This window comes from Tachypleus tridentatus, chromosome 7 (assembly GCF_004210375.1).
Source record: "Tachypleus tridentatus isolate NWPU-2018 chromosome 7, ASM421037v1, whole genome shotgun sequence".
Lineage (NCBI taxonomy): Eukaryota > Metazoa > Arthropoda > Merostomata > Xiphosura > Limulidae > Tachypleus > Tachypleus tridentatus.
This window is the reverse complement of record NC_134831.1, coordinates 83816542-83945552: the sequence shown is the minus strand read 5'-3', so window position 1 is coordinate 83945552 and position 129011 is coordinate 83816542. Positions and strand designations below refer to the sequence as shown.

The 129011-nt window shown below is 33.7% G+C and overlaps 3 long non-coding RNA genes across 6 annotated transcripts; 1 reads left to right on the top strand and 2 right to left on the bottom strand.

Annotated features, from left to right (window-relative positions):
• The first annotated feature begins 36387 nt into the window (after positions 1-36387).
• Positions 36388-54399, top strand: LOC143256073 (uncharacterized). 3 transcript variants are annotated; one of them, XR_013030990.1, is made up of 3 exons: positions 36388-39416; positions 47742-47929; positions 52405-54399. It is a non-coding gene; the product is annotated as an uncharacterized LOC143256073 (long non-coding RNA). The 3 variants fall into 3 exon arrangements; XR_013030989.1 differs by having other exon boundaries at positions 43294-47929; XR_013030991.1 differs by lacking the exon at positions 36388-39416 and adding an exon at positions 39883-40694 and having other exon boundaries at positions 43294-47929.
• A 2517-nt stretch (positions 54400-56916) lies between these two features.
• LOC143256072 (uncharacterized) lies at positions 56917-64351 on the bottom strand. 2 transcript variants are annotated; one of them, XR_013030988.1, is made up of 3 exons: positions 64117-64351; positions 61651-62167; positions 56917-60112 (listed from the first exon to the last, which is right to left on the bottom strand). It is a non-coding gene; the product is annotated as an uncharacterized LOC143256072 (long non-coding RNA). The 2 variants fall into 2 exon arrangements; XR_013030987.1 differs by having other exon boundaries at positions 64157-64351.
• Positions 64352-80996: 16645 nt separating this feature from the next.
• On the bottom strand, positions 80997-87142 carry LOC143258048 (uncharacterized). The gene is made up of 3 exons (XR_013032114.1): positions 87062-87142; positions 86455-86657; positions 80997-83643 (listed from the first exon to the last, which is right to left on the bottom strand). It is a non-coding gene; the product is annotated as an uncharacterized LOC143258048 (long non-coding RNA).
• Between the last annotated feature and the right edge of the window lie 41869 nt (positions 87143-129011).

Here is a 129011-nt window from a genome sequence, read left to right as displayed (position 1 = left end):
GCAGTACATGGTTTCGTGATTTTTTTTAATTCGTGAGATATATTTACTTTTGTTAGTTGATTTTGATTTTTGTCTCGGTGTGTGTGTATAATGTTTTCTACGGTTTGTGGAGGAAACTTATTGATGTTGTTGAAGTATTGTTTTATTTTGTCTAATTCATCGTTAATTTTATCTGGTGAGCATAGTTTTATGGCTGTGTATATTTAATTTCTTAGTTTGTTGAGTTTTTGTTTTGTTTCATGTGTTGAGTCCCAAGGAATGTATAGTCCAGTATGGGTGATTTTTCGGTGGATTTCTGTTTTGAATTGTGTGTCGGTTCTTGTAATTTTGAGGTTAAGAAATGATATTTGATTGCTTTCTTCCTGTTCACATGTGAAGTTAATATTGGGATGTATAGAGTAAATGTGATTGAAAAAATTAATTGTGTGTTCTGTAGATTTGAATCCCGCAACCGTGTCATCTACATATCTGTACCAGTGTAGTGGTGGATGTAATGCTGTGTTAATTGCTTGTGTTTCAACTTGTGTCATAAAATTATTGGCTAGAACTGGTGATACTGGGTTGCCCATGCTTAGGCCATTTGTTTGTATATAGTTTTGGTTGTTGAACATGAAGTTTGTCTTTATCGTGGTGAATTCTGAGGGTTGCTAATTGGTTACTGGGAATGTCTATAGTTGGGTTAGGGTCTCGGATATAGAGTTCTAGGGCTATCTTGCAGGCTTCAGTGGTTGGAACTTCTGTAAAGAGGGATATAACATCGAAACTAGCCATTAAGGCTTTATGATTAAGTTGATTTAGATTAGACTTGAAATTAAAAGAGTCTTTGATGAATAAGCTGGCTGATGTTACATATTTGAAGAATACCCATGCTATGTATTTACCAAGATTGTAATTAAACGATTTATATGTGGACATTATTGGTCGTAGTGAACAATCTGGTTTATGAGGTTTGGGGATGCCGTATATTTGTGGTGTGCGTGAGTCAGTTTTACGTAGGTAGGAATAAAGTGTTTGTGAAATTGTGTTGGCTTTTTTCATTTTTAGTAGTATTTTGTTTAGTTGTGTTTCGTGTCTTTGTTGGATTTGTGTGTATTGGTTCAAACTTGTTTGTGTCTGATAGGATTTCTTCATTTTTTGGATATTTCATTCGTGTTCATTATACCTATAGCGTTTCCTTTATCTGCTTTTTGTTGTGGCAGCTCTTTTTGTCTCTGTCATTTCTAGTGTTGATTTGGTTTATGTTTCGTTGTATAAGTCCGTAAATCTCTGTTTAATGCAGCATGCCAGTTGATGGTCTAGGTTCATTTTTTGTTTTTTGTAAGTCATGTAGTTCTTTGTATTTTGTGTTCAACATGGCTTTAAGTAGTTCTTTCTGTAAATTTTGGATAATGTTTGTGTATGTATTAAAATTTTTTGATAGTTTTACCTTTACAAAATTAGGGGTTAGTTGTATTTTATACATTGTTGAATGAAATAGATGTCATTTCTTCTATTGATAATTGTTTGGTTTAAGTTTCTTAGTTTCTTTACGATCGTATGAGCATGTACTGTTACTAGTGGTGTAATGTGTGCTAGTTCAGACATAATGGTTACGTAGATAACTACAAATACATAAATAAAACACAAAGACTTACACTTTTCTATAAACACCGTGATGACGAGAAAACCCACTTGTAGAGAAAAATATGTATGTAGAAACGGCTGGTATGGATAGAGAAAATTCTATCTCCAAATACCGTTTTCATGGCGCGGCATAGCTAGGTGGTTAAGGCACTCAACTCGTAATCGGAGGGTCACTGGTTCGAATCCCCGTCACACCAAACATACTCGTCCTTTCAGCCGTAGTGGCGTTATAATGTACGGTCAATCCCACTATTCATTGGTAAAAGAGTAGCCCAAGAGTTGGCGATCGGTAGTGATGACTCTTTGCCTTCTCTCTAGTCTTACGCTGCTAAATTAGGGATGGCCAACGCAGATATCCCTCGTGTATCTTTGCGCGAAATTCAAAACAAACCAAATAGTTTTTAGGTAATTAATTTTCCCAACACGTTATCTGCGCATGCATGTAGTTTTCATTCATCTCTGCGTAAGAAAAGTTCTATAGTTGATTTATCAACATGAATGTTAGATTGATTACATGTATAGTTTTTACACAAAGTACCCATAGAGGTATGACAAGTAAGTTTATCAAATATTTATACTAGCGTATATATGGCTTTACTGTGAAGTTAGTTGGTCAATTATAACATTCATAGCTCGTAAACTGTCCCCGCGCTGGGATAGAAGTAAGTCTTCGGGCTTACACTGCTAAAATCAGTGATTCGATTTCCTTCGGTGAACACAGAAGATAGCCCGATGTAGCTTTGCTATTAGAAAAACACAAGCTCTGACGTAATTATCAGACAGTAGCTGTGTTAATTAGCCTTTGGAAAAAGGCGGTTCTAGTTTTAAAAATAGCTATTACTAGCCTCTACTTCCTAACAACGGTATAAAACCACCATAAAACGTGCTAGGATTTATTTTGACTTTATAAATGACTTCTAGCAGGCCTCTCTAAATGTTAAAAGTACCATTATAGAAAGTCTAACAACAGAGGCATAGCATTTGAATCTTATCGAAGTGTAAATATTGAGAAGACTAGAGGTAAAACAAAGACGTAAGCTGCAACTCGTAAATATCATCTCACGACACGTGTTGAACCTGCAGTGGTAACGAGGCGAACAGTGGTTGCTACTGGTAGAGGAAACTCTTTCAGAAGATTCACAACAACCACCGGTTGCCAAGAGTTACAGATTCGCACCAACTGCAGGCTGGAAGGTCATGCGTTAGACACTGCACGTTACAGACTCTCCGTGAAGCTAAACTTTGCATTTTAATTATTGGCTCGAGTAAGAAAGGATGGCACCTAGCGAGACCTCATGGTACAATGATGCCCGCTTTTAGCTCCACGGCTAAGCCAACAATCACACATGTTTGTATATGAAAATTCACTAGCTTTCAAAGATCGTTGAATAATGAGAAAATCAAAACTACGGACAAGTGTTTTTGAGGAACTCCCAAACAACTTACTTCGCACAGTGACAGTGAATGGCGAAGGTTACCAATGTGTCATCTCCACCCTTTAGAGATAACAAAGTACTGAATGAAACAGGAAGGTGCTACTTCAACTTATACTGCTGGGACGTGGGACGTGCTTTCGGGAAGGAGTATCCAGTTGTCACTTTCTACGCACATGTTCTCCAGATCTTAAAGATGGTGATTTTTAGGTTATTTCGAGTCGTGATGAGTTCGCTAACTTGAAAGATCGTAAATACAGCGCTAAATTCAGCTGTTACAAGATGGACTGGATCGATCAACTGTATATTATGTTCTCATAACAGTAAAAAATAAGGAACAAGGATAGTGTTCACGTTTCATGACTGAAGTCATGACTCCAAACGATTGATGTTGGCTTTGCCCATTTCATGAGAAAAGTGTAATGGTCATATCTCCAGTCGATTGATGTTGGCTCTGTATATTTTATGACTAAAGTCTAATGGTCATATCTTCAAACGATAGCATGTTGGCTATGTACGTTTCATGACTGAAGCCTAATGGTCATATATCCAGTCGATTAAAGTTGGCTTTGCCCATTTCATGACGAAAGTCTAATGGTCATATATCCAGTCGATTGATGTTGGCTCTGTATATTTTATGACTAAAGTCTAATGGTCATATCTCCAAATGATAGCATGTTCGCTATGCAAGTTTCATAACTAAATTTCTCTAGTAACGAAATCTCTTTTCCTATCGTTTACTACAGTATTTCTCAAACTGTTATGGGTCACGGACCCCTTTGAGAATTTAATTCGAAAGCTATTAATCCCCCTACCCCAGAAAAATACACATACACACAAAATAATGGAGAATTTTTTTTTGCCCCCGGTTCACAGACCCCTGAAGCCCCGGTCCACCAAATAATACGATTATCTGATAATTAATTTTAAAATAATGGATGTTAAATACGGTCAACAATGATCTTTTAATGTATGTTATTAGTTTCCTTACGACCAATTGTGTATTGTGTATTATACGTGGTAAATTCGCCTCATAGCACGTGATATAGGTAGTATACGAGTGAACGTGTATGCTAGAAATTACACAAAACTATTCAGTTAGTACACTTTAGAAACAGGACGTGTGTTTTACCACTACGGTCAGAATAAATTATATCCTTAAGACGCCGTCAAACTATATGATACAATTCACGAGAGGCCTAGTGGTTAGGACAGTCGACTCGCATTGTGCTAGTTGCGGGTTCAAATCCTCTCTCAGACATGGAGTGCGTTATAATATTATAGTCAATCCCAATATTTATTTGTGAAAGAGAGGTCTAAACATGGCGGAAATTCAAACCCAAATATTATTCTATACATAATTGAAATAATACATGCCCCTACCAGGTCTTCTATACATAATTGAAATAGTACCTGCCCCTACCAGGTCTTCTATACATAATTGAAATAGTACCTGCCCCTACCAGGTTTTCTATACATAATTGAAATAGTACCTGCCCCTACCAGGTCTTCTATACATAATTGAAATAGTACTTGCCCCTACCAGGTCTTCTGTACATAATTGAAATAGTACCTGCCCCTACCAGGTCTTCTATACATAATTGAAATAGTACCTGCCCCTACCAGGTCTTCTATACATAATTGAAATAGTGCCTCCCCTACCAGGTCTTCTATACATAATTGAAATAGTACCTGCCCCTACCAGGTCTTCTATACATAATTGAAATAGTGCCTGCTCCTATCAGGTCTTATATACATAATTGAAATAGTACCTGCCCCTACCAGGTCTTCTATACATAATTGAAATAGTACCTGCCCCTACCAGGTCTTCTATACATAATTGAAATAGTACCTGCCCCTACCAGGTCTTCTATACATAATTGAAATAGTACCTGCCCCTACCAGGTCTTCTATACATAATTGAAATAGTACCTGCCCCTACCAGGTCTTGAAAAGCTAAATTCCGATACGAATTTCCGCTCCCCTTTGGCACAACGTTATGTCTACGGATTTATGCCGCTAGAAACCGGGTTTCGATACACGTGGTGGGCTGAGCACAGAGAGCCCATTGTGTAGCTTTGTACTTAATTAATTGTGTGTGTGTGTGTTTTTATAGCAAAGCCACATTAGGCTATCTGCTGAGTCCACCGAGGGAAATCGAACCGCTGATTTTAGCTTTGTAAATCCGTAGACTTACCCCTGTACTAGCGGGGGACCTTAATTAATTAATTCCAATCAATCAACCAATGCAAAACCTTAATCTGAGGGAAACGAACACAACCCGATAACAAACGCTATTGGCCCTAAAAAGGAAAGCAGTAATCAGAAATTAATAGACACCCATTCAAATCAACTTACTATATCTAAATACGAAACGTCAAACAACAACAATACAGGGGGAGGGAAAGGTGTACCACGTATCTGACCCTTCCAGGATCTTTGACTGAATGATAATTGAAGTTTTAAATAGAACAGTAATTGAGCCTAGTGTTTCAAATTTAGTCATTAGCCTTTCTCCATTCGCACAGCAGTATGTCTGCGGTGATACAATGTTTCCAAACCCGTGGTGGGTTGTGCACAAAGCCCATTATGTAGCTGTGCTTAACTATGATACAAAACAAACAATTTATTAATATAATATATAACTTATTATTATATAAACGATTGTACCTGGAATACATTTTTATGTTGATTTAATGGACGTGGCCATTATCTTTGTCAGTGTGCAGGCTTTTATTGTGGGATTTTGTTAGCGTGACCTGACCATGCCCTAGGTGATTTAGGGAGGTTACAAGTTGCAAATAACACAAAAAAGTGTATTATTATTAACAAAATAAGGATATTTCGAACATCTGCTCTTTATTCGATCAGAATACAAGGTTATTAAAAATAAAATCAAAACACGATTCATGCTAAAATAACGCACATTCAGCACCAGAGATTGGAATATGAGGGCGACGTTTCTTGGGTTGTAGAAAGAGTCAGAAAGGAAGTTTCCACACTGTGTAGCTATAGAAATTGTGATGTCAGATACGTATGACTAGAGGGCCTTTTAGATAATTAGCATAACAGGTAGAAGACTTGATTAGTTTAGAAGTTCGCGCAAAGGCTGTCTGCGTTAGTCGTACCTGGTATGGAATATCTAAAATATTTAGAGAACGAGATATAAGACTTGCTTATTCAAGCGTCACTTTTCCTCTGTAGTTCTGAATTGATTTGTCATTTCGGTTATTTTGAAGTTAATTTTCCATATAGGTTAAGGAAATGCTAATATTTTTAACAGATATCAAACTGACTGTTTAGGTTAGAATAATTCAGAAAAAATCAGGCTTATCTTATTCAATTTTATCATGCCTTGCCATTTTTTTAATGCGTTTGCACCTTTAGTGAAACGAAAACTAGAGAACCACCAGTGAATAAGCAAAAAAAAATCAGATTTCTTTAAACTGCCTGCTGTTGGTTGAGTCATCTCCTGGTTACTGTACACATTATTCATAACCTAGAATGAACTAACTTCACTTACTCAACTTCCTGGTTAATCTTGCGTATACCATCATACAACATAATTCAAACAATACGCTTGCTCATGTTTCGGTTAGTTTTAAAATTTGCCATTGCTCTTACAAATTTTAAAATGTCCCATTTCTCATAATAGGATTTTAATTTCCCTCAATTAATTTCTTTTACGTATGCTTCAGGGGCCTCATATAATATTTGATGTGGTCATTGTTATTACGTTACCAATTGAAAACAGTAGATGCCAGCTTGGCTCAGGAGGACACTCGAGAGTTTCGAAAGAAGTTTCTGTGTAGATTTGATATTGTTCCGTAGTAGTATATCTAACCTTTATTTTATATTACTTCATACAGTATTGTGTATTTGCTCACTATTACCAAGTGCATGTTCAACGCCTCATTTATGGGACATTGTGGAATGTGTCTGCCCATGACATTTATAAGATTATATTGTTTTAGCACAGCAATTTAGGCCGCTTAAAATGTGTTCCAAACTCGTTCACTCGTTTAACACAGTAGATCTAGGTGACCTAGCTATCAATGGTAAGTTCAAGATCTCGCTAGTCTATCTATGCAAGGCCAAAGTGCTGTTGGTGAAATATAATGTTACCAGTTCACCTATATTTGCTGAGATATGGTGCTACCAGTTCATGCCTCAAGTTCAGCTAGATTCAGGGAAATATAATACACCAAGTTCACCTCGACGAGATGACATATGACAAAGCAAATTCACTTAAGAGCTTGCGAAGTATAAATCCACTCAGTTTACCTTGAGTTGGTGACGTATATACCACCAATTCACCTAGACACAGTGAAGCAAGGGTGTGGCGATATATAATGGCCTCTCTATATATCTATAATGGGTGAAATGCAATGGTTCCATTCCAGTAAGAAGATTACCTGAGTCCAGGATACCAATGGTCGTGTACACTGATCTCACTCGAACAAGGCAATATTATAAAATTACTGGTAATTTGTTGTGACGCCAAATCAAATAGAATACATTGATATTGGAATTGGTAAAGTATAGTGGTCATATCAAACTAGGACTTTTCTATAATACTGTCGGTTGAGTGAAACTAGGACTTTTCTATAATACTGTCGGTTGAGTGAAACTAGGACTTTTCTATAATACTGTCGGTTGAGTGAAACTAGGACTTTTCGATAATACTGTCGGTTGAGTGAAACTAGGACTTTTCTATAATACTGTCGGTTGAGTGAAACTAGGACTTTTCTATAATACTGTCGGTTGAGTGAAACTAGTCCAAGCCCATTTTCTCAGGTAAAAATACACGATCTCCTTAATAGTCTGATCTGAAAGAATTTTCTTTCGCTATTTTGTAATATTTACGGATACTATGCTTGCTGTAATATTAAAGTTCCAAAAAAATAGTCTAACTGACAACAATGAGAATAACAGAAAAGAACAAAATTATTTTATGAAATTAGTATTTTTAATGGCACGAACTACAACATGTTTTTGTATTTAATTTTTAGGCTCCACTTGATCAAAAATACACAATTCTCACGTACACATAAATATGAAAAAAACGTTTTGTAGGCTGAAAATGATTTTGTCACTTGAGATAAAGAGCACATCGATCGCTGGGCAGGCAACTTTCCGTTACTAGAATAAGGCAGCGGACAACCCTCTCACTAGAATAAGACAGTAGGTAATTCTCTCACTGGGAGAAGGTAACAGAAATACTATTTGTTAGGGTATATTCCATATTTCTTCTAATTACACAGACTTACTGCCTCTCATTAGAATAGGATAGCAGGCAACCAGCCCTCTACGTAGTACTGTGAACGTACGTGAAGCGGTAGTATATATGCATTTCTGTAAACGTATATGCAACAGTGGTATATATATCTACATGTTGTTGTAAACGTATGTGAAACAGTGGTATACACTGTAAACGTTTCTGAAACAGTAGTACGTTGTGGTATCTACATCTGCGCATTACTTAATACAGTAACCACTAATAGAATAAATAGTAAGTAGTATGTAGTGGCATATACATATGTAGTACTGTAAATGGTCGTGAAACAGTGGTATAAATATTTACTTTTTACTTTTAACCCCATTATTTTACGAATTCTAATAAAAATAGCCATCGTACTAAGAAAGCACGCTATATATTTATATAAACAACAGGTGTGATTACAACATACATATGGGAATCTTTTCTGAAGGAATCTTCGAACGCCATATTTTTCATTCTTATGTGTGAAAAAACTAAAATCGTCCTAGTTTGTATGTGCCGGTACAATCTGTAGGTTCAGGCTCAGTGTGTAACTCGAACAGTTGCTACTGAATATGTAATAAGTTTTGTTTAGTCCTTTCCATACAAATACACTCTGCTGATCTAAAAGATTGTTGCAAGTATGTTACAATATTGTTTACAAATTTTGCAGAATGGTTACTTTGTACAAAAAACTTCATCGTGCTGTTCGTATACTGGAATACTTTACAACTAACGAATGGACTTTTCATTGCAATAATGTACTGATGTTGTTGGACCAGTTGGAGGAAAAAGACAGAGAGGTAACCTTGTTTCATCACTTTGCCTATTATATAACTTTAATTAAAACACAAATTACATGTTAATATTTTCATCTAATTAAAATTCATAGTAAATTAAGAATTAAACAAATGCGTTTTTTCAATTTTTTGTAAGGCCTAATAAGCTTTTCTGTCATTTTAGACAACAGCACTTAATTGTACGATATAAAATTTAAATGATTCTTCAGAGATCATATGCATAAATATATACTTGATGTTTTTTCAAACTTTCAATTTTGATGTTCATCCAATAAAGTAGGAACCTTACATGGAAAATTATGTTCATTTCATTATAATGCTCCCACGGCGAAAAGGGCGAGCATATTTTGTGTGAGAGGGATTCGACCTCGCGACTCTCAGATTATGAGTCAAGTGCCTTAACCACCTGGCCATGCCGGGCTAGCACTATTGGAAATAACTTGTATATATTTACGTGACCTCTTTTTGAGTGAGAAAAGTTTCCTACATGTCTGACTAAGACCTCTTCGAAGAACTGTAAAGCTTGTGGGTTAATACACCAATAATATTTCAACATGGTAAATAACTAGTGTCAGGGTTTGTGATAGTATATACTTGACATGGAACTCGTATATTTTACAAACATACCACCAAGTTAAAAACAAAAACAGGTGTGGAAATATAACAAGAATCTTGTATATACATTCATACGAGGCTTAATGAGCGTTCGTCTTTTCAAAATTCAGTGGGGTAAAAAAGAACAGTCACTTCAGTGTTAGGGATATTCGGTTTGCTTTGAGACGTAACATTGGACTTTCCCTCCACAGCTGGATGAGTTAACAAGAAATTTCCAATTACTCTTAAAGAAAAAACAACAACATAACAAAAACAAATCAATATAGGTGTAGGCGAAAACGTGGCTATTGGTGCCAGACTCATTACATTCGGCTCCTTCAACCTAACCTTACTTGATTGTGAAACAGTGATACCGCGTACATACTCTATAAAAATTCATTTTACAATATCATGACGATCAGAAAAATGGGGCACAAAACACATAAAACTACCAAGAGTAAAATAACCAGTAGCAAGAGAATAACTAGAATAATAACAAGCGTAAAAGGAAGAAGTATGATTATCATTTAGTTATGATAGAATAAATTATTACTAATGTGTGTGTATATATAATTGAGATTAACATGGTATGTAACAAAGTTTCTAAATGACGTCGTTACTAATTATTAAAAACTTTCCCTTTGAGAACCAGTTGTCGATTTCCTATCAGGGGCTTGACAAATGTGTTTCTTGCTTTATTTCGAAATATCTTTGTATCTACGTGGCCAGTATCTGATTCAGAGGCGTTATATAAAATAAGCACTTGACAACAAAAGTAATAAGCAAAACCACATTCAACCAGTTAAAATCGACCAGAAGAAGGTCACAAGTGCTTGCAACACACTGGTTATATAATATTACTGTTATATGGATAACAATTCGTTGCAGTATCATTATACGGTTTATATTTATAGCATGTAATATTTCTTCTCTTACTTAGAACGTAGTCAACAGTTCCAACCGCTAACTGTTAAGTTACTTTTTAGAAGGTAGTAAACAGTACCCACAACTAGTTGTTGGGCTACTCTTTAAAACATAGTAAACAGTACACACAGCTAGTTGTTAAGCTACTCTTTAGAACGTAATAAACAGTACCCACAGCTAGTTGGTTGGCTACTCTTTAAAACGTAGTAAACAGTACCAAAAGCTAGTTGTTGGGCTACTCTTAGGAAAGTAAAAAACAATACCCGCAACTAGTTGTCGGGCTAGTCTTTACAACGTAGTAAATAGTACCAACAGCGAGTTGTTGATCTACTCTTTAGAATGTAGTCAACAGTTCCAACTGCTAACTGTTAAGTTACACTTTAAAAGGTAGTAAACAGTACCCACAGCTAGTTGTTGGGCTACTCTGTAGAACGTAGTAAAGAGTACCCACAACTAGTTGTTGGCCTATTCTTCAGAACGTAGTAAACAGAACCCACAGCTAGTTGATGGGTTACTCTTTAGAACGTAGAAAAAATTACCCACAGCTAGTTGTTGGTCTACTCTTTAGAACGTAGTAATAAGAACCAAGAGTTAATTGTTGGGTTACTCTTTAGGAAATAGTAAACAGAACCCACAGCTAGTTGATGGACTACTCTTTAGAACGTAGTAAACAGTACCCACAGCTAGTTGTTTGATTACTCTTTAGAACGTAGTAAACTGTATCCACAGCTTGTTGTTGGGCTACTCTTTAGAACGTAGTAAATAATACCCACAGCGAGTTGTTGATCTACTTTTTAGAATGTAGTCAACAGTTCCAACTGCTAACTATTAAGTTACACTTTAAAAGGTAGTAAACAGTACCCACAGCTAGTTCATGGACAACTCTTTAGAACGTAGATAACAGTACCCACAGCTAGTTGTTAAGCTACTATTTAGAACGTAGTAAACAGAACGCACAGCTCGTTGTTTGGCTACTCTTTAGAACGTAGTAAACAGTACTCACAGCTATTTGTTGGGCGACTCTTTAGGAAATAGTAAACAGTAACCAAAGCTAAATGTTGGTGTACTCTTTGGAACGTAAAAAAAGTACCCACAGCGAGTTGTTAAGCTACTCTTTAGAACGTAATAACCAGTACCCATAGTTAGTTGTTGGGCTACTCTTCAGGAGGTAGTAAACAGTACCCACAGCTAGTTGTTGGGCTATACATTAGAAGGTAGTAAACTGTACTCAGAGCTAGTTGCTGCGATACTCTTTAGAATGTAGTGAACAGTACCAGAAGCTAGTTGTTGGGCTACTCTTTAGAACGTAGTAAAGAGTATCCACAGTTAGTTGTTAGGTTACTCTTTAGAACGTAGTAAACAGTACCTACAGTTAGTTGTTGGGCTACTCTTTAGGAAGTAGTAAAGAGCACTCACAGCTAGTTGTTGGGCTTCTTTTTAGAACATAGTAAACAATACTAACAGCTAGTTGTTGAGCTACTTTTCAGAAATTAGTAAAGAGTACCCACAGCTAGTTGTTGGGCTACTCATTAGAACGTAGTAAAGAATACCCACAGATAGTGGCTGAGCTACTCTTTAGAACGTAGTAAACAGTAGACACAGGTAGTAAACAGTACCAACAGCAAGTTGTTGGGCTACTCTCTAGAACGTAATAAACAGAACCCAGAGCTAGTTGTTAAGCTAGTCTTTAGAATGTAATAAACAGTATATACAAGTAGATGTTGGGCTACTCTTTAGAACGTAGTAAACAGTACTTATTGCTAGATGTTAAGCTAATCTTCAAAAATTAGTAAAACAGTACCTACAGCTAGTTGTTTGGCTACTCTTTAGAACGTAGTAAAAAGTACCCACAGCTAGTTGTTAAGCTACTCTTTAGAACGTAATAACCAGTACCCATAGTTAGTTGTTGGGCTACTCTTCAGGAGGTAGTAAACAGTACCCACAGCTAGTTGTTGGGCTATACATTAGAAGGTAGTAAACTGTACTCAGAGCTAGTTGCTGCGATACTCTTTAGAATGTAGTGAACAGTACCAGAAGCTAGTTGTTGGGCTACTCTTTAGAACGCAGTAAAGAGTATCCACAGCTAGTTGTTAGGTTACTCTTTAGAACGTAGTAAACAGTACCTACAGTTAGTTGTTGGGCTACTCTTTAGGAAGTAGTAAAGAGCACTCACAGCTAGTTGTTGGGCTTCTTTTTAGAATATAGTAAACAATACTAACAGCTAGTTGTTGAGCTACTTTTCAGAAATTAGTAAAGAGTACCCACAGCTAGTTGTTGGGCTACTCATTAGAACGTAGTAAAGAATACCCACAGATAGTGGCTGAGCTACTCTTTAGAACGTAGTAAACAGTAAACACAGGTAGTAAACAGTACCAACAGCAAGTTGTTGGGCTACTCTTTAGAACGCAATAAACAGTACCAATAGCTAGTTGTTGGGTTACTCTTTAGAATGTAGTAAACAGCACCGACAGCTTGTTGTTAAGATAGTCTTTAGAACGTAATAAACAGAACCCACAGCTAGTTGTTAAGCTAGTGTTTAGAATGTAATAAACAGTATATACAAGTAGATGTTGGGCTACTCTTTAGAACGTAGTAAACAGTACTTATTGTTAGATGTTAAGCTAATCTTCAAAAATTAGTAAAACAGTACCTACAGCTAGTTGTTTGGCTACTCTTTAGAACGTAGTAAAAAGTACCCACAGCTAGTTGCTAAGCTACTCTTTAGAACGTAATAACCAGTACCCACAGCTAGTTGTTTGGCTACTCTTTAGAACGTAGTAAACAGAACCCACAGTTCTTTTCTTCTCTTCACTTTAGAACGTAGTACACGGTACACATAGCTTGTTTTTGGGCTACTCTTAAGGACGTAGTAAACATTACACACAGCTCGTTGTTGTTCTACTATTTAGAACGTAGTAATAAGTACCCACAGCTATTTGTCTGGCTACGTTTTAGCGAAAAGTGAACAGTACCCACAGCTAGTTGTTGGGCTTATCTTTAAGAGATAGTAAAATGCACCCACAGTTAGTTGTTGAGTTTCTGTTCAAAACGTTGTAAACTGTACCGAGAGCTAGTTGTTGGGCTACTCTTTAGGAGGTAGTAAACAGTATCCAGAGCTATTTGTTGGTCTTTTTTTTATAACGCAGTAAAAAGTAACCATAGCAAGTTGTTTGGTTACTTTTTAGAAGGTAGTAAACAGTACTGACAGCTAGTTGTTAAACTAGTGTTTAGAACGTAGTAAACAGAACCCAGAGTTAGTTGTTAAGCTACTTTTTAGAACGTAGTAAAGACATTTCTCAGCTAGTTGCTAAGCTAGTCTTTAAAACATGGTAAAGAAAAACCACAGCTTGTTGTTAAGTTACTTTTTAGAACATAGTAAATACCACCCACAGCTAGTTGTTGGGCTACACTTTAGAACGTAGTAAACAGTACCAACAGCTATTTGTTTGGCTACACTTTAGGAGGTAGTAAACAGTACCCACAGGTATTTGTTGAGCTACTTTTTAGAACGTAGTATACAGTACCCATAGCTAGTTGTTGGGTTTCTCTTTAGAACGTAGTAAACAGTAACCACAGCTAGTTGTTAAGCTAGTATTTAGAACGAAGTAAACAGAACCCGCAGCTTGTTGTTAGGCGACTTTTTAGAACGTAGTAAACAGAATTCAGAGTCAGTTCTTAGGCTTCTTTTTAGAACGTAGTAAACAGAACTCACAGCTTATTGTTGGGCTACAATTTAGAACGTAGTAAATAGTACCCACAGTTAGTTGTTGGGTTACATTTTAGAACGTAGTAAACTGTACCCACAGGTATTTCTTGGGCTAATTTTAAAAAGGTAGTAAACAGTGCCCATAGCTTGTTGTTGGTCTTCTTTTTAGAACGTAGTAAACAGTAACCGTAGCAAGTTGTTTGGTTACTTTTTAGAAGGTAGTAAACACTTCTCACAGCTAGTTGTTAAACTAGTCTTTAGAACGTAGTAAACAGAACCCACAGTTAGTTGTTAAGCTACCTTTTAGAACGTAGTGAACACATTTTTCAGCTACTTGCTAAGCTAATCTTTAGATCGTGGTAAAGAGTAACCACAGCTTGTTGTTTAGCTACTTTTTAGAACACAGTAAACACTACCCGAAGCTAATTGTTTGGCTTCTTTTTAGAACGTAGTAAACTGTACCCACAGATAGTTGTTGGGCTACTCTTTAGGAGGTAGTGAAGAGTACCCACAACTAGTTGTTGGGTTCCTCTTTAGAACGTAGTAAATAGTACCCAGAACTATTTGTTGGGCTACTCCTTAAGAGGTAGTAAACAGTGTTCACAGCTAATTGTTGGGCTACCCTTAAAAAAGTAAAAATAGTACCCACAGCTAGTTTTTGGGCTACTCTTTAGAACGTAGTAAACAGTACCGACAGCTAGATGTTGAGCTACTCTTTAGAACGTAGTAAACAGATCCCACAGCCAGTTGTTGAGCTACTCTTTAGGAGGTAGTAGACAATACCCACAGCTAGATGTTGGTCTACTCTTTAGAAGATGGTAAACAGTATTTACAGCTAGTTGTTGGGCTACTCTTTAGAAAGTAGTAAGTAGTATTCACAGCTTTTTGTTGGGCTACTCTTTAGGAAGTAGTAAACAGTACCCACAGCTAGTTGTTCGGCTAATTTTTAGAACGTAGTAAACAGTATTCACAGTTAGTTGATAGGCTAATATTTAGAATGTAGTAAACAGAACCCACAGCTAGTTGTTGGCCTACTCTTTAGAACGTAGTAAACAGACTCCACAGCTAGTTGTTAAGCTAGTCTTTATAACGTAGTAAACACTACCCACAGCTAGTTGTTGGGCAGCACTTTAGAACTTAGTAAACAGTACTCAGTACTTGTTGTTGGGATGCTCTTTAGAAAGTAGTAAACAGTACACACAATTAGGTCTTGTGCTACTTTTGACGAGGTAGTAAACAGTACCCAAAGCTAGTTGTTGGGGTACTTTTTAGAACGTAGTAAACAGTATTCACTGCTAGTTGGTTGGCTACTCTATAGAACGTAGTAAACAGAAACCATAGCTTTTTTCTTGGCTTTTTTTTAGAACGTAGTAAACGGTACCCAGAGCTAGTTGTTTGGCTACTCTTTAGGAGGTAGTAAACAGTACTCACAGTTTGTTTTTGAGCTACTCTTTAGAACGTAGTAAACATTACCCATAGGTAGTTTTTGGTCTACTTATTAGAACATAGTAATAAGTACCCACAGCTATTTGTTGGGTTAATATTTAGCAAAAAGTAAACAGTACCAACAGCTAGTTGTTGGTGTACTATATATGTGGTAGTAAACAGTAACTACTGCTATTTGTTGGGCTACTCTTCAGAGCGTAGTAAACAGTACCCACAGTTAGTTGTTAAGATGTTCTCTAGAACGTAGTAAAGAGTACCCTCTGCTAGTTGTTTGCCTACTCTTTAGAACTTAGTAAACAGTACCCACAGCTAGTTGTTAAGCTACTTTTTAGAACATAATAAAAAGTACCTACTGCTAGTTGTTGGGCTAGTCTTTAGAACGTGGTAATAATTACCCTCAGTTAATTGTTCGGCTATCTTTAGGAGGTAGTAAAGAGTACCCACAGCTAGTTGTTATGCTACACTTTAGAGGTAGTAAACAGTAACCACAGCTTGTTGTTGGGGTACTTATTAGGAGGTAGTAAACAGTACCCACAGTTAGTTGTTGGGCTACTCTTGAAAACGTAGTAAACAGTACCCACAGCTAGTTGTTAGGCTACTCTTTAGGAAATAGTTAACAGTACCCACAGCTTTTTGTTGGGCTACTATTTTCAACGTAGTAAACAGTACCCACAGCTAGTTATTGGGCTATTTTTTAAAACGTAGTAAACAGTACTCAAAGCTTATTGTTGGGCTACTCTTTAAAACATAGTGAACAGTACCCACAGCTTGTTTTTGGTCTACTATTTAGAACGTAGTAAACAGTACCAACAGCTAGTTGTTAAGCTTGTCTCTAGAACATAGTAAACAAAACCCACAGCTTGTTGCTGGACTACTCTTTAGAACGTAGTAAGGATAACGCACAGCGAGTTTTTAAGCTAGTCTTTAAAAAGTAGTAAAAAGTACCCACAGCTAATTGTAAAGCTACTCTTTAGAACGTAGTAAACAGTACTAACAGTTAGTTGTTAAACTACGTTTTAGAACGTAGTAAACATATTTCACAGATAGTTGTTATGCTACTCTTAAGAACATAGTGAACAGTTTCCACAGCTAGTTGTTTGGGAACTCTTTAGATCGTAGTAAAGAGTACCCAAAATTAGTTATTTGGCTACTAATTAAAACCTAGTAAACAATGCCCAATGTTAGTTGTTAGCTATACTCTAGAACGTTGTAGACATAACCCACAGTTAGTTGTTGGGCTTCTCTTTAGAACGTAGTAAACAGAAACAACAGCTTGTTGTTAAAGTAGTTCTTAGAACGTAGTAAACAGTACCCACAGCTAGTTGTTTGACAAATATTTAGAACGTAGTAAACAGTACCCACAGTTAGTTGTTAAGCAGCTCTTTAGAACGAAGTAAATAATATCAGAACTAGCTGTTTGGCTACTCTTTAGAAGATAGTAAAAATTACCCACAGCTATTTGTTGGGTTTCTTTTTAGAACGTAGTAAACAGTACCAATAGCTAGTTGTTGGGTTACTCTTTAGAATGTAGTAAACATTACCGACAGCTAGTTGTTCAGCTAGTCTTTAGAACGTAGTAAACAGAACCCACAGTTATTTGTTAAGCTACTTTTTAGAACGTAGTAAACAGATCCCACAGCTAGTGTTTAACATAGTCTTTAGAACGTAGTAAACAGAACCCAAAGCTAGTTGTTGGGATACTCTTTAGAACGTAGTAAACGGTACCCACTGCTTGTTGTTGGGCTGCTCTTGAGAACGTAGTAAACAGTACCCACAGCTTGTTGTTGGGCTACTCTTTATAATGTAGTAATCAGCACTCATACCTTCTTGTTGGGCAAATTTTTAGAACCTAGAAAACAGTATCCACACCTAGTTGTTGGGCTATTCTTCTGGAGGTAGTAAACATTATTCACAGCTAGTTAATGGGCTACCCTTGAGAAAGTAAAAATAGTACCCACATCTAGTTGATGGACCACTCTTAAGAACGTAATAAGCAGTACCCATAGCTAGTTGTTGGGCTACTCTTTAGAACGTAGTAAACAGTTTCCACAGCCAGTTGTCGGGCTACTCTTTAGGAGGTAGTAAACAATATCCACAGCTATTTGTTGGTCTTTTCTTTAGAAGATAGTAAAAAGTACCCACAGCTACTTGTTTGGCTATTCTTTAGAACGTAGTAAACAGTTCCCACAGCTTGTTGTTAAGCTACTTTTTAAAACATAGTAAACACTACCCACAGCGTGTGGTTTGACTACTTTTTAAAACGTAATAAACATTACTTACAGCTAGTTGTTGGACAACTCTTTAGAAAGTAGTAAATAGTACCTATAGCTAGTTGTGGGGCTACTCTTTAAGAGATAGTAAACAGTACCCAATGGTAGTTGTTAAGCAAGTATTTAGAACGTAGTAAAGAGTAGCCACGTGTAGTTGTTTGACTACTTTTTAAAACGTAATAAATAGAATCCACAGCTAGTTGTTAAGCAAGTGTTTAGAACGTAGTAAACAGCACCCACAGCTAGTTGTTGGGCTACTCTTTAGAATGTAGGAAAAAGTATCCACAGCTAGCTGTTGGGCTACTCTTTAGAACGTAGTAAACAGTACTAACAATTAGTTGTTAAGCTATTCTTTAGAACGTAGCAAACAGATCCCACAGCTAATTGTTAAGCTGGTGTTTAGAACGTAGTAAACAGTACCCACAGGTAGTTGTTAAGCTACTATTTAGAACGTAGTAAACAGAACCCACAGCTAGTTGTTGAGATACTCTTTAGAACGTAGTAAACAGAACCCACAGCTAGTTGTTAAGATAGTCCTTAAAACGTAGTAAACTGTACCCTTAGTTAGATTTTGGGCTACTCTTTAGAACGTAGAAAACAGTACCCATTGTTAGATGTTGGGCTAATTTTATGCAGTAGTAAATAGCATCCATAGCTAGTATTGGGCTACTCATTAGAACGTAGTAAACAGTACCCACAAGTAGTTGTTGGGCTATTCTTTAGGATGTAGTAAACAGTATACACAGCTATTTGGGCTACTCTTTAGAACGTAGTAAAGAGTATTCTCAGCTATTTGTTGGGCTACTTTTTAGGAGGTAGTAAACAGTACCCACAGTTAGTTCTTTGGCTACTTTTTAGAACGTAGTAAACTGTTCCCACAGCCAGTTGTTGGGCTACTTTTTAGGAGGTAGTAAACAATACCCACAGCTAGTTGTTGAACTATTCTTTAGAAGATAGTAAACAGTATCCACAGCTACTTGTTGGGCTATTCTTTATAACGTAGTAAACAGTACCCACAGCTAGTCGTTAAGCTAGCCTTTAGGACGTAGAAAACAGATACCCACAGCTAGCTGTTGGACTAGTCTTTAGAACGTAGTAAACAGAACCCACAGGTAGTTGTTAAGCTAGTCTTTAGGATGTAGTAAACAGTATACACAGCTATTTGGGCTACTCTTTAGAACGTAGTAAAGAGTATTCTCAGCTATTTGTTGGGCTACCTTTTAGGAGGTAGTAAACAGTACCCACAGCTAGTTCTTGGGCTACTTTTTAGAACGTAGTAAACTGTTCCCACAGCCAGTTGTTGGGCTACTTTTTAGGAGGTAGTAAACAATACCCACAGCTAGTTGTTGAACTATTCTTTAGAAGATAGTAAACAGTATCCACAGCTATTGTTGGTCTACTCTTTAGAACGTAGTAATCAGTACCCACAGCTAGTTGTTAAGCTAGTCTTTAGAACGTAATAAACAGAATTAACAGCTAGTTGTTGGGCTGGTATTTAGAACGTAGAAAACAGGACCCACAGGTAGTTTTATGCTAGTATTTAGAACGTAGTAAACAGTACCTATAGCTAGTTGTTTGGCTACTCTTTAGAACGTAGTATACAGTACCCGCATCTAGTTGTTGGGGTACTATTTAGAACGTAGTAAACAGAATCTACATCTAGTTGTTGGGCTACCCTTTAGAACGTAGTAAACAGAATCCACAAATAGTTTTTAAGCTACTCCTTAGAACGTAGTAAACAGTATTCACAGCTATTTGTTTGGCTACTCTTTAGAATGTAGCAAAGAAATGTTACAGCTAGTTGTTAAGCTAGTCTTTAGAACGTAGTAAAGAGTACCCAATGCTAGTTGTTAAACTAGTCTTTAGAACGTAGTAAACAGTACCCACAGCTAGTTGTTGGGCTACTATATAGAACATAGTAACAGTATCCACAGCTAGTGTTGGTCTACTCTTTAGAACGTAGTAATCAGTACCCACAGCTAGTTGTTAAGCTAGTCTTTAGAACGTAATAAACAGAACCAACAGCTAGTTGTTTGGCTATTCTTTAGAACGTAGTATACAGTACCCGCAGCTAGTTGTTGGGGTACTATATAGAACGTAGTAAACAGAATCCACAGCTAGTTGTTGGGCTACCCTTTAGAACGTAGTAAACAGAATCCACAAATAGTTTTTAAGCTACTCCTTAGAACGTAGTAAACAGTATTCACAGCTATTTGTTTGGCTACTCTTTGAAACGTAAACAGTACCCCAGTCAGTTGTTAAGCTACTCTTTAGAACGTAGCAAAGAAATGTTACAGCTAGTTGTTAAGCTAGTCTTTAGAACGTAGTAAAGAGTACCCAATGGTAGTTGTTAAACTAGTCTTTAGAACGTAGTAAACAGTAACCACTGGTAGTTATTAAGCTAGTATTTAGAACGTAGTAAACAGTAGCCATATGTAGTTGTTTGGCTACTTTTTAGAACGTAATAAATAGAACACACAGCTAGTTGTTAAGCAACTGTTTAGAACGTAGTAAAGAGTATTTAGAGCTAGTTGTTGGGCTAATCTTTAGAACGTAGTATACAGTACTCACAGCTAGTTGTTGGGCTACTTTTTAGAAAGTAGTAAACAGTACCCATAGCTAGTTGTTCGGCTAATTTTTAGGAGGCAGAAAACAGTTCTGAAAGAGAGTTGTTGGGCTACTATTTAGAACGTAGTAACACACAGCTATTTGTTGGGCTACTCTTTAGAACGTAGTAAACAGAACTCACAGGAATTTGTTAAGGTACTCTTTAGAACGTAGTAATCAGAACCCACATCTAGTTTTTAAGCTTGTGTTTAGAAATTAGTAATCATATCCCACAGGTATTTGTTGGGCTACTCTTTATAATGTAGTAAAGAGTAGTCACAGAATTTGTTGGGCTACTCTTTAGGAAGTAGTAAACAGTAGACATAGCTAGTTGTTGGGTTACTCTTTAAGAGATGGTAATAGTACCCACAACTAGTTGTTGGGCTAATCTTTAGAAAGTAGTAAGCAGTACTCACAGCTAGTTGTTGGGGTACTCTTTAGAACGTAGTAAACAGTACCCACAGCTTGTTATTAAGCTAGTGTTTAGAACGTAGTAAACAGTACCCACAACTTGTTGTTAAGCTACTTTTTAGAACGTAGTAAACAGTACCAACAGCTAGTTGTTTGGCTACTCTTTATAATGTAGTAAATAGTACGTACAGCTAGTTGTTAAGCTACTCTTTAGAACCTAGTAAACAATACCCACAGTTATTTGTTAAGCTGCTCTTTAGAACGTAGTAAACAGTATCCACAGGTAGTTGTTTGGGTAGTCTTTAGAAGGTAGTAAACAGTACTTACAGCTAGTTATTTGGCTACTCTTTAGAAGGTAGTAAACAGTACCCACAGCTAGACTTTTGGCTACTCTTTAGAACCTAGTAAACAATACCCACAGCTCGTTGTTGGGCTACAGTTTATTTCTATTTTTATATCTGATTCTCATTCTTGATATTTACGTATATTTGTCGTTTTCTTTTCTTGAAACTACTAACACTAATTTAATACCAAAGGCTTGATGATCGACTCACCTGTCTAATTAGCTATTTTCAGCCATACATTAACATAACTATTTCTAACTCGTCAGCAGTGGTCGGGCATTTCCTTTCAACACAATTAGCATCAGTATTGACAGACGTATAACGTGAAAAGCTATACAGAGCTTTACTTAGAGCATATAAAAAATTTTAAAGCTTATTATGAAGACTTACAGTAAGTTTGAACATTTACTTATGTTTATACCATAGTCGGAAAATGCTTTCCTTTTCTATGATTAGACAGAAAATAAAATCAAAATCAGGTTAGATTCCGTATCGTTTTTAACACGATATTAACGGATGAGCTTCTATGCAAGGTCACATATATCTTATAAGCTTGATTACATCATAATACAAACATAGATACCAGAACAAAGGAAAGAATCTGGTTCTGCATGTTGTGGTTAGCACATAAAAAAAGTGAAGTGGTTTTTGCATATGTTCTGAAATTTACTTGGATTTTTTTTTAAGAACGACAAGGTGTAGGCTCAGCTATGAGCCGTGGCGCCACAGGCGACATGATTAGTGTAGGATAGAGGAATTTCATGTGACGTCAATCACTCTCTCTCTCTCTATGTGTTTGGATATATATATTTGTATACCTAGGAAGGTCAAGTACACTAGATCTCTTCTTCTTTCCATTACTTAGTTGGAATGGCATGATTAATACATTTAGAGTAAATACAAAATGGCTGAACTAACAGCATAACTTTAAATCTGGTCCTTTTCAGGGCAATGTCCATTTATATTGTTCTATCATTTTTTAATAAGTCTAGAACGTAGGTGGCCTGTTTTATTTTAGCACTATTTTATTATTATTATTTTAAATTTGAATTTATCTTAAAGATCTGATGTATAGATTTAACGGGGAGAGGTGTTTAGGTCTTTCTTCATCATATATACAATGTCTGTCTAGTTCGCATAACAATTCATTTTTTCGCCAATTTTTATTAAAATATTTTATTGTACTGTGTAGAAGTCTATCTGGTATTGTTTGTGTATTTGAGTAATTGTGCATGAACTTTGATGAAGTGGTTTTGGTACTCTGTATGCTGAAGTATTAGTGTATTCTGTAATGTTTAGAGTTTGGTTTGTAATTGTTTTCACTTACATTAATGGGCTAATGTATGTCTTGTATATTTTAATGATGTTTTCAGGTGTTGTTCCATAGTTTTTACCAGTTAGACTCCTAACATTGTTTATTCTTCGCCAAAATTTAGTTTTTGTGTTATTTACATGTTTTATCCAGGTAAGTTTAGAATCATATGTTAACCCTAAAAAGTTTGCAGATGTTGCAGTCTGGAGAAGCTCTCCGTTCATGTAGATCTGGGGTTGTACTTTTTGATGTTTCGTTGATTTTGAAAATATCGCTAATTGTGTCTTTGCTGTGTTTATTTTAATTCTATGTTTTTGGCAGTATTCACATGATCTGTTTAGTTGTGGTTGTAAGTTAGTGGCTGCTATTTCTGGTGTAGGGGCACTTTTCCAAATTGCTACAACATCAGCGAACTGTAACGCGTAATCCCTGGTTTGGGTCTTTGAGTGGCATATTATTTACATACATGATGAAGAGAATAGGACTAACCACCCCTCCTTGAGGGACGGCAGCTTCTGGAGTGAAGAACTCCGAGAAAGTTCCCTCTACGTTTACTCTACATTTTCTATTTACCAAAAAGCTAGATAACCAGCAAATAATTCCTCGCGGTAGTCCCATTTCATACATACGGAACCGAAAACCATTGTGCCATACAGTGTTAATCACTCTCGTATTGGTTAAGATTGTTTGGAATTTCGCGCAAAAAGGATTATCTGCGCTAACCGTCCCTAATTTAGTAGTTAAGACTAGAGGGAAGGCAACTAGTCATCACCAACTCTTGGGCTACTCTTTTACCAACGAATAATGGGATTGACTATCACATTATAACACCCCCACGGCTGAAAGGGCGAGCATGTTTGGTGTGACGGGGATTCGAACCCGCGATCCGCACATTACAAGTCGCGCGCCCTAACCACCTGCCCAAGCCGGAGCCATCTTGTAATAAACAGAACAATTTAATTGTAAAGTAAGTCAGTGTTGCTTTCTTCTAACATGATTAAACCCTTTTCATCAATTTTAGTGCTTCAGTTCGAAAAAGAAATAGAAAGGGATTATACGCACGTCTGAAACACGAAATAAATTATTATAAAATACAATTAGAAACTTATGTAAATTGACAAAAATAGGTTTCACTGAGGTTCTTTATCTCGTTTAGATAAACATTCTATTTATTTTTCATATTTCACATCTGCTAGTTTGATTAGTTCATACTTATAAACTAACCCAATTATGCTGCTGTTAGTTTAGTATTATTTTATTTACACGATGTTGATGCTGAATTGACACCGTATAAACTTAGTGTTTGTTTGTAGTTAAGTACTCACCTTTTACAAGTGGCTATCTGTGTTCTGCCCGTTACGTTTATCGAAACTCGGTTTCTCGCGATGTGAGTTCGCAGACATGCCGCTGAGTCACTAGGGAGGGGGGCAGAAACTTAGTAATTTTTACTAGTTTTCAACTACTATTAAAAATGTTTTCATGTGATACTTTTTCATCAACAATCGGCCAAGCATGGCAAGGTGGTTAAGGGTCGCTGGTTCGAATCCCCGTCACACCAAACATATTTGCCCTTTCAGCCGTGGGGGCATTATAAATTAACGGTCAATCCCACCATTCTTTGGTAAGAGAGTAGCTCAAGAGTTGGTTGGCGGTGGTTTGTGATGACTAGCTGCCTTCCCTCTAGTTCTACATTGCGAAATTGGGGACGGCTAGCACTCCTCGTGCCTCTCTGCGTGAAATTCCAAACAAATCATGAACAGTTAAAGACAATAATTCCAGCTAGAGATAGAAGGAATAATGATGATAAAGCAGTCAGAGAGAAAAAGATTGTTGATTCATTCTTCAGTCGTTTGATGCAATAATGGTGCCGTTTACGTTCAGTCAAATAAAATTAAAAGAACAATGACGACAGAAGTACCGGATCTTACTAATTAAGTATAGGTAACTACTAGCAGGCAGAAAGCACGTGATAAGATCAGATAACTATAAGAAAAGGAATATATATATATATAAAGTTACTGAAGCATAAAAGATATCCAGATACAAAATGTTCTAAACTTATGTATTAATAACAAAGGTAACCTTATTCTGACATAAAATGCTCACTTAAGTCAGCCTGGTATGGCCTGGTTGTTAAAACACTCGACTCAAAATCTGTGGGTTGCGATTGCAAATCTCATCACCGAACACCTACTCACCTTTTTCAGCCAAACAAACGTTATAACGTGATGATAAAGAGTAGTCCAAAAGTTGACGGTGGATGGTGTTGATGGCTAGTTGACTTCCTTCTTGTTTGTCACTTCTAAATTAGATATGGCTTGTTCACATGACCCTCAAGTAGCTTGGTGTGAAACTCAGCAAAGAACGAAATGTTTGATTGTTTTTCTAGCTACACAATGTGCTACCTACGGGAAATCGAGCTTTAAGTGTTAGGGTTGTAAGTCCTGTGTAATAACGTCGTTGAGTCCTCAAATTACTGCTGACTCAACAATTCTATCTTCATGAAAAAAATCAAGTTTCCTCACAAGAGGCCGAAACTCCAAAAAATTATTTTTCCACGTTGTAATAAAAAAGCATGATGTGCTTTAATTTTCTACTGGATTTCCCCAAAATATTCCCTTTTTTGCTTTTGATAAGTATCAGTGATTTAGTTTTTTTTGCACTAATATTCCAAATGTATTTTCAGTCGGGGCACATTGGCTTATAGAATGGTTTTGCGTCTTCGTTTTTTTTTTCTTCTGAAGTACAAACTTTTAGCTCATACCTCTATCACCTCTTGATCGATCTGAGATCTAACTACAGTTTTAGACTCAGGAGGCCAACCCCTTTCGAACATTATCTTACCACTCTCAAGGTCATTTGGCCCGGCATGGCCAAGCGTGTTAAGGCGTGCGACTCGTAATCCGAGGGTCGCGGATTCGCATCCCCCGTCGCGCCAAACATGCTCGCCCTTTCAGCCGTGGGGGCGTTATAATGTTTGGTCAATCCCACTTTTCGTTGGTAAAAGAGTAGCCCAAGAGTTGGCGGTGGGTGGTGATGACTAGCTGCCTTCCCTCTAGTCTTACACTGCTAAATTAGAGACGGCTAGCACAGATAGCCCTCGAGTAGCTTTGTGCGAAATTCCAAACAAACAAACAAAACTCAAGGTCATTTAGATTAATTTATTCTAATCTTTTGTAAAAGAATTTCAATTTCAGTCTAGGCTGGTAGAGATCCTGATGAGTAATATAATCGAAACGGTTATACCTGTGCCCCACACTTGGTGTTGCTGGCACATAAAATATATAGCTGATAAAAAATTCATAGATTAAGTTACTCCAACGCTAGTTAAAAGAATTCTCCAGTACTGTGACCGTTGACGATTCCATCTTGTTCTAATTATAAACCATGCTGCTATTTTCAAATTATTGTGTTTTACTAACCGACCATAATTACAGGTAAAAGCATTAAATTTTCAAGCTATTAAAAAAAAGCTATACTTGAACCTCAGATTGTCGTTTAGCCAGGTGTCACTTTAGACATCATTCTAGTTGAAAGTAGGAAACAAAAAATTCAATAGCTTTGAAGTATTCTTCTTAAAACCGGATTTATAACGCTAAAATCAGGGATTCAATTCCCCTCGGTGGGCTCAGCAGACAGACCATGTGGCTTTGTTATAAGAAAGCACACACACTTCTTAAAACCTGCTGCTAAAAATCTTATGCTTTATAGCTGTTAAACAAGCTATAGTTGTTCACTCCTCAGTGGCACAGCGATATGTTTCTGGATTCACACTGCTAAGAACCGGATTTCGATACCCGTGATGGGCAGAGCACAAATTGCTCCTTGTACAGCTTTGTGCTTAATTCTGAAGAAACAAGCAAACTACACCTGTCAAAAAGATCAACTTCTGAAATAACACAGACCTACGAATTTAAACTTCATAAGAGTTGTTTTGGTTTTAATAACGGAATTTTCCGTAATTCAGTTACGTATGTTCCAAAAATAAAATTATTTGTTTTCTATCACGTAAGGATTTTTTTTTTTACAAATCGGAAAAATAAAAAAGATCTCTTACTCAGATCAAATTATTATTCCGTTTACCACAATGAATGTTTTATTATTATTATGTTATGTTTGGGTTCAATAATGATCAATAACACTATCACGTCGCGATTGGTATTGAAAAATCTATAGCCACTGGTTGTCAACATTTTAATCATAACAAAATATGACCCGATTTCAATAAAAATGATTCACTTATGTAAAAGTACATATGACGGTTTGTGAGAAACCTGTACGTGATGGAGAATAATGGACATCATTTTAGGATTCAACAAATCGGAGTTACTGTAGTCCATTTAAAAATTCAATACAATAAACCATCGCATGCTTGTGTGATCAATATGTACAACCATGTTAACATCAAGATTCAGTACTGATGAGTCGTTTTCCTGCAATAGTTTCAAATAACCAATACAACATATGAACAAAGGAATGCATAAAAGTAAAATAAAAAATACACAAACCCGTCTGTTAGATTTATTTCTTTATCCAAAAAAAGGGGTGGAAGGTTCCAAAGATATGAAGACGAAAATCAGAGAATTACCAAGTTTTCGTTTGTTTGTTTACAAAGCTATACAATGGGCTATCTTTGATCTGCCCACGGTTTCTCGCAGTGTGAGTCCATAGACATACCGCTGTGTCACTGGGAGAAATTACCAAATTAAGGTGAGAGTTTACAGCACGAAGAGTACTTTGGCACCGCAGCCTCATAGTTTGAGTTCTGGACAGTGGGCTCGAGATTCTCTGGTGCACTTCCTCTTACTGCAAATAGTAAAATAAAATATTTGAAGTCAATAGTTGTAGCAACTTACAAGAAGATTGTTTGTTTGTTTTGAATTTCGCGAGAGCAATCTGCGCTAGCCGTCCCTAATTTAGCAGTGTAAAATTAGAGGGAAGGCAGGCATTCATCATCACCCACCGCCAACTCTTTGGCTACTCTTTTATCAATGAAAAGTGGGATTTACCGTCACGTTATAACGCTCCAACGCTATAAAGGCGAGTATGTTTGGTGTGACAGTAAAACAAAAGTCATAACGCCCCCTGCCGGGCTTTCTACAAGATTGTAACGTCAAATTCTAAGCTGGTAACCTAATCTTCCAATTTTTCCTGTCTCGAAAACGTTTAAATTCATTGGAAGTTCGGAATTAAGTTTCATTTACTTTTTCCTGACCAGTCGAGAATAGAACTTTGGTTAAGAAAGTTTGTGCACAATAAACGATCCGCAGATTTAAAGTCTAACCTGTAAAGGTCCAAGGACAACTCCAATAACGATTTGATAGAGGGCATACCTGTTTTATTCTGTTAGCTATACAATAGTTCTATGTTTTTACTACCTTTACGCCCAATTTTTTTCCATGCGTTGTTTTGAACTGTGTTATTTTGACGTGTGCAACTTTTTCATTCGTTCATTTCTACAAACTTTATGCTCCATAAAATGTTATAATTTTCAAAGCTGTAGCCTTTTCTCTTCTTGGTATAAATAAAACTATTTTTGTTCACATTGTTTGTTTTTAATTTCGCGCAAAGCTACAAGAGAGCTATCTGTGCTAGCCGTTTCTAATTTAGCTAATCATCACCAACCATCGCCAACTCTTGATCTACTCTTTTTACCAACGAATAGTGGGGATTGCCCGTAACATTATAACGCCCCACGACTGAAATGACGAGCATGTTTGGTGCAACTTCGTATTTAAAAATATTTCTGTGTTTATGATGAATGTTAGAAAAAAGCAACAAGAAATTTCAAGTTTTTGTCAAGTCGAATGTTGTTCAAATGAAACGACCGAACGTAGTTTGTAAAACAGTGGCACACCAGCAAGTGTTGAGGATTGAAAATGCTAGACACCGGGTTTCGACACTGAAATGGGTACAGCACAAATGGTCCATCAAATAAACTTTGTGTTCAACTACAGATAATATATATATATATATTTAATTACTTTTAACAGATGTTGAAAGATACGGAAATCATAACAAAATAAACAGTAAGAAATAATCCATCTTCAATATATAATGTTATAATAAGCGCTAAATTTAATTATATAAAGCTGGTACTATAAGTACCAAACTATCTTACTTTTGTATATATTATTGTAACTTATAAGTTTTACAGTAAATATGATTTGTATTTGGAAAAGGTATGACATTTTTATCACTGGTGCAGTTACAAAAATTTTAACGGTAAAACTCTAACATGTAAAATAAAGTAAACTTAAGCAGCAAGTAAACTCGAAACGAAAGTATCTTATTTTTTTATTAAATGATAGATTACCATAGCGTATGCCACGTTCAGTTATCCTGTACGTGTTTGTTGTTACAACAGCAATTTCTATTCCACGTGTCAAACCAATGAAAGATCTTCTATAATCAGTTACAATTAAGGTTTTGAATGTAGGAGCACGCGAATGCAACGGACTGTGGTCTTTCAGCAGGCGAAACGATTAGGTCAGGTTACGTGTTGTTATTCATGGCTGAGATAAAAAGAGATCGATGTCATGACAAACTAACAAAACACAATTTCATGACAAGTACAAACTTCCTTATTGTCTATGAACAACCCTCAGTACTAATAGTAATACGGTGTTTCAGACGTAATATATAACCTAAAATTACAGGGTATAGGTAAATCAGAGTAGATGTATAAACTACAGAATAGGAAGGTAACGTTGAATACTCGGAATTTCTATCAACAAAAAACCAGGTTAAAAAACAAGCAAAAACCGACAAACTTTTATGTTATATATATGCAAAAACGGCTCGTTTGGGTTGAGAAAATATTTTACATAGAAGAGCGAACATTTCGACCTTCTTCGGTCATCGTCAGGTTCACAAAGAAAGAGGTAACTGACCGAAAGCTGACCACATGTTTGAAAGGGGTTGTGTAACTGAGTGTCGGAATGTAGAGGGCGGTGTTAGATGTTTGAATATATAATTATATTTATTATATTAATATAGGTATAAAGGCGTTCCTTTATATTGGTTTATTTTGGGTTTAAGTTGTTGTATAAGTAAGGCTTCTTTAATTTTGCGTTTGTTTATGTTTGTTTCTTTATTTAGTATTTGAGTGTTTTCTATGGTTATGTTGTGTTTATTTGACTTGCAGTGTTCGAAAACGTGAGAAGGTGACTTTTTTATGTTCTTTGAATCTGGTTTTCATTTTTCTACTTGTTTCTCCAATATAGAAGTCGTGGCAGTTATCACATTGTATTTTATAAATAATGTTGGTGTGGTGTTTGTCAGTGTAGTTTTTACATAGTATAGACGTCAGTTTTGTGCCTGGTTTTTGAATAAATTTGGTATTAATTGGAATGTCATATTTTGTTAATAGTTTTTGCTACATGTTGGTTATTTGTCTGCTGATGTCAGGAATATATGGTATACAGCAGTATATGGTTTCGTGATTTTTTGATTCGTGAGATATATTTACTTTTGTTGGTTGATTTTGCTTTCTGTCTAGGTGTGTGCGTATAATGTTTTCTACGGTTTATGGAGGAAACTTATTGATGTTGATGAAGTATTGTTTTATTTTGTCTAATTCATCGTTAATTTCATCTGGTGAGCATAGTTTTATGTCTGTGTTTATTTGGTTTCTTAGTATGTTGAGTTTTTGTTTTGTTTCATGTGCTGAGTCTCAAGGAATGTATAGTCCAGTATGGGTGATTTTTCGGTGGATTTCTGTTTTGAATTGTGTGTCGGTTCTTGTAATTTTGAGGTTAAGAAATGATATTTGATTGCTTTCTTCCTGTTCACATGCGAAGTTAATGTTGGGATGTATAGAGTTAATGTGATTGAAAAAATTAAGTATTTGTTCTGTAGATGTGAATCCCGCAACCGTGTCATCAACATATCTGTACCAGTATAGTGGTGGATGTAATGCTGTGTTAATTGCTTGTGTTTCAACTTGTGTCATAAAAAAATATTGGCTAGAACTGGTGATACTGGGTTGCCCATGCTTAGGCCATTTGTTTGTATATAGGTTTGGCTGTTGAACATGAAGTTTGTCTTTATCGTGGTGAATTCTATGAGGGTTGCTAATTGGTTACTGGGAATGTCTATAGTTGGGTTAGGGTCTCGGATATAGAGTTCTAGGGCTATCTTGCAGGCTTCAGTGGTTGGAACTTCTTTAAAGAGAGATCTAACATCGAAACTGTCCATTAAGGCTTTATGATTAAGTTGATTTAGATTAGACTTGAAATTAAAAGATTCTTTGATGAATGAGCTGGCTGATGTTACATATTTGGAGAATGCCCATGCTATGTATTTACTATTTACCAAGATTGTAATTAAACGATTCATATGTGGATATTATTGGTCGTAATGGACAGTCTGGTTTATGAGGTTTGGGGATGCCGTTTTTTTGTGGTGTGCGTGAGTCGGTTTTACGTAGGTAGGAGCATAAAGTGTTTGTGAAATTGTGTTGGTTGGCTTTTTTCATTTGTAGCAGTAATTTGTTCAGTTGCGTCTCGTGTGTCTTTGTTGGATTTGTGTGTATTGGTTTAAATTTGTTCGTGTCTGATAGGATATTCTTCAATTTTTGGGTGTATTCATTCGTGTTCATTATGACTATAGCGTTACCTTTATCTGCTTTTAGAATTTTTATGTTTTTGTCTTGTTTTAGGTTTTTAATGGAATTAATGTCTCTTTTTGTAAGGTTGTTTTTTAGTTTTATGTTTTGTGAAATTATGTTGATGGTTTTGTGAGAAAATTCTTTGAAAAAATCGTTTAAGATGTTGTTTTTAGGTGTTTCTGGAAAATATAAATTTGTAATTTTACCTGGGAAGTTTGGCTATTGGATGTCAATAAAATATCTAAGTTGTCTTCTTTCTGTTGTTTGTTTTTGGTTGTTTCCTTGTTTTTGTTTTCTGTAGAAAGTATCACAAGTCTTCTGGTTAGATCTTCTAAACATGTTTTGATTTCTAATGTTGGAATGCACCTAGGTGCTATTGCGAAGTTGAGTCCTTTGTTAAGTAGATGTATCTCGTCTGTGTTTAATTGTCGGTCGGATCTGTTAATTATGAGGTTAGTCAATGGTTTGTCATGTTGATGCCATTTCTGTTGTTTGCATCTTAATTTTTCTAGTTTTTGTTGTGGCAGATCGTTTTGTCTCTGTCGTTCTTAGTATTGATTTGGTTTATGTTTCGTTGTATAAGTCCGTAAATCTCTGGTTTAATGGAGCATGCCAGTTGATGGTCTAGGTTCATTTTTTGTTTTTATAACTCATGTAGTTCTTTGTATTTGTGTTTAACATGGCTTTAAGTAGTTGTTTTCTGTAAATTTTGAATAATGTTTGTGTATTTATTAAAGGAACGCCTTATATCTATATTAATATAATAAATAAAATTATATATTCAAACATCTAACACTGCCCTCTACATTCCGACACTCAGTTACACAACCCCTTTCAAACATGTGGTCAGCTCCGGTCAGTTACCTCTTTCTTTGTGAACCTGACGATGACCGAAGAAGTTCGAAACGCTGTTCGCTCTTCTATGTAAAAAATTTTCTCAACCCAAACGAGCCGTTTTTGCATATAAATTTCTCAACAAGTGGGGTTTCTCGACATCACTGATTAAACTTTTATGTTGTTATAATAGCCTTCCAAATATATTATTGAAATTGAAAATAAAACTCAATAGAATTGATCTCGTTCTCCGGTGGAACAATAGTAAGTTTATGAACTTACAATGCAAAAATCGAGGGTTCGAATCTCTACTGTGGATAATGCAAGTAGCTCCTCGTGATTTTGCTTTAAAACAAACACACGCACAGTACAGGGATTACCAGCTAACTTCTAATAATAAGTGCTTTTTGAAACTCATAAGACAATTTGTTAAATTTATTTTTAGTGTTAGTTTTGGCTCCTTTACCGAAGACAACAATGAACTGAATGTTATAAATTCGTTTATATGTGGCAAGTGTCTGAGCAACAATCCTAACAATAACTGGCATCTGGTGTTAAAATGATTAACTATGAAGAAATTGACGAACATTAATCATGACGAATAGAAAATAAACATTTAAGATTTAAGCTTCTACAAACACTGATACACGAAACATAGGTTTATGTAACTGTCCATTCTAAATATATTATACACTGTTGTTTAAAAATGTTTAAGATTAAAAATATTTTGAATTTAATAAACAAAATAAAAAGTATAATCATAGGTACTATATAGAAAAATAGCATGTTCAGATTTAAATTTGCATTAAATAATGATTGGTCACCAATAAAATAGAAAATAGGTTTTCTTTTAATTATTTATTTTATGTCGACTAATGATATTTTGATATTTTTCGCAAGTGGTGTTTATACACCATTTAATAGTTGTTAGCCATTGCCTTGTAAAAGCAGTTGATGGTATATTATATAAAATGTTGAGTTGCATCAAATTTATTGTATTGAGGATTGTCCATATTTTGCTCTGTTACTTTGATAACAATGTCGATGTTAAATTAAATTTATAAATGAAATCAAAGTTCATAGCTTTATAAGGTATCCAACATACGTGTCATGTTTTTTTTTTTTTTTACATGCTAACCTTAATTTAAATAAGTTATACTATTTCAAGTTCTCAGTTTAAACGTATAGAAGTTTATGAGATTTTTATGCATTCTAGAGAAAACATGCTCAATAGTGAATTCAGATATTAACTTAACTTTATTTGGAAGTTTTTTCCTATTAGTTAGTGAACATTGACCCTCTTTGACAGAGTTTACAGTAAAAATGCAGAATATATCCTAATGTTTATTGATATCAAACAAAATAAGTAACAGAAACAGAAAGAGTCGTAACCTAGATATCCAAAAAGTGTTTAGTTTTTTACGAAATTCACTGGCTTGAAAAATAAACATTTTTTTATTATTAAAGATCTAAATATTTATTTATTTCACTTATTGTTTTATAAAACAGTTCCATTATTTTACAGATACATCTCCATTTCAACATACGACCACTTGTAAGGAAATTGCTCAAACAGTACGCCAGTGTCACGTAGTTTGAATCCACTGTTCAAATAAAACTTAATTGCCTTTGAATTCAAAGAACTTGTACGAACTTGTATCTTCTTACACTCTTCGGCTTTACCCATTTCTATACATCTTTTCACCATTAACTTTCCTATTCCACGACTTCTGAGATCTTTCCTTACAAACATCCTTCCCAGACGTCTTTCTCCATTCGAGCCTCTTTTGAATAGCGCTGTTGCTATTAGAACACCTCCAATTTTTCCTACCAGGAATGTGTGGTTATTTTCACGTGACCATGCGAGTGGATTGATTACATCTGGACTATAATCGTTGTGAAGTTTGGTGTGAATCTTTCGTAATAGCAAACGTGACGTTTCTATGGCAATTGTAATTCCAAACGTAATACCCATTGTAATAGAAATAATAATACTTGATATCAAGGTGTGGACTGCAGTAATGATGAATATTATAACGATCCAGATTTTGACGTTTCTGAACATTTCATTAAATTGAAAGGAAGCAAAATTTTGTCTTTTTTCTGCAAATATCAATAGGAAAAAATCTCGAATACCTTGTTCATCATTAGTGGTTAATGATTCAATCATTACGTTGGAAACAGACAATGTGCTAATATTGGTGTCTGATGAAGCCATGGTTCATTTGGGCTTAACACAGGTGATGTCTTTCGGGGTCCTATTTGATATTAAAATAATCTTTGTTCACATTATAAAACGTCAAGTAATGTATCGGATCTATACATATTATTAATTCACTACAAAGTATCTTACCGATGTTAGATTTTATCTCAAATTAATTGTAAAAAGTAGAAATACAAAATTATATCTTTTCATTTTCTGAAGTGGTAAAGTCAATGACAAAACAACTGACTGGGTCTATAAGCTTAACATTAAAAGTGTATTAAGAACATTTCAATTTCAACTTCCTTCTTGTAATCGTATTGAGTTAGATAGTTTAAGGTTATTGTTAAGCCACACAATGAGTTATCTGTGGCGGACACAGCACAGATATCGAATTGCGGTGTCGTAAGTTCTCAGACATACCGCTGTACCACGAGCGGGCGTTAGTTTGGTTTTGAATTTCATGCAAAGCTATACAAGGGTTATCTGCGTTAGCTGTCCCTAATTTAAACAGTGAAAGACAGGAGAGAAGCCAAACCTTGAGCTACCCTTTCACTATTATAACGCCATCACGGATCAAAGAGTGATCGTGTTTGATGAGACAGGGATTCAAACCCGCGATCCACAGATTACCAGTCGAGTACGCTAATCATCTGGCCATATCACCTTACTCTGGTGATGACTCCAAGAGAAGATATGGAAGCTTACTTAATTACTTAATACGTTTAAATGCACTTTTATTACACTGAGGGTTCGCGAAACGTTAAATGAAATTCTCAGAAAAAAATTCATTATAGTGGAAGCAAACGTGTGAGGGTGCATCCATCACAGTCCTCATTACTACTCATGAAAAATGCAAAGCTCAGAGGGGTATTTTTTCTTTTTTAATTAATTAAAATTTATTATTACACTATCTAAATTCTAAACATATCTCGAAATATATAGCTGATGAATAGAATATTGATTAAGTCTCCCAGTGAGGCAAAGGTAAGCCGTCGGATTTAAAACGCTAAAATCAAGGACCTGATTCCCTTGGGTGAACACAGCAGATAGCATTACGTGGCATTGCTATAACAAATCATATACACAGATTGTTTAAATAATAAAAATATGTTATTTTAGAAAATAGTTTTAAACAAATATACTGAAAAATGTACTATTTTCATAAACTTGTTTATTTAATTAGATGATTATCAATGATCAATGAAACAATTCAACATATATTATCTTGTATTTTATATTTTGTTTGCTCTTTGCCTGAAAAAGGCACAAGGTATTTAATAAGAGTCAGAGATTGTGAGGAAAGAAGCTACAAGTAGAAAGGTGAACAACTTAAACTATTTTGGCTGAAAATGAAGACGTGCTTAATACTAGAATGCTTACATGTTAAAAAGTACGAGACAACGTATGATATGATGTAATGTGCTTTGAAGTAAAGAGGCTTACACTGTGTAGAAAATGTATTTAATTTAATTTGAATTAGTTTGTTAAAAACATTAAAAGCACAGTTTATTAAAATTTCATTTATATTTCTAACACTTTAAGACGAAAAGTAGAACAATCTATAAACAAATTTATAAATTTGTGCTTTACGCATATTCTTAGTTATTTGTTAGTAAAATTCTAACCCGTATTAGTTTGTTTGTTATCAGTAGAAGTCTACCTACACATTTTATTATTTATTAGTAAACATTTGTTATTATAATTTGTTATATTTACTAGTGTGTCTTCTTATAATAAAACCACATTGAACTATCTGTTGTAATCAAAGGCCCAGCATGACCAAGCTTGCGACTCCTAATCTGAGGGTCGCGGGTTCGCATCTCCGTCGCGCCAAACATGCTCGCCCTTTCAGCCGTGGGGGCGTTATAATGTTTGGTCAATCCCACTATTCGTTGGTAAAAGAGTAGCCCAAGAGTTGGCGGTGGGTGGTGATGACTAGCTGCCTTCCCTCTAGTCTTACACTGCTAAATTAGGGACGGCTAGCACAGATAGCCCTCGAGTAACCTACATACACAGTTTTGTATTTATAAAAATCTATCTACACAGTTCCTTATTTTATAGTAAAAGTCTATTTTTATAGTTTATTATTAGCACTTGGTAATTCGAACCAGGTACTGATTGGCTGCTTCAGGGATGAGGAAGTCAATGACGATGACGTAATAATTCCAAAATTTCCCATCAGTGTCACATTCTTACCACGCGTTGCTAGACCACCATAACACGCGCTCACGATGTCGCATGTTGCCACTACGGGCGCATCGTTAGGGATAATTACGTAACAGTACCACAAAGAAAGAGCGAATTACTAGACTGGGATTACTCACATAAATCATGTTTCACTATGAATATAACTAATCATCGACTTATTAATTAATTAAATAATCCTGTAAGGACGTTTAACTCTAATTGATAAATTAATTACAGTAAGTGTTCATAAAAAAGTATTCTTAAGACTTATTCATTAGTTAATTAATTTGTCATAAAAAATACTTATCGATAAATTACTATTTACATTTTTTATCACAGAAGAACGAGGCCCTGAATGGCTAGGTGGTTAGGACGTTCAACTCCTAACCTGAGGGTTGCAAGTTTTAGTCCCTGTAAAATGATATATACATTATAATGTAACGGTCAATCCCACTATTCGTTGGTGAAAGAGTAGGTTAAGAGTTGGCAGTTGGTGGTGATGACTAGCTGCTTTCCTTCTAGTCTTACACTGCTAAATTAGGGACGGCTAGCGCAGATAGCCCTCGTGTAGCTTTGCGTAGTTCAAAACGCCAAACTTATAAAAACAATGTACAATTAATAAAATTTCAACTAGCTTGACTTGGCAAAACAATTTACTTTATCATACAATCAATGTTTATGTTTAATTACCACTAGTTTAACGATTGTCGGTAGGATTTCTAAAATATATGTAGTGACGGTGCTTGCACATGTGATCAACATCAGATATTATCTAACGTAACATATCTGAATGAAATGAAAACTTAAATTAATTACTGTTTCAAAATAACAACACTTATTAGAAACCTGCGAAGACTACATTAGTGACGTAACATGTTCGAAACACAGTTTCCGTTGTCTTAACAAATGGTTAGAAAAAAGATAACTATCTCAAGGGTTGTTCAACAAATTACTTTATTGATATAGAAAATACTTAACATAATAAAACTTAGCATTTTCTATAGATCATTTACTTTGAGTTCAAACCACACCATACAATTAAAACTTGTTAAACGTTCTGCCACCATTCTATGTCATTATTACTGAAAAAAAAACCGAATAAATAAGAATAAAATTCAAAGCACTTTTCATCAGAAACACTTCAGTCAAACTTTAATACTGATCTACTCTGACGTGGATTCACGTGATTAGTGACGCATAACTTTTGAAAATAAAGTTAACCTTGGGCTAGTCTAATACGTGCTGTATAAAATTGTTTTATCTCATTATTAGTCATCTACAAATATCACCACAATACCGAAAATTTGTTGAGAATCATTACTGTAAAAAAACCTTGATCTATAAGTGAAGTAATTTGTCATTTACACTTCCTCAAAAGTAAAGGTAGCAGAGTTTTGTGATTTTATTATATGAAACTCACTTCTCATCATAGAATAACATACAGAAATCTTTAGTATATGCAAGTAAAATCTCAGACTTACGTACAACACATAAAACATTTGTTAAGAAAACTTCTAAATACACTATGAAACTACTTACGATGATTTTATTGTCCATAAAAATGTCTAGCTTAGTCTTTTATAGTTAAATCACAAGCCATGATGTTAGTTTCTAACAAACCTCTATTTCTGATAAATTTAATAGCTGGATCTGAATCGCCTGTCGTCATAAAGTGCTGTGTAAAGATCTATTTTTTGTTATTAAGCACGGATTAATTCTACATGACGTTACCTAACAACAGTTCTATGAATTATTTGAATAATAATACCATAATAAAGTATATCACTTATTTTCTGAGATTTATTAACCTTGAAGATTCGTGGGAAGTGGTCTTGGTCGAATTACAGTATCCACATAGTTGGCATAACGTGCTAATGGTACAGGATAGAAATCATACTTATGTTAGACCAGGTCATTACGAAGATCCTAAAGATTTGAATAGAATCTTAAGCCAAGTAGACTATACACTTTCCAAACCTGGAATGAGTTTATATTTACTTATGATTCATTCATATGACAAGTAAGTATGAACGTAAATGTTGGAACCTCTACAACACTTGATTGAGTTCTCTCAGTTATACCTAAAGTAATAACAATCTAAAGATAGCCAAGCTCACTATAGCAACATATACTGTTAATACACATGGCGGATTTTCTTCACTCTGTGTTTACCGTGGAATCTAATATTGTTGGTGATGTGTATGTACCATTAATACGAATTGTTCAGGTTAAAGGTCAGGGTAGAGACATGATCATTGAGACATTTACAAATCTTCAATACAGACTCATGTCTGAAAAAAAAGTCAGACTATACAGATCGGTATAAAGGACGACATTGGTCGACGTATTTCATATAAAAAAGGATAAATATACACATGACTGTTAGTTCATTCTCTGTTTTCTGAACTGAAAATACACTTCAATGATAAACTCATCTCTTCGTCTCACAACATTTACGAGCATAAGGTCTACATTTAAACTTCACTGAGTTATAATGGTGAAGACAAAAGAAGTCTTTTGACATCGTCCATGTGGATAAAACACATTTCGCGATATTGACATGAGAACGATGGTATCAAAGACCGACATTAGAATCACGTGGCAGCCAAACAGTCGACATGATCGACATTTAACACTAATAGATAAGAAGGAAGGCAGCTAGTCAACAACTCCCACTGATAATTCTTGGGGTAATATTTTACCAAAGAACAGTGGGATTTATCATGATATTACAATGCTCCAGCAGCTGAAAGGGAAAGCACGTTCTGCGGAGGAATCTCCAACCTGTGTCCCCAGATTGCGAGCCGAGTGCCCAAACAACCTGACCTTATCAGCCCTATATTAAAAGGTAAGAAAGTTATATTTCAGCTTCACTTAAATGCTATAAACTTCTATTCACTGTGTTCTGAGCGTAGGAATCAGTTGTTTGTTTGTATAATTTTGTGCAAAGGGCTACCAACGGTATTATTATTCATTTGGAGCTAATAAACTACAGGGAAGTAGGTTAATCAGCAACACCAACTCCAACTCTTGGATTACTCTCAGGTGACCTGATAGTGGGAATTGACCATCATCTTCATAATACACACACGAATCATCCTTGGCTTTGGCAGTAACGGGACTGGAACAAGAGAATTAAAAACCTGTGGTATGATACACTAACCACTCACCTTAGTTCGGTTATATTTTCTTTTGCTTCAGAAAAAAATCGTTTGCTTTTCTCGAAAACACTATATCATTGCTTTAGCGTAAATATATTTCCGTAATGCACTATGTAAGCAAACCTCACGATCCAAGAAGTAGCTAACTTATTGCACAAGCTGTTTTTGATCGTTTTCTTGCTGGTTAAAGTCCCTCTATAAATACGTAGAACAAAAATCTTCTTGATCGACATGCTTTTTTCAACAAAATATCTGATTTCATTTTAAAGGACATCCAATATTCAACATACATAGACTTAATGTTGATATGTAAGTGTTTAATATCTCTATCAAAAAGATTCATATTGACAGTTATACGTAAGTTGTGTATAGAAACATACTTGAGTATACATATCTTAAATAATTAGGTGTGTTATAAATTCATGTTTAGAGTCAGACATTTCATAAGGTACTTTATGAGTCTGCATTATTTAGATATATCCTTCTGTTTCGGTTTATTTAGAAAAAACATGCACAGAAAAAGTCCAGTTTACGTTTTCAAAAAGTTACTTGTTTTAAAATCAAATTCAGATGCAATTCATTTAAGATTTCGTTTCTGATATCCTACATTAACAGCATCCTATTGTTTGATAAATTGACAGTTAACTAAAAACAGTTGAGGAATTACTAAAACCTGATCTCAATGGTAGTCAGCTAAATTAGTAGGCCTGACAAGGCCTAGTAGTTACAGTGCTCAGTTCGCAATCTGCAGGTCGTGGGTTCGAATTACTGTCACCCAACATGTTCACTTTTGCAGCTGTGGGAGTGTTTAAATATGATAGCCAATCCAACTATTCTTTGGTAATTCAACAGTGGGCGGTGAATTGTGACGACTAGCTACTTATCTCTAGTCTATCATTGTTAAATTAGGAACAGCTAGCGCAGATAGCCTTCGTGCAACTTTGCGAGACATTCAGTACAATAAGGTAATATATTTTTGACTAATGTAAGATAATAACAGTTAGTATTCTACGTCACTTGGCATCTACTTCTCTGTTGAGATTGAATAATATTTTTATATCTTAAAAAATTGAAAAATATCAAACAATCTCACACATAAGATATGATATTCCCTGGTCTTCCCTCACCTCTATCATAATTATTTCCTTATCCTGAAATTGTGTTCAAAATAAATCTTTTATATTAAATTTTACATTTCAATTGACATTTTTTTTCTGATTTCCTAATTTAACTTTCTACCAACTCTCATGATCCACAAATGATCCAAATCTCCCGTCAGAGAAGTTAATATAAACTTCTTAAATTAATAATGCTTTTTTAAACATTTCATCTGTGATATTCTTTGTGAGTTAATCTGGTATTTCACCTACGATCGCTTATTTTTCAAGGAAAACTTCTAAGTTGAACATGTAAAGACATTGTATTTGGAACATTTCCACACTTGATCAGTTTCTTCACTTTTATCAGGTAATAACGTCGTGAATAATATAAATTTATTTATCTGTGAAAAATGTATAAGGAACAACTCTAAGTAATGACTGACATCTGGTGTTAAAAGTATTACCTATGGAGAAATTGAAGAACAATAACTATGACAAATAGAAAATAAACAGTTAAGATTTAAGCTTTTATACATACTGATACGTCAAACCTAGGTCTTTGTAACTGTACAACTATAAATATATTATACATTGTTGTTTAAAAATATTTAAGATTAAATAATTACTTGAATTTAATAAACATAAGAAAAGAGCACAATTATTGGTACGACATAGAAAAATAAAATTCTCAGATTTGAAATATTACGTTAAATAATAACTGGTAGCGAATAATAGAGAAAATAACTTTTCTTTTACTGACCTAATTGTTCGTCAACTGATGATATAATGATATTTTTCGCAACTGGTGTTTATACACCGTTGAATGATTGTTAGCCATTGTTTACAATGTACCATCAACTGCTTTTAACAAAACAATGTAAATCAAATTTATTGTACTGAAGAATGCTTTAAGTTAGGGTATACTTTGATAATAGTGTCAATGTTATATTAAGTTAATTTGAAAAAGTAATACATATCCTTATACGACATATGTGCCATCTTTCTTTACATGCCCACCTGATTTTAAAACAAAGCTATAGTATTTCAAGCCCTCAACTTAAATATATAAATTTCTATGAGATTGTAATCCACTGTAGACAAAACATGTTCAATAGTGAATTAAGATCTGAACTTAACTTTATTTGGAAGTTGTTGTTGTTTTTTTTCGAATTAGTTAGTGGACATTGACCTCCTTTCTGACCGATTTTATTCTAAACATAAAAAATATAACCTGTTATACCTTGAATCTTTGAAGCAACATCGAAGCGAGCATTACAATATTATTTCCAAGATATTTATGGCCTAGCGCGTTAAGGCGTGCACTTCGTAATCTGAGGGTCGCGGGTTCGCGCCCAAGTCGTGCCAAAACATGCTCGCCCTCCCAGCCGTGGGGGCGTTATAATGTGACGGTCAATCCCACTATTCGTTGGTAAAAGAGTAGCCCAAGACTTGGCGGTGGGTGGTGATGACTAGCTGTCTTCCCTCTAGTCTTACACTGCTAAATTAGGGACGGCTAGCACAGATAGCTCTCGAGTTGCTTTGTGCGAAATTTCAAAACAAACCTAGATATTTATTATATAAGATCACTGATGTCAGATAATAATTGTTTAAATGTGTTATTAGCTGCTTTCTTTCTAATCTATGGGCTTATACTAGCGATAACTAACACAAAAAGCCCTTGTGTAGTTTTACGCAAATATTCGAGAAGAAATAGACAACTTTACAATTGATATGAAAGTTGGACAAATGTTATTGTTGTTAAGCTCATTGTAACTTAAGTTACTACAGTTGCCACATTTCCCTATATAGTGGGATTTTTTACAGTGCGGAAGCTTCAGATGATGCTGTGTTTTGTCAGTACATCTTCTGCTGCTGTTCTCACGTATTTTTCTAACAATATTTTTATAAATCGGTCCTTTTTTAATCCTTCAATGTTAACTTAATCATCACTATGTTTGTTGAAACACTGATCTTCTCGTCTACACATTCGTAACTACTGTATTCTCCAAGTTTTAATAAATGTTATTAAATTCTCCTCTCGGTAGGTTCATAAATCTCCCAACCTGATGGAAAAACAACAACGTTTTGAAAAAAAGAAATAAAGGAACAGTTATTTACAGTGAATTAAAAAAATTATGAGCTGTTAAAATTTAAATTAAAAACAGAGATATTTGTATTTCAAAGAAACAAATGTGTTAATAAAGATAATTGAATATATGGATATGGAGAACAAAATCATAACATTAAAGTAATTTACATATATATATCAATGTTGTATTAGAGTACGAAGATGGATAAGATAATGGTCAATGGAAAAGTTGCAAGGAAAACGAAAACTTATTTTGTTGGTATGGTGGATAATTTGATGTATTGTAAATTCACATTGTTTTTATGGAGTTAAGGGTGATATTGTTTATCTAAAATTGTTATTTTAATGGAGTTAATCGATAGACACCATTTGCAGAATTGACCGCCATATTGTAACGGGTCCATGGCTAAAAAGGTGAGTATGATTGGTGTGATGGAGGATTCGAATCTTTAATCCTCGAATTACAACTTGAGCGCCCTAACCAACTGGCTAAGCCAAGCCTGGAAAGATAAGTACCCTCAGCTAATGTTGATAAAAATATGATAAATGTTTATATAAATAGTTTGATAATTATAGAGATATGTTAAAACAAGATATTAAAGTTACGTTTTTCGATATTTAGTTTGATTTCATCGATATTAACTAAATTACTCTATTTAAGTTGTATTTGTTTTGTCACAAATTGTAAAGGGTAAATCCTACCTATTGTTATTAACTGTCCTTTTTTCCTGTTTGACTCACATAATAAAGACATAATAAAATATTGTAAAGACCATAGTTATGCATACAAAATATTTTGTATACAGATGTGATTAAAAACACATCGTATTGATTTCCTCCTGATATTGGGGTTACGAGTGATAACGAATTGACGTCGAAGTCGGCGTCTTTCTGTGATTGTTTGATGTATCTCTGGATTGAATTTCCACGAGTTGGGGTTGTTATTGCGTTTCTTAGAGGGTATTGCGTCGTTAGGAGCCTGGTTAATGGAATTCGTTATTTGGATCGCATTGTTTTCAATTTCATTTACGTTAGAGACTTCAGTCAATAATGGCGGTAATGGATTCCCAATGTGATGGTTAATGTGGGTCCAGTCTGCGTGTGAGTAATCGTATATTGGTTAATGTACACTAGTGCCAGGCTTAACTTTGGGGAAAATATCTATAGAGACAAGGTAGTGGTCTCGTCCGACGTCTTTAAGGACCTGAAAGTTACGGAATTGGTGTGATTGGCCCAAACGGGTTATGACGAGGTTTAAGATGTCTCCACTGCCATCATAGTGCGTGTGGGTAGCTTGATTGTTGTTTAGTGTAACTAGATTATTGTTCTCTAGGAATTTACGAAGAATGGTGTTATTACTGTTGGTGGTTCAGCAGTTGAAGTCAGTGTGTTTGCTGTTAAGATCACCTATGACAATGTTGTTAGAGAATGTGTTGTAAATATTTTGCAGCATGGTTGTGTCAGGTTTAGTTCGGGGAGATACGTAAATGAAGATCATTGATATAGGATGAAGCTGTGTTGTTTGTATTTGACAAGTGATTAATTCATTACTTGTGATGAGCGAGAGCTTTGGTAAAGAGGTCATGTTGTTTTTGAAATATAATATGCCGATGGGTCTGCGGTATTTACTAAGTGGTTTGTGTTGTAGCCTTGGATATTAAATTTGTTTTTCCTTAAGTAGAGTTTCGTTCATGCATAAGATATCAATGTTAGTAGCCTTAATTAGTTGGAATAATTCGTATTTTTTCCCGTGTACACTGCCTCGGATGTTTACATGTGTAAGTATTACCATTATAAAAAAAGGAAAAGGACTTACCTGAGGTGTAGGCTTACATGAGTTTCCTTTTTCTGGGTGGCAAGTTTTCTTTCCAGCAGTCTGACAAAGTGTACGAAATTAACGATAGTATCGGTGTGATAGTAGGTCTCGGTGGTTTTGCATGCTAGGTGAGGGATCATGATCTTTGTCGAAGCTGTCATAGCAGAGTTGAAAAAGGACATCGGCAATGAAGAGCACGATTGTACACAGGATATCACCAATGTCCTAGATCACTTTTTGTTTGTTTACTGCATGCAATTGCATATGTTGTTTTTTACCTGGGTTTTCTATGGGCGCATTTTCTCGATGGGAGGTTGGTTTCTGGTGGACTCCGTGAGCATTGGTTCTGCAAACCGGATGGACTTCTTGGCTGTAGAATGTTAGTTGGGCTCGGTGTTGAAGTTCGTCGGGGTTGTAGAACTGACTTGAATTTGGGGCAGCCCCGATATGAAGCAGGAATAGGACCGTTGTAGTTATCACAAAGGGTTACTTGTCTTTCGTTGGGGCAGGTTGAGACTTGGTGTGGTCCTCCACATCTGGCACACCAAACAGGGTACCTGCAAGCGGCCGTGGTGGCCCAAAACGTTAAAACTTGTAGCAGTGGATGATCTTTGGTCCTAGATCCTTGACTTTTTCTACCTGTTGGAGTGTGTAGACGAGTAACACACTAGATATCAGATTCTCAACCTGTTTAACATCAGGGGTGTTGATTCTTAGACGAGTAACACACTTGTTATCAGATTCTCAACCTGTTTAACATCAGCGATGTTGATTCTTAGACGAGTAACACACTTGTTATCAGATTCTCAACCTGTTTAACATCAGGGATGTTGATTCTTAGACGAGTAACACACTCGATATCAGATTCTCAACCTGTTTAACATCAGGGATGTTGATTCTTAGACGAGTAACACACTTGTTATCAGATTCTCAACCTGTTTAACATCAGGGATGTTGATTCTTAGACGAGTAACACACTCGATATCATATTCTCAACCTGTTTAACATCAGGGATGTTGATTCTTAGACGAGTAACACACTTGTTAACAGATTTTCAACCTGTTTAACATCAGGGATGTTGATTCTTAGACGAGTAACACACTCGTTATCAGATTCTCAACCTGTTTAACATCAGGGATGTTGATTCTTAGACGAGTAACACACTTGTTATCAGATTTTCAACCTGTTTAACATCAGGGATGGTGATTCTTAGACGAGTAACACACTCGTTATCAGATTCTCAACCTGTTTAACGTCAGGGATGTTGATTCTTAGACGAGTAACACACTCGTTATCAGATTCTCAACCTGTTTAACGTCAGGGATGTTGATTCTTAGACGAGTAACACACTCGTTATCAGATTCTCAACCTGTTTAACATCAGGGATGTTGATTCTTACCAACAGTTAAGGTAGGTCACACCAGGAAGATTGAATTCGTTGTTGTCGGCCTTTTATAGTGTCTTCGTGGATTGCGGAGAGCGTGTTATGATTGGTTGGATAACCACCCTTTCTAATTGGAGAGATTTCCTGTAGATTCAACCAATTGTAGCCACAGGTTACTCACCTATAATTCAGTATCTCTCTTTAGTGAAGGTTTAACAGTTTTAGTATAAATTAATTCTTTGGTTTTACTTGTCATCCAGAATTTGTCTGTATCGATAATTATAGTTTTTTTCCCAGTTTATTCTGTGTCCAGTTGACGTAGCTTGCTCTGCAATGGCTGAATTTTGTGTTTTCATGAGTCTTTTACCATCTTTATGTTCTTTTATTCTTGTCGCGAATTTTCTTCCTGTTTCTCCAATGTATGTTTCGTTGCAGGAACACAGAATTCCTTAGATGACGTTTTTGAGATTCTCTTTGGTATTTTGTTTTTTACTAGAATAGACCTTAAGGCATCGTAAGTTTCCAACGAACTTCTATGTTGAATTTCTTGGTGATGCGTCTGAGATTTTTATTGAAATGTTGCAGATATAGAAGGTAAATGGTGCTAGTGGTGGTGACTTTCTGATCTTTTCTTTGTGTCGTGGTCTTCTTCAAGAAGTTTTTGATGAAGGAATAATAGGTGTAACCATTCTGTTTAAGACTCTCTACGATCTTTTGGCGTTATGCTTCGATGGATATCTTATCGCAAATGTTTTTTGCGCTGTTGTTTAGGCATTGCATTATACCATGTTTTGTCTAGGTTGGATGATTGGACTGGAAGTGTAGGTATTTGCTGGTGTGTGTGAGTTTTTTGTATACACTTGTGGTGATTTGTCTTACTTTCTTGCTGATGTGTATGTTAAGAAATGGTAGACTGTTTTGTTCTTCTATATCCATGATGAAGTGGATTATTTTGTCTACTGAATTGAGATGTTCTGAAAAGGTTGGTAAGTTTTTATGACCGTGGGGCTAAATAACGAAAGTGTCGTTCACATAATGTCTGTAGAAATTTGGTTTTATAGGTGTGGATGAAAAGGCTCTTTCTCCATGAAAGTGTCTGCTAGGATTGGAGACAGTGGTAATCCCATGGCTAGACCATCATTTCAGATATAATGACCACGGTCACCTGGTCCTTCGAAAATAATTACAAGATTTTAGTCGGAAAGTTAGAAGGTGAAGTGATAGCAACAGTTATAATCAAAAGAGATAAAAATGTTCCGTATTTGACCAGATTGTATGTAAGGATAAATCTACGTGGTTTTGGAAAATGGAGTTTAATGATTAAAAGATGTGGTCAACTTGTTAAACAAGAAGGCTATGGAAAAACTGTGTTTTTCTATAAATTGATTAAACACAGATACAATTAAACTGATTTACTTAACGGCTTCAAAGTTCGACAGCAAATAACTTTTTAGAAACGTGTTTCTTTAAGTGGTTTCTTCATTTTTGTTACTGTGATCGATATAACATTTTTGTAAAATTGGTTAAAATAAACTAGCTTTGTTTCATATGTTATGAGTGAGATGGATAACCAGAACTTTCTTGCTTTATTTTAATAAAATTATCAATGTATTTCTTATACAGATCGCTTGATTTTCCAAGGAATTGATAAATCTCAACTCTTGGGCTACTCTTTTACCAACGAATAGTGGGATTGACCGTTACATAATAACGCATATTTGGTGTTACGGGCACTCCAACCCTTGACCCTCAGGAGTCGAGCGTCCTAATCACGTGGCCAATCCGGGTCTCATTCTTCTTCGACAGTAAATGTAAATAGCAATTTATTGATAAGCATCTTTTTAAGAATACTTTTTAAGAACACTTATTAATTTATGAATTAGAGTTAAACATCATTTTCAGGATAATTTAATTAATTAATAAGTTAGTGATTAGTTAAATTTATAGTGAGACTTGTTTTGTGTGAGTCATGAGAACCCAGTAATTCACGCTGTCTTTCTGCTACTATTACGTTTTCATACCGACGATGCGCCCTTGCTGGGAAAATGTTACATCATAGCTGCCTGTTATGATCGCCTGGCAATAGGTACGTAATAACAGGGTACAGATGGGAAATTTTGTAATTGTGATATTGTCATCAATGACCTCCCCTTCCCATCCCTGAAGCAGCCAATCAGTATCTGTTTCCGAATTACCAAGTACTAATAACAAACTATAAACGTAGACTTTTCCTATTAAATAAGGAACCATGTAGACAGATTTTTACCAATAAAAAACTGTGTAGATATGTTAATTAATGTTCACTGATGGTTCAGCGGTTAATATTTGAATTTATACTTTTAAAATAATGGGATCGATTCGAATTGTTGATTAGAACAGATATTTCGATGTGGTATTGTTATAAGAAAACGCGCATTAATAAATAATAAACTGACTAGTTAGACTTCTACTAATAAAAACAAACTGATAAGGTAGGCATTTACTAATAATTAAGTAACTGTACAGACACATTTGAAGTGCTTGTATATTTGAGATTTCTACACAAGATTATCCCAAGAGCAGCCTAGATTACTGCCAAATTATCTGATTTCCATTAATGTATATCTGCCAAAATATATATAGATATATTAATTTATAAAACGTTACACAAAACTGTCACACTTTGCCCTGTTAGCAATTCGCCAAAACACATATGTTTATCAATCATTCAAATATTCAACTATATTTTTATTCAAGCATGTCTGTGAATTAATATGGACTTTTACTTACACCATAATCTACATTTAGAACTTTAAAATATTCTAAAGACAAATATTAGTGACGGTCGATCCATTTTAATGTAAAAGTCAAACCGGTGAAAGAAGTGAGTACCATCTATAGTTGAACAATGCAACTAAATGCCGTACAGTTAAATATGTGTGTTTGTCAAGGGTTTGTAATTTACGCAAATTGTTCAACTTTTTATTTTAAAGTATTAGAAATATAAATGAAGTTTTAATAAACCGTGTTTTAATGTTTTAAACAAACTAATTCATATTACATTAAATATACAACGAAAGCCTCTTTACTTTAAAGCACCATGACACACTATCATACGTTGTGTCGATCTTTTTAAGATGTAAATATTTAAGTTAAAACACTATTTATCCTAATATTAAGCACGAGTTGATTTTCAGCCAAAATAGTTTACTTTGTTTACCTTACTTGTAGCTTCTTTTCTCACAATCTTTGACTTTTATTGAAATACCTTGTGACCTTTTTCAGGCAAAGAGCAAACAAAACATAAAATAGAATATAATATATTTTGAAATTTTTCATTGATCATAAATGGCGTCTATGCAGTACTGAGTGGTTGTTAACCATTATTTTGTTAAAACCAACTGATGATACGCTGTAAACAGTGTTGAGTTACATCAAATTTATTGTATTAAGAATTGTCTAAACTTTATTATAGCATGTTTTAATAACAATGTCGATGTTATTTTAAATTTATTTAAAAATATGATCAAAATCCATATATTTTTAAGGGATTCAACGTATGTGTCATATTTGTTTACATGTCTAACTGAACTTTAAAAAGTTATAACATTTTAAGTCGTCAATTTAAATATATAAATTCATACGAGATTTAAAGTCTCTTTTGAGAAAACCCGATCAACAGTGAATTAAAACCAGAACTGATCTTTATGTTGAAGTAATTTTGTTTACGAATTAGTAAGTGGATATTGACCCTTTTTGGGCCGACTTTACTCTAAATATATAAAACATACCCTAGTATACCCTGTTATCAAAGAAAATACGAAGGTGCTCTTTTACGGTGGAATATTGAGCCCCAGTCGTATGTGTTTGGACTCATACCGCTATAACCGGGTTTCAATACCCATATATTGAAATAAAATAAATAAAACAATCTGTGTGTTTTATTTGTTACAGTAAAGCCATGTCATGCTATCTACTGTGTTCACCTGAGGAAATCAAATATCTGATTTTAGCGTTTTTAATCTGAATACTTATCTCTGTCTCACTGGGAGACTTAATCAATATTCCATTCATCAGCTATATAATTCAAGATAGGTTCAGATTTTAGGTACTATAATAATAAATTTTAATCAATTTTAAAAAAGAGTCAAAAATACCCTTCTCACTTTTCCATTTTTCATGAGAAGTCTTGAAGTTATAATATACTCAGTATGATGGATGCACACAATCACTTTTGCTTCCGCCATAATGATTTTTTTTCGAAGGATTTTTTTTAACATTTCGCGAAAAATCAAAGTAATAAAAGTACATGTAAAATATCTTAACTACCATAAACATTTTTGTTAAAGGTAACATATTTGGTAAATGAATAAACCTCTATATCTTTTCTGGGCGCCATTTTGGTGTACTGGTGTACTGTTTGAGTAACTTCTATACAAGTAGTCGTATGTTCAAATGTAGATGTATCTATACAATAATGGAACTGTTTTATAAATAATAACTGAAATAATAAAATACTTATATCTTTTATAATAAGTATAATGTTTATTTTTTAATCAGTGAAATTCGTAAAAAAATTCAACAGATTTTAGATATCTCACTTACGACTTTTTGTTCTGCTTCTCTTCAGAAATAAGCTACATATCACAAAATAATAAATGTAAGTGAAACAAAATAGTTAAGGTTTATTTAGATCATAAAGAAGGAAAACTGTTTCGCTAATATTTATAAAAAATATATTAATACATCAACATTATTAATACTAGAAAGGTTAAAGCATCAACCAGACATAAAAATCATATTAGTTTCGATAGGTAAAACTGAAAACCTTTTTGGAACAGAATAAAACTGTCATTAGGTCATTACGAATATGACTACATTATCTTCTATGTTTAGATTCAAACCGGTTCAGAAGAGTCAATGTACACTTTTCAATTTCACAGAAAAACAAAAAGGATAAAACTTCACAATAGTGTTGAATCCACATCTCACTTCATTGTTGAGAAGATTTTTTTTCTATTTGGTGTTACGCTGGTGAAAGAAGTCTGATTCATCGAAGGTTTTCTTCGATCAGTATTAATTTTGTGGTTAGTCGTGTGAACATGTAAGAATAAATCCCGTGTGTCAACTTTCTTCCAACGATATAGTTTTCATGATTTTTTACTCTTGTTGAAACAAATTAAAATTTTTGATCAGCACAAATGCGGTTGAAGGCTATATTATTCTAGTAAATACCCTAACTGTAGTGCTCTTCTGTCTTAACAGGCCCATTGTTAAATTTATTTGAAAGTTTATTTATTGACTTATAAGTTTGTTTAATTTTATTCCATCTTCTTTGTTTGTTTGTTTTAAATGAAACACAAAGCAATGCAATGTATTATCTCTGTTCTCCCCACCACAGGTATTGAAACAACGTTTGTAGAGGCGTGAGTCCGAAGACATACCATGGGATTCATTTTTCCACATTAAAAGATCACCTACGAATTTTGTTTGATATTAAAGAATACTATGATATATTTTATATGTTTAGAGTAAAATCTTGCAAAAAAGAGTCAAAATTCACTTACTAATTGGTAAAAAAATACTTCCACATAAAGTTAAGTTCTGGTCTTAATTCACTGCTGATCGGGTTTTTTCTGAAGTGCATAACAATCTCATATAAATTTATACATTTAAATTGAGGACTTTAAGTAGTATATATTTCTAAAATTAAGTTAGGCATGTAAAAACATGATACATATGTTGTATACCTTATAAATATATTAACTTTCATCACGCTTTTAAATTAATTCAATTTGACATCGACACTGTTATTAAAGCATGCTATAACAAAGAAAAGTTTAGGCAATTCTCAATACAATAAATTTGTTGTAACTCAACATTGTTTATAATGTACTATCGGTCAGTTTTAACAAAGTAATTGTGAACAACCACCATTTATGAAAAAAATATCAAAATGTCAACATATTCGACTTAAACTAAAATCATTAAAAGAAAACTTATTTTCTACTTTATTCATTACCAATTATTATTTAATATAATATTTGAAATCTAAACATTTTATTTTTATGTGTAGCACCTATGACTATACTCTTTTCTTATGTTTATTAAATTCAGGTAATTATTGGATCTTAAATATTTTTAATTAAGAGGTACAAAGTTTGGTGTATCAGTGTGTTTAAAAGTTTAAATCTTAACTGTTTATTTTCCATTTGTCACAGTTATTGTTCGACAATTTCTACATAGTTCGAAACTTTAACACCAAATGTTGTTTATTTTAAGTAACGCTGATTTGGTTTGTTTTCAGTTTTGTGCAAAGCTACGCGAGGGCTACCTGCGCTAGTCGTCCCTAATTTAGCAGTGTAAGACTAGAGGGACGGCAGCAAGTCATCACCGCCCACCGCCAACTCTTGAGTAACTCTTTTACCAACGAATCGTGTGATTGACCGTAACATTATAACGTCCCCACGGCTGAGAGGGCAAGCATGTTTGGTGTTACGGGGATTCGAGCCTGCGGACCTCGGATTACGAGTCGAGTGCATTAACCACCTGGCCATGCCAAGCCGTGATTCTTGATTAGACAATTTCTCCGGAAAAACAAATTTATATTAATAAATAAATTTATATTATTCTGTACATTGTTGCCCAATAAAGGTGGAGAGACTGATCAAGTATAGAAATATTTCAAAGACAATTTTTTTACACGTTAAACTTAGATATTTTCTTTATAAGAAAATAAAAGTATTATTAATTTAAGAAATTTATATTGACTTCTCTGACGGGAGATTTATATCATTAGTGGATCAACAGAGTTCGTAGAAAGTTAAATTAGGAAATCGGAAGAACAAATTCTCAACTGAAATCTATAAAATTAATATAAAGAATTGATTTTAAATACCAATTAAGATAAAGAAATGTTTATGATAGAGGTAGAACCTTTAAGAGACGATCAGGGAATATATCTTATGAATGAGATTGTTTGGTTAACAGAGTTTATTATTTCTTCAATTTGCAAAGATATAAATGATGTTCCTTAACCTGAACAGAGATAGTGAACACCAATGGTTGTTTTAAATGGTACAACAAACGATAAATTTATAATGAAGTTTCATTTTTCATAACTACCTATTTTTCTTGAAAATATAAAGCTAATAAAATATAAATTAAAATAACTTTTAGGTATGGATGTATGAGGTTCTGGCCTTAATTACTGTCAACAAACCTTGTTGAATGTGTTAACCAAAAATCCTGAATTATAATATTAATAATTTAAGTGGAAAAGTGAGTGAGAAAATTAGACCAGTACTGTTCTTTATCACATCAAATTTACTACTTTAAAGCCACAAGTTTCATGTTTATACTTTTAAATAATATAAATAAGTTCTGCCTTACTTTGAAGACGTTTAAATATTTTGTTGTAGTTATTGGTGTAAGAAATATTTCTTCCATGTATCATATAACAATTTTGTAAATGTACACTTTAGCGACCCATTTTCAATATCTAAAGTTTGTGATGGTATAACTGTATTTCTCTAGTAGTTGTATCCATATGAACACTAATTTTTTATCGCAGTCAACCATAAATTACAAGATATCTTTGCTCAGTATATCCTAGCTGTACATAAAAATAAAAATTTGCCATTTATCCAATCTTTTTTCATGGTATTGGCGATGTTGGAGCTGTTACAATAGCTTTATAGCATTAAAGTCGAAAAGTAGAATGAAAATTTTATCACTGTTGCATTATTGAACACTGAATTCTTAAGAGGTGTGGGGTGTTTGTAAACTGTGCTTTAGTCCAAAATTTGCATTATATTTCAAGTAGAAGTCGCATTACAGTTTCCACCGGTTGATTCTGTTCTTGAAGTTATTATTTAACAGATGTCTACAGCTATCAATGTCAACAACTAATTTTAACATCAAGAAACTTTACGTCTATCAAAGATGGTACATAAATTTAAAGACAGTGTTAAAGTTCTGGACAAAGTGGATGATTTCGTTTATGGTTCATATGTAATCTGAACTAATTCCCAGTAAGAACTGGTCAGAGGGTTATAAACGTATATTTCGTTTTAAAAATGTTCAAGGGAAATAAACCTAGTATACATGAATATAAATGAAGTTTTAATAAACTGTGTTTTTAATGTTTTTAACAAACTAATACATATTAAATTAAATACGTTTTCTACACAGTGTAAGCCTGTTTACTTCAAAGCACATTACATCCTATCGTACCTTGTCTTGTACTTTATAACATGTAAAAATTTAAGGATTATAAACGAAAATTTCGTTTCAAATGTGTGCCAGGTAAATAAATTTAGAATTTATTAAAGATGTCGCCGCTGTTGTTTTCTTGCACGTGCCTTTTATGTGAACGTTCGATATTTAATGCATTCTATTAGCCAATCCGGTTTTTGGTGTGTATATTTCTTTTAGTTCAAGAAAAAAAATGTAATTTTTCAAAATATCGTTTGGAAATAGCAAATTTATTTTTATGTAACATTATTTTGAATAACACAAGAAGCGTAGTACGAAACTTTTATCCATGTGAACATTTGCAATAGTTGATTCGTTGACAAGTGTATATATATATATACACGTTCGAAAGATATAATACATTGGTAATGCCCACAATGTTTGAAATACTAATCAAATTACATATATTTAAGTTATATCTAAATTGAACATTCGAAATAATTACAATTCTCAAATTATCACATATCTTTTAAAAGGTATTTCAGTATGGTCTTTAGGTACCACTGATATTAATAGATAGTGCACAAATTAGTGAATGCGGTTTCTCAAAATTTAAATGTGTTTTTTTTATAATGTATTATCTTTTTCTAACACTAGATGACACGAGAATATACAGAGTTACCTTTTCACTTATGTTCTCGAAAGTTATAAAATAATGAAATATATTCACCCTGAAAATTTTGATTCCTATAGAAAGATAGAAATGCTCCCAATGAAAGTGAATCACTGAGCTTGAATCTCATATTTTTGTATTACAGGCGATAAACGTATACCTTAATGTAAGATTATCTGGAAAAACAGTGAGAACATGTTTAATCAAAATACTTAGAGACCACAACTTGAACTGTTGTGTCTTTTCTTCAACAGAACTGTAATGTTGTTTACTAAGAATAGAACTGAAGTATTATTTTCTCGGAACCAAACTACAATGTTATTTTGTTAGGAAAATATTGGAAAGTTGTCTTTTCAGTACAGCAGTTATGGTGTTATTCTGTACTAAGACATTTTTATTAAAGTGGAAAATAATTAACGTGGAAAATATAGTTTACATAAATAATTATATATTAAGCTTTTACACCATAATATCTCTGTTGTGTAAGTGTTTGAACTATTTCAATAATAATATATATGAAACATTGATATAATCCCAGACTTCACACGAAACCTTTTGTCTGGCAGGCCTTAAAAGGTTAGGACCAGTCAACAGACGTAATTCATTGGAATCAAGAAACTTTCGGATATAAAACTGTTCCATATTCAACAATACCAACACATCTTATAAATATTACCAGTTTTTGACCAGATAAAGAAACATCGCTACAGTTTCTTAGAGAAAACAAAAACAGTAACTCATACTATGTTTGTGGCCACACATTATGCAAAAAATAATCATTATCCTGATGGACTATCTGTGGAATTCTATTATTCTAAGTGGAATGTTTTAAATCCTTATTTTATGAGTGTCTTAATATTTCCCTTCCACAAGGATGTGTTTCTCATATAACATCTAGATGAGATGTTCTTATTCTCTGAAGACACAAACAACTCGCTAGGTTTGTTCACTTATTGACCAATATTATTTCTCAATGTAGACTACAAAACTTTTGCCAACGTTATTAGTTTTCGTTTGGACACTGTGTTAATTGAACTTGCCCACTAATACATTTGTAGGGTTTTGTAGTGTTATAAATACAATTTAAAAATCACATCAAGTTATTCTCATTAATTGTTCTGACCTTGGCTTGTGGTCACCAAAGGTATATAAATACAGTAACCAGAGGTGATGTTGGAAAGCGCAGATTATGCAAATGTTCCCTTAACATCGGTCCAGTGTTCTTGGATTCATGCACAATTTTGTAGGAATCATTCCAGCATCACCACTATAACCACAAGCTTTATTACAAGAATAATAATGGTGGTTTGACGTCAAACAATACCCAGAAGTTTGCTTATTTCTCAATAGATAGAGATAACATGGAACTACTTGTAACATTTTTATTTCAAATATGAAGGAAGCAACAACCTTTTCACTATCCATATGAAGTTTTATGACAAGTAATTTTTTTTATATTGTGAACAATCATTGTTGCAATTTTTTTCATTAATAATAATAAGATATTTAACATTCAACTAACTAAAGTTTAAGATATTGATGTATTGTGTCCACTTTCACTATCTATATATGATCAGTGCCGGTGCTGTACTTTCAACATTCTCACTTGAGTTAAATGATAAAACATTATTTGCAAAACAAAGATCTACAGGCGCTGGTCCAATAATTATTAAATGAAATCCTGTGACCGTTTTGAGTTTAATTTAATGTATTGTGAAACTTGTGCAATGAAATAAAATACATACACCAGTGAAAAGGTGGTAGGAAACTTGTTGATACTATCGAAGAAGAAATGAGTACAAAAAATCACACATTTAAAGAAGTATGTTCTTTAAAACATTTATTATATTTGTTCAACATTCACAGTACTAAGTTAGATCCACTATATTTATGTTTATTTTCACTTTGTTTTGAGGCCAAACTCGACGTCATTTCCATTTTCCCCAATACTATAAAAGCGAGTATTGAATTCTAACAAAACTGACGTCATTTCTCTAGTGATTAAAACCTATCCTAGAAAGAAAATAATTTTTTGGAATAATTTCTCACAAGTCTAACACATTACTCCAACGTTTCCAAACTATGGTTCCTGAACTCTTTCAGGATTCGCAAACTTTTCAGGTGGTATTCTGATAAAATTCCATAATAGTGAAAGCAGAAGTATTTATACGACTCCATCACACTGAGTGTATTATAAGACTCTTCATGAGAAATGTAAACGTGAAACTTTCAGGTGTTTTATGTTGTTTTCTTTTAAATTAAATGTACTGCTTGAGTTGTCCTTAGTATTATTAATATATACAAGTGAACTTACCCTCAGAGGTATTTTATTTAACCTCTAAAATTAAATCCTACAACAAATCTGATTTGGTAAACTATGAAACAAGATATTACAAACAACGAATCTATCTTACTTGTATTGTTTGTTTGGTTTTTGAATTTCGCGCAAAGCTACAAGAGGTCTATCTGCGCTAGCCTTCCCTAATTTTGGACTGTAAGACAAGAGCGAAGGCAGCTAGTCATCATCACTCACCGCCAACTTTTGGATTACTCTTTTACCAACGAATATTGGGATTAACCGTCACATTATAACTGAACCAAACCTGTAAAGGTGAGCATGTTTGGTGTGACGGAGATTCGAACTAGCGACTCTCAGATTAAATACACTTATATAACGGCCTTAGTCAGTTAGTTTATTTATGTTTGTGAATGTTTAATTTATTTGAAACGTTGTATCCAGTGTAACATATTATATGTTTCCAAAATATCATGTTGTATTTCCGAAACAGTTATAATAAATAAGGCAACGTAAAAACCAACCTTCCAGTAACTAGTCATTTCAGATCAGGTGCTTACTGTGTCAGATCTGAGTGACTAAAAGTTATGAAAATAGCTAGACTAAGAGTTTGTATTTAAATATACTATACTCTTTATATCAGTTTGTTTATTTTCATTAATTTAATAATTCTCACATATCAATTCATATAATCCTTCTTTCCTGTTTAGTTAACCCACGTGACTCGAAGATAAGTTTCAGGACTGATAACACTAACAAACGGGTTTCATCACTAGCTAATGATTGCGTAGTTTACTGCTTAACAATTGTTTTATTCTATAATTTGTTTATTATTTTTCAGGCTTCTTTTCATTTGTTAATATTATTATCTCCTTTCATTTGTAAAACACTCGGAAACGATTTTATTGAAAGTATAATTACCTGAAACGAAACGTTCTGTAAATAAATCAAAATCTTTATAACAGTCCTCTCTATCACATGACCACACATCTTAACTATAACCTTAAAGAGCAGCTTCCATAGTAAAAGTTTCCGAAGATAGGTTGACATTAAAATCACACAACTCTATCAGACGGTGTTTCCACAATCCATCAATTGTACGAGTATGTCGGTTTCCTCGCACTCATTTTAACAGTGCGATAACACATAAATTCGTAGGTGTTGCTTCTGCTTTCCCTATCGGTATGTGTTTGTATTAAATAACGAGAACAGACATGCCATAAAAGAAACCTAACATGTAGCGGTGTGTTTATTTAAGAGGGTTACAAGTTGCTGAAAATATATGACAACATTAACAGTGGTTATGACTGATAATCACGTTAAGAGAAGAACATTTTTGAACTGGGAGTTTATCATTTACCATTTCCGCTAGAGAACTGGTACACTCAACCTATATATACGTGAACTAAATGTCTAGGCTAGTGGTCTTAATGGAATAAGTATAACCGTCTTTAATGTTAGACTATTGATCAAGAGAAGGACAGTCCTTTAAAAATATCCTCTGAACCAGAGAGGTGTCTAGCTATTGGTAACAACATCTATTATCACCATTATAACCCGTCTATAGTTGGAATTAAACAATGAATTCAACTACGTGACAGCTTGAACTTTGTAACTGTCGGTCCGCAGACCATCAAGTTAACCATCGCCATGGTTAAAATACAACATAAGAAATTCTCGTCTTTATTTTACTAAGCCAAATTATTTAAATGATAGGATGTTAATTATTTATTTGAACGTGACATTATAGGTGAATCGGTTGTCTATCACACGTGTTATTAAACAGAATGCATCCCGGTCGCGCCAAACATGCTCGCTCTTTCAGCCGTGGGGGCGTTATAATGTGACGGTCAATCCCACTATTCGTTGGTAAAAGAGTAGCCCAAAAGTTGGCGATGGGTGGTGATGACTAGCTGCATTTCCTCTAGTCTTACACTGCTAAATTAGAGACGGCTAGCACAGATAGCCCTTGAGTAGCTTTGTACGAAATTCAAAAACAAACAAACAAACAAACATTAAACAGAATAATAAAGAGAACACTAAAGTGGTGTCTATGGAATACAACACAATAATGCTGTTGAAAATAAATGATTTATTTTGAGCTCCTGTCACAAAAAACTAGTAGAACAATAGATTTGAAAAGTTGTTATGAATTAAATAAACTTTCATATATTAACACAGTAATATTTCGTTAAACAATAACTTAAAGAAACACAATATGCAAAGGTATTTTGTTCCCGAATTTTCAAGCCGTTTTTTAAATAAAATGTAATTGCACCTATGTTTAAAATATTAACAAGAAGACAAAGTTTTCCGAAGCCTTCTTCTTTAACAAGTTGGACATATCTTTTAATCATTAAATTTCCTATTCCAAAACCACTTATATTTTTTTTTACATACACTCTGGTCAATTATGGAATATTATTGTCTCTTTGGATTACAACTGTTGCTACCACTTCACCTTCAATCATTACATCAGGACTTAATTTGTTATCACTATATGTGTGAATCATTTGTATGATCGAACCTGATGATTTTAAAACTACTGTTAATCCAAACGATACTGCAAAGAGTAGAAATAAACATGTTGAACAGAAGAACAGCTATCAGTGTTATAATTCAAAGTTTCATATTTCTGTAGATTTGATGATATTGTGATATAGATAATGTTTTTACTATCTCTGCTAAATTCAGTCAAAAGAAACTTCTCACAGCTGGTTCATCATCAGCTATTATCGGTTCAATCATGATGTTGGATGTAGAAAACGTATGATCATTTATGTTTGAAGAAGCCATAGAACAATGGTGGACAGTTGGAGAAGTCGTCTTATAAATATATCCTCTTTCTTCCTGTTTAGAATAAATAAAACAAAGCTCACATGCAGGAAGAAAAGTGACGAAACCTTAAATGTGTGATATGAGGCTGTCTGTCTAGACGTGTTGGTTATCAGGTGAAATTTTCAAAAGATATTATACATTTAACTTATAGCTCCAACAATTTAATGTGAATTTATATAATATTTATTATATTCTATTATTAACGCTATAAATCAAATATAAAATGTGATTTAAAATAGAATAAAAAAGTGCACATCTTTAAAGAATCTAAAAGTAAGATATAACAATAGAGAGAAAAAATTACATTAGACTATCTGCGAAGAATCAAAACTGGATTTTATCGTTTTAAGTCCCTAAGCATAGCGCTGTCTCAATGATGGACTACTCAGACAAACTTTTATTCGACTCTCAGTAATCTACTTATCAGTAGATGTATTTCCGTATGAAATTGTCTCATTCTGAGAGTAAATAAAACGAAAATTAAGACCAAAAGTTTTTATTTCTTGATTTCATTCAGTTGATAACTCAGTTTCCCATTTTGCTGAAAACTATAACCCCTTATCTAATAAGATAAAGGAACCCACGATAAGCGATGTTAACAGTTACTATAACAGTAAGATTCAGCCAACGTTTTTACTATACACAAGATATTAGGGTTTGAGCTGCTTTGTTTTTCAAAATGTCTTTATTTCACTTCTTTTCGTATCTAATAATAATGTGTTTCTGACAAATTATACTCTATTTTTAAATCTCGTTCAGTGTTTGTTGTTCATGCTGTTCATAGATGTCCTTGTAGAGAGGGTGGGTGTGTAAGGTGATAATGCCCTCTTGCGGACTTTTTCCTCTAGATACCGGTTTTCGATACCCGTGGTCGGGAGAACACAGATAGACCTTTGTTTAGCTTTGTGTTTGATAACAAAGAACAACAAACAAAGGTGTTAAACGTACGTTAGTTTTTAAGATAAGATGAAACTTCTTTAACACAACAAATTTTCACTAATGCTCATTCTTATTTGACACTGTTTTTATATCATGACATCTGGAGTGAGGCCGTAATTATCTGATCAAGTGCAAAGAGACGTTTATAAGTTTTATGTTGTTTGGAATTATCTACCTTTATAAAGTATCGAGGGAATGTAATCCAGTATTGTTGGATGTCACTCTAGGTATTTTCGTTTTAACAAATGATGCCAGTGGAAAAGTTCAACAGAAATCGATATACTTGTTTTAGTATAACGTATTAGAAGATTTGAAAGATTGTGAACGATATTGTCCTGGTAGACTTGATGTAACTAAGAGTTCTTTAACTGTTTCCTTAAAATGTCATTTTAATGTAGTAAATCAGTTGACATCCGTTCTGTTTAGGTTTTTAAACTGAAAATATCATACAAGAGAAGTTTAACCCATATTTATTATTTTGAAATATGTAGCTTATTACTGTAGAGTAACAAAATAAAAACTAAGATATCTAAAAAATGTTGAGATATATTATGAGTTACATTAACTATAGGTATTAACCATGCCTATACATCTTTTCACCAATAACTTACCTATTCCATCACTTCACTGACCTTTCATCTCACACATCCTAGCGAAACGTCTTTTTTTCATTAGAGCATCCAATTTTTCTTCCAGGAATAAGTGGTTATTTTCACGTGACCAGGCGGGTGAATTGATTAGATCCGCACTATAATCGTTGTATAATTTTATGTAAAGCTTTCGTAAAAGCAAACGTGAGGATTCTAAGGCTATTGTAATTCCTAACGAAATATCTATCATAAAAGAAATAATAATATTTGATATCAACCTGTAGATTGTAGTAATGATTAATACTATAAAAGACAGATTTTGATGTTTCTAAACATTCTACTTAACTGGAAGGAAGTACAGGTTCTCCTTTGTTCCGCATATATCAGCCGTAAAAAGTCTCGAATAACTTATTCATCATCAGTGGTTAAAAGCTTATTCATTAGGTTGGAAGCTTATCTTGTGTTAATAATGGTACCTGATGAAGCCAAGTCTCCTTTGGAGTTACACAGGTGATGTTTTATGGGGTTCCATCTGATACTGAAATAGACGTTTTTCATGTAACAAGTAAAACGTTCTAAATTAACATTACAAGTAATATATGAGCATTGTGTTTATCATAAATTTTGTACAAGGCAATAATTAGATTTGATTTCATCACGACCTCATGCTTAAACCAAACGTACACATTACAAATATAAATTTATATCTTTTTATTTTTTAAAATATTCAGTTAATGGTAAAAATAACTGACTCGGATTATGAGCTCCATAATACGAGTATATTGAGTAGATTTCAAGTTCAACTTTTTCCTTGGAGTCGCTTTGATTTAGCTTGAATTGCCTTGTTGTATACATTACAATTTATGGTTTCAGTTGAACGCAAAGCTGCACAATGAGTATCCAAATACGATTTCTAGTATTATATGTCTGCAGGTTTTCTGCTGTCACACTAGGGGGCGTTAATTTGGATAGTTAAAACAAAGCAGTTTGTTATTTATGAGTAAACATTCACTTATACCTGTTAAAAGTAAAAAAATATTACCTACAGAGTCTGTAATTTATTAGTAAAATAATGCTCATACAGTTATGTGTTTATTTGCAAAACAATATGTATATGATTTGTTATTTAATAGTTAAATAGTATCTAAAAACTTTGTTATTTATTAGTAAACGCCTACCTGTATAGGTTACTGTTTATTAGTAAAAGACTACTTATATAGTTCATTGTTTGCTAGTAAAAGACAAACAACTATACAATTATTTTAGTGACAATGCTTGTTTCTGTATGGTTTACATATGACGTATATTCTTGCCTGTGTATTGCCCAAGTCCCGTTTGTTTCCGTGATCTGAAGAAGTTTCTTGAGAGTAAAAATCAACAATATTTGTTTTACTAAAACGCAATAGAATATTGTTGAAATGTCGACACACTCACATGATTCTTATAGAATAAACTGACATGACGAGAGGCAAAGGAGAATATTTGCAAGTTACAGTCAGTGTACTATAGGCCTAGGAAGCTATAATTGTGATAAACAGATATTAATTGAAAACTTACAGAAGTTAACCGTGAAAGTTTATACATTTCTAATATAAACAGCTATTCGTCTTCAGTGAATTACATTGGACGTTAGAATTTCTATGAGGACATTAAATATCGTCAGGGTAAAAGTCAGCTGTGTGAGGCGGATTAAGTGATGTGTGACAATATAAACTCAGGATTAATGTTCTAGTTGGGCCATGGATCATGATATTCGGTCCTAAACAGGATATAAGATTTAATATTGTTTTGTATATAAAACATAAGATGTAATAACTATTAATAATAACAGTTATCATAAGGTGAATTAATTTTGGTTTGGATATTAAAATGTATTTGTGTTAAAAATAAAAGTATCTGTATTAATCTTGTTGATAAATACCACATGTTTGATACATATTAATAATTAGTTATCTTCTAAATTAAAATCGAAAATTCAGGTTGTTTGACAAAGTAATTTGTAACGCACGTAACGTAATAAATCGAAGGCTCGTACGTAATATATTTTAATACGTAACATTAGTAAAACCCTACCTATACAATTCATTCTTTATCAGTAAAATATTACATCTATAGAGTTTGTTATTTATTAGTAACAGTGTATTTATATAGTTTTGTATTAATAAGTACAATGCTATTTGTACTGTTTATTTATTTACGCGAGACAAAGATTTAAAGCAATTCACATTATATAGTGCAACAATGTAGCTTGTTTGTGTTTTCTTGTAGGAAAGTCACATCGGGCTATCTGCTGAGCCCACCGAGGGGAATCGAACCCCTGATTTTAGCGTTGTAAATACGTAGAAATACCGCTGTACTAACGAGGGGCAACCATGTAGCTATCGAACTGGGCGGAAATTCAATATGGATTACTTAAGTAAAAACTTGACTGATTGTAAGAAAAGAAACGACATAAGACAAAGTGAATAGTAATTTGTATTTACTTACAAGATATGTGGGCTTCTTTCTTACAGTTGAGAGAACTTACCTGGAGGAATTATTGACGAAATCTGATATGATATACCATTATATAATTAAAACGATAACGTTAAGTCTATCACAGTGCAGTTACAACTACGTCACAGGTCATTCCAGGATGAATATAAGAAGCCTATAATAACGTTCAGCTATTTCTAAACGTAAAAAACAATCTTACACAACGTCATCCTTGAAAAAGCCACCAAGGCACATACACACAGACACAGCTGAAATGGAGATTGTGTTCGTTAACGACCGTTTTTTGTTCTTTTTTCTTATCAATGTCTTTCCAAATACTTCTTTAACACACAATCTTTTTGTTTGACATTTTTCTTTCAACAAAATATCTGATACCAATTTAACTCACGTCTAATACTCGATAGACGTAGATTTAATGTACGTGTGTAAGTGTTTAATATGAACAAGCAGAAAACAGAAAGATACTGTATTATACATGTAGCAGTTCGCAACGTAATCTATACTAGAGATAAACCAAGAAATAAACTTTCAATTTTTTTAGCGTCAGTTATTATGAAAAACAAAGTTGATGGGAATGAGAGAAAAGTAATGAATATAAATAAGTGAATAATAATATTTAAACAATAGCACACTTCGATATGTTATATGCTTAGGAGGATACCAGCGTTAAAAGTTGGTAAATTGTTTAGTTCGCTAATGTGGGGTATTGTTTGTAAAATATGTGGTTAATAAGAGGGTATAAGTACCCCAACCTTTTTTTTTCTCTCTCAGAGTCTGTACCGATGTTTTAATACCAGATCAAGAACTGGTATTATTGGTAAAATGTATTGATGATACAGTGTGAGGAACAGTTTTATTGATATATTCAGCGTTTCTTGATTCTAACGAAGTGACATCTGGTGATTAGTTATAATTTTTTTAAGATATGTCAGACCTTGCGTTGGGTGAAGTATGGGATTATATCAGTGTTTCATATGTATTATTATTGTAGCAGTTAATACATTTAGTCGACAAAGATGTTACGGTGCAGAAAAGTAATTAGAATAACTTATGTATCTAATCCAATATTGGTGTTTGTTTCAGTTAAATACATATTTAGAAATACATGTAACTTACACTGTTAAATGTCTATTGAAAAAGTTCAGCCTGTTCACTAGAATTGTATAACATTCTGTATGGTATATATCAACATTATAAGTGTATGTAAAGGTTAGTATTGTTGTACAAGATGAAATTTCAAAAATCTCGCCTAGCGCTAATAGAGTTGTCACAGAAACGTTTTGGTGGGTCCAACGGGGATATTATCAATATTTGTTCTACTGATAGTTCATTGGTGAATGACAATGATGAACGATATGGATCAGCTTGAAGTTCCATTTGTTAAAAGAAAACTGATCTGTGAGCAAGAAAAGAATTCGCGAATCACTTCATTACTTTAATATGTACTCCGGAAAGATGAACTGCAGAAAGTTAAGATTTATTTTTTCATAAATTGTGTGCTCATGAGAAAGTAGCGACCACCAGATTTACCATCTTTAGAGGACTAGGCTGTAGTTTCTTCAAATCGTTTTTCTCAAGGTATATGATTCTGAAATATTGAACGATTAGCATGAAAATTTCTTTTGGAGGAAATTTTGGTGTTAATAAGATATGTGAAAAAAATGTGAGACGTTTCATTTGGCCAAAAATTAGTCAAGATGTTTTTGAGTCTTGTAAAACCTGTCATACCTCCAGGTTGGTTGGAAAACCTAATCAGAAAATTCCTGTTGCTCTTTTTAAAACACACTATAACTTTTGCAAATCCCATAAGTAGTTTGATTATTTATTGTGGTGATCCTTTACCAAAAAGATAATATTTGTGCTAATGCAATTTCACGTACTATGTAATTTTATGATGATAAGGTTATTTTGATTGATTGTGTTATATACTGTCATGATTATTGAAGTTTTATAAATATTCTTTGACAGTGTATTATTTTTTAATTTTTTATTCGCATGGCATATCTATATATAATATCCCAGTTAAAAACTGTCTTACGCCAATTGTGAATACTGTTTTAGTTAAATATATATTTAGAAATGTATGAAACGTATTGTGTTAAATCTGTATTACAAAATTCCCGCCTATTCACTAAACTTGTATAAAATTCTCTAGAGTAACAATTCATGATATATGTGGATATAATGGCTAGTATTATCGTACAAGATAAAATTTCTAGAATATCGCTAAACGTTTATGAAATGTAATCAACGCAACGCGCCAAAACACAGTATGTATTGTTTGTTTGCTACAATTGTTATACTATAAATCTCTGACGCTATGTCTGTGGTTAACGCTTATTATTCGGGAACTTCAGATATTGACCAGAAATGTTAACATATTTCGAACATTACAACTTCAGCAGATCAACATCGGAAGTTAGTATTTTTATCAAAGCATCACACACCTTCATCTTAACTTTTTTTCGTTAGGTGAATAAAACAGATATCAACTCGAAAATGATAAACTCATCGTGAACCTTGAACAAAATATCAAGAAATTTCCGGATCAAATAGAAAAATCTATACGGTTTATAAGTTTGTAAAATTTTTGTAGTTAAATTATAATTTAAAATAACTAAACTTTGATACTTCTCGACATTTAATTAACTAATAAATGTAAATTAACATTTACCTTCAGTTTCAGGCTAATTTGAATTGTAAATGGAAATTAAATTTTCCAATATGATTTGTTTCTAGTTTAATGAAATTATCTATTGAACAATTCTTTTACTTCTGTTTTGAAAAAAAAATGACCCGAAAGATTTGTCCTGAGAAAACAATATCTGGTCTTATACTGAGAAAATAGCTCCATAATTTGTCCTGAGTAAACAACACTGTAGTGCTGTACTAAACAATAACACTTGTTGTTTTGTTCTGAGAAAATAACATCCTCGTAACATTCTGAGAAATCAACATTTCAATTCTGAGGAAACGACACAATAGTTCTAAATATCGTGACAAAATATCTTTTTACTTTTTTATCAGACATATATATTATGATATTTATTATTGTGTTTACCACGAAAATACGAGAATCAAGTTGAGGTATCCAGGTATTGTGACTCGCATTGTGTTGCTTTTTGTAAATTAAAATATATTTCTGTTAAGGACGTCAAAATCAATTTGTATATCATTCTTTGTATGAATCTTATTGGTAACTATCATAAATTTGATACATTTTGACATTGAAGTAATTTCTAAATTTTAATTCAAATTTACAGCTATTTAAAATCTTAACACGTACTGTACGTAACATAACAATTCAGAGGCTCTTTCAAGATGAATTATAATACGCAACAACTATAATATATGTTATCATATCGATAGCAATCAAATTTGTGAAAGTGAATATATTATTTACATTTCATGTGTTTCAAAATTTCGAGAATACGAGTAGATTGGGAACTCAATAAATGCGAGTGTCATCTGTTATTTAAAAAAAGAAAATATTATCAAAAGAAATATTTAAATATTGTGAAACCAAAATCGTTAATTTGCGTGTATTTATTAATATTAAAGTGATACCTAATGATAATATTAAAATATATTTTTTAAAAGAAATATAACTCTCAGTGGTACAGCCGTGTGTCTTCTGAGTTACAACGCTAGATAATCCATTGTCTTTCTCTATGCTAAAATAATACGATAATTTGAGAATTGTGATTAACTCGAACTTAGAAAATGATTAGATATATATTATTCGTTTTATAAGGTTTTTTGAACTTATTTTTCATTTGTATCTACAACACATTTTTTTTTTACTTGTCAACGAGTGAACTATTACAAATGTTGAGTTGGTTGAGAAAATGTTCTGTGCTGATGCTAGTTGTGTAATTCTAAATAAACAGACAAATATGGTACAACATTACAAAAACTGTTTTTCTTTAATTTCTAAGCGGTGTTTTTGGAAATTACCCTGTTGTATGTGAAGGCAAAATATATATACAGATCTGAAATAGGATTGACAAACCGATTGAATTAAGTTTGTTTGTTTGTTTGTTTTTGAATTTCTCACAAAGCTACTCAAGTGCTATCTGCGCTAGTCGTCCTTAATTTAGCAGTGTAAGACTAGAGGGAAGGCAGCTAGTCATCATCACCCAACGCCCACTCTTGGGCTACTCTTTCATATGAGTGAAAGAGCGAGCGTGTTTGGTGCGACAAGAATTTGAACCCGCGACCCTCGGAATACAAGTCTAACGCCTTAACAGACTTGGTCATGCCTGACCATACCGATTGAATTAAACTTCAAACGAAACCAGTGTTATGCACGTGCAAGAAAACAGCAGCAGCAACATCTTTATTAAGTTCTAGATTTATTTGCCTTAATCACTATTTAAATATAAGTTTTTACTTGTTGACTAATTCTTACTAATAGTCTCTGAACTGGTGTTTCATCGTAATGTTTTCATCCTTAATACATAATTTAAAACGTAGAGAGTGGTTGTTACCGTGGTCATTAAAACTGGTTCCCTATACAACTGTTTTATGAATGTGTTAAAAATACGTTTTCCACTTTTCTCAAAAAGCATATCCAAATATCAAAAAGTTTTATACAGATGTCATCATTGGCATTAATTCAGGTTGCATTAAAACCGTAAATGAAATCATCAACCTTGTCCGGAACTTTTACCCTGCTAAAGGTAGGTATGCATATTATTTTTAATAGATGTAAAGTTTCTTGGTGTTAAAATTATCTATGGACAATGATAAGTGTAAACATTTGTTAAATAATAATTTCAACAACAGAAACAAGTAATAGGAACTATAATATAATTTCTACGTGATATATAACACCGTTTTGGTGAAACCACAGTTTACAAATTTACCTTCGAAGAATTTAGTGATGAATAATGCCACGGTGATAAATCTCTCCTTCTTTTGTTCGACGTTAATTGTAATAAAGCTCTTGAAACAGTTCTAACATAGTCATTAGAAAAGTTTGGGGAAATGTTAAGTTTACATATTTATGTACATATATAAAATTTTGGCACAAAATTTTCTGTGTTCATATTGAAAGTTTATTTAATTCATAACAACTTTTGTTGTATATTATTTTATTACTTTTCCCTGGCCGAAGCTCAAAATAAAACATTTAGCATTTGTAATCAACAGCATTATTGTGTTGTGTTCCAAATGATTTTCTTTACATACGACTTTATATTCTATTAATTATTCTGTTTAATAACACGTTTGATAGACACCCGATTCAATCACAATGTTATGTTCAAATAAATAATTGTCCCCTTATGTCATGGTTATAATGAAAACACAGTTTATTGTAGTTTGAAACTAAGTAAGCTGTTTTACATTATCCAACATACGTTCACAAGTTACCACACTGGTTGGTCATTATTTACTTAATAATTCTCTTTAAATGTTTTTGTTTTTATTTTAAACCACATAACTTGGTACCAGTAACAGATGTTGTAAAATATTTATTTAAATGTTTACAAAATAGACTATTTTAAACGTGACATCATCCAGTTAAGTTATATGCAAAAAACACACAGATAACTTCATGAGTATTTTATCTTACAATGTTTCCAAGTTATAATACCGGTATGTTGTTCCTCTGAAAGCGTAATATTTTTATTTTAGTTTTTGACAGTGATAAAAGAAATGGGTTATTGACATATTAATATGATATTAAATATCCAATTATTTTGTAAATATATTTTTCATGCAGTTTGATTTCTAAACCATTTTGTTAATCTTTATTAGTTGGTGATAACATGACCATTTATACCTTTTCCTGGAGCCACCTATAGTTTACGGATAATACAGACGAGAGCCTAAGTATTACATGATCACATTATACATTTGTGAAACTAGTTGTGTAATATTAGTTATGTCGTTATTTGTTAAACTATAAAGTTACATCTAAGATGTGCCCATTGTATTAATCGAACAATAATTTGGGGAGGTATAGGCCATCAAGTTCACTACTGAGTTAGTAAGGAAAACTGTGTAGCGTAAATATTCATATGATATTTTAACATGTTAAGGTATACTCCATTATTTCCCATACTAGTTACGCATAAGCACCAGTGCTGAAAAAAAGAAATTTTACAATTTTTGGTAGAATAACTACCAGATGACGTTTAATTATTTGATATATTTAACGTGTCTTCCAACATTTCACAAAAGGCTGTTTATCAAATCTTATTTAGAGTGAATTTAACAAACTACGAGCAGTTGATACATAAAATTAAAATATAAATACTTGTATAGCAAAAAACAAATGTTTTAACAAAGATTTTTGAATATATAGAAAGCAAAATCATTACATCAAAGTAATTTAAATATATATATCAATGTTGTATTAGAGTAAGAACATGAAAAAGATAATGGTCAATGGAAATGTTCCAAGAAAAACGAACACCTTTTTATTTTGTATGGCGGAAAATTTGATATAAGGTAAAGTGATATTGTCTTTATGAAGTTAAGGATGGTTTAATTGTCTCTCTCAAATTGGTATTTTAATGTAGTAAACCGATAGACTGAGAATATCATGAGAAAGAATACGTGTTTCAAGATACAACTTATTAAAAATATGGCTTCTAAGTATATGCTTGTTCATGTGTCTAAGCACTAAAAGTAATGTAATAAGTGAATTTAGCAAAGTACATGTTAGAAAAGTACTGATAATCAGCTGTATTATTTCGTGACATGCGTCAAGGTGAAACTTTATGAATAAAAGTGTTTTACAGCATCTGCTAGTATCATGTGCATAAATTTTACAACATCCATCACGTGGAAGCCAGGGATGGTCAGGTGGTTGAGGTACTCTGATAGTCGCGACATCGAATCCTCATTATACCAAACATGCTCGCTCTTACAGTCGTGGGGGCGTTATAAAGAAATGGTCAATCCCTCTATTCGTTGGTAAAAGAGTAGCCCAAGAGTTAGCGGTGGGTGCTAATGACTAGCTGCCTTCCCTCTTGTCTTACACTGCTAAATTAGGGACGGCTGGCGCAGATAGCTCTCATGTTGTTTTGTGCGAAATTCAAAACTAACAAACATATATAAATTGTACAAATAACATAGTTGTGCATGTAGAATATTTTATACACAGATGCGAATTAAAAAGACGGTGTGTTTATTTCTTCCTGGTTGTAATCACACAAGTTTAGATCGACTCATAAGTTCCTTAAATAACGACAAAAATACGATTTCTATTGTAAGTCTGATGATAGTTTATCAAGAAACACGACAAACTGGCTACATATTTTTAAACTGAAACGAGGCTCGTCAAGTTTCCTTTCATTAGCTAGCTATTCATATACTACATACCTCTACTCTACAGATGTTTATAATTTTCACACAAACAACTACATAAAATACTTGGCTGTATCTGCAGAGAAATCACAGAATACTATAGCACAGGATCAACGTAAGACATTCTTGTCGTATTTCATTTAGAAAAGTGTTAATGTTAATGCTAGAGCTATATGTACTAAGGTTTTGTAAAAAAATCATCTTGGCAGAAACTACTGGCAGGTTTAAACGTCTAACCCTCCATGTTGTTAAGAAAGTGTTACACGGATAGCCTTTCACAAATAAGATGTTATTTGTATTATATTCCTGACTAATAAATTCATGCCTTTATTAATATTTAATAAGTGTAATAATGTATACCAATATAATGAGTGGATCGAATATGAAATATTTCTTTTGGCAGACATTTAGTTTAGAGGTATCTCAGAATTTTTTATTGTTTTCTGTATGTTGGAAGATATTTATCAGAAGCAGGAATAACCACCAAATCATCACCTATCAAGACAGCTTTGATTGTAGTAACTTGTAACAAGTCTCTCTGTAGATAAATACTTCGTTTATAAACTTTAGTATGAAAATGTCCCAATGTGGCAGAGCGCATGTCTGCGAATTTACAACGGTAGCAACGAGTTTCGATATCGGTGGTAGTCAGAGCGCAGGTAGCGTAACGTGTGACTTTGTGCTTATTTACAAACAAATAAAATATAAGAAATGTGTATTTCTTTTTTACCGAGCAACTGTTTTCCAGTAATTTCCTTTTTCAAGTTTATTTGTTTCCGTTATGACATTTGTAAAGTTCTATTCATCCCTGTACTTTTAAAGGATATTATCTTGTATTTTTATTTTTACGGAACAACCCTTTACCAGTCAATATCACTGTATTATCGCATCTTACTAATAAAGATGACTTAACCTAGCAAAACGTTCAATAATGCAGCATAGGATACAAATATGAACTTAGTATTTCGGCAGTAAATTGTTCGGTTTGTTCTCTTTGTAATATGTCTTTTTTTGATTCAGAATGTTGTCTTTTAGATAGGAGGTCAGTGTGTCTGTGGCCTAAATCCTTGATTGTTTTCTGTAAGATATTTTTTCAACTTCTCAACTGACCTTTTTCCTGGAGTAAGAACAATATCTTCATGGGTCAGTTGGATTCCTTAATTTTTGTGATATTAGTCAATATAAAACTGCTTTGTTTTAGATGTTATGAATGAGAGGACCAGCCAGAACAATCTTTCTTTATTTTAATAAATTTATCAACGTATTTTTTAAAGAAATTGATAGATTTTACAATATTTTAACATCTAAACATTTTACTTAAAACGCTATTCATCCTTGTATTAAGCAAGTGTTAATTTTCAGCGAAAACAGTTTAATTTTTTCACCTTACCACTTGTAGCTTCTTTTCTTACAATCTGTAACTTTTATTAAAATACCTTGTGACCATTTTCAGGCAAAGAACAAACAAAATATAAAATACAAGATAATATATTTTGAATTTTTTTCACTGATCATTGTTAACCGTTTAATTAAAGAAACAAGTTTATGAAAGTAGTACATTTTTCGGTATGTTTCTTCAATGAATTATTTTGTAACATAACATATTTTCGTAATTTATACAATCTCAGGGCTGTATTTGTTATAGTAAGACCATGTCATGCTGTCTTTTGTGTACACCTGAGGGAATCAAATCCCTGATTATAGCGGTTTAAATCCGAATACTTACTTCTCTCTCACTGGAAAACTTAATGAGTATTCCATTTGGCAACTATATATTTCGAGATAAATTTAGATTTTATGTACTATAATAATAAAATTTAATTAATTTTAAAAGAGCCATAAAACCCTTCTCACCTTTCTATTTCTCATGAGAAGTCTTGAAGTTATAATATACTCAGTATGATGGATGCACGCAATCACTTTTGCTTCCGCCATAATGTTTTTTTTTTTCTGAGAATTTCTTCAAACATTTCGCAAATCCTCAAAGTAATAAAAGTGCATTTAAACATATTGAGGAATTAATTATGCCTCCTCATCTTCTCTTGGAGCCATCTCCAGAGAAAGATGATATGGCCAGATGAGTAGCGTACTCCACTGGTAATTTGTGGTAAATTTACAATTAACATGAGATAAAACCCAACAACGGTCAGATGTTTTGCAGTAAATTAATAATATACACAGCTCAAATACATTACATGGCCAAACAACTGTAGACACCTCACTATCACACCCATATGTGCTTGTTGAACATCTCATTCCCAAACCATGGGCTTTAATATGGAGTTGGTATCCCTTCGTTGCTATAACAGCCACCACTCTTTTTGGAAGGCCTTTCATTAGATTTTGAAATATGGCTGCCGGAATTCACTCCAATCAGCCACAAGAGCATTAGTGAGGTCGAGCACTGATATCGGGCGAGAAGGCCTGCTCGAAGCCAGGGTTCCAATTCATCCTAAAGGTGTTTGATGGGGTTGAGGTCAGGGCTCTGTGTAAGCCAATCAAGTTCTTTCACACCAACCTCCACACACCATGTCTTTATGGACTTCGCTTTGTGCACGGGGTCATTTTTATACTTAAACAAAAAGCACCTTCCACAAACTTTTGCTACAAAGCTAGAAACACACACTTTCCTAGAATATTATTGTATGCAGTAGCATTAAGATTTCCCTTCACTGGTACTAATGAGCCTAGCCCAAACCACGAGAATCAGCTTCAGACCATTATTCGTCCTCCACAAAACTTTGCAGGTGGCACTATGCATTCAGGCAGGTAGTGTTCTCCTGGCATTCGCCAAACCCAGATTCGTCTATCAGACTGCCAGAGAGTAAAGAGTTATTCATCGCTTCAGAGAACTAGTCTCCACTGCTCCAGAGTCCAATGGTGGTTTGCTTTACACCTCTCCAGCCGAAATAGCACCTACGAAATTTGTTCGATATCAAGGGATACTAGGATATACTTTATATGTTTAGGGTAAAATCGACCAAAAAAGCGTCAATATCCACTGACTAATTGGAAAAGAATTACTTCCTAATAAAGTTAAAAATCATTAAAAGTGAGGTTTGATTATTATTTCCAAATAAAATTCAGTTCTGGTATAATTCACTGTTGATCTGGTTTTCTCAAAAGTGCACAACAATTTCATATACATTTATACATTTGAATTGAAATAGTATAACTATTTTTGCATTTAGGTAGGCATATAGAAAACTCTGACACATGTGTTGGGCATCTTATAATTCATGAGCTTTGATCACATTTTAAAATTAATTCAATTTAACATCGACACTGCTTTTAAACCATGCTATAACAGAGTAAGGTTTTGGCAATTCTCAATACAATAAATTTGATGTAACTCAACACTGTTTACAACATACCATCAGCCGGTTTTAACAAAACAATTGTTAACAACCACTCAGTGGACACCATTTATGAAAAAATATCAAAGTATCGTTATTCGACTAAAAGTGAAATAATTATAAAAAAGTTATTTTATATTTTATTCGTTACCAGTTATTATTTAGTGTAATATTTGAAATCTGTACATTTTATTTTATTGTGTAGTACCTGTAATTATACCCTTTTCTTATGTTTATGAAATTCAGATAATTATTGGATTTTAAGTATTTTGATCAACAGTTACAAAGATCGATGTTTGACGTATCAGTGTACAGAAAAGCTTAAATCTTAACTGTTTAATTTCTATTTTTCATAGTTATTGTTGTTCAATTTCTACCCTGGTTAATAACCTTAATACCATATGTAAGTTATTGTTAGGATTGTTTATTAGACAATTGCCTTAGATAAATAAATTTATATTATTCAGTACATTGTTGCCAAATAAAGATGGAGAAACTGATCAAGTATAAAAATATTCCAAAGACAATTTTTTTACATGTTCAACTTAGATATTTATAAGAAAATATAAGCATTATTAATTTAACAAGTATAAAATGACTTCACTGATGAGATATTTAGATCATTAGACGTCCAAGTGAATTAGTAGAAAGTTAAAGTAGGAAGACGGAATAAAAATTGTCAACTGAAATGTAAAAATTAACATGAATGATTTATTTTAAACACAAATTGAGGATAAAAATGGTTATGACAGAAATAGAGCCTTTGAGAGACGATCAGGGAATATCATATCTTATGTATGAGATTGTTTGCTTAACAAAGTTTAAATTTTCTTCAGTTTTTAAAGATATAAAAATATTCTTTAACCTGAACCGAAATACTGAATACCAATGTTTCTTTTAAATGGTACAACAAATTATAACTTTATGATATAAGTCTCATTTTTTATAACTACTTATTTTTCTTGAAAATATGAAGCTACTAAAACGTAAATTAAAATAATTTTTAGGGATGGATATACGTGGTTCTAGCCTAAATGACTGTCAACAAATCTTGTTGAGTGTGTTAACCAATAATACACAGTTACAACATTAATGGCCCGGCATGGCCTAGCGCGTAACGCGTGCGACTTGTAATCCGAGTTCGCGCCCGCGTCGCGCCAAACATGTTCGCCCTCCCAGCCGTGGGGGCGTTATAATGTGACGGTCAATCCCAGTATTCGTTGGTAAAAGGGTAGCCCAAGAGTTGGCGGTAGGTGGTGATGACTAGCTGCCTTCCCTCTAGTCTTACACTGCTAAATTAGGGACGGCTAGCACAGATAGCCCTCGAGTAGCTTTGTGCGAAATTCCAAAACAAACAAACAGACCATCTTTGCTGTCACCTATTACTTAAAATCCAATTTCATTTGAGATCAAACTAATATTTCTAAATTTGATTTTTAAATTTAAATGAAATTTTACTTATAAATAGTTTCTATAATTAATACAATTTGCAAACATGAATTGAAATATGTTTACAAATTACTGTATAAGCTAAAAGCTCCATTGAACAACAACAACAAAAAATTATTATTCAAAATTATCACGTTCAATAATTAATAAGCATATAAGATTTCATATATCCTCCTGGTGTCTCGCACTGGGATAGTATGATACAAAAAATTTAAAAGTAGGGTTAAAGTTCCGAACAAAGTATATGTTTTTCATTATGGTTTTGATTCAACCTGAACTAATTCTTAATAGGAACTGGTCAGCGAGTTATAAACTTGTACTTTGTTTGAAAAGTATTCAAGGTGAATAGACCTATAAGTTATTAAAGATGTGGTCGCTGTTGTTTTCTTTCAGACGCTTACACTGCGAATGTTCGATATTTAATGCATTTGTTAGCCAATCAAATTTTTGGGTGTATATTTTTTTAGTGTAAGAAATGGCAAATTAGATTTCATAATGCTGTACTATTATTAAGCATTTATTTTGAATAACAGAAGTAACGAGTACGAAACGTTTATCTAACTGAACATCTGTAATAGTTCACTCATTTGTAAGTATATATATATGATTCAATGATAATACCCTGAGAGTTTGAAATATAAAACAAATAAATTCCACATTCGAAATAACAACAAATTCTCAGATTCTCATCTAACTTTTAAAAACATAATTTAATATGATATTTATTTATCACTTTGCTATTAATAGATGGAGCACAAATTAACGAGAAACGTTTCTCATAATTTAAATTTTTCTTATGATAATGTATTAGTTTTTCTAATAATAGATGGCACTAACATATATTAAATCGCCAATGTATTCGTGTTCTCGAAACTTTTAAAACACATAAAAGTTATACACACTGAGAAATTTGATTTATAGTTGAGAGATAGAAATGCTTCCAATGAAATTTAATCACTAGCCTTGATCCTCGTACCTCTATAGTACAAGTAATAAACGCATGCTTTAGTGTAAGATATATTATCTGAAAAAACAGTGTGCATAATTTCACCAAAAAACTTACAATAAATAATTTTAGCTATTATGTGTTTTCCTCACCACAGAATTGTGGTTCTGTTTTCACAGAATAGAACCAGTTTATACTTTTACAAGACAAAACTGCAGTGTTATGTTATCAGGCAAAAACTGTATAACAGGAAAGGTGTTGTTTTACAATAACACATTTATATTACACCGGACGTTTGTTATCGCGGTAAATAATATTTAAATATATAATTATAATTAAGAGTTTGCACCATAACATCAATGCCATGTAAGTGCTTGAGCTATTGCAGTAATAATATATATGAAACACTGATATAATCCCACACCTCCCAAAAACCCGTTGTCTGACATTCCTTAGAAAGTTGGAAACAATCACCAGATGTCACTTCTTTGAAATCAAAAAACATTCGGATATCAAACTTCCACGTACAACAGTACCAACACGTATTATAAATATCACCAATCCTTGACCAGAAATGAAAACATCGTAATAGTAATTAGAGAAAAACTAAACAAAAACTTATACTGTGCTTTTGGACAAACGTTATATCAAAAATAATCAATAGCCTGATGGACTATCTATGAAATTCCTTTGTTCTGAGTGTAGTGTTTTAAGTCATTATTTCACGAGTGTCGTAACATTTTCCTTCCACAGAGATATCCTTCCCTGATACACCAAGACGACTGGCTCTTAATCTGTAAAAACACCAGGAACCTGCAAGCCCTGTCGACTTACTCACCAATGCATTATTTATCAATGTGGACCACATAATTGTTGCCAGAGTTATTGGATTTCGTTTAGGCACTGTTTTAACTGAACTTGTCCACTTTGTCCACTAATATGTTGATAGGACTTTGTAGTGTTGAAATACAATCTAAAAATTAGATCAAGTAATTTCCTTCAATTACAGTGACCCTGGCTTGTGATCACAAATGGTGCACAAATATCGTAACGAGAGGTGAAGTTGGAAAGCGTAAATTATGCAAAGGTACCCTCGACATCGGTTTAGTATTCCAGGTTCATTACACCGTTCTATGGGAACCACGCCAGCATAATCACTGTAACTACAATACTCACCAGGCTTTACAAGAATGATAATGGTTGTTTAACCTCAAACAATACCTTGAAGTTTGTTTACCTCTCAATAGATGGAGATGGTATGGAACTATTTGTGAAACTTTTTTTCAAACACGAGAAAAGTAGCAAGCTTTTAAATATCCACGTGAACTTTATGTCAAGTAGATTGTTTGATATTGCGAACAATCATTGTTGCAAATTTACCTCATAATTTGTAATAGGATATTTAGCATTCACCTAACTGAAGTTTAGCATGTTGATGTATGTTAACAGCTTCTTCCATTTGTTTATACTCAATACCAGTGCCAAGCCTTCAACATTATTACATGATTTGAATGATAAAATATTTTCAAAACAAATACCGAAAGAGCTGGTCCGGTTATTATTCAATCAAATCCTCTGACGGTTTCGGGGTTAATGTTATCTGAAACTTGTAAGGTGATATGAAATATCAGATCATCCTATAAGTAATGTCTGAAAATTTAATACAGGAAGTGCATTATAATTTCTGTCTTTGTAGAAGGCTTTAGTGACTAACATATGAAGTAGGACGTGTAAAAAATGTTCAGACAAATAAAACAAACTTACCCATTTCCACGTTTTTAGATCATTAATGAAATAAACCCTTATGATATGTATGTGACTGAGGAGTACAACAGATATCTAAGGCTTTATGAGTTTAGAAAAGTCGATAGTGCAGCAGAAACTACACGAAACATTAAAAGCGTTTATGACGCTTAGTTTCTGAATGAAAGAAAATGTCAAAGTTTGTTTCAGAAGTTCAGATCATGTGACTACAGCTTACGTGATGCGCCACGCACAGGTCGTTCTGTTGAGTTTAGTGATGACTCGCTGCTGGCTGCACTTAATGAAGATTGTGCTGTAACAGTTGAAGAAGCACAGAAGCTTAATTCAACCCATTCAACAGTTCACCGTCATCTGCAACAGCTTGGAAAGGTGTCAAAATTTAGAAAATGGGTCAACCTTAGAGCACGAGTGGGCATTTGTACTTCCCTGCATTCTCATGAACGTAACTCATCTTTATCGGACAGCTTAGTAACTGGAGATGAAAATGGATATTTTATAAAAATGTTAAGCGCTGCAGACAATAGCTACGTGCAGTCAAACTGGCTGAAGCACAGCCCAAAGTGAACCTTCTCCCTAGGAAAGTCTTCTATTGTCACCAGTTAGAGCGCTTAAATGTTGCCCTGAAAGAAAAAAGGCGTGCTTTGATCAGACGTAAAGGTGTTTTGGTTCACAAGGATAATACACTAGGTTGAAGAGCTAGTCTGGGAAAAACTTCCACATCTTCCTTATTCTCCAGATCTTGCTCCAACTGATTATCATCAATTCCAAAGTTTACAGAACTATCTTGATAGAAAAGAGCTCGGAACACATGAACTTGCCAAAACTATCCACTCTATCCACATTCTTTTTGCCCAAACCCCAAGAATTTTATAAAAGTGGCACTCAGAAGCTTGTGAACCGTCAGCAGGAAGTAATTAATAATAATGGAACATACATTACTGATTAAAATAACATTAAAAGCGCTTAAAATCCTTTCTCTTTTTTTGAGCCTTTTTCGGATATTACTTGAGGTATGACCTGATACATACACCGGTGAAAAGGTGTTGGTAAACTTGTTCATACTAACGAAGAAGAAATGACGACAAAAAAGTCATAAACGTGTATGTTCTTTAAAACATTCATTATATTTGTCCAACATCCAGAGTACTCAGTTAGGTCCATTATAATTATGTTTATTATTTTGAAACAGAACTCTTCGACTGGACGTCTTCCCCATTTTCCACACTATCTTAAAAACGAGTACTGAGTTCAAACAAAACCGCGTAATTTCTCCAGTTTTAAAAACCTATCCTCTAAGCAACTGAATTCTTCGAATAATTTCTCATAACTCTAACTCATTCATTCATTGTTTCCAAAATGTATTTCCTGAACTCTTTCAGAGTTCGCTAACTTTACAGGTGTGTTTTAGAAAAAAATCTCTCATAGCAAAAGCATAAGTGTTTACACGAATCCATCACATTGAGAATATTATAATTTGAAGACTCTTCATGAGAAATGTAAACATGAGGTTTGTAAGTGTTTTATGTGTTTTTTTTTTAAATAAATGGACTGCTTGAGTTGTTTTTAGTATTAAAACAAAGAAAAAAGTGAGGATTAATGAAATGATACAAGTTGAGAAAGATGAAGTCCTGGAGGAGTGTTGGTGTAATAAAATTAATGTAACTATGAATAGAAATATGATAATAAATACTTTGTAATAAAAGTGATATAAAAACACATTTTATATCAATGTTGTTAAAACATAAGGTCGAGTATTACAGATTCATACAGACAAATACATATTTAATCGGCTTTAGTCTGTTAGCTTATTTCTTTTTATAGGTGTTTCATTCATTTCAATCGCTGTATCCAATGTAAATTATTATTTGTTGTCAAAATGTGAAACAGTTAAGATATATAAGACAATGGAGAAACGGACCTTTCAGTTCCTAGTCATTTCAGTTCATTAACTACGTAAGTACAGTGTTACTGAGAGTTATGAAAATAGGTATACTAAGAGTTTGTGTTGTTAGTTTAGCACGAACTTACTAGAAGACTATTTGTGAAGCTGTTTATTTTTTTATTTCTTCACTACAGCAAAGGTAGTAAATACAATCAATAGCTAGCTTTGGATTACTTTTAACTAATAATTGTATTGGCCGTCACATTAGAATGCCCCTACAGACCAAATGACAAGTACTTAAATATACTGTTCTGTTTATCTCAGTGTGTTCATTTTATTCAATTTAATAAATCACAAATATCAAATCATATAATCCTAGCCCTGTATGGCCAGGTGGGTTAAGGGGTTAGACTCATAATCCGAGGGTCACCAGTTCGAATCCCCGTCCTACCAAATCTGCTCGTCCTTTCAGCCGTGGAGATGTTATAAGGTGACGGTCAATCCCACTATTCGTTGGTAAAAGAGTAGCCCAAGAGTCGGCGGTTGGTGGTCGTGACTAGTTGCCTTCCCTCTAGTCTTACACTGTTAAATTAGTGTCAGCTAGTACAGATAGCCCTCATGTAGGTTTGCGCGAAATTCAAACAAACAATCAATCACACAGTCCTTTTCTTTTGTTCAGTTGACCCACCTGATTCGAAGGTACGTTTCAGGGTCTATAACTCTAACAAATGGGCTTAATCTATCGTTGATGATTGTGTAGTTTTGTGCTTAAGAACAATTTTATTATATAATTTATTTATTACTTTTTCAGGCCACTTTTCATTTGATACTACTATTGTTTTCTCATAGTTGTAAAGCACTCGGAAAGGATTTTATTGAAAGTATAATTACGTGAAACGAAACATTCTGTAAATAAATCAAAAATATTCATTTCAGTCTTCTCTATCAAATGACCACATATCATAGCTATAACCTTGAAGAATTACTTCCGTAGTAAACCTTTTGGAATACAGTCTGAAATATTAAAATCACACCCCTACACCATACACTGTTTCCATAATCCATCTAATTTACGAGTATGTCGGTTTCCTAGCACTTGCTTCAACAGTGCGATAACATATAAATTCATAGGTGTTGCTTATGCATACTGAAATGGCATAAGTTGGTATTAAATAACCAGAATAGACTTCTCATAAAAAATAACCTGACCTGTTGCGGTGTGTTTATATAAGACCGTAACGAGTTACGAATTGACTTGCTGAAAATATACATCAACATTAACAGTGCTTGATGACTGATAATCACGTTAAGAACATTTTCAACTTAAAATTCATCGTTTACAGTTCCGACAGAGAACTGGTACACTCAATATATACATATACGTAAACTAAACGACAAGGCCAGTGGTCTTTATGAAATAAGTATAACCGTCTTTAATTTTAGACTATTGATCAAGAGAAATGTAGTCCTTTAACAATGTTCTCCGCAACAAGAAAGGTTTCCAGCTCTTTGTTACAGTATTTATTATCACTATTATAACCCACTTATAGCTCAAATTAAACAATGAATTGAACTACGTCATAGTTCGAACTTTGTAACTCTCGCTCTGCAGTCCGTAAAGTTAACTCTTGTCATGGCTCGAATATGACAAAAGAAATTCTCGTCTTTATTTTCCTAAGTCATTTTTTTTAAATGACAGGATGTTAAATATTTATTTGAAAATAAAATGGTAGATGAATCAGGTGTCGATCAAACGTGTTATTATATAGCATAATTAACAGAACACTAAAGTGGTGTCAAAAGGACATTATTTATTTTAACAAGACATTATGGAGTAATCGGGTGTCTATCAAACATGTTTTTAAATAGAATAATTAACAGAACAGTAAATTAGTTTCTATTGCACATCATTTACAACACAACACAATAATACTGTTGAAAATAAATCATTAATTCTGAACTCCCATCACGAATAACTAGTAACAAAATAATATGAAAAGTTGTTATGAATTAAATAAACTTCTACATATAAACAATGTAATATTTGGTTTCTAAACACTTATTTCCATTTCATTACACCACAACTTAAATAAATATGTTTCTGCATAGGTTTTTTGTCTCACAATTTTGAAACCGTTACGTAAATAAAATTTAGTTGCACCTGTATTTAAACTGTCTACAAGAAGACGCAGTTTTCCGTAGCCTTCTTCTTTAACAAGTTGAATACATCTTTTAATCATTAAATTCCCTATTCCTAAACCACGTAGATTTTTCTTTACATACAGTCTGGTCAAATACGGAATATTTTTGTCTCTTTGGATAATAACTGTTGCTACCACTTCACCTTCAATCTTTCCTACTAGATATGTGTGATTATTTTGGAAGGCCCAGGTAACCGGGGTCATTACTTCTGGAGTTAGAGTGTTATAGCCATATGTGTGAACCATTTGTGTAATCAAATGTGATGATTTTAAAAATACTGTTAACCCAAACGAAATTCCAAACAGCAGAGAAGAGGTAATGCTAGAAATAAACATGTTGAACAGAATAACAGCTATCAGTATTATAATCCAAAGTTTCATATTTTTGTATATTTGATGATAATGTATTACAGATATTGTTTTTACTATCTCTGCTAAATTCAGTTGTAAGAAACTTCTCACAGCTGGTTCATCATCAACCGTTATCGGTTCAATCTTCAGTTTGGATATAGAAAACGAATGATCATTGATGTTTGAAAAAGCCATGGAACAATAGTGGACAGTCAGAGAAGTCTTCTAATAAATATATCCTGTTTCCTCCTGTTTGGAATAAAGAGAATAAAATTCGCATGTAGGAAGACCAGTGACGAAACCTTAAATATGTGTTATGAGGCTGTCTGTCTAGACGTGTAGGTTATCAGGTGAAATTTTAAAAAGATATTACAACTTTAACATATAGCTCAATATATATTCAGTGTCAATTTATAAGATATTGATAACATTTTATTATTAACGCCATAAATCAAATAAAATAAACTGAAAAGTGAAACAATGGAAAGAAAAGAGAAAAAGTTCCTTAAGCTATTTTAAATATTCACTGCGGTCTATCAACTCCCCAAATTTTGGTTTTGTAAGTCTTTAAGCATACCACTGTTTCACTAGTAAACCACAAACGAAATTTTACTTGATTCTAAAACATATACTTGTTATAATTCGATGTACTTGCGCAAGATCCACGAATCGTATTGTTTCGAGAGTAAATAAAACGAAAACTAATGAAACAAATATTTTTATTAATTGCTCTTGGATTTTATTCAGTTAATTTTTCAAGCTCGTGCGATTTTAACAAAACTATGAAACATCCAATAAATTATCCACAGAAGAAATGATATTTATTTCATCCAACAATACAGAAAGGAAAACTAATATCTCATTTTGTAAAGATAAAACTATCCAAGAATTTTAACAGATTCCAGAAACCATGTTAAACTGGAAATAATACGAGCAAAATCACTTGCAGAAACAAAAAATGAATCTAAATGAATCCGACCTGCTGAATTCAAACATACATTTATGGACTCGTTCAACGCAACATCAATGAAGAGATACAATGAAGAACTGAGCTTCGCAGTAACATCTAAAAATAATCCATTCATTGAAATGAAAGCCTGCCTGGAAGATTTCACTAGAAGACAGGTGATACACTATACACAAACTGAAAACAATAACAAAACAACGAAAAATAACCATAAGAAAAGAAGACAATTTCGACAACAATTCCATCAACAAACAACAACACTTTTTTATTTTATGTAGAACTGAAAACATCTATATCCCAGAAATTCCTCAAAACAGTAGCAGGAGGCCCGGCATAGCCAAGTGGGTTAAAGCGTTCGACTCGTAATCTGAGGATCGCTGGTTCGAATCTCAGTCGCATCAAAAATGTTCGCCCTTTCAACCGTGGTGACGCTAAATATGACGATTAATACCGCTATTCGTTAGTAAAAGAGCAGCCCAACAGTTGGCGGTAGGAGATGATGACTAGCTGCCTTCCCTCTTGTCTTACACTGCTAAATTAGAGACAGCTAGCGCAGATAGCCCTCATGTACCTTTGTGCTTAATTCCAAAACAAACAAATAAACAATACCTGAAACAACTTTTCAAAGAATTTTCACACAAAAACCACCAACATACTTTTAGAGAAAAGAAAACTGAAAAACAACCTCACACGAAAAGATATTAATCCCATAAACAAACTTCAAAAACAACAACATCAAAATTAAAAAGGAAATAAAGGCAGTGCTATAGTTACAATGAAAACAAATGAATACTTTAAAAAAATGAACATCTTGTCAGATACAAACAAATTTAATGTAATAAACAGAGATCCAACAAAAACACGTGAAAAACAATTAAACAAAGTACTACTACAAATGAAAAAACCCAACACAATCTAAGGGAACCTTTATTCTTACCTATTAAAGACCAACTCACGCACACCACAACTATACGACACCCTCACACGCCATAAATCCGATTTTTCACTACGATCCATAATGTAGACCTTTGAACCATTTAACTGCAACCTTGGTAAATAAATAGCATGAGCATTTTCTAAATATGTATCATCAGCGGACTCCTCTTCCAAAGACTCTTTTGACATTAAATCTATTATTAATCAACTAAATTATAAACTCTTAATGGCCAGTTATGATGTAACCTCCATCTTCACAAAAGTCCCAACAACTGAAGCCTGCAAGCTGGCTACAGAACTTTATATATACACGATCCCAACCCACTAACACATCTTTGCAGCAAAAAATTATCAACATTTATAGACTTCGCAACCGTATAAACTGACTTTATGTTCAATAACCGAACCTACCTACGAAAGACCAACTCACGCACACCACAACTGTACGGCATCCCCAAACCTTATTAACCCGATTGTATGAGAATGGGGAATCACGTAACAACAGGTCCAGCCAAGATTCAATCTCAAGGGATCAATTCAGCCTTGCATCCACCACTATTCTGGTACAGTTATGTTGACGATACAATTACTGAATTCACATCTACAGAACACACATTTAATTTTTTTCAACCACGTTAACTCAATACACCCCAACATTAAGATCACCTGTGAACACGAAACACTTACCAAATAGGTTTTCTTAACATCAAGATCACGAGAACCAATTCACATTTCACAACAGAAATAAACAGAAAAATCTCCCATACTGGATTATACATTTCCTTGGACTCAGCACATTAAACAAAACAAAACATGTTAATAAACCAAATAAACACAGCGGCAAAACTTTACTCACCCAATAATTTAATGATGAAATCAACAAAATAAAACAACACTTTTTTGATAGGTTAAATTTTCTTTATTAATAAGTTGTGATAATTCAGTGATACTAAGTGGTCTTGGCTTATTCCGTAACAATAAAAATACAAGATAATTTCCTTTAAAAGTACAGGGATGAAGAAGACTTTACAAATCTCATAACGGAAACAAAGAAACTTGAAAAGGAAATGACTGAAGAACAGTTGAACGGTAAAAAACAACACAATTTCTATATTTTATTAGTTTGTAATTAAGTACAAAGCCACACGTTACGATACCTGCACTCTGCTTACTATCGATATCGAAACTCGTTTCTACCATTGTAAATTCGCAAACACGCTGCTGTGCCATATGGTGACATTTTCATGTAAACCTTTGTAAACGAAGCCATGATCCACGTGGAAAATTAGTACAAATTACTACAATCACAGATGTCTTGATGGGTGACGATTTGGAGATTATTCCTGCTTTTTATAAATATCTTCCAACATGCAAAAAACAAAAAACATATTCTGAGATACCTCTAAACTAAATGTTCTGCCCAAAGAATATTTCATATTTGACCACTCATTATATTGACATTCATGACTCTACTCATGAAATATAAATAAAACCATGATTTTACTAGTTAGGAATATAATACAACTAATATATTATATGAGAAAGGCCAACCGTGTAACACACTCTCAACAACATGGAGGGTTACCAATTTAAACCTGCCATTAATTTCTACTAAGATGTTTTTATATAGAGCCTTATCACAGGTAGCAGTTGCAACCGTGTAAGTGCACATGTCATTACTAGTGTAAGATACAGATCAATTAATTGTTACCTTTGTTTAACTTAACGTTTGTTTCTTAAGTACATATGACAAGGATGTCTTACCTTGATCCCGTGCTATACTATTTTGTGACTTCTCTTCACATACAGTAAGCTGTATTACGTAGCTGTTTGTTCTGAAGTTATAAACATCTGTAGTGAACAGGTGGTAGTGCATGTAATATATTCGGTATACATATTTATGTTCTTAACTTAATTTATGTACGAAGGAATAACGTATGTTTTAATATTCAGTGACATGGATCTAAAAGTTGACGATAAATAATATGTTGACTTGTTTCCAGAGTTATATATCTACCTGAATGTTCATTTTATACACAAGATGTTTCACATAAATCTTTCGTCTTGGAAAGTAGTGCTATTTACATAGATTTTTATTTTACAATACATTTTATATACCAACAACTTCTCAGTAATTCATAGCGCAATAAAGTAAAATCTTATGTGAATAAAACAGGAGAAAAAGGTTAATTTAAATATGCTTGATTTACTTTTATAGATTGTTTAGGAAAAGCATCCATGATGAAATTTTTAGAATAGACGACAACTGCCTGTTGAGGAGAAACAAGTGTAGTGGACGACAAGTTGAAAGTCTTCGAAGTACTTAGTTGGATGGTGGCTTGGAAAACTACTTGCTGCGATATTGTAAAGAAGTGAGAAAATTCATGTTGAACTTGCGTTCACATCAGATGTTCAGAGGTTATGAGGAGGATTATGAGGGTGGAGGTAGTCCACTGGATGTTCTTCTTTTGTGTATTGTTCTTCAGCGGTCTGGAATAATTTGTGTTTCTTGCAATTTTAGATTGTGTCTTCTGAGTGTTAGTGTTCTGGTTGTCTGTTTCAAAAAATGCGTCGGTGGTCCTTATTTACATGGTTTGAGTGTGGCGTGTGGTTGTTACACTTGGAGTTGAATTTAGGGTCTAGCAGGATTTGATACATTTCTTGTTTAGATTAGGTCGTAACTGAAGATTGGGAACGTCGTCAGTTTCAGTGTCATTGATTTTGGACATATTGATGGTAAATATTGGGATGTTGTTGGCAGTGGAGGTTAGCAGCATCTATGCTGAGTTAAATGAAAAAGTTTGTATGCTTTTCCTGGCTGGTTGTTGATTGAGCGGTTAATCATTGGCAGGCTGTATGAAGACTTCAGTTGATTGTCTACGGCCCTACGTTGTAGTTGTTCAGGGGGCTCAGATATCCATGGTTTGGTCGAGAGACGATGAGGGTGTTCGGCACTGAAGTGAAATATATGATAGTAGCATCCGTTGCATAAAATGTGTTCAGTGAATGTTCGTGTGTGTGTGTTTTATTATAGCAAAGCTACATTGGGCTATCTGCTGGGTCCACCGAGGCGAATCGAACCCCTAATTTTAGCGTTCTAAATCCGTAGACTTACCGCTGTACTTGTGGAGGACAAAATGTAATCGGCAATGTGCTTAGAGGTTATAACTATTTTAATGAATCTAGTGGCTTGATTGGTAGGTTTGGAGGAAATCTGGTAGATTGCTATATATCGGTCTTGGTTTGGCGTTTCATAGCATGTTTGTTTCTGCAACGTGAATGAGTGTATCGACGCCTCTAAGAAAAACAGAAAATAGATGGATAGAGCTTTTCGTGGTCAAACAGCTGACGCTGATTACAGTTTTCCAGGGTTAACATAAATATTACGGATCTTCAGACGGAAAGGACTGGAAGAGAACTCCGCGTCGACGCAGGATTAGGGTCTTGGTAGGGTGTGTGGTTGCACCAGACGTAATCTGAGCGATAAAATTGGTGATTTGTAGCGGCGATAGTCTGTTGACGACACACTGGAACAGTGTGTGTGTTCATCCAATTCCAATTCGTCATGGCAGTGGTTCTGGAGATATGTGGATTTCATGGCAGGAAATTTAGTTGTGGTGGTAACCGGAGTGCCCGGAGAAAACCGCGAATAATCTTCCCGCCCAGTGCTCAAACCTGAAATGTTGAAAGTTACTAACATATAAATAAGGTAATACTAATCGGTGTGGTTTAGTGGCTAGGACTATTTAACCCGGGGCTGAGGGTGTCAAGTATTTTATATATTAGACGTGCTTAAATATTTCTCTTCTTGACTTTGGTGTAGTAGCGATCTGCTAATTTAATGAACCAGTCTTGTATTGTTAGCAGATCAGTTAGTGTTTCGAGGTATGCCATTGGGTTGTAGCTGGGAAGCCAAAAAGCGAGATTGATTGCGTGGTTTTGTAGATTTTGTTATTATGAGTATTGGTATTCGGACATGTTGCATGTGACTACATTAATATATCCGAAAAGAGGTTTAACAAATACTTTGTATACAGTGAGGATGATTTTTGATGAACAACCCTTGTTGTTGCCACTCTTACGAAAAATATTCTGTTATTTGCTTTATTTATGTTTTGAGTGTATCGGGTCCAGATTAGGTTCCGAGACGGGGTAAGACCAAGGATTTTGATTGTATTTGTGAAGTGGATATTGATTTTATTGAGGCTTAGTTTAAATTTTTCCGATACTTATTGACGTTTCTTGGATCTTGGTGGGGTTTAAGTTGACACGTCACTTGTTATTCCAATGAGTGACAGAGTCGAGTGTTGCTTGGACCTTGTTAGCTGCTAGAGGTGCTTCATGTTGCTATGTCATTAGCATACTAGGAAATGAGGGTATAATTAAGGGAAGGAAAGGGTAATTAATTAACATAGATGTATGGCACTGGGTGAGCTTTGAGTCTTGGGGCACACTAGCGCTTAGGATGAATCAACTAGAAAGGGAGGAATGAAGATTAATTACGGCCGTACGGTTGGAGTTGGAGTTGGAGATCCATCGGACTTGGCTTGGCGAGAGGCCTAGAGTCTGGATTTTGTATCGGAAGTCATTGTGCCAGACTGATTCAAATTCTTTTTGGACACCCAAACACGTGGCAGTAGTTGTTTCTTTACGATTAAACTCCCCCAAATCTGATTAGGTGAGACGGACTAAGTGATCGGTGGTTTGTCTTTTTCTTCTTCCTGCGTCTTGGTTGTCGCTAATCAAGTTGTTACACTCGAGAAAACAATTGATTTTGTTGGTGATAGCTTTGTCCATAAGTTTGCCGAGGGTATTTAGTAAGATGATTGGTCTGTAATTATTAGGGTTACTTAGATTAATGTATTTTTTGGTATGAACTTAATTACTGCAAATTTCCAAACATTCCAGTAATATCCTGAAAACGGGAAAAGGTTAAATATTGGAGGTAGGTGGTTGAGGGTGGCATCAGACAGAATTTTAACCACTACATTGTTGATTTTGTCTGGTACTAAGGCATTATTTCTGATTTTATTTCGGAGCATATTGTTCTCGGTTCTGATGAATGGAAGAGTGTAAAATGAGGAGGACCAGTTATCATGGTTGAGATTGGTAGGAACTTGAGTGGAGCAAAGGGTGAAGTTTAAGCTGATAAACTGATTGATGTGGTTGTGGTGTGACATGTGATACGTTGAGATGTTTGGGGTGACGAAAATGTTCATGAAATGGTGAGCAAATGCATTACTGTTTTCAGTGCCAGTGAATTCCTTTGTGGTGTTGTATTTGATGTTGAGTGTATTGCTTTTTGACTGGGTATTGGTTACGGATTTGATCTTCAGCCAAAAAAGTGCGATGTTGAGTAAGCATTTTCGATGGCGTTGCAATAATTTTTTACTTGTGTGTTTTTGTAGTTTTGATCACAGTTTTATTCCTGTTATTTCTGTTATTGATCAGGGCTTTGGTATTGGGGTCGGGAGTAATGATGAATTGACGTCGAAGTCGGCGTCTTTCTGTAATTGTTTGATGTATCTCTGGATTGAGTTTCCACGAGTTGGTATTGTTATTGCGTTTCTAAGTGAGTATTACGTCGTTGGTGGCTTGGATAATGGCATTGGTTATTTGGATCGCATAGTTTTCTATTTCATTTACGTTGGATGCTTCAGTTAATAGTGGCGGTAATGGATTCCCAATGTGCTGATTAATGTGAGTCCAGTCTGCGTGTGCGTAATCGTATGTTGGTTATTGCACACATTTGCTGGGCTTAGGTTTGGGTAAAATATATATGTAGACAAGGTAGTGATCACTTCCCACGTCTTTAGGAACCTGAATGTTACACAATTGGTGTGATTGGCCCATTGCGTCTATGACGAAGTTTAGGATGTCTTCACTGTCACCATAGTGCGTGTGGGTAGCTTGATTGTTGTTTGGTGTAACTAGATTGTTGTTCTCAAGGAATTTATGGAGAATGGTGTCATTACTGTTAGTGGTTCAGCAGTTGAAGTCAGTGTGCTTGCTGTTAAGATCACCTATGATGATGTTGTTAAGGAATGTATTGTAAATATTTTGCAACATGGTTGTGTCGGGTTTGGTTCGATGGGATACGAAAATGGAGATAATTGATTTTGGATGAAGTTGTGTGGTATGTATTTGACAAATAATTAATTCATTATTTGTGGTGAGCGAGATCTTTGGTAGAGATGTCATGATGTCTTTGCAATATAATATGGCGATGCCTCGGCGGTCTTTACTAAGTGGCTTATGGGTTGCATTGTAGTCTTAAAATTTGTTTTTCCTTAAGTTGAGTTTCGCTCATGCATAAGATATCAATGTGAGTAGCCTTAAGTAGTTGGAATAGTTCGTATTTTTTCCCGTGTACATTGCTTCAGACGTTTATACGTGTAAGTACTACTACTATATAAAAGGAAAAGGACTTAACTGGGGCTCGGGATAACATAAGTTTCCTTTTTCTGACTGGCAAGTTTTCTTTCCAGCAGTCTGACAAAGTGTAGGGGTTTGCGATAGTATAGGTGGTGTAGTAGGCATCGACGGTTTTGCATGCTAGGTGAGGGATCATGATCTTTTCGAAGCAGTCATAGCAGAGTTGAAAAAGGACATCGGAAATGATGAGCACGATTGTACACAGGATATCACCAGTGTCTTAGATCACTTTTTGGTTGTTTACTGCAAGCAGCTGCATATGTTGTTTTTCACCTGGATTTTCTATAGGCGCATTTCCTCGATGGGAGGTTGCCTTCTGGTGGGCTTCGTGAGCATTGGTTTTGCAAACGGCAAGGACTTCTTGGCTGTAAAGGTTAGTTGGGTCTCGGTGTTGAAGTTCATTGTAGAACTGCCTTGAATTTGTGGCAGCCCCGATATGAGGCAGCATTAGCACCGTTGTAGTTATCTGATTGGATGAGATATTTCCCGTAGATTCAACCAGTGGTAGCCACAGGTTACTCACCTTTAATCTGGAATTTCTGTTTAGTGAAGGTTTACTTGTGTTAATATAAAACGATTCTTTTATTTTTCTTGTCTTCCAGAATTTGTCTCTGTCGATGATTTAGTTTTTTCCCAGTTTTTGTGTCCAATTGACGTGGCGTTCTCTGCACTGGCTGAATTTTGTGTTTTCATTAGTCTTGTACTATCTTTGGCCTGGTATGGCCATGTGGGTTAAGGTGTTCGACTCGTAATCTGAGAGACGCAGTTTGAATCTCCGTCGCACAAAACATGCTCGCTTTTTGAGTCGTGGGTGCGTTAAAAAGTGGTCAGTCCCACTATTGTTGGTGAAAGAGTAGCCCAAGAGTTGGCAGTGAGTGATGATGACTAGCTGACTTCCCTCTAGTCTTACACTGCTAAATTAGGAATAGCTAACGCAGATAGCCCTTGTGTAGCTTTGCGCAAAATTCCCAAAAGAAACAAATAAACAAACCATCTCCACCTATTGAGAGATAAGCAAATTTCAAGGTGTTGTTTGACGTCAAACCACCATTATCATTCTTATAATAAAGCATGAGGAGCATTGTAATTATAGTGATGGTGCTGGGATGGTTTCTGCAGAACGGTGTAAGGACCATAGAACACTGAACCGATATTAAGTGAACATTTGCATAATCTACGTTTTCCAACTTCACCTCTTGTTACTGTATTTGTATAACATTGGTGACCACAAGCCAGAGTCACAGCAATTAAAGGAAATAGTTTGATGTAACTTTTAAATAGTATTTACAACACTAACAAACCCTACAATATATATTTAAAAACGGCTGGAATTGGTAGAGAAGGCACACGTCATTACAGATCACGAGCCTACAAATATATTAGTGAACAAAGTGAACAAGTTCAATTAACACAGTGCCCAAACGGAAACATAATAACTCTGGCAACAATTTTGTAGTCTACATTGGTAAATAATGTATTGATCAGTAAACCGACAGGGCTTGTGAGTTGCTGGTGTCTTTACAGATTAAGAGTCACTCGTCAAGATGTATCAGGGAAAGATATCCCTGTGGAAGGAAAATGTTAAGACACTCATTAAGTAATGACTTAAAACTTTACACTCAGAACAAAATATTTTCACATATAGTCTATCAGAATAATGATTATTGTTGATATAATGTTTATCCAAAAACACGGTGTAATTTCCCGTTTTGTTTAGATTTTGTCTAAGAACTGTAGTCATGTTTTCATGTCTGGTCAAAGATTTGTTATATTTATAATATGTGTTAGCATTGCTGTATATGGAACAGATATATATATATAAGTGTCTAAGGCCAATTGTTAATTCTGTTAGAAAGGAGGTGTGACTGTTTCACTATTATATATCTATTTTAATATCGACGTCTCTTTTACTTCAATATATATTTGTAAATGTGTGTAACGTATACTGTTAAATCTGTGTTACAAAATTCCCGCCTATTCACCAAACTTGTAGAAGATTCTCTAGTCTAACAATCAATAATATATGTGCATAAAAAAGCTAGTTCTGTTGTACAAGATAAAATTTCAAAAATATCGCGAAACATTTAAGAAACGTAATCAACGCAACTCTCCGAAAGACAGTATGTATTGCTTGTTTGCTACAATTTTATACTATAAACCTCTTAAAGTACATCTGTGGTTAACACTTACTATTCGGTAACTTCAGATATTGACCAGGAACGTTAATATATTTTGAACATTACAAACCGTTTAATCGGTGAAAAACTCGACTTCTATTCGGCGTGCAGTCAACGTAAAGCTATATAACTGTCCGTTATGTGAATATTACAGATATCAACTCCAAAATAATTCACTCATCTTGAACCTTGAACAGAATATCAATAAATTTCTTGATCACATAGAAAACTCGATACTGTTTATAATTTTGTAAAACTTTTATATGTAAGTTATTATTTATAATAACTGAACCTAATGCATTAATTTTGTTAGCAGATATCATGGACTTGATACGTTTCAAGATTTAAATAACTTCTAAATTTAAATTACAATTTAACTTTAGTTTTAAGCTGTTTCGAGTTATAAATGAAGATTAAATTTTCCATTATTTATTGTTTCCAGTTTAACAACATTATCTTATTAAACAACACACTTACTTCTATTTTGAAAAAAATAACCATATAGCTTTGTCCTGAGAAAACAATACCCAAGTCTTATACCAAGAAAATAACTCTGTAATTTGTCCTGAGTGACAACATTGTACTGCTGTCATAAACAATAACACTGTTCTTTTGTTCTGAGAAAATAACATCCATGTCTCAACCTGAGAGATGAACATTTTAGTTCTATCTTGAAAAAATTACATTCTAATTCTGTTTTAAGAAAACGACACAATGGTTCAAGATGTTATATTTAAATATTGTGACAAAATATGTTTTTACCATTTCACCAGACATACATACTATGATATTTCTTATTACGTTTATTAATTTTCTGTTTTCTGTGTATCAATCTTGTCACTAAATATCATAAACCTGATACATGTTACAATTAATTTCTAAATTTCATTTCAAATTTACAGGTATTTGAAATGTAGAGTGGTGAAGCGGTTTGTTTGAAAAGTTAGAACGTAATAAAATGGGTTTCGATGCTCGTGGAGGACAGATCCCAGATAATCATTAGTCGATTTCCATGCTGTAATAAAAATAATAAAAATTTAAGAATTATGATTAATATGAATTTAGAAAATACTCAGATATATATTATTTGTTGTGTATATAAAACATTATTTAATTCATAACACCTTTTATTATGTATTATCTTATCACTTTTCCTTGACTGGAGCTCAAAATAAAACATTTAACATTTATTATGAAAAGCATTATTTTGTTGTGTTACAACTTATTTTCTTTACATACGACTTTATATTCTATTAATTATTCTGCTTAATAACACGTTTGATAGACATACGATTCAATGACAATGTCATGCTCAAATAAATAATTAACTCCCTGTCATTATGTCATGGTTATATTGAAAACACATAGTTTATTATAATTAGAAGCTAAGTAAGGTGTTTTACATTATCCAACATTCGTCCACAAGTTACCACACCGGTTGGTCTTTACTTACTAAATAATTTTCTTTCAATGTTTATTTTTATTTTAAACTACATAACTTTGTATTAGTAACACATGTTGTACGATATTTATTGAAAAGTTTAAAAAATAGACTATTTTAAACGTTACATTATCCAGCAAGAAGGAACTTAAGTCAGCAATCAGCTGGAATGTTAAAGTCTGGTGAGAACTAAGAGTACAGATGTTGGTTGTATTTGTTTACATTACTTATGTGTATGATGTAGTTTGAGGTGTCTTTCAACAGTAAGTTGATTAAACGTGCATTTCAATACCAAACAAATTTGATTATATTCTAACATAGGTTTGTAATTAGAGTCTAAATAAATCAATTCATTTTATTTTTTTTCAAAATACTTGTGAAGTTCATTATGTGCTCCAATTTAAATCTTTGAAGCTACGTCGAAGCGAACATTAGAAGGGTATTACCCAGATATTCATTATATAAGATCACTGATGTCAGATAAGAATTTTTTAATATGTGTTATTAACTGCTTTCTTTCTAACGTATGGACTTATACCATGGATAAGTAGCATTAATAGCCATTGAGTAGCTTTACTCAAGTATATGAGAAGAAATTGACAACATTCTAATTGACAGGAGAGTTAAGAAAATGTCATTGTTGTTAAGCTCACTTTAACTTACTTTATTACAGTTGCCACATTTACCCATATAGTGGGATTTTTTACACGTTTCTAATTACTGTATCCTCCAAGTTCTAATAAATTCTTGGATACTGTTCAATTGGTCTCTTAATCTTCCACCATGATAAAAAATAACAACACATTGAAAAAAGTAGATATGAAAACCGTTAATAATGCTGTTTGCTAGTTAGTAAACTAAATAGCAGGATTTAAACCATTTCATGCTATCGTATACTATATTTTACTTTGCTGTATCCCACCAATTCATATCTGGTTAATGATATATCATTAAGTGTTTTCCAGACTTTATCCAAACATTGTGTAATATCTTAACTGCAAGTTTTGGCTTGGAGTTGTTGTGAATAAGTTTGATTTTAATCTCGTGTAAAGTTACAGGAAGACTAACTGTGCTCACGTCTCTAATTAAACAGAGAAATAGTAGAGGGAGAGGCAGCTAGTTATCACCACCCATCGCAGATGTTTGACCTATTATTTTCCCAACAAATTGTTTGTTTGTTTGTTTGAATTTCGCACAAAGCTACTCGAGGGCTATCTGTGCTAGCCGTCCCTAATTTAGCAGTGTAAGACTAGAGAGAAGGCAGCTAGTTATCACCACCCATCGCAAATGTTTGACCTATTACTTTCCCAACAAATAGTGAGACTGTCCGTTACAATACAACACAACGCTTAAAGGAAAAATATGTTTGGTGCGACAAGTATTCTATCCTGCGACTTCCAAACTGCGAGTCGAACTACCTGGTCATTTTAAATCGGTGATAAATGCTTTAACTAAGATTAGGGTTACGTACCACTGACAATGTTTGGTTGATCGTGTTTCTCTGTAATACCCTCTTGTATTAAGTTTGCAATTAATATAATAGTTGACACCGAGACTTGTCCCAGGTTGTACGAGTTAAGAGCTCGAGAATTGTGGGATACTGAAGGGTATCATTATGACTATTTCTACCTTTTCCTGCAGCCACCAACAGTTTTACGGAAAATATAGACCACGGTCTGCCTAGGTAATACATGATCACATTATATATTTGGGAAAAATCAATATTAGTTATTTCATTATTTGTTAAACTATATATTTGCATCTAAAATGTGTCCATTCTATGAATCAAACAACTATTTGAGGAGCAATAAGCCATCACACTTACTGTTGATTTATTGAGGAATCTGTCTAGCGTAAATGCTCATATGATATTTTAACATGTTAAGGTATACTTTGTTATTTCCCATACTTGTTATACATGAGAAATATTTCTTGAACAACAGTGCTAAAAAAACTAAAATGATTTTATAAAACATTGGTTTGAAGCTCATTATGTATCTATGTTTGTTTAATTATGTACCACACAAATAATAATTACCAAATTACATTCAATTTTTTGGATATTTTACGAGTCTTTCAACAATTTATGAAAGTTTGTTTATCAAATCTTATTTACAGTGAATTTAACAAACTATGAGCAGTTAATACATAAATTAAAAAATAGATACTTGTATAGCAAAGAACAAATGTTAGAACAAATATATTAAATATCGAATACAAAAGCATAACATCAATATTTTGAGACTGAAAACGTCACGAGAAAGAATAAGTGTTTCTAGATGCAACTAGCTAGCTGTATGACCTCTAAACAGACGCATTTTCACGTTTGTGCACTGGATTGTAGTACGTAAATTTAGCAAAGTACATGTTGGATAAGTACTTATAAATCACCCATATTATTTGGTTGCGTGCGTCAAAGTGAAACTTAAAGGATACAGGTGTTTTACAACGTCTGTCAGTTTCAACTGTATAAACTTTACAACATCCACCACATGTTTATATAAATAGCTGGATAATTATAGAAATATTTAAAACAAAATGTTAATGTTACGTTCTTCAATGTTTAAATTGATGTCATATGTATTAACTAAACTTCTCTATTTAACCTGTATTTGTTAAGTTACAAATATTAAAAGGTAAAACCAACCTATTTATAGGAACTTCTTTCTATACTGTTGATTCACGTGAGGTATTGCTTTATTGCATTATGAATTACTGAGAACTTGTTGGTATATAAAATAAAATGTAGAATAAAAAATATATGTATATACTTGAGTAAATAACACTCTTTCCCAAGACGAAAGATTCATGTGAAACATCGTCTGGATCAAATAGACATTCAAGTAGATGTATAACTCTGGGAACAATACAACAAATTATTTATCTTCAGCTTTACAGTGTCAAATACAAATATACAAATATCTTTATAATTATATTGATATTTAAATTGTTCACTACAGATATTTATAGGTTTAGAACAAACAGCTACGCAATATACCTGATTGTATGTGCAGATAAGTCACAGAATACTATAGCACGGGATCAAGGTAGGACGATTCTTCTCATATTTACTTTTTAAAACAACGTTGATCTTAACAGAGGTAAAATTAAACAGACCTGTATTAAGTTGAGGGTTACACTAGTGATGACATGTGTACTTAAACACTTGTTACTGCTATACGTGATAAAGTTGGGAAAAAAGCATCTCAGTAGAAATTACTGGCAGGTTTAAATTTATAACCATACATGTTGTTAAAAGTGTGTTACACGGTTGGCCATTCGTATTTAAAATGTTAGTTATATTATATTCATAACTAATAGGCTCACAGTTTTATTTATATTTAATAAGAGTAATCATGTTTGTCAATATAATGAGTGGATCGAATATGAAATATTTTTTGCGCAGAACATTTAATTTAGAAATATCTCTGAATTTTTTCTTGTTTTCTGCATGTCTGTGATAAGCACAAATAATCACCAAATCATCACTCATCAAGACAGCTTTGATTGTTGAAATTTGTAACAAGTCTCTACGTAGATAAAACTGCATGTTTACCAATTTACTACGGTAGAAACTAGTTTCGATATCGTTTGTAGGCAAAGCAGAGATATTGTAACGTGTGGCTTTGTGCTTGAATACAAACAAATAAAATATAAAAATTGTGTATTTCTTTTATACCGATCAACTATTTTCCAGTAACTTCCTTTTTTAAGTTTATTTGTTTCCGTTATGACATTTGTAAAAATTTAACGTAGCAAAAGAAGTCATAACGCAAAATTTGTTCCGTTTGTTCTCTTTGTATTCTCATTTTGTTCATTGAGAATGTTGTCTTTTAGAAAAGAGATTAAGATATCTCTGACTGTTTTCTGTAAGATATGTTTTAACTTTCATATGCGTCTCCTTGTCGCATTCTTGGACATCTAAGTGTTCTTGGGATAGCATCAATTTTCCAAACTTGGCTAATACAACCCCATGGTACAGGTAGCACCATTTATTACGACTATGGTTTCACCAGTAAAGACATCATGAGGGACACCGTGGTCACAATAAATGGTGTATTTGTGGAACTTACAATTGTCTTATTTTCCTCAATTCCGTAAATATGTACTTTCACTAAGCACCGACGTCTTCTAGTATCAACTATATAAAAAGATAATTGTCATCAGTTCTCTCTAAATATTGTCTTGAGGTCCGTGAGATCCCAACTGACGAACATGGATCATCTTTGACAACAACTGAATCAGCTAATGCTAGATGGTCTGTCTTAAAAAGAACTTCTAGATATCTTTTGAGGTGTTTAATCAAGTGAATCATATTTTATTCAATATTCAGTGACCTTTAGAAATACTTATATTCCAGCACTAAAAGCTTCTCATGACTTGTAATGAGAACATTATTTAGATTCTCGACTGTTTTTATAAAGGTAATAAGTTTTCAAGTTCTCTTTGTTGACGTTCCATTTCATTTTTAATGTGACAGAGATGGGTCACATGTTGCTATATTCAGGATTCTTTCTTTTGATATTTCTTATCCATTGTCAAGTTATCATAGGTAATGAATTCCTATGAATTTTGTTCTTGAATCTTATATTGCTAAATATAGAATAAGTTGTTTTTGTATTTCTCATACACCTTCAAGTCATCATATATAATAACGTCTTGTGAAATTTATTCTCTTTTTGCTTTTGGAAATACACACTTTATGCACACAAATTTGACCTATTTAGATAAAAAACTCTCGTAGCCTATGAATTATTTCTTTTTAATATTTAGTCTAACTGCCATATATATACTCTTCAAAACAAGAAAAGCAAAAGGGATATTTTTGTTATTTTAAAGAGAAATATATGTAATAACGTTACACGTGTTAAGGCACTGATTATCAGACCAAAATGACAATAAAAGTTGTGCACTTTGAAAACGGAGAAAAACATCGGATTTTTCGCCAAAACGCATGCGTGTCCAATAAATTTGTTTGAGAGATCTGCATGTTCTGCAAGTGCAACATGTGCAAAATCCCTATAAAAGTGACGGGTACTCGGTTTCCATATCTCAGTGTTAAGCCATTGGTCGCTTGGAAGCAGGCGAATCTCGATCAGTTGTTGCCAGAGCTGTGAATGTCCACCCAAGCACCATCACTAGGCTATGGAATCGTCACCGACAACATGGATCAACTCGTGACCGTCCACGATCTGGCAGACTACGTGTGACCATGTCTGCACAAGATCGCAACATCCAGTTACGTCACCTTCGGTATAGGACCACCACTGCGACGTCTACTGCCTCAACCATACCAGGGCTGCGTAGGATTTTCGATCAGACCGTACAAAACCGTCTACGAAATTCTTAGGCCCCATGTGCAACCCATCATGGTGAACGTCAACGACGTTTTTCAACATGACAACGGCCGTCCTCACACAGCCCCACTCACCACTGTCTTCTTGAGACACCACAACATCAACGTTCTTCCCTGGCCCTCCAGATCACCAGATTAAAACCCCATCGAACATCTTTGGGACGAGTTGAATCGACGTCTGCGACGGCGACAACCTCAACCGCAGACTCTACCTCAGCTTGCAGCAGCTTTGCAGGCTGAGTAGACAGCCATTCCATAGGATGTGATTCGTCATCTCATCGCTTCCATGGGCAGGAGATGCCAAGCAGTTATTGATGCTCACGGGGGGCATACTCGTTATTGACGTTGAGTGACGTTAAACTTCACTTAGTTAGCGTGGACGTCGCCTTTGCAGACTTTGGATGTTCAGCAGTGAATGTGCAAAGTTTCACACATTTCATACAGAACTACCCGGAATAAACTTGTTAACAATTTGTCTCATATTTTGCCTTTTGCGTTTCTTTTTTTTTTTGAAGAGTATATAAGGTTATTGTCTCTTTTATCTTACTTAGCTTAGTCTTTATCATAAGATACAGAATGTGTTTCTGAACATCTGAGACACCATAGAAGGAATATTGTACCACTGGTACTTTCACTAGGCTGAGCTGTAGTAGTTTCTTTGCTCTTATTTTAATGGTAGCTTCTACATTTGTTTTCTGGTTTTTTTCATCTTTGCACTTTATAAACAACTGAGCAAAGCCTTCTACTAATTTTCATAGTTGGCCTTCTTCCTTGTTTTCCAGCTAGTTTTTATTCAATTTTCTCTGAAATAAACTTTAATATACATCTATCTTAATTGTGAATTTCTTAGTTTTTTGCACAGGAAAAGCATGTTCGTTTTGTCTTGTTGCTATTCCTATATCCAACATGAAGTTGTTTATAAGTAGGTACATGTATACACTTTGGTTCATTTATCGCTTTTATATAGCGTTGCTGTATACACGTATTACATCTCGTAATAAACGTTTTAACTAAAGCAGTAGTCATTTCTATTGAACTGTTTGCAAACACACAGGTTCCTGTTGGTACAGCTAAGATACACACTTGCACAACGCTAAAACAAGTAAAGTAATCGTTACAATGCCACGTTTTGAAGTTAAAACGAAACGTTGTTTGTTGTTGTTTGTTTTTAAACGCAAAGCTACACGTAATATGTGAGTCGTAGATTCGAATCCACGTCGCACCAAACATGCTCACCCTATCAGCTGTGGAGGCGTTATGAGGTAACGATCAATCCCACTATTCGTTGGTAAAAAAGTAGCACAAGAGTTGGTGGTGGGCGGTGATGACCAGCTGCCTTCCCTCTTCTCTTATATTGGTAAATTAGTGAAGGCTAGCGCGATTAACCATTTAATTGCTTTGCGCGAAATTCAAAAACAAACAAACAAAGCTACACAGAGGATTATCTGTGTTCTGCCGACCACGGGTATTGAAAAGCGGTATTTAGATGTATAACTTTCCAGAGATACCAGTGTGACGATATTGGGCATTACCACCTTATAAACTTAACCTCTTTACAAGGACGTCTATGGACACCATGAAGAACAAACACTGCACGAAATTTGAAACAATATTATATTTTGCTGGAAATACATTATTTATTAATGTATCTCAGAATTGTTGGTACGGGTATTAACATTTTTACTGATAAAGCAGTGAACAACGATTGGACACTTTCGTGCCATCTAGTATTACAAAAACGAAATACATTATCAAAAAAAAATTAGATTTTGAGAAACCGCAGCGGCTAATTTGTGCTCCATTTATTAATATCAGTGATACCTAAAGACCATACTGAAATAATTTGTAACAGATATATAACAATAATTTAAATATATATAATTTGATTCGTTATTCAAACCGCTGTATGGGTGTTGCCAATGAATTATATATTTTAAACGTATATATACATATATATATATAGATATACATATACTTGTCAACGAGAGAACTGTTAGAGATGTTCAGGTGGATAATAGTTTTGTACTTTGTTAGTTGTGTTATTCAAAATAATTTGTTATGATTCAATAATTACCTGAATTTAACGAATGTAATAAAATAATATAATCGTAGGTACTGCACAGAAGAATAAAATGTTTAGATTTAAAATATTACGTTAAACATTTATTGATATCGAATTAAGTAGAAAAGAACTTTTATTTTAATGATTTAATTTTAAGTAATGGGTTGAGAAATAATTCGTGAGCGTTTTTTCAAGTTAAACAAATATATTCATAAATGAAACGCTTTCGCAAAATATTTTTTGTCATTTGGTAGATAATTTTTTGCTCTAATAGATGGTGTGTTTGATTTTCATATGTCTTTAATTTTTGCTTTCATTTTCAGCTCATTAAATGGAATGTCAAGTGGACAAAATCGAGCATTTTCGACACCATATGCTTTTCGCATTTAATTTCTTGCAATTTCGTTTAAAACAATGCATACTATATACCTAGGTATTACATGAAATAAAGTATCATAATAAATGTTTTGGGTGTAATGTGTTCATGCATTGAAGTATTGTATAGTCTTGCATGTAATGCTTGAATGAAATTATTTAAAAACGCTCACGAATTATTCCTCAACCTAATAGAATATATTATATTTTGATATTTTTTTCATAAATGGTGTCCATGTAGTACTGAGAGGTTGTTAACAATTGTTTTGTTAAAACCGGCTGATGGTACATTGTAAATAGGTTTGAGTTACATGAAATTTATTTTATTGAAAATGTGTATTTTTTTTTTCCAATTCGTAAGTGGAGAGTGATCCTCTATCAACCGATTTTACTCTAAACATATAAAATATACCCAAGTATCTCTTGATCTAAAAAAAATACGTAGGTGTTATTTCAAGGTGGAAAATGCAACTAAGTGTTTAGACTTCGGACTCTCAACGCTAAAAACCGTGTTTTAACACCTGTGGTCGTGAGAACACAGATAATCCATTGTGTAGCTTTGTGTTTCATTCCAAACAAACAAAGAAGATGGAATGAAATTAAACAAACTTATAAGTCAATAAATAAATTTTCAAGTAAATTGAACAATGGGCCTGATAAGATACAATAGTACTACAGTAGTAATGTCAACAAATTAAACTATTTTGGCTGAAAATCAACACGTGCTTAATACCAGGATGAATAGCGTTTTAACTTAAATTTGAACATGTTAAAAAGTACGACACAACGTATAATTGGATGTAATGTGCTTTGCAGTAAAGAGGCTTACGCTGTGTATTTAATGTAATATGGTTTGTTTGTTTGAAACAATAAATTCACAGTTTTTAAAACTTCCTTTATATTTCTAAAACTTTAAAATAAAAAGTTGAAAAATTTATATATATATTACACACTCCTGCTTTTCACATATTTTTAACTGTACGACATTTAGTTACATTATTCAACTATAGATAGTGCTGACTTCTTCTTACTGTTTGTGTGTTTTTTTTATAGCAAAGCTACATCGGGCTATCTGCTGAGCCCACCGAGGGGAATCGAACCCCTGATTTTAACATTGTAAATCCGAAGATATACCTCTGTAGTAGCAGGGGGCTTTACCGTTTTACTTTTCCATTGAAATGGATCGTTTGCCACTAATGTTTATATTTAAGAATATTTTAAAGTTCTAAATGTAGTTTATGGTGTAAATAGAAATCCATATTGATTCACATGAATGCTTGAGTAAAAATATAGTTGAATATTTGTATAATTGATGAACATTTGTTTTTCAGTGAATTGCTAACAGGGCAAAGTATCACAGTTGTGTATTATGTTTTATAAATTAATATATCTATACATATTTTGACAGTTAATGGAGATCAGATAATTTTGCAGTAATCTAGGCTGTTCTCGGGGTAATCTTAGATAGAAATCTCAAATATATGAGCACTTCAAATGTGTCTGTAAAGTTACTTAGTTATTAACAAATGCCTTCCATGTCAGTTTGTTTTTATTCGTAGAAGTCTAACTAGTCAGTTTATTATTTATTAATGTGTGTTTTCTTATAATAAAATCATATCGACTATCTGTTGTAATCAACAATTCGAATCGATCCTATTATTTTAAAAGTATGAATCCAGACATTAACCGCTGAATCATCAGTGAATGTTAATTAACCTACCTACACAGTTCCTTATTTGATAGTAAAAGTCTACTTTTATAATTTATTATTAGTATTTGGTAATCCGGAACCAGGAAATAGGCTGCTCAGAGATGGGGGAGGGAAAGTAATTGATTATAACATCATAATTTCAAAATTTCCTGTCTGTGTCGTGTTCTTACGGACCCGTTGCTGCGTTGTCATAACAGGCGACTATCATGTAACATTTTCCCACCAGGGGCGCATCGTAGATATGATAACGTTGTTGTACCATGAAGAGAGGGTGAATGGCTTGATTGTCACAACTCAGACAAAACATGTCTCACTATGAATGTAACTAATTACAAACTTATTAATCAATTAAATTATCCTGAAAATGACGTTTAACTCTAATTCAAAAATTAATTAAGTGTTCATAAAAGTATTCTTAAGACTAATTCATTAGTTAATTAATTCTGCATGAAAAAGATGCTTGCCAATAAATTACCATTTTCATTTCCTGTAGAAGAAAAATGAAACCCGGATTGGTCACATGGTTAGAACGCTCGACTCCTAATCTAAAGATCAGGGGTTCGAGTGCCCGTAACACCAAATATGCGTCCTAATGTAACGGTCAATCCCACTATTCTTTGGTAAAAGAGTATCCCAAAAGTTCAGATTTATCTCTTCCATGGAAAATTTAACAATCTCTATAAAAATACATTGATAAATTTATTAAAATAAAGCAAGAAAGTTCTGGTTGTCCCTCTCACTCATAACATCTGAAACAAAGCAGTTTTATTTAAACCAATATAACAAAAATGTTATATCGGTCAATATAACAAAAATGAAGCAACCACTTAAAGAAACACTTTTCTGAAAAGGGGCCTGGTATAGCCAGGTGTGTTAAGGCGTTCAACTAGTAATCCCAGGGTCGCGGGTTCGAATCCCTGGCGAACCAAACACTGTCGCCATTTCAGCCGTGGGGCGTTATAATGTGACGGTCAATATAACCATTAGTTGGTAGAAGAGTAGCCGAAGAGTTGGCGGTGTGTGGTGATGACTAGCTGCCTTCCCTCTAGTCATACATTGCTAAATTAGAGAGGGCTAGTAAAGATAGCCCTCATGTAGCTTTGCGCGAAATTCAAAAATAAACAAACAAACAATTATTAAAATGTTATTTGCTGTCCAACTTTGAAGCCGTTAATTAAATAAATTTAATTGCAACTGTGTTTAAACAATTAACAAGAAGATACAGTTTTCGTTCCCTTCTTCTTTAACGAGATGAACACATCTTTTATTCATTAAACTCCCTATTCCAAAACCACGTAATTTTTTTCCTTACATACAATTTAGTCAAATGCGGAATATTTTTGTCTCTTTGGATTATAAGTGTTGCAACCATTTCACATTTTAACTTCCCAACTAAAAATGTGATTATTTTCGAAGGACCATGTGACCTGGGTCATATCTCGACTGATGGTTCAGCCATAGGATCACGATTCTTTCCAATCCTCGCAGACATTTTCATAGAGAAATGGTCCTTTCATCCACAACTATAAAACCAAGTTTTTACAGACGTTATATCGACGACACTTTCGTTATTTCGTCCCACTGTCATGAAAACTTACCAGCTTTCTTAGAACATCTCAGTTCCGTAGACAAAATAATCCACTTCATCATGGAAATCAAAGAACAAAACAGCCTACCCTTCCTTAACATACACATCAGCAAGAAAGAAAGACAAATCACCACAAGTCTGTCCAAAAAACTCACACACACCAACAGATACCTACACTTCCAGTCCAATCATCAAACCTCGACAAAACATGGTATAATGCAATGCCTAAACAACAGAGCAAAAAACATTTGCGATAAGATATCCATCGAAGCAGAACGCCAAAAGATCGTAGAGAGTCTTAAACAGAATGGTTACACCTATTATTCCTTCATCAAAAACTTCTTGAAGAAGACCACGACACAAAGAAAAGATCAGAAAGTCACCACAACCAACATCATTTACCTTCCATAACTGTAATATTTCAGTGAAAAACTCAAACGCAAAGACAAGAAATTCAAAATAGATATCTGGTGGAAATACTACAACACCTTAAGGTAAAATACAAAATACCAAAAAGAATCTCAAAAACATCATCTAAGGAATTCTGTGTTCCTGCAACGAAACATACATTGGAGAAACAGGAAGAAAATTCGCGACAAGTATAAATGAACATAAAGATAGTACAAGACTAATGAAAATATAAAATTCAGCTATTGCAAAACAGGCCACGTCAATTGGAGACAGAATAAACTGTGAGAAAACTATAATTATCGACACAGACAAATTCTGTAAGACAAGAAAAATCAAAGAATAATTTTATATTAACATTCTTAAACCTTTACTAAAAAGAGATTCAGAATGAGAGGTGAGTAACCTATGGCTACAATTGGTTGAATCTACAGGAACTTTCTCCAGTCAAAAACAGCGGTATTCCAACCAATAAAAACACGTTCTTCACAATACACGAGGACACTATAAAAACCGACAACACCTTAAACATAAGCTGACCATAAGACGAAAGGTGGAATACTTGTGTCTCCAGTTGCTGTCTATTATACAAAGTACCACACATATTGATTACTTGCTTTTGGCTTTCATTCAGTTGATAACTCAGTTTCCCATTCTCTTGAAAATGATAATCCTTTAAATAATAAATTTACTATAATAGTAAGATTCAGCCAACTTGATTTTATTGTACACAAGATATTAAGTTTGGGGTGCTTTCCTTTTAAAATGTCTTTATTTCACTTCTTTTCGTATCTAATAAATAACGTATTTCTCACAAAGTAAACCCTATTTTTAAACTTCGTGCAGTGTTTGTTCTTCATGCTGTCCATAGACATCCTTGTAAAGAGTGTGGGTGTGTAAGGTGATAATGCCCTTAGAGCCACAATGGTATATCTTCGGACTCATTCCTCTCAACACCAAGTTTCGATACGCTTGGTCGGCAGAACACAGATTGACCTTTGTTTAGCTTTGTGCTTAATAACAAACAACAACAAATAAAAGTGTTAAACGCACGTTAGTTTTTTTAGATAAGATGAAACTTCTTTAACACAACAAATTTTTACTGATGCTTTTACATATTTGACACTGTTTTTATACCATGACATCTGGAGTGAGGAGGAATAATCTAAACAGGTGGAAAGAGACATGTATCAATAGAATGTTATCTGGTATTGTTGGACAACACTCTAAGTATTTTCATTTTAACTTAAAAATGTGGCATAATCACAATGATTTTACTTATTTTAGTTTTGTGCAGGTGTTATCTTACCTGTACCAACAGACGCCGGCGGTTTGCAAACAAATCAACATAGATGACGGCTAGTTTTGTTAAATCATTTGTTTGTTCGTTTTCTAGTGTTAGCCACTGAGATCTCACCTCATGTTCTGGCGTTATAAATCAGCGAGTTTATTGTTGAGTGACTAGTAGAAGTTGCTAAGCCTAATTATTGATATTTTATTTTATCTTGTTATTGTAACCATCGTATTTGTTACACCGATTACATTCGTTTCTTGTTCGTCTCTGCAAGCCTTGGACAGACAAGTGTGTATTGAGTTTAAATGTAAAACACAAGAAAGGCAAGTGAAAAAAATTAAAGACTTAACTAATGAAGTTTACCGAGCCCCATTTTAACCAAACGGGGTAGAGAATCGTTCTCTGAATAACCGTATATGGGGCAGTCTCACCTTCTCTTCTCGTTTACTTTTTGATGTTTTTTTAATTTCGGGGAAATATAAACGAGAGTTATCTGTTGTACCCGAACCTAAATTATCAGCAATAAATTAGAAGGATATTGTTTGGCTACTCTTTTATCAACGAATAGTAGAATCGACCAGAACATTGTAACATTTGTGTAATTTTGCGCCACACAAAGTATAACTTTATTGACTTTATTTTGTATCTGTGATCGATTTGAAATGTCTTTTAATATTCCACACATGTTTATTAAACCTTATCTGTGGTGAATTTGATACAATAGTAGCAGGTAAATGTGGGAAAGAGATGTTAGTGATTTCACTACTGCACCGTTTGTCAATTACCGTGTTAAAGTTATAGATTGCAGGACCTCAGTCGAAAAGAGTTGGGGATCCACTATAAACAAACACATGTTTCAATAAAGAATATCAAATTGATTAAAAATTATAAATAAATAAACAGTTTACTTTAAAAGTAACTTCAATATATTCACTCACCATGAAATCAACCGATATATCCGGGTTTATGATAAGATGTTGAAATAAAACCTCTGTCACTAAGAGGTCATCATAGTGTCAACCTTATCATTACTCAGGTTAATTTGATAAGATATTCGTATTGAATGAGTGTAATGTTTCACTGTTAAATGCTCAACTTTTCGATTTTATGTTAGTGTACTGTGTTAGATAAGTTAAGAAATCAAGTTATTGGAAAAGTTCAAACAGAAAATCGATGCACTGTTTTCAGCATAACGTATTATAAAATTGGAAAGACTGTCCTGGAAGACGTGATACAGCTAAGAGTTCTTTATCTGTTTCTTTAAAATGTTATTTTAATGTAGTAACTTGATTGATATCAGTTCTGTTTACGTTTTTAAACGGAAAGCATCCTATTGTTCGAAGATGACACTTGCTAGCTATGTGGCTTTCAAGTATATTCTTCTGTATGCAATAGACACAATGTAATACGTGAAGGTAGTAACGTAATATAGAAACAATGAATGGATAATAGTGTTATACATGTATCAACTTACAAACAATTTCACATTGGATATAAGATTAAGGAGAAGATAAACAAATGTGTGTTTCCGATGCAAAAATAAAATAAAGTCACAATTAAGAGAGATGTATCTCAAACTGTTTTAAAGAGACGTTGTTCGCTCTTCTATGTAAAATATTTTCTCAACCCAAACGAGCCGTTTTTACATATATATTTCTCTACAAGTGGGTTTTCTCGACATCACTGATTACCATCTCTTTAGTTTTCATTAACTCGAAAGGAAAACAAGAAAAAAACCAAAATATGAACGTATATGTTATTGATTTTTCAGTGACAAACATCTCCAACATCTGTATAGCTCAATGTTCACAAGCTATATTGTTATTAGATAACTAAAATTTTCAGTTTCCCATATAATTCCGTAAAGCTATTTTGGATCCAGTTTGGTTATTTCTGTAATTAGAGCTGTTTTGGTGGGTAATTAGTGGGCTATTACTGTTATTGGTTATCAATGAAACTTGATTTGTAATGCGTATCTCAGAATTGTTTTGTAATGATTTGGTGATTGTTTCTGATTTGGATAAATATCTTCTAACGTGCAGAAAAAAATAAAAAACCTTGAGATAACTCTTGAGATCCGAAGGACTGTAGCACCATGCATGATTACATTATTGGAACAAGCTGTATACATACGAGGTCTGTTCAAAAAATACGCGGACTGACGTCATAAAACAAAATGTACTTTATTGAGAAGTTACAGGCCTGGAACCCCTTCAAAATACTCTCCTCCCCAACACACACACTTATCCCAACGGTGTTTCCGCTTGTTGAAACAGTCCTGGTACGCTTCTGTTGTAATGTCCTCCAGCTCCTTCGCCACATTTGCCTTAATCTCGGGAATCGTCTCAAATCTTCTTCCTTTCAAGGGTCTTTTGAGTTTGGGGAACAAGAAAAAATCGCAAGGAGCAAGGTCAGGTGAGTAGGGGTGGTGGGGAAGAACAGTGATCGAGTGTTTGGTCAAATACTCACGAGTTCTGAGGGCTGAATTTTGCAGCAACGCGGTGCATCTTCAATTTTTTGGTCAAAATCTCGTAACAAGATCCAACTGATATCCCACACTCTTCAGCAAGCTCCCTGACAGTCAGACGTCGATTTGCCCGCACCAGGGTGTTGATTTTGTCGGCGTGTGGGTCGTCAGTTGACGTGGAAGGACGTCCAGGACGCTCATCATCTTCAATGGACTGTCGACTATCCTTAAAACGTTCATGCCACTTGAAACATGCCGTACGCTTCATAGCAAAATCACCGTAAGCCGTGTTAAGCATAGCAAAAGTTTTAGTCGCAGATTTTCCAAGTTTAACAAAAAATTTCACAGCAAGTCGTTGCTCCTTCAGATCATTCATTCTGAAATCCGCCAAACGAAAAAATCGCACTTCACTTAAAACCGCGTAGCTAATACACAAATGAAGATATCTGCAATCGGGAAATGGCGTCGTAATCAGCTGATTTGTGCAAACCTAGCGACACCAAGCGGATTCCCCTGGAACCAACTGGAGCCGCGCAATTCAAACACTCCGCGTATTTTTTGAACAGCCCTCGTATGTGTAGATGCTGTCATTTTGAGTAAAGAAGACAACCATCAACTATTCAATAAGAAACGAACTGTGTGATTAAAACATGTTTCATTGAGTTGGTTATCAACTTTCAAAATTTAAATGGGTCGATGATTCAATGTGATATGCTACAAAGAACATTATCGTGTTTATATAAAAATAGATATGAGGTTTGAAAGAAAAGTATTGAAGTACTTTTGTTGTGAGGTTATGTCTTAGTATGTAATTAATGAGTAAATACGTATGTACTTGTGTAGGGTTAAGTATCAGTTTATGGTTAAGTTAAGAAGTGGTAATAAAAGTACTTAGGTAAGTGTTTGGTATTTTCAATCCTGATGTCATCTTATACAATACATGGGTGAAAGAACTAGGATAGATCCCCAAAACTTTAGTCATAGCTATCACTGGCTTCTAAATGATTACTAGATGAAGGGCAGCCAGACAGTAGTAACCGCTGTCCATTCAGTTACTCTTAACCGAATATTGGGATTGTATGTTTCTATCAAAACGTATCACAATTGAAGTTTTCAGCTTTCAGTAATATGTCGTAACATGAACCTTGGATCTTCCAATGCACAAGCTAATCTCTAGGTCGTAACCGGCTCGACCTCAAGCAGGACTAAGTGTGACTGTACGAGTCACATGTGAGTATTTAGATATTTAGAGCTAAAAGATTAATAGTGGTTTAAAAGTATCTAAAATTTTGATCTGAACAGTATATTAAAAATTGTATCAAGCGAGACAATGTGTCATTTTATAAAAAAATTAGAGAATTCATTTACGTGTGGCAGTTTTGGTGTGATCATAGTTTAACTTGATATGCAACTTATAATAGAAAACAAAAGATGAAATATCATATGCATATATATGAACAAAATAAGTGCTGCTGATATGAAATATTTTAGGTTTAACATTACACAATACACATGCTGTTTTGATAGACATAACTTTGTCATTAAAAAACAAAGTCACTTGGATATTTTGAAACGTATTTTTAAACAAATTTACTACAGAATTATTAATAGTAGCCTTATAAAATTAGGTTATTATAATTATTTTATACCTTCTGTGTTCCATGATTAACATTAAATAACTATGTTTATGGAGTTATTGTTTTAATGAAATAGTCTCCCCATGGGACAGCGGTAAGTTTATGGATTTACAACGCTGAGATCAGAAGCTCGATTGCCTTCGGTGGACACAGTAAATAGCCCGATGTGGTTTTGTAAAAAAGAAAACTATGTGTGCTTGATCATTCGAAAAGCTTTTCATTCTCTACAGTTAATTAGAAAGTTAAGTTCTTGTTTTCTACTCTAAATAAGTTATCAAATCTATTAGACAAAAGTGAAAGAAGATTACCTCATACTTACAGTTTAAGGTCCCTACATATAGTTGTTAGATTTCCATGTATTACACGTGGATTGATATTAGTACAGCAACAATAAGAGATACCTTGAAAATGTTTAAACAAATTACATAGAGCTGTACTTATTGACACAACCATGCTGCAAAATATTTACAATACATTCTCTAACACCATTATCACAGGTGACCTATTTTCGGAAACGTTTACCATGGAAGCTACATTGCAAGGCTATTGTGAAGATGCGTGGTCATCTGATAGAGAATACTGTAATCAAGATTAATGATTTATTTACAGAAAGGTTCGTTTCAGGTCATTATATTTTCAATAAAATCGTTTCCTAGTGTTTTACAAGCAAAAAAAGACAATAATATTAAAAAAGTAAAAGTAGCCTGAAAAAATAAAAATACATAAATTAGAGAATAAAATGTTTCTTAAGCACAAAACTACACGATCGTTGACGAGTGACGAAACTTATTTATTAGTGTTATGAACCCTCAAACTTACCTTCTAGACACGGGGTCAACTGAACGGGAAAGAATGATTTTATGAATTAATATGTGGGAATTATTAAATATAAGAAAATAAACAAACTAACATAAAGAGGACAGTATATTTAAATACTTGTCATTTCATCTGTAGGGCCATTATAATGTTACGGCTAATACCATTATTAGTTGAAAGTAATCCAAAAGCTAGTTATTGGTTGTATTTACTAACTACCTTCCCTGTAGTAAAAAGAAAGAAAACAATAGAAAGAATGCATAGATAGTCTTCTTGTAGGTTTATACTAAACTGAAACCACAAACTCTCAGTGTAGCTATTTTCAGAACTCTCAGTAACACTGTACTTATAGAGTATGTACCTGAACTGAAAAGACTAGAAACTGAAAGGTCGGTCTTTCCATTCTCTTATATATTTTAACTGTTTCGGAAATACAACGTGATATTTTGGCAACATATAATAGTTTACCTTTGATACAACGATTAAAGTAAATGAAACTATCATGAAAACAAATAAACTAACAGAATAAGGCCGAAAAAATGTATTTATCTGAATTAAACTGTAATACCTCACTATATATTAACACAATTCTGACATAAAATATGTTTTATGGCACTTTTATTGCAAAGTATTTATTATTATATATTTTTTCATGGTTACATTAATTTTATTACACCAACACTCTGCCAGGACTTCATCTTTGTTTCTCGAACCACTTTCATTAATCCTCAATTACTTTCCCATTTTAATACTGAAAACAACTCAAGCAGTACATTTAATATAAAATAAAACAACACAAACACCAAGATATCTCACCTTTACATTTCTCAAAAGAAGTCTTCAAGTACAAATTTACTCAAAGTGATAGATGCGAACAAACACTTATTATTTCGCTATAATAGAGGTTTTTTTCTGAAAAAAAAAAACTGGAGAATTTGAGAACTCTAACAGAGTCCAGGAAATACTTGTTTGAAACACTGGATTAATGTGTCAATGTTATGAGAAATTATTCGTAGAATTCAGTTGCTTACAGGATAGGTTTTTTAAAACTGGAGAAATGATGCTGTTTTGTTTGAACTCAGTGCTCGTTTTTAAGGTGTGAAAAATGGAAGTAACGTCGACTTTGGCTTCAAATAATGATAAACAAAGTGAAAATAAACATAAGTATAATGAACATAACTATGTACTGGATATGTTGGACTTTTTTCTAGTCATTTCTTCTTCCTTAGTATCAACCTGTTTGCCGACACATTTTCACCTGTATATATATCAGGTCATACCTTAAGAAATGTCCGACCTTAGGCTCAGAAAAAAGAAAGAATTTCAAACGCTTTTAATGTTATTTTAATCAATAATATATGTTCCATTACACTGTACAACAATTTTTTGAAAAGTTTTTGCTGATTGTGACAGGTACCTGGTGTGTATGCACAAATATAGTTTTGGTTTTGCTTCATCACGTAGGAACTCTGAGAAATAGAGAGTTAACTGTTTACTGGCAATAACGTATTGAATTGCGATTATGTTTCCAATACGCTATTAATTTCAACATAATTAAAAGTGTTTTGCTTCTGATTTTTGCTTGTATTCAATGTCCGGTGCATCACGTTGCAGTGTCCAACAGTAGTCAGCAAGCATTGGCGGATTCCAGTTGCCCTGATATCGTTTTTACATTGCAGCAATGTCCTGGTGAAACCTTTCATCGTGTTCGTCACTGAAAGCACCGAGATTTGTGGGGAAGAAGTCCAAGTGTGAGTGGAGGAAATGAATCTTTAGTGACATGTTGCACTTCATTGTTTTGTATGCTTTGAGAAGTTGGTCTACCAGCTGAATGTAATGTGGGGCTTTGTAATTGCCAAGAAAATTGCCAACAACGTCTTTGAAGGCTTTCCAGGCAATCTTTTCTAGCCCAACAGATCTTCGAACCGCTTGTCACTCATAACATGCCTGATCTGAGGGCCAACAAAATGCCCTCTTTGATCTTGGTCTCAGTTATTCTTGGGAACATCTGTCTTAAATAAAGAAAACCTTCGCCTTCTTTGAGGTTTAACGTTGACGAATCAATAAAGAGACGCCACTCTTGCGGGTCATGTTCAAAACCCAAAGCAGAAAACAATCCTTCGATGTCAACACAAAAACAGAAACTGTCAACTTGTGCAGAGAATTTGGTTATATCATCTTGACGGCTTCGAAAAACAGAAAGCTTCGTACCTGGTGACAGCAAACACCATTCCTGTAGTCTCGAACCCTACAATTTGTCTTTTGCTTTTGACAGACCTAAATATCTGACCATATCGTTTAATTCTGACTGTGTTATGAGATGTGGATCGCCTGAGGAGCACGGTTCAAAATCCAGATCAATGTCACTGCCAGTTCATTGTATTGCAGTTTCTTCACAAGGTTCGTCCAAGGTTCATTCCTCTGGTGGTTTCGAAATTGGAAGACTGTCGTCATGTGGCACGGGTCTCATAGCTGAGGGCAGATTAGGGTATACAATTGACTTCTTGTTTTTGAAAGATAAACCAGACACATTAGTCAAACAAAAGTAACAGTCCGCCACATGGTCTTTCGAGAGCCTCTTAGCCAAGCCCTCAGACAGACAGCACATGTCACACAACAAATGTGAGGCGCCCATTCCTGGTCTTTATCACCAATTTTACAGCCGAAGTACAGATGATATGCTATCTTCAATAGAGCAGTCATTGAGCGTCTCTGATGAACAAGCGCATACTCGCCACAGATATAGCAGAATGTCCTGTAAAACGTCTATAACGTCTAACTTACTTGTTACAGTGCTACTGAGGCAATGCTATATTCTGAAACAATACGTACACACTATGAGGTCTATATTAATCCAATGAGCAGGATCTGTGTAAGCAAGCCACTTTTATAGCCTGGTGAGACAGTGTCAAGCTGCCTCCGGCCTGCCAAGGCATGCCCGGGCTGCATACTTCCACAGAACAACTTCCAACCTGGCCTGATTTTATGCCTGGACATGTCCAGACTGCACAAAACATTTTTCATAGATCTCTTGCAGAAACGAAAGTTTTGGACAGAAATGTAAAAAAAAAAACATGACAAAACTAAAGATTTCGATGAAACGGTACGTGATGGGCAAATTTGGATGTGATTTTTGTGATAAGCAGCCAAAAATCTATAAGGAACATCCAATAGTGTTCAAGAAGCAGAAACTTTGTTATGCAGTGGTATTATTAATTACTTCGTGCTAACGGTTCATAAGTTTTTGAATGTCATTTCTATAAAATTATTAGGGTTTAAAAGAAAAGAATTCAGAGAGGGTAGTTTTAACAACTTCATATGTTCCAATATCTTTTCTTCAAAGATAGTTGTGCAGCCTTCGGAATACATTATAATGTGACTAGGTAAAAACTGGAGAATATGGAAAATGTAGAAGTTTTCCCAGTCTAGCTATTCAACTTGGTGTATTATTCTGGTGAAATAGAACACCTTTACGACTGATCAAAGCAGGCCTCTTTTCTCTTAGTGCAACATTCAAGCGCTCTAACTGTTGACAATAGAAGTATGATGTGATTGTTAAATCAAGTAACAGCAGCTCAAAGTGTTTCACACCAACAATATCCCAACAAACGTTTAACAAGACTTTCCTAGGGTGAAGGTCCATTTTGGGCTGTGCTTTAGCCAATTTGCCTGTACTGAGCCATTGATTGCGGCGCTTAACATCTTTGTAAAATATCCATTTTCATCGCCAGTTACTAAACTGTCCAAAAAGATGAGTTACGTTTACGAGAGTGAAGAAAAGTGCAACTGTTTACTCTTGCTCTGTGGTTTCCTTCTATAAGATCATATTGGTCCAATATTCCAAGTTTTGACACCATTCCAAGCTGTTGCAGATGATTCTGAACTGTTGAATGTGTTGAATTAAGCTTCTGTACTAATTCTTCAATTGCTGCAGCACAATTTTCATCAAGTACAGCCAGCAACAAGTCATCATTAAACTCAACAGTACAACCTGAACGTGGCGCATCACTTGAGCTGTACTCACCTGATCTGAGCTCCTAAAACAAACTTCGACATTTTCTTTCACTGAGGGACTCCGCACCATAAAAACCTTAATTTTTTTTGTTTAGTTTATGCTGCACTGTTACTTTTTAAACTCATAAAGCATTATATACCTAATGTGCTCCTCAGACACATCCATCTTTATTAGGTATTATTACATTAATGATCTGAAAAAGTAGAAATGGGTTGGTTTCTTTTATTTGTCTTAACATTTTTATACACGTCTTACTACCTATTTTAGTCATTAAAGCCCTCTACAAACACAGAAAGTGTGATTCACTTTCTGTATGAAATTTTTGGAGATTACTTATGGGATGATGTGATATTTTTCGTGATAACGAGAAAATCCATTTGTAGAGAAAAATATTACCAACCCCTAACTTTGGTAAAACTATCGAAAAATTGTAATCAATGCACAAACATTATCCAAAAATTTACAGAAAAAACTACTTAAATCCATATTTAACACGAAATACAAAGAACTACATAACTTACAGAAAAAAAAAATGAACTTTGAACATCAACTGGCATGCTGCATGAAACCAGAAACTTACGGATATCTACAACGAAACATAAACCAAATCAACACTAGGAATGACAGGGACAAAAAGATCTGCCACAACACAAAACTAAAGAAACTAAGATGCAAACATCAGGAAAAACACCAACACGACAAACCGTTGACTAACCTCATAACAGATCCGACCGACAATTAAACACAGACGAGATACATCTACTTAACAAAGGACTGAACTTCGCAATAGCACCAAGGTACATTCCAACCTTAGAAATTAAAACATGATTAGAAGACCTAGCCAGAAGATTTGTGATACTCTCCACAGAAAACAAAAACAACAAGAAAACAACCGAAAAGTACCAACAGAAAGAAGACAACTTCGGCAATTTAATTCACATCCGACAGCCACACTTCGCTGAAAAAATAAAATTTTCCAGAAACACGTAAAAACAACATCTTAACAATTTTTTCAAAGAATTTTCTCACAAAACCATCAACATAATTTCACAAAACAGAAAACTAAACAACAACCTTACAAAAAGAGACATTAATTCAATTAAAAACCTAAATCAAGAAAAAACATAAAAATTCTAACAGAAGATAAAGGTAACGCTATATGTATAATGAACACGAGTGAATACATCCAAAAAATGAAGAACATTTTATCAAACGTAAAACTGACTCACGCACACCACATATGTACGGCATCTCCAAACCTCATAAACCAGATTGTCCATTACGACCAATAATGTCAACATATGAATCATTTAATTACAATCTTGGCACATACATAGCATGGGCATTCTCCAAATATGTAACATCAGTCAGCTGATTAATCAAAGACTCTTTTAATATAAAGTCTAATCTTAATCATCTTGTCCAGTTTCAATGTTATATCTCTCTTTACAGAAGTCCCAACCACTAAAGCCTGCAAGATAGCCTTAGAATGTTATATCCGAGAGCCTAACCCATCAATAAACATTCCCAGCAATCAATTAGCAACCCTCATAGAATTAACCACGATGAAGACAAACTTCATGTTCAACAACCACAACTATATACAAACAAATAGCCTAAGCGAATACAATGCAGTATTACAAGTTCTAGCCAATATTTTTATGACACAAGTTGAAACACAAGCAAATAACGCAGCATTACATCTACCACTATAATATTAAAAATATGTAGACGACACCATTGCGGGATTCACATCTAGAGAACAAACACTTTAATTTTTTAATCACATTAACTCTATACATCCCAACATTAACTTCAATTGTGAACAGGAGGAAAGCAATCAAATATCATTTCTTAACCTCAAAATTACAAGAACCGACACACAATTTAAAACAGAAATCCACTGAAAAATCACCCATACTGGACTATACATTCCTTGGGACTCAGCACATGAAACAAAACAAAAACTCAACACACTAAGAAACCAAATAAACACAGCCATAAAACTATGCTCACCAGATAAAATTAACGACGAATTAAACAAAATAAAACAATACTTCATCAACATCAATAAGTTTCCTCCACAAACCGTAGAAAACATTATACACACACAGCTAGACAAAAAGCAAAATCAACTAACAAATGTAAATATATCCCATGAATTTAAAAATCACAAAACCATATACTGCTGCATAACATATATTTCTGACATCAGCAGACAAATAACTACCATTTGGTAAAAACTAGTAACAAAATATGACATTCCAGTTAATACCAAATTTATTCAAAAACCAGGCACAAAATTAAGGTCTATACAATGTAAAAACTACATTGACAAACACCAGACCAACATTATTTATAAAATACAATGTGATAACTGCCACGACTTCTATATTGAAGAAACAAGTAGCAAAATGGAAACCAGATTTAAAGAACCTAAAAAGTCATCTTCACATGTTTTCGAACACTGCAAGTCAAATAAACACAACATAACCATAGAAAACACTCAAATACCAAATAAAGAAACAAAATAAACAAACGCAAAATTAAAGAAGCCTCAAGCCTCACTTATGCAACAACTCAAGCCCAAAATAAATCAATACAAAGAAACATCTTTATATCTGTATTAATAAATATAATCAAACATCTAAGCATGCTCTCGATATTCCTACTCTCAGTTACACAACCGTCTTCAAACATGTGGTCAGCTATCTGTCATTTACCTCTTTCTTTTTTTGAGAACCTGGCGATGGCTGACGAAGGTCGAAACGTTGTTCGCTCCTCCACATCGAGCCTTCTCTACGTATATTAGCCGATTTTACATATATATATTTCTCTATAAGTGCGTGTTCTCATCATCACGGAATACCAGTAATTGTTTATAAAATATGTGGCCACAAAAAGGTATCAAACGCACAACCCTTTTTTCTCTTTGACACTGTTTGATATTTTCATATGTGGACAAAAACTGGTAATATTTGTAAAATGTATTGGTGATACAGTATGTGGAACAGTTTTATCAATATATCCAGTGTTTCTTGATGCCAATGAAGTGACATCTGGTGATTAGTCAGAATTTTTTTAAAGATATGTCAGACCTTGCGTTGTTGAAGTATGGGACTATATCAGTGTTTCATATATAATATTATTGTAGGAGTTAATACATTTAGACGACAAAAATGCTACGGTGCAAAAAATTATTTAGAATAACTTAAGTGACAGATTTACGTTTATATATCTACTTCGATATAGGTGTTTGTTTCACTATTTAACATATTTAGAAATGCATGTAACTTCCACTGTCAAATGCGTAATTCAAAACTTTAGCCCATTTACTAAAATTGTAGAAGATTCTGTTGGGTATGTATCAACATTATAAGTGCATGTAAAGGCTAGTATTGTTGTACAAGATGAAATCTCTAGAATCTCACCTTGCGATATTAGATTTGTCTCAGATACTTTTTGGATTCTTCGGGGATATTGTGAATATTTATCCTACTGACAGTTTATTGATGAGTGACAATGATGAACGTGATGGATCAGCTCGAAGTTCCGTTTGCTTGAAGGAAACTGATCTGTAAGCAAGAAAAGAATCCGCGGATCTCTTCATTTCTTAAATATGTACTTCGGAAAGATGAACTGCAGAAAGTTCCAGATGTTTATTTTTTTTCATAAGAGGTGTTCTCATAAGAAAATAGAGAACACCAGATTTGCCAACTTCAAAATAGTAGGCTGTAGTTTATCAAATCGCTTTTCCCATAGGATATCATTCTGAAATATTGAAAAGTTAGCATGAAATTTCCATTGGAGGACATTTCAGAGTTAATAAGACACTTGAAAAAATTATGAGACATTTCTTTTGGCCAAACATTAGTCAGAATATTCCTCTGTTTTGTAAGTCCTGTCATATCTGAAGGATAATTGGAAAACCTAATTAGAAAATTCCTGTTGCTCTTTTTAAAACCTATCATAGCTTTCCAAGAGCCTCTAAGTTGTGTGATTGTTGATTGTGTTGAGCCTTTAACAAATAAGATAACCTTTGTGCTAATGTAATTTCACGTGCTAATGTAATTTTATAACGATAAGAATATTTTTATTGATTGTGTTATATACTGTGATGATTACTGAAGTTTTATAAATATTCTTTGATATTGTATTATTTTTTATCCGCAATGCATATCTATATATAATATCGTAGTTAAAAACCATGTAACGACGTTAACCATATTACAATATCATCATATCTACAGAAATATGAAACTTTGGATTATAACGTTGTTAGTTGCTGTTGTATTCAATATGTTGATATCTAACATTTCATACACTCTGCTGTTTTGACTTTCGTTTGCATTAACAGTAGGTTTGAAGTCATCAAATTGGATCCCACAAAAGCTTTACGCAAATATTTATAACGACTTTAGTCCAGATGTAATGACCCCCGGCCACATGGTCTTTCCAAAATAATCACACATTTCTAGTAGGAAAGATTGAATGTGAAGTGGTAGTAACAGTTATAATACAAAGAGATAAAAATTTTCCATATTTATCTAGAATGTATGTAAAAAAACATCTACGTGGTTTTGGAATAGGGAATTTGATGGTTAAATGGTGTATCCGACTTGCTAAAAAAGAAGGCTACGAAAAAATACATATTATTACCAACTGTTTAAACCCAGGTGCAATTAACTTTTATTTACTTAACGGCTTCAAATTCCGGCAACAATTTACCTTTGCAGAAACGTGTTTCTTTAAGTGGTTGTTTACTGATATGGAAATAAGTTTTCAAAAACCAAATATTACAGTGTTTATATATAAAACTATTTAATTCATAACGACTTTTGATGTATATTATCCTACTAGTTTTTCGTGATACAAGCTAAAACAGAGCATTCATCATCAACACCATTATTGTTTCGAATGATTTTCTATAGACATCACTTTATTATTTTGATTCTTTTCCTATTTAATAATACTTTCCATGCACTTCCGATTTGAAATTCACCCTACAATACCACATTCAAATAAATAATTCATCTCCTTTAATTATATAATAATTATAGAGAAAATAGAGTTTGAAACTGAGTAAGCTGTTTTACCTTATCAGAGATTCATTTAAAAGTTACCACTCCAGCTGGTCTTTAGTTTCTTTATGATTTTCTTTCAATATTTCTTTTCATTTTGAAATACAGTTCTTGTAAATTATTTATTAAAAACAGACTGCTTTACACCTAACATCATCTATTTGAGTTATGTTTAAAAACACATACACAGCTAATTTCAAGATAATTTTAACGTATAAATAAATAAAGGACATCTAATGTTTATGACATGATGATATCAAGATACTCTAAAAGCTTAATATTTTAATTATTTAGAGTAACGAAAGAAGTGAAAAATTGATATATGAATAAAATAATGAATATTTAGTAAAAACATCACTGATCCAGTTTGATACATAAAACCTTTTGATGATCTTTATTAGTCGGTGTTAGCAGGTGATTTACATTCTCACTTATGCAAGAAGGAACTTAAGTCAGTAATCAGCTAGAATGTTAAAGTCAAGAGATAACTAAAAGTTCAAATGCTAAATTATATAGGTTTACGTTACTTACGTGCACCATGTAGTTTAAGGTATCTTTGATCATGTCGTTCATTAAACGTGCATTTATGTCGATTGTGCGCTTCAGTTTCAAGGTTTGAAATTAAATCTATATGAACATTACAATGGTTTTATACTACAATAGCCTATAATTTTAACAATGTCTCTGGGATACTATAATAATTTTAAACATTTAAGGTTCAGATGTGTGCTTACTACTTATTACTTACTGTAAAATTTATATCATATTTCGTGAGTTGAATATTTGTAAGTTTATTCGAGAAATATTTACACAATCTGTGGATAATTTTTATGGAATTTAAGGTTTTTTCTAACAAGATTCTTGTTACCGAAGTTTGATGGTTTATTTATTATTGGAAATCAAATATTTATTTTAGTAAATACATTGACATAATGAAACGATTTCTCTTTATGACATACGATTATTTCTGTTGTTATGTTTTTGTGTTCACTTTTTAAACTCGTGAAATTGATGATGAGAAAACGGTCATTTTTACAAACATGACTTAGTAAAACATAGAATAGAATTTATTGTGACGTCGCTGAAGCATGAAGCAGTGACTAACTTTCCGGTCTGCGGAGCGAGAGTTACAAAGTTCGAGCTGTGACATAGATGAGTCAATTGTTTAATTTCAGCTTTTGGCGGGTTATAATAGTGATAATCAGTATTGCTAATAGGAACTAGACAACTCCCTCATAACAGAGGATATTGTTAATGAACTGTCCTTCTCTTGAACAATAGTCTAATAATAAAGAAATTTATACCTAATAGTTGCAATTTTGTCCACGTTTATATGGGGAGCCGTTCAGGTTGAAAGTACCAATTCTCTACTGAAGGATAAATTTCAAGTTGAAAATGTTCTTATCTTAACGTGATTATAAGTCACCAAGCACTGTTTATGCTAACCTATATTTTTAGCATGATCACAACTATTGAAACATAATGGAATAATTTTCATACCTTTCATTCTGTGATTACTTATAATTATGTTCACATATTTTCCTTCGGAGAAAATTATTTTATTCATTTTTAAATTTAAATGTTATGTATCTTAGCTAATTTTAATAGAGTTTTAAATATCTTGAATGTCATGTTTAAACATGTTTTCTAACTTTGAAATTCTTATCAAATGATTGCTTACACGAATATGTTTATTTGATCCGTTTTTACTCTTTAAAGACTGTATACAATATAATCAATACTTGATGTCGGTAAATTAAATCTCATGTTCCATAATTTGTTGTTTTTTTTATTTTATTCCATTTTGAGAAATTTTATGTCCAGTCAGAAAGGTATATGATACCTCGTAACGGTCTTAAATAACACACAGCTACAATTAGCAGCGATAATATCAGTTTATCACACTTAAATATCTAATTATTTGTTTGTTTGTTTGTTTTCGAATTTCGCACAAAGCTGCTCGAGGGCTATCTGTGCTAGCCGTCCCTAATTTAGCAATGTAAGACTAGAGGGAAGTCAGCTAGTCATCACCACCCACCGCCAACTCTTGGGCTACTCTTTTACTAACGAATAGTGGGATTGAACGTCTCACTATAACGCCCCCACGGCTGAAAGGGCGAGCATGTTTGGCGCGACAGAAATGCGAACCCACGACCCTCAGATTATGAGTCGCACGCCTTAACACGCTTGGCCATGCCGGGCCAAATATCTAATCACAGGAGAAATTATTGACTAGAAGGCTGTTTACTCTTTAATTGCAACTAAATATTCATATATAAACTAAACAATAGATGTAAATAATAAACGAAACTTAAACACAACCATAACCACAAAACATTAGCATTCCGTATTTTAATAACAAATCCTTTCTAAAGTTACGGTGTTGCTGGCTTCTTTAAATTATCAATGATAGAACAGAAAGAAGGAAGACAACCAGTTAACACGGCCAACTCTCAACTTTGTGTCTACTGTTTTATTGACGAATATTGTAATTGATTATCATATCACAGAAGTCTCCACAGATGAAAGGGCTATTGCTTGCGATTACTGTGATTAGTATATTGCACTTTAACCAAAAGACCATGTCAAGCCAAGAGGGGAAGAAGTGAGGAACGAATAAACGGTTTCTCAGACTTAGCAATGACATCAAATGTCAAACCTACAGCGTTCAATTTTTTGTTTTGATATATAAGAGTGAAGAGTGAAGTATAACACTGGTTTTGGATTAGACCTCTCAACTCCTTCATCACAATATTGCCACATAATAGGGAAACATTAAACCTCCATACTCCAGGGTCCAGAATAATAAGTAAAAAATCCTGAAAAGTAAAAAATTAAACAGGATGATCAGAAATACAGTTTATGGAACTTCCCACAGTGTAAACAGTTGCACATGAAAGAAATTGTGTGAGTTCACGACTAACGTAAAACTGATCAACCGGACAAGAAATACTGTGAACGGTTCATGTAATAACAAAAGCAGAATCCGACTAAAATACCAAATATAACTAAAATAAAATCATGAAGTGAAACACCGAAAGGTGCAGTTTAGATCAGATATCGTAGTTAATTACCATTAAAAATACACCTAGCCCAGTTTACAAAAGTTATCATCACCTAGTTGTCATTAAAAAACGTCTTAGAGATTCGGAGGTCATTTTCCACCATCACCTTACTCTCTGAAGCAATTGTGGTTTAATGAACAGTAGAGGGATCAATGGAAGAGGTTACAGAAGAAAAGTATGACGAACTAGGCAAACTAGGAAAAAGCTGATCGTTGTAGAAGTTCAACAGGATTATCAGCAGCAACTAGCACTGAATCCATAGGTGAGGAAAGCAGGAACACAATAGATGGTTGAAGGACAATTTCATCACTTGAAACAGGGTATTAGGACACACAATCTCACATGTAGGATTAAATACTGAATACTGCAAGTTATGAGATTAAAACAATACACCACCTTCGTCCGAGAAAGTTGAATCATACCCGGGGACTTTAACAATCAAAACATGGGTTTGACCTGATGGATCAGAAATGATTGGTTGAAACGGCAGTGAATCTGCCAGTTTACTCAAGGAGGTGGATTCCTTTTGAAAGCAAGAAGAAGTTAAATGACCCTACCACATACATCACAAGACAATGTGTAAACATTATTACTGTGGCCAAAATTCAGAAACTTTAAAAATTTATCAGCATCACAGAATCAAAACACATGACCCTCATGGACATATCGATGGTAAAGACGCCACATATCAGTAAAATTGATTATGGAAGTATGATTACCAATCCTCACAAAATTATGCACTGTGCTTTCCATATCAGTCTTCACACGACAACTACCAGAACTGGCACTAGGATGAGATGGATAGCATTCATGCCCAATCAATAAGATACGATCGTAGGGGTGAATAGCTGTAATAATAAACTTATGCAAAACATCAAAAGTAACAGAACAGATGGTCTTCTACTTCATTGTCATTCCATTTATCTCCGCAGGAACAAAGACATAATTGTTTGAAAAACTTCCTTAACCAAGCAGCTTCTTGGCCACAACAGTTGAAGACATTGTCGACACGACGTAATGTCCAGTACCAAAGACATAGAAACAGTCCACTACATTTCCATAAAGGAAAACTTGCAAAGAGTTGACAGCAGCAAGTCAAAGATTGAAATTATACAGCATATCTAATTGGCCGAGACTGAGCAAGGTGTTGAGTCCCACCTCATAAGCAAAACACTTCACTCATTTTTAGAAAAAAACTTTGTTGTCTAACATATAATGTTTGTGCAATGAAATATTCCTGTGTTCTATTTATTGCACAAGACTGTATCATGTTTCCATTTCGCGATCAAAAATAAAACTATTATGAAATATGAAAATAATATATGTTTAAAATAAATCACTGCTATCTAGTTGTTATATTGGTTTCCTCACAAAAGTACATTAAGTGAAAAAGGAATAATATTACTATTATATACTATTTAAATTGGTACATGCTTTTGTCAGTGGGCGCTGGACCCGTAATCTAATGATCATGCATTCAAATTTCCGGTACGCCAAACATGATCGCCATTTCAATCGTGGAAGCATTATTTTGAGACGGTCAATACCATTGTCCGTTGGTAAGTGAGTAGCCCAAGAATTGAGCTAACTATTGAATTGGAGTTGGTTAGCACAGATAGCCATCATGTAGCTTTGCGTGAAATTCAACCCCAAACAAACAAACAAACTTATTGATAGCCTATTGTTTTTCCTGATCATGGTAGAGTATACCATAGAAACACTTGAGCATAGTAATTTTTTTCTTTATTTTTAGTAATTTTAGAATTTTGAAAATTATGAAATTTTAAATGTTGTAGTGTATGTTCTAACACACTCAAGAAAATTCTTCTGTTTGTTTATTTCATAAAAATGTCTTTATTCAGTTTTGACAACTGTTAACATTCACAACCTTTTCTTCCACTAAATATTCGTCACATTCGTTACAAAACTGTTTGAGTCTTAAAGATGTAAAAGCAGGACACAACATCTCTATCTTAGTCACGCTCCGGTTACTCTTAGAAACAAGGCTGAATACAAAAGCCATGCAAACTGTGTACATGTAGGCTACCTGAAGTGAGTTGTCTTTTATTAAAGTGTTTTCCTAGTTATTCACACTAATGCGGTAAAATATGCACACCTTTGCATATAATGTATATTCTTACTGTGATAAGTAAAATAGATTTATTGGAGACTTCATTTGAAACTAAATGGATAAGAAAGTAGATACATTAAATACTAAACTTAATTTAAAATTCATTACGAGTCAATGACTGAGCAAAATGGAAACATTGACTTTATTGACGTACAATAAACAACTCAATGACTTGATTTCTCTAGGATGACAGGGTTTCTGTACGAAAAACAAAACCAGCAATTATAAAGTGTATTCTGATTTTGTGTTAGTTCACACTGTAATCCCTGTTCTTTATATTACATCGGTCATAGTGGTTGTACCTTAATTATGGCGAAGGAAGGAAGGGGTCATTATTCTAGTTTATAAACTTTCCTTCAACTCCCCACACAGGAGAAAAGGGCAAACTTTAAAAGGCATGTACTTAAACCACAAATAAATTCATCGTTGGAATCTGAAAAATAGCTTATAAACTCATTTTTATTTGGTCTCATCCTGTGCCAGTTAAAATGAAGCAGACATAATTGATATATTTGGGTAAGATAACTACAGTCAAAGCAACATTAATCGAGTTTTCCTCAGTTCAGATTACAGTATATACAAAAGCTAGATATGACTGACCAACAGTTTCAAGCAGCATTCCAATTTAAGCATTTCTCGAACTAAAAAAATATATTGACTCATATTAAAAAATAAATAAAAATAAATTTCCTAATGAGAAATAGATTTGTATATCAAACAGTACTTGAACACAAAGAAACTGGTCCTTTATTTTTCTACATTAAACAAGTTTAATTTAATATTCAGTAAAAGACGATGTTGCTACTAATTCTATATTCACTAGTTTGTAAATTAAATGCTCGTATTGCACTTGTGACTATTCATCACTTTACAATAACATGTACTTTGCTGAATTCACATGTTAATTTAGAAGAAACTGAAATTTTATTCCTCTATAAAGCTGCTATCTAGCAGCGTTTTTAGAAAATAATGAAACAAATTTCAGAAAATGATAAGAAGGCTGATATAAATGGATCATAATTAATTGGATTTATGTTCCAAAAACAAAAGTGATTGAACACGATATATTCTATTGTTCCGTGCTGTAATGGGAGACAATTCTTTTCTACAAGTGGTGGAGATTTTGTTTACTTTTAATATTTGTCCACGTCATTTGTTTGCTGTTTGTTTGTTGATATTTCAGGAAGCGTACTTTAACTACATGAGTCTTCCCGTAAAGTAAAATTGTTTACCTTCTGATAATTGACATCCAACTAAGGTGGCGTCATCTTTTGAAGAATTTGTGAACGACTAATCTGTAGTTGTTACTATCATCCATTTGTGTTCTCGTGTTCTGAGTTAGTAGATGGACTTATCTTCATTATCTCCTTTAAGTAAATCTGATCTTAAAAATCAGCAACATTAAAGTGTTATTATTTTATTTTACTTTTTAGTGTGGGACTAGCCTCTGTAACTTTGAATATGCAAGATTTACATATTTTTGCGAAACAGTGTTTTGTGATGTCACATTTTTCCAGGTTTTTTAGCTGACGTGCTCTTTCTTTAAAAACACATATTGTTTTGTACCCATTTACACTTTCAGTGTATAACTTGCTTTTAAGTTCGTATTGGTCCTTTGGAAACTTCATAGAAGTGTGTTTGGCATAGTTTTCTTC